The sequence below is a fragment of the Malaya genurostris genome, chromosome 2 (assembly GCF_030247185.1).
Source record: "Malaya genurostris strain Urasoe2022 chromosome 2, Malgen_1.1, whole genome shotgun sequence".
Classification (NCBI taxonomy): domain Eukaryota; kingdom Metazoa; phylum Arthropoda; class Insecta; order Diptera; family Culicidae; genus Malaya; species Malaya genurostris.
The window spans coordinates 216,348,470-216,460,195 of record NC_080571.1 but is presented as its reverse complement, the minus strand read 5'-3'; the positions used below and the strand labels follow the sequence as shown (position 1 = coordinate 216,460,195).

Here is a 111,726-nt window from a genome sequence, read left to right as displayed (position 1 = left end):
TAAAAAATATTATTCTGGTTTGTGGTTTCGAAGGGGTTGGTTCGATGCGACAGTTTCCCTAACTTTGCGGCATTTTGTCGCTATCTTAACGCATCGCAATCTTTGTTGACCGCCAGTGAAATTACAATAATAAATTATTCATTATAAATTCAATAGTTTTATCGCAATACGTATAAATGGCCAGATAAAAGACCTATTCCCACCGGCTTGTTTGTGTTGTGTGTGCGTAAGAATTCACTGCATACCAGTTTGTGTATGCACGTTTCATTCATTTCTACACGAGTTTGTACACCAGAAACCGTATGGGGCACTGGATTGTGTGTTTTGTTGATATCGGTCATTATAGCGACTCCTGTCATGCATACAAACATCATACTCTTCAATCGGATGGAATCAGTGACAGTCATCAGTCTCCGGTGTAGTGCTTTCGTGGCTGGTCGTGCTGAATTTCAATCGGTGCAATTTCTCAATAATTTTGCTACAAGAAGATAGTGACTAGAAAAAATCAGATATAAGCAGGATTTACAATAAATTGTCAATATTTGGGTGCTGAAAGTGGATGTTATTCGGTGCATTAGAAACAAGAGAAATTTATTTATAGAATAACAATACTGGTGCTTCAAAGCAGAAAAAATACAAAGAAAAGTGTTCTGATAGTGCATGAAAATGGATGGTGATAGTGCCCAATCATTCTGTGAGTTTAAACAACAAGTGTCAGCGGTGCCACAGTATGGATTAAAACTGAAATTCAATCATGTTTATCCGGAGACTAGGAATCAAAATCTGAAACCATCGTTTCGTCAAATATGGCCTATACTTCCACTGGCCCTAAGGTAGGTTATACACTGTGCAGCTTCAAATATAGATTGGGCCATAGAAGAAAAGCACAACGTACAGGCAAGTTGGCTATCCACACTAATTGCGGGTTGTACAAGTACCTATATACTAGAAGCCACGCTGTCTGACAAATGCTAGCATGTGATAGAATTTAATAAAATAGTTACAATTTATGCATTATCCTAGGAAAGCGAAGTGACCAGTGTCTAAGTGAAAATGGGTTGTGAAATTCAAGTAAAAGTAAAATCGATTTTTACTTTGTTCAATCTTTGCTCAGATCTCCTTCATACATGGGCATGGAGATTTCAATTCTCGTGATTCATTTGGCAACTCGCCCACTCCTGGAGGCAAATAAACAAGAGCTATATAGAAAAAAAACATTTGGGGATGCTTTCGGGAAACGTCGCCAACCTATTATGGCTTTCAGCTTTACTCCGTCTCAGACCAATATATAACTAATTCCTACATCTCGTAAAACCGGTATTCCCGAAATATCTCCTACGCAAACATTCAATCATTCTCGCAATATTATTTTTTCATCACAGCCAAACAAAGCCCGCAAACAGTAACAGAGTTGAGTCCGCACCCACCCTGAATCTGTTCGCGGTCATCCCCAACTGAGTGGCAAAAAGGCTAAATCTTAGGTCATCGTTCAAGCATTTTTATCGAGCGAATGTGACTGTCATCTTTTTTCTGTTCTACTACTACTTACAGAATGAAATGCGGAGCTAGCCTAGCTGACTTTTATTGGACTACGAATCAAATCTACTCAGTGATTCGAATGAAACCTTTTTTTTTGAGATTGTGATTGCTAAACTGATAACGCCGTTCGACACACCTGTTTAAATGTGACCGAAAGTCTTTCTGATCTGATTAAACGTTCAGCTTCATACAATGTATAAAAACAAATATTATTATATATTTCTTATATTCATCTTATCTAATAAGACACATAATACACACATAGTGTCGAATATTTTTATTCAATGCATTGATTCAAACAGTTAAGGTTTTCAGTTTGTTCATATATTTCAATTTATATATTGATTCATATATTGAATGTTCTATGATTTCATGTTCAAAACAGTACAACGTGTGTTCTGTTATCCTGATTTTGCAGATTAGTACTGCTGTAAAAATTATAAAAATATCAAGAATTTCCGAAAATTTTAACAATTAGGAATTCTCCACTGTAACAAACCGACCGGCCCTCACTCTAAAGCGAATCTGGCCATTCATATTAAAATGGCTCTTGCACTTTTTTGCATAGTTAGTTTCGACTCATAAAAAACAGAATTTTTGCACATATAATCCTCATTTTCCGGAACTCAGGATTGTAAGTGACCGGGAAAAAGTCGAGAAATTTAATGCCAAACCGTTTTTTAGTTACCGATTTATTAATTTTTAGTTGATTTGACGTAAATTCGCCATAACTAAGTTCGGTTTTTGCAATGACTAAGTGGAAACATATATTGAAGAAGCCAAACAAATTAAAAACTTTCAGAAAAGATGATTTTTTGGAAACAGATACGCTCAGAGACAGGACTCAAACCTGCCTTCTTATGCTTTCCGTACATACGCGCTACCAAAAAAAAACTTTCTTAGTTGTTATCGAAAACAGCACAGCTCACAATGAAAAATTAGGATAATTCGGATGCTTCTGCTGAATTTTTATTAAGTTTTAGAAAAAGTTTACAAAACACTTGCAAAAGTCTCATGGTAACATAAGAATAAATTGCATTAAAATTTTTAAAAATTATTTCATTTAGGGGTTAACCTTATTTTGTGCTAAGGAACATAACCAATTTCATTATCTTTACGTTTCGTCTTAGACTCGTCAGTGCAGAGCACTTCAAATGAACTGCTTACTGCAAACTTAAACAGTTCAATTTGAACCGCTAAGCAGACGTAAAGATATTACTATTTGCAACACACTTGTAATAAGCACCGAAGCGTTAAGTCTTTTCTGGCGTGCCGAACGAAAACAAGTCAGGGGATATATCGGGATTGGATTTCCAACTCCGAACATAGGGCCAGAGTTTTTCTGGCCCTAAGAGGCGAATGAGGTTAAAGCCTCTATGAAAAAAAAAGTTTCGGCTAATACTGGCCGATTCAGATGGTCATTTAGCGGTTCAAATTGAACTGTTTAAGTTTGCAGTAAGCAGTTCAATTTGAAGTGCTCTGCACTGACGAGTCTAAGACGAAACGTAGAAATAATGAATTATTTCATGTTTTTAGGTTTTCTAATGATTATCCTAATTCCATCATAATTTGTCTTAGTAATGTCAAGCCCGTACCCAAGATTTCGTTTTGGGATGGGCCCACCAATGGAAAATAGAACATCGAACTGATGATTCTTTATATATCTAGTTCTAGGGGTGCCTTTAATACCTTGTTTTTTTATCATTTATTTATACCCGGCTTTGACCTAGTTGCGGTCGTTCGCCGGATACCTTGTTGTTTCTTGGAAGCGTAAGTGCAGATCCAAAATTTATTTTAAATAAATAGTCACATCAAAAATTGCTTGTTTGAGCGGTTAGTAGAATGAAATTTTAAAAAATCGCATAATTTAAATGGGAATATGGGGATTGAAGCAAGAAGTTCTATGTGTTAAAGGGAAGAGAACGATTTTCAAATTTCTCTTATCATACTGTTCCACAGTCCGGATTCAACTTCTGGAATTACATAGTGACGAGTATACAAATCTTCAATTTCAAGAATGTGCTTTTATAAGTGACGATGCAAAAAGAAGCAAATACATTGAGACTATTCAATAAGCTCATCCATTCCTATATTCAATTTCATTTCTTCGAAGTTCATCTTTCGGGCCTGGAAATGCAGGGTGACGAGTAATGAAAATTTCAATTCGTCTTCAGAAGTGACGATGAACCACATGAAAACTATATAGGCTTTCGCAGGAACAAAAACAAAGTGGATACCGTTCTGATCACATAAGTATAAGACCCTCTCAATGTCCATTTGTAGAGCACCACCATCCACAAGGCTTGCGAGCAGCAGTTAAATCGGTTGCAGAGAAGTCTGCACAGACCCTAATGGCTGGAGTAAACTCAAAAATTCGTAGTTTTTTTCATGCAGCCTGATTATATAACTGTAATTAGTTTTAGGATGAGTAATAAGGCACATGTAAATGAGTAAAAATGCATCTTGGATTGAAAAAACAGCACATTTGTGTTATTCCAAGTTAATTCTGTTCAGATTTTGAGGCGGACAAGCCGTGAAGAACCGCTCTTTCCTTTTCTTATATGCACTTGTAGTGTAGTAGAATATTTAATACTTATATATAGAGAGATACCAGAAAAATACTTCAATCCCCAACTAGTGGGTCTATTACCATTTACCTTATGATCAAAAAAGAACCGGAATTTTCATTTTAAAATTCCCGCGCTTGTCCAATCGGTAAACTTTTATTCTCTCAACGTTGGCAACACTTTTATACACATTCTGTCAAATTTTGACGCATATCGTACGATTAGTTTATGTTTGGCGTCTATACAAAGAAGTTGAAAAATTTTCGTGTGGCGATTTTTATAATGGATGAAAATTTAGAACAACGTGTGTGCATCAAATTTTGTGTTGCAAATGGATTTAAGTGTTCCGAAACGTTGAAAATGTTAGAAAAGGCCTTTGGTGAATCGTGTCTAGGAAAAACACAGGCATACGAATGGTATAAACGCTTCAAAGGTGGTCGTACAAGCTTGGATCATGATGAGATCCTTGGCCGCCCAACAACATCTGTTACTGAAGAAAACATTGAATCGGCGAAGCAAATCGTGTTGCAAAATCGTTCTTTATCGATTAAAGAGATTGCTATGTTGTTGGGCATCTTTTATGGATCAGCCGAACACATTTTAACTGATGCTTTGGGTTTGAAACGCGTCGCTTCTCGGCTGGTGCCAAAAAAGCTGAATTTCATTCAAAAACAGCGTCGTGTGTGCGTTGGTTGTGTCGCAGTTTTTGGCCAAAAACTCAACCAATGTCATCAACCAAGCATCATACTCTCCAGATGTGGCCCCGTGTAACTTTTCCCTTTTCCCCAGACTCAAATTGCCATTGCGGGGAACGCGTTTTGAGACCATAGAGACCCTAAAAGAGAATTCGCTGCGTGAACTAAAGGCCATACCTTCGGCGGCCTATAAATCTTGTATGGAAAATTGGATCAAGCGTTGGCATGCATGTATTGCCGCAGGAGTAGAGTACTTTGAAGGCGATAATAAAGAAATTTATGAAAAATACCTTTCTCATATAGAAAGGTTATGCAATCACTGTGAAAACCGACTTTTGAACCGAGCCCCGGAGGGCCGAGTGTCATATACCATTCGACTTAGTTCGTCAAGTACGCAAAATGTCTTTGTGTGTATGTGTGTGTGTGTGTATGTGCGTATGTGTGTATGTAACGTTTTTTGCACTAACTTTTATCGGAGATGGCTGAACCGATTTTCACAAACTTAGGTTCAAATGAAAGGTCCTGTGGTCCCATTCGTAGTTCCTGAATTTCATCAGGATCCGACTTCCGGATCCGGAAATATACGCCCTTATTCTGAATAACGACGTATTGATTTTTCGATCGAATCATAGCTACCTTTGATTTTGCTAGCGTTATGGGGAATACAAATGAAATACGAGGGAAAAACGATACGACGTTATTCAGAATAAGAGTGATAGGGTAAAGTGTGTTAAAAATTTTATACCATCACTGAAAACAGCGAAAAACCATAAAAAGTTTTCTAAATCGACCTCAAATCTTTTCCAATTGATAGTTTTTATCAGAAGACTGGTCAAACAAATCTATTTCGGTTATTCTTTTAAGAATCGAAGAAAAATAATTTTGAAGAATACCACAGTATTATATATGATAGTATGATTGATATGAGAAAGGCATCATTACACCACTAGGTGGATTAAAACAGGTTTTTTTAAATAAAATTCCGGTTCTTTTTTGATCATAAGGTATATTTTCAACATGGGATTTATGTTTCAAGCTTGAATTGAGGGAATATTTGAAAATAAATTTGGCGATTTAGCCCATTTTCAAAACCCACCAATGCCACCCTGGAAATGTAAATTCAATCTTACTTCGTATCTGTTACTTTGGAATACGCGCTGAACAGATTATCTTTGTAGGTACTAATTATCGCACGAATATCCTACTTCAGTGGTTTAAAGCATGACTTTTGCTGTTATTTAGAGGGAATTTCAATAGTGTCGATGGCAGCTGGTTTTAAAAAAAATTCCGATCAATCTATTTTAAAATACCGTTGAATCAACCGTGACTGAATCCACTAATGCCAATTCCAATATACTGCTTTGTACACTTATATATCGTGATCGACTCTCTTCTAACCCATTTCCGACTAATTTTTCATTCCAAGCGAATATCAGCGAGGAAACAAAACCAGACACATGGATGTTGACCTAAAGTTCAAGATTGGATCTGGCATAATTCTTGCTGTGGTATGTCGGTTGGTTTCTATGCAAACTGATAGGAAGCATAAAAATAAATTTTGAAGTGAATTAGATGATGACATAGCTCTTGGCAGTGCGCTGGAAAGTTTCTATGAAACCATCCCTTCATACTGCAGAAACGACAACTGTGATCAATTGTCACATGGCGTTCCTGTTTATTTTTTCAACTCAGTGACCGTCGAAGTGAGCAAAGTTTTTAAACAGATTGAGTCCCTCTGTTGCTAGAACAAAAGAATCCAATAATAGACTCTGATTACTCTGCCCACACCCATGTACTAAAATGATTTTTTTCCGTTTTCCTCCCATCGACAGGTACATCCCGTACTACTGGAGGGTGTCACGCGAGGGCCGCCAGGTACTGATGGACTACTGGTACACGGAGAATGGGAAGCAGATCTACGGAGCCCCACTCGGTGGTATTGGCGCCGGCACGATTGGACGCGGCTTCGCCGGCGAATTTTGCCGGTTTCAGCTGAAGCCCGGCTTGTACGAGTACAACACGGTGCACGCGAATCAATTCATCGTCACAATTAAGGACGAAAACAACGTGACCATTTTTCAGAGTTTGCTTTCGTCGTACAGGTAAGTACGCAGAACAGGACAGAGATTACTGAAGGGGTTACGTTCGGGAGTGTATATACTTTAATGCCTTCGTCCGTATTTGATTTATAAACGTGGCTTTTGACGTTGCTGCTTCGTTTCCACACGTCAGACGCTCCCCGTTTGGATATACGCTTTCTGTGATATGTTTAATTCAATTTACTGGATCGGATCATTCGGATTTGAGAGCTTTCTACGTGTACGAGTACGATTTTCAACAACCTAATGGTTTTATAATTAGTTTGATAGTGCAAAACAAACTGAAAAATCTGTTTCAATCCACCTAGTGGTGTAATGATGCCTTTCTCATATTACTTATATTTTCAAAAATATCACTAGAAGATTCTGTTAAAATTGTTTTTTTCAATCTTGAATAAAATAAGAAACTTTCTTTGGGTATAAACTAACATAACCTTTTCAATTTGTAAACAGTTACATCAAGTTAATAAGAATTTTTCTTTATTTTTCACCGTCGCACTGAATGATTAAACACACTATCCTAAAGTTCTGGAACCGGAAGCCGGATTCGGATGAAATTAAACAGCAACCTATGAAACTATATAAACTTTTATTTGAGCCTGTTTGTGAAATACAATCAAGTCATCTCTGAGTTGATTGAGTGAGTCATTTTAAACTATCCAGTATTTCTGTAACCGGGAACTTGGAACTAGTAAAGCCGAAGTCGGTTCGTTTAGTAAGAAACTAATATAACCAACTAATTAAATCAGTTTTAAGCCAAATCTAGAAGAATTTTTTGCATCGTCACTCTAAATGACGGTGTGAAATTCAATAGCAACCTATGGAACCTTAGCCCTCTAGACCAATTTTCACTAGTCAATTTTTCAAGTGATTGCATAAACTTTCTATATAAGAAAGGCAATAAGGGTACTTTTATAGAAAAGCATCGTTATCATGATCTTGTTATAAAATAACAAGTAGAATTAATCAAAGAATTAGCAATTTACATATTTTTCACCTGAAAATATAAATTTAAATGTGTCAATCCTGCACGTTATACGAAATTGAACAAAGTACGCTGCGAACGGAGTAAAGCCGCACGTACCGTCGCGTACTAGTTTTGCATCGTCATTTTGAGTTACGATTTGGATGTTTTGACACTCATCGCCCTAGAATTTCGGAACCGGAAGTCGGATCAGGATGAAATTTCACAGTATCTTTCAAGACAATGGGAGCTTTAATTTGAATTATGATTCGTGAAAATCGGCTTAGCCGTTGCTGAGAAATCGAAGTGAGTTATGTTTTTTAGAGTTTTTTTTTTCACTATCATGGGTGCTTCCGGAAGCGGAAACCGGGAACACTTACTAACAAGATCACGCTCATTAAACTCGAAGCCGTGATTTCACGTAAGTAATCTACGACAGCAACAGCACATTTCAGTCTTTGCTCGGAGCGGTAGAATCAGACCCGTACCCAGGGTTTCGTTTCGGGAGGGGCCCAGATCAAAAATAAATTCCCAATTTCAGGTTCCGGAAGTAACGGTCGAAAACTCCAAAATGAAACTCACATCGATTTCTTGATAGTTTGGAACAGATAAACGCAAAGAGATCGTGATAGTTCGAGGAGGCCAAATTGTGTGAATAATGTGGATGGGGATTGGAACCCTAAATTGTTGATGATGGCGTAGCTCTTATGTACAGGCACACTGTCTATTTTTTCGTTATTCTCAATCGTTTCAATAATGCACGCATATTGATGCACTGTCTATGGATTATTTTTCCTTTTTCAAGGCAGTTCATAAAAAGTATGCCATGACATTCCCAGATAACCGACGTCATTTATTTATTTATTTATTTATTTATTTATTTATTTATTTATTTATTTATTTATTTATTTATTTATTTATTTATTTATTTATTTATTTACCAAACAAAATCCATCGGACTGATGTCTAAATGGACTAACAGAGTGGGAAAAAGCCCATCTGAGTTGAAAAATGTATATCATTCTCAGATAGGCATAAAAACCACTATGTTTTAAAACAATCACAAAAATTACATGACAACTACACAACTACTTAAAAGCTATTACAAACAACTTATAACAAATTAAATTATCCATAGTCAGATTATTTCAGAACGCTTGATTTTTTCAACGAAGCGGCGGGAAGGTTCTCCAAACTCAAACAACTCTTCTACTGTAGTGAATGTTCTTATGCATGCAGCAATTGGCTCGTTGTATCCGCATACAGTCCTATGGAATCTGTTCTGAAGCAGGTTTGTGTTACGCAGTGATCTATTCGGTATTCGAAAATTTAGGTCATAAAGCAGTTCAGGAGCATCAATCTCTCCGTTGATCAACTTAGCAATCATCAACACCTGTTGAGTTTTTCTACGTCGCTGTAACGTGTCGATTCCTAACAATCTGTCATCTGTCTGAATATGGTGGCAAGTTCACTGGATCTCTCCACGGTAAATTTCATAATGCCATACGAACAAATCGTTTCTGCACTCGTTCAATTCTAAGGCTCCACGATATTTGATACGGAGTCCAGATTACCGACGCGTTTTCGAGAATTGGGCGAACGAGTGAGCAATACAAAGCCTTAAGGCAATGCGGGTCTTTAAAGTCCTTTGCAATCTTAGCGATGAAACCCAATTGACGTGTTACTTTCGAAACGATTTGAGAACGATGAGCATCGAACGTCAGTTTAGCATCCAACTGTACACCAAGATCACACACTTGATCCACTCTAGAGATAATTGTACCATCAATGTTATAGTCAAATATGACTGTAGATGAAATCCTATGAAATGTGATGACTTGGCACTTGGCTACACTTATCATGAGTTTGTTTTTCCTGCACCAATCGGTTAACAATGTAAGCAGACATTGTAGTCGCTGGCAATCATCTACACTACGAACAGTGAGATACAGTTTTAAATCATCTGCGTAGAATAATTTACATCCAGCTCCCAAAAGCAACGCCACATCGTTGAAGAATAATACGAACAACAGGGGTCCTAAGTTACTACCTTGTGGGACACCTGATTTATTCGAAAACTCGGATGATGTGCTGTGGTCTAATTTCACGCGTAATTTCCTATCGGAAAGATATGAGCCCAACCAAGATACGAGTTGCGAAGATAATCCAAGGCGAGATAATTTGCAAAGAAGTATTTTAAGTGATGCATTCGTCAAGTCCGGTTTCAGTAAAAATAACCACGTCAAATTCGCAGTCAGCGGAAGTCAGGAACAGATCGTCAATTTTCGTCCTTAGTCCTCTCACGTTTTGGTAGAAAATGGATACACTGCTGTCATGATCAGGAATACGCTGCAAAGGGTAACTATTGAATGCAGGTGGTTGGACAGGATTGTTTGAATACTCGCCTCTGACGGGAGTACAAGTGCTCCCATCGTCCACTGTAGATCGCAGTGCATTCAAACAGTTGCCACTGAAGACAAACGGATTCCGCATCAGATGGTTTTAAAAATTCACGAACTCTCTAAACATTACTCCTGAAGGCCAACTTGCTGCGTCGAGTGCTTGCTGCTTTAGTACTGGGTCAAGACCGATTTTAAACGAAATATAGTTCAAATTAGCTGCATCCACACCTTTTGGCACGAGACGAATGACATCGATCGAACCAGTCAAATTTAGGCAGCGAGCCACTATCTTCTGCACGACATTATTGCTGATTAGTGGTTGAAATCCAGACAAGTACAGCCAAAACTTGGGAGGTGCTGAAGCAGGCATGATGAATGGAAAGATCGATATCATTTGTGCCACGGTCAAAAGCTGGGCGCACTGATAGGATAGACCGTCTTCGCCCCGACGACGTTTAGCGTTCAATGCAGGCCATACTGGCATTCTTCCGTCACGGGAGTTTTGAGTGGAAGCACTAACAATGCAATCCACTTTTTTACTAAGCACCTCAACAATACCAGATAGCTGCTGAATCTGTGTATTGATATTGTTTGTTGCTAGAGTCGGAACATTCAGCTTTTTGATTTTGGTCCTCAATAAACGCACGAATACTTCTGCCGTTCATCTCGTTCTTGTATTTTGTGCAAATAAATACTGCTTTATCTTGGGCAAAAACATCCTTACAGGAACGGAGATTGAAGCCACAGCAGTTTTGGCTGATGTGGAAAGGAGTTTCACATAAGCCACAGCGCACTGGCTCCAAATCGTTTATATCATAATGGCATTCTCCACATTGTTTTGAATTCATCTTTGTTTTGGTCCAATATTCGCAAATCAGAACTGACGGAACTCGCTTGGCAAGGCAATAAAGGACTTTAGTAGTGGTTAGTGCTAGCAATCTTATAGCGCCAAAAACACTTGAGATCGGCCGACCAAAAAACAGCAAAAAACTAGCAAACGAACAAATTATTGATGTAAACATGAATGTCATGAACCTATTGAGCCTCGGAACACTCATTCCGGCTTTAGTTCATTGTCGTATAATCATTATGTTACATTGCTTGGCTTTTAATAATGGATCCAGGTTTCGTCAACAGTTACCAGCGGATATCTTTTTCATCTGCATAATCTTACTCAAACTATGGTAAGTTCACTATGTGCTAATCTGTTGGCTCGCGCACCTTCTATTTCCAGTCATCCAGCACCATAGCGGGTAGTTTTGACATTGCTCTATCGGTGGTGGAGTCTCGACCAGCACGAAACTCTCAAAAACACAATTTACGGTGCAATCTAAAGGAGCACTAGACTCATGATATCATATCATAACTTTCGTTTGGCTTCCTCCGCCGTTTTGCCTCCCGAAGATTTTTTTTTTGAAATAAAAATCTTTAACCAAAAAGTTTTCTATGTATAAGAAATAAATGTGTGAATAGTATGTAAAAAGTAATCTATATTTTCCGATTTCCGTTACCCCCCTCTGGGTACGTGCCTTGCAATTTACCAAGTTTGATAAACATTTTCTGCCAAAGGAAGCGGTCTGGCACTTAATTTCGGAAGCGCTTTCACATTCAATTCGGTACATTATGAACATTTTTTTGAGGTTATGTCAATTTTCGAGATTTTACTATACATGCTTACTCTTAACATTGTTACATTGTAACGGATACCTCCTCCCGGCAGCAGTCTCAGTTCAACAACATTATCCTCGTTTCCTTTTGTCATTTCGAACTTCCGAAATGAATAACTACAAGTTTTTGGTAGAACTTATTGCATACCAGACAGCGCTCCTGTCATTTTTACTATTAAAAGGAGCAATTAAACTAATGGTTGTGTTACATCCTCCCTAAGTCTACGCATTATTCCTACCACAGAAAGAAGTCTGACACCACGGAAAAAAAGTCTATCATGAAGTCAAGTTTTCGCATACGAATGTTTTCCCCCTATGTTTTACATCTCAAAATCCAATGTAGTGCATTCTACATATGACAAATGGGTAGGAAAAGCCGGAACGCAGACGAGCATCCTTATCACGAGAAGAACGCTTCAGCTACGGTGTTGCAAACGATTTTCAAATGTGCTGATTTGCGTCGCAGGCGTATTCAATCTCCAGCTTCGCCATAGTCCTGTTTACAGTACAGAATCATGTAATGGGTTTTTTTTTTCAAGTATCATGGTACTTCGGTCAAACAACAAAGAACTACTTGAAAGCCCGAGCTCTTGTTAACATTCACAACCATGCTTCAAACATTCAAGGTTCTAATAATCGCCTGTCTGGAACTGGATTTTCGCAAACTACAGAACCAAACCAAATTCCGAGAATCATATCGTTCAAATTTTGTGAGTTAATCAAATACATCTCCAACGTGCAAATCATCTACTCCTTTTGTGGCGCGCCCGAATTTGACATTTCTCTCGCCTACTTGTATGTATGAAATTCGATGCAAACTCACCTGATGGCGCCATGCTCGCAAAAAAAGTATATCGCTTCGTAAAATGTTAAAGCTGAATATCTTGATAATGTGATGTATTTGCTATAAGGCACAGCCATTTTTAAATACGTCACCAGTCGGCGTCATAAATTACACTGGTAATCATCACCGGATCCACTGAAGCATGATCGCATTGTTTATAGCTTTCCCCTTGGCAGTATTTAAGACAGACTTGTTCAAAATTATGCGAAAAGGAGTTTACTCTGCATACGAGTGTCGAGCAACACATCCATGATATTTAATCCACCAGTCATTACCCACCAATCTTTCATCTTCAATCTTCGAGAGGGGTGGGTGAACGTAAGGGCGGTAACTGTGCGGTTTATTAATTAGGACTCTGTAAACTTGAGAGCACTATATTTTTGCTGCCAATCGATCGGCATCTGTTCCTTGCGGTTTCGAGTGTGAATGTTGGTTTGGTAAAACCAATTAAGGCTCAGTAGCTGAACATGGATGTTCAAGCGGCAGATAAACTAAGTTGAAAGACTCGTCATCTGATACACCACATTTCCAGTCGTCCTCTTCGATCATGAATCGCACAATCCGTAGGATTCATGCTTTGTGTTAAGATCACTGATATGAAGAATGCATCGGATTGATGGGATACAATCGTTAACATTGTTGAAACTAAAAATCTCTACAAGGGACTGACTGATGAAGCTGCACCAACTGTTTGATTAGGAAAATGACATCCAAAATTAGGCCGTCTTTAAAAGCAAAGTCTTAGCATTACATTCATTTTGTGGAATTTGGCTTTTCTGTTTCATCAGACTTCGCAGCCGACACTACTGACACTATGAATCCTTCCAGGTCGAGGCTCGAACATAGGACCACTGGCTTGTAAGACCAGCACCGTATGCCTTGAACCGCCAATTCGGGCCGTCTTTACTAGTTAATAATAAAATATTTCTACCATGTAGCGAAGCTAGCCACTGCTCATTGATGCTCATTATTGAGCTGTGAACAGCTTAATCCACCTAGTGGTGTAATAATGCCTTTCTCATATTACTTACGTTCTGACAAGATTTTTCTCTGACAAGATTTTTTTCAAACTTGAATAAATTCAAAAACTTTCTTTGGTAAAAATTACCATCACCTTTTCGATTTGTAAACAGCTCAAGTTAATTCAAGATTTGAATGTGCAACCCTGCACGCTATACAAAATTGAACAAACCACGCTGTATTCTAGGCGGGTGCGTTTTCTTATTCTTCCGTACCAGCACGTACCGATTTTGCATTATTTTTTTATGACAGCTTGAAAGTTTTGATACTCATGGCCCTATAATTTCGGAACCGGAAGTCGGATTTTGATGAAATTGCACAGTGTCTAATACACAATACACATGAAATTGAAAATTTTAACTAATCGCACTGTAATTCCGGAACCGGAAATCTGATCTTTTTCGTCTTCTTGGGGACTTTTTAAACAATTTCGAGACCTTTCATTTGCATCTTAGTTTGTAAAAATCGGTTAGGAAATTTCCGAGATTATTTAATGCGCATTTTCTCATGGATTTACACATATTGCCATAGATTTACACATATTGCCTTGTAATTCCGGAACAGGAATTCAAGAAAATTGTATGAGGCCATAAGATCTTTCATTTGAATCTAAGTTTGTGAAAATCGGTTCAGCCATCTCTGAAAAAATTGAGCGACACACACAGACATTTTGTGATCTCGACCAACTGAGTCGTATGGTATATGACACTCAGCTCTCCGGGCCTCGGTTGTAAAGACGGGTTTCACAGCGATTGCATAACCTTTCTATATAAGCAAGGCTAAAAAATAAAAGGATCTGGATGAAATAAATTAACTAGCTATTGAGAGAACGCAGGTTTGAATTCTGCTCGAAGGCATATCTTTTTGGTTAATGTTTCCCGCCTGATTTCAAGAGGATGTTCTTTTTCTAGCTATCATTGTTGCCCGCAGAATTAAATTTTGTTGAACTGACTTGAAGTATAGTGTAATACTAGTATAGTATAATATTTTAGTCAAAAGTCTGACCTGACCTAAACAGCCTGTTTTAATCCACCTAGTGGTGAGCTGAAGTCTTTTTCATGTGACTTGCATTCTCAGTAATATTACTGTGGTATTCTTGAAAAAACTGCTTATTGGGAAGAAACATCGAAATTTGTTCGGGCGTAAACTAGCAGAGTTGAAAAATAGAAATATTTTTGCTAAAATTAGAAGATATTTTTCAGTTTTGCAGTATCGATCAAAGTGACGCACAGTGGTCCAAAACTGGAAAAAGACGGTCAAAAGTCTGTACTGACTTTCACTGATTTTTAAGAGCTAACGTGTCTTCGAAGAAGTTTTGCTAGATTATATTACGCATCTTTTGAATGTGGCACCCTAATTTTTGTTAAGGGGATAGTACCAATTTCGAAAAAAAATATATTTTTTCCCACAAAAAAAATTTTTTTCTATCTTATTTTGAAGAAAAAGCATTTGAAGTATTTTTGCTGTAGATATAAATAATTGAAAAAAAAAATTTTTGAGATATATTCACTTTATTTTAAAAACAATTTTTTGGTTTTATCTACGTAGAATATACCTCTATTACCTAAGTATCTACTACAAAGTGCGCATAAAATACGCATAAACAAACTCATGTTTGCACGCGCAGCTTAAGCAAATTGATGTGATTATTATTTTGTTTACTTTTTGACAATTAACAATATTAGAAAAAATCTAAGTGGAACTCGATGCAATTTTTTAGGCCTTTTCAAAGTTAGTTTTAAATATTGAAAATCCGAAAAATTTTCAAAAGTTCAACACATATTAAAAAAATGGAAAAATGTTTTCCAAATAAAATATGAAAAAGTATTGTAAAAGTACAAACCTTTACGAGGAGATTTCATTTTCAAACGTGTAAATAAATTGAGTTATCGCGAAGCAACACGTTTTTTAAGACGATATGGTGATCGTGCGACGCTCACTTCCCAAGTAACAATTTTAATATTAATAAATACTTGTAGCTGTCTTCAATGCTGCATAATAAATCTTGCATTAAAACTTTAAACTCCACGAAAGCCTACTGAAAACCTTTATAAGAGCATGTTCCTGCCAAGTGGACCATTCTTCATAAGGTTTATAAAGCAAAGTGAAGAATTAGCATTAAATTATTCGGAAGTAATGAATTCCGCTATGAATAAATTGTCGTTTTGATAATATTTTTCATGGCTATGTGTGTGTCATGTCTGCTTTGAATGCAAACTGTAAGAATATATTAGATTTTATTTACAAGTTTGAGGTTTTTCCGAACGTAAAAACTTCATGCGCTTTTATTTTTATCGTGAATGTTTGTATAAAAATAAGAATTATAACTAATCGCCTTGAAATAAATGCAGTTTTTGCGAAAATCTCCATGATTTTTAAAAATTATTTTTTGTGATTCTTCGTCATTTTTGTATAAAACTATTTCGTGGCATTAAAACTTGTGTATACGTTCTGAAAATGAATCATTAAAGCCAATCATTTTTATTCGTTTTTGCATTTCGAAGTATATTTGATGTCAATAAATGCTACGGTATAGGACATCATAATGGAGGCCATGAAATTTCCTTTAATGCAAATTACGCTTAACCCAAGAAGCAATAAATCAAATAGCCCACAACAAATGTGTAATAAATATACTTTAGAACCCTCAAATTTGCTCTGAGTGAAACTGTCATCCAATTAACACGCACACACACAAAACTAGATTTATGAAAGCATTTAACTGACAATATTTTTTTTAAGAAATTGTTTGAAAGCAATATTAGGAGTGTTTGCATGGTTTTATTCTACTAGATTGTTTTATTTTTAGTCCAGTTGTTAGTCTAGGTAAAAAGTTTTATAGAAGCTTTAAAAACTATGATATTACTTGTCGAAAGAGACATTTATTATAGTCGTCATAAAACAGGTAGTGATTGAAAAATCAATTTCAAAACTCCTATAAATTACAATCAAAACCATTAGGCATTCGAATTGTTACTTGGGTTATGCCGTTTTTCATTGAAAAACACTGGTGGCGTGGATTACTCTGGTTTTGCACTTTCGAACAGAAATGCAACATTCTGACGGTGTTTCATTGCGATTTCTGCTCGAAAGTGCAAAATCAGAGCAATCCACGCCACCAGTGTTTTTCAATGAAAAACGCCATTAGAGATGTGCGAAGCAGCTCATACCGGTGAGCAGCTCCGAACCGATCAGCTCTCTAAAGGGAATTGATTCTTTTTTTCTTTCATATGCATGATTGAAATCATTGATGCACTAAGAACAATGCTATGCCAACTAACTTGTCTGCGAATTATTATTTTGTGATATTTGAGAATATCTGCAAAAGTGGCATCCCTGAATGTACCTTAGCATACTGAGTGAGAGGTAAGATTTCTTATTGACAATGGCTAATTCAATCAGTTAAAGAATGATAGATACACATTTGGAAGAACGAACAAAAGCTCATGTACACAATTCTTCTCATTTATAACTCGCTCTTCAAGAGCCGAAGATCCGTTCAGCTCGTAGTTTGTTTTCACCTTACCTTTTTTCTATGATCGATTTCAGAATCTGTGTAAATCTGTGACCATTTTCAGAAATCTGTGAAAATCTGTGCGATTTTTGAAATCCGTGCAAAAGGTTTAACATCTGTAAAACACAGATTAATCTGTGAACCTGATATCCCTGCTTACCAGTGCGGTGAACTGGTGAGCTGCGATTCTTTTAAAAAGAGCTTTGAGCTATCAGCTCACTTTAAAGATTCGAATAGCTGGAATAGCTCAGGAGCAAATTGCATATTTCTACGCTCACTACAAAAGTGAGTTGCAGAAATAGCAGACGCGTGACGCCCTCCGTTTCTTAACCATTCATGGTTTCAGCATGGCCATAGTGAAAATGAGTCACATGAATAGTACTCAGGAAATTCTCATTGGAAAATAAATTGGATTAGTAATATATTTTCCTATAAGTATTGTAAAAGTTTGCTGCATTAAGTTGCATATTTCGCTTCGGTGCAAGGTTTCCTAGGTAAAAATAGGTAAAATGATGTATAACTTTTCCAGAAAAGAATAAACCTATGCATTACCTTATACAAAATTATGGGATTTTATATTTTCTACAATTATTCCAAATAAAGTATGTATAAAAAACTAATAAACACTGTAAACAAGTTATGAATAAAAAACTGATTTTAGGGGGGCTTCGTATATCCGAAACGGTGCGACCTAGACTTTAGGTATATTTGACAAATTAAATTATTTTCAATAGTTCTAAAACTTTGTAGAAGAAAAAAATTTTCTATCTCTTCAGACGAACGGAAGCAGCATAGTGGCTAGACAGCAAACACATTTTTCTCCTCAAAGCTCACCGTCAGTCATTGCAGCAGCTGAAAGTCCGAAAACATAGCATGGTAAAGCAGTAAAGTGCAAAGTAACGCAAAAGAAGATTGAAATAGCGAAATACAAAAAGGAAGGAGAGACAACGAAACAAGCAGCAGCAAAAATTTCACTTTCTATTTTTTAACTTTTATTTTTTATGACACACTTGCGTGAACTATTTGATGATCCCAAAGTACAGACGCCATAACCTTACCGGCCGATTGTTGAGTCTTTCCACGCTTTGGGTTCGGTTCATAGCGTGCAGTCCACTCAGCTGACTGTCGATTGGACTCCGGAGTGAAGTGATGGAGCCATGTTTCGTCCATTGTTATATATCGACGAAAAAATCGGTTTTATTTCGATATAACAGCTCCAAACACTGCTCAGAATCATCAATTCGTTGTTGTTTTTGATCGATTGTGCAGAGTCTGGATAACACTCATCAAGCCATTTTTTTGGTATCGGCGGCACTTTTTTTCATCAAAAAGTAGTGTTTCATCAACACACGAAATTCCTTTTCTTCCACTTTTTTCACAATAACAAAAGTAGCTACACTCAAAATGCAATATCTCACAAACTAATAATCAGATAGCTGTCAAATTTATACACGTATCTTTTGAAGGTTGGTACTAACTGAAAATGGTATGGATTTAATTCTAGTGGCGCCCTCTCATAGAAACGATACGAACTTTTCAGCCGATCTGTTAGTACCTATTAGCTCTCTCCGGACAGTACCAGCCTAGATGCCATGTGGAATCCGGCGGAAAAAATGAACCAAGAATAGATCCACTGGGTTCCTGCTTCCATGTCGTAAAAGGCGACAATTGCAGGAGTTTCTTTTTCCTTTCAGTTATCAGATATTTTTAATGTTTCACTTCTGATTACTAAATTATCTCTTCATTCAACCTATCAATTTCCGTCTAGCTTCGGAGAAAAGTTTTATTTGTAATGTTTTCTTCTTCCATGTTATTGATTGTCTTTCAGAATTATAAAATGAATGATAAAAATCAACTATTGCGCAAATCCGTTGATATTACAAAGTTGATAACAAAGATAACATATATCGGTATATTGAATACATAGTAAAAAAAACACTTGATATTAATATTTCAAACAATAAATTGATTTTTTCTCGGTAGCCGGCTGCCCAGATCAAACGATATAACCAATTAATAATGTTAATAAATAATTAAAACAATAAAGCGGAAATAATACAGAATCAAGCCGTGCGTGAACTCTGTTGACCTTTATTTGGTGATTTAAAATGGTTTTATAACAACTGTTTAGAATATGTCAATGCAATGAATCAACTATTTTGTTTAAATCCTATTCACTCGTTTATTTGGTATCACGTAATTTCATTTATAAAAAATAGGGAAGTTTTTATTCTTTACGCGATTGTATTGCAGATTTTTCTTCAGTTTCCTAGAATAAAAGCTGTGAATCAAGACTTCCCGGGACTTTAATATAGGATATTGTTGAAACGTTCACTCGGGAAGTCAGTGAGTTTAGTGATGCATCCGAGCATCTTGAAAACGGAACATACTGATTCGCGCGCGAATAATACCGATACTTAAATTTTTACTAACAAATATCCTTCTCCCGTGACACTTGTGGAGTGCGCAGTAGTATATACGGCCTCTAGTAACAACAAGTGTTGGACTAACATTCCTTCCCATTCCTTAGACGATCTACGTTCGGGCCTGGCCGGCGCCGGTACTGATCAATGAATTCTGGGGTTACCAGAAGATGTACATTGAAAGATGATTTACCAGTCCCAGGTTGAATCATCTAGAAATTCCCTGTACAATTTCAGCTAATCCCGATCAGTAACGGAGTAGCAACCAGGGGTGGTCGCTCAAGCTCAAGCTCAAAAAAATTTTCTATCTCTTCAGAAAAAAAAGTTATGGTTATATTTTTTGTCAAAGTAGGCCATGAACAATTAGGGATAGAATTAAATTACGCGGGATATACTTGTAAATAATTCCTTAAAAGCAACTGTATGCATTAAAAGAACGGTTTGGCAGTTACTGATTTATGTCCACGTTTTTATTGATTTGAACCACTGTGTGACGATTTGAAATTTTAGACACACTTCTCCTTGTTGTTCCGAATCACCTTTTATTTGGTCTTTTTGTTTGTGAAAATCGGTTAAGCCGTCGCGGAGGAAAGTGAGTGTATTCTGTTTCGAAGTTTTGATCACAATTTCAGAGGACCAGGTACACCGAAACGTCCATTTACGAACTAAACGGGGGTTCGTAAATGGAGGTAGTTCGTAAAAAAAGTTCACGTTATTTGGGATTTGGTTCGTGAAAAAAGTTTCGTGTAACCCCAACATTTTCGGAACGGATGTGATAAGTGCGTGCTAGAAAATGATGTTTGTGGTCACTCCAAAATCTAAAATGATGAATTCCGGTTATTATTGTTTAATGATATTCCTTAAAAAATTCCTTACAATATGGGTATTTTGGGAACGGATTTGATGAGTAGATATCGGAAAACGATGTTTGTGGTGGTTCTATAATCCAAGATTGCGACTTCATGTTTATTGATATTTCTTTGAAACCCTTACATTATAGGTATTTTCTTAACGGGTTTGATGAATAGATGTCAGAAAACGATACTAAGATCACAAACTACAAGCGTACACAATATACAGTCGATTACTTATTTTTACCTAATGTTTTTATCTGAGAATAGGTAATCCTTTTGTTTCTAGATGGAAGTTTCCATCATTTCACAAAAGACGACTATACCAGTAATTTTCTTGCTGGAGAATCAGATCTCAAATTTTACATAAAAGATTTGGATATCACAGAAAAAAAAAGAATCCATGAGAAGATTTTATTGTGTATAAGAAATTTTACTTCCGTTTTGAAAAGTAGTCACCAAGTTTCAATTTGCTTATAGAAGCGCTTCGATATTGCCTAGAATGATATGAATTTTTACTATCATCACTTGGTTTGTTTGTTTGTTTGTCATTATAGTCGGCCTAAAACCCCTCTCAGCAGTTGGGAAAGTAACTTGAATCCATCGAAGTGCGACTACACGGCACTGTACCCACGGGCATGGTCCGAGTATGATCTCAGTAAACACGGTATCAAACTGATCCAACGACAGATCTCACCGATAATACCCCATGACTACAAGGAGAGCTCTCTACCGGCATCCGTTTTCGCATGGACCGTTGAGAATGTATGCGGAAAGGATCGGCAGGTTACGATCACATTCACGTTCAAAAACGGTACTGGAAACCGGAAGCAGGATGCGGAGGGCAACAGTGAAACGGCTGCGTTCGTCCATGGGTCGGCCAAAGGAATCAGTATTAAGCAATCCATCGCGGATATGCAGTGCACCTATTGCATCAGTTGCAAAACTTCATCGGAAATCAACTTAACTCGATGTGAAAAGTTCGATCCGGCAGGGAATGGGGAAAAACTGTGGAATGACCTCAAAGAGAATGGGTATCTCACTGACAAATCTACCGACGATACCATAAAGGGTAAGTTTGTGATATTTTCATGCATATTAAGGGGTGTTACGAATGCGTCAATCGTTATCAGGTAAGGATGTAGCCGTTGCTGTAAGTGCGCAAATTCTAGTACAATCAGAATGCAGCTCTGAGCTGAACTTTGCTCTAGTCTGGGATATGCCAAAGATACATTTTACCAAAAAAGTGAAGGAACACTACAAATATTACACTAAATACTTTGGAAAGGGAGGAGATGCGGGTCCTTCACTGTCGGATTATGCTCTGCAAAATTTTTCAAAATGGGAAAAGTTGATCAACGAGTGGCAGAGGCCTATATTAGACGATAGGTATGTTTTGTTACCACTTTTGGTAGAATAACTGCTTCACAAAATTATTTTACAGTGATTTACCGGACTGGTATAAGAGTGCCATATTTAACGAATTGTACTTTATCGCCGACGGAGGCAGTGTTTGGTTGACTATAGACGATCCCGATATGCCATACGATGATCCTAGGTCAGAGAATAAACAATTTGAAAACTGTCTCGTGACTAAAACTTCCCTATTCCAATTGTTTGCTCATTAGGTTAGCTTATGGAAGATTCGCATATCTGGAAGGTCACGAGTACCGCATGTACAATACATACGATGTTCACTTCTATGCTTCGCATGCCCTAGCTAGCTTATGGCCGAATCTACAAGTAAGTAAAACTTCGTACAGTAAAACAACCAAATTTTAGTCTAAGCAACCTTATAATTTCAGGTCAGTCTCCAGTACGATTACAAAGATACGATATATCGCGAAATTTCGGAAGGACGGAAAAACCTGTATGACGGAAAGGTCATGCCAAGAAAAATAAAAAATTCTGTTCCTCACGATTTGGGAGATCCGGGTAAATTTAACTATTTTATATCCAGACCATTTTCAGGGGCCAGACTTCAAGCTTATATTTTAAATTAAATTGAGTTATTCAGTCCGAAATGCTTTACATCAGTCACAAACGAAACACTTAATAATGACATAATAGTGTTCCATAATTATATGCAATAAGTAACTGTGCATGTCTAATTACAGTTATTTACACAAGAAGGGAGGTGCGAATCTTTCAAAGATATTGAAAGTATTTATTTAAATCATTCTTCGTCGTACAATACATTGGAAAAGCTTCGGCGCAATCCTAATTGTAATGCAGTGTAATCGCCATCATCATTGAAAAAGGCCTGGCACGTTCGAGGCATACTTTCTTTCTGTTTTCTGTATATTTCTGTTTCTTTAGGTTTTCTGTGTAGATTATAGGAAAGGACCGCCAAATCATAGCTGCTTCAAATTGTGAACAGGCTTTCCTGCAAGTTTCAGTCGTAAGATTAGAGGGCTTAGTCTAAGGAGGCGATGCCTTTTTCTCTTGGCAGGTGCAGGTGGTTCTCTTATGTAGTTTTCGTTTTTAAATTGCACTACACCGGTGCAGTTCTACACTATGGCATGAATAAACGAACAAAAATGATGAAAACATAAACAGTAACCCTTGACTACAATAAACGTTTCCATTGCACAGATCTACACCGAACTTTTGATGAGTGCTACATCCGTGGTATCGGAGCAGAAAAAGTGTAGCACTGGTGTAGTGCAATTGGTAAAAACGAACGGTTTCAGTGCAGCTTTCGCTACACCGGTGTAGTGCAATTTGAAAACAAAAACGGCATTAAAAGGCCTGATTTTTCAACTTCTCAGCCGACTTCATAAGTTTGTCAATTTCGAATATTTTCGCTGCATTCAAATTCTGCGTGGAACCTTCAAATAACTAAATTCCAGCTCTGAGAAACTCCGTACATCCACTTTTACCGGATGTACGCTGAACGAAATCAGTACTATTTCCCAACCAGGAACGCTTCACTCGAACCCATGCCTAACAGGTTTCATAATCCAAGAAATTGTTTCTCGATCTATGGCTTGAAATGAAAAATTATTCACTGGCGGAGTTTGAAATTTTAATACAAGATTTAAGATGTAACACTCAAGATTTCTACAAGTATTTATAAAAATTCAAAATGTTATTTGGGTTAACCTTACTGAAAAATAAAATAATATGTGGTCGTCTTCACGGTGCTTTTTAAAAAAAATGGTGGGGCGAATATTTTTGAGTTCGCCTCGGGCGCCAGAATCGCTCACTACGGCTCTGTGAACTAATGTTTATCAATTAAAAATACAGTATAGTTTAGTGTATAGTCGATTTAGATTAGAACTGTCAACAGTATCGATTAAGTAGATAATTTGCTGAATTGAATAAAAGAAGGCTATCTTAATTTTGAACAATTGACGTGAAAGGTTGTATCTTTCAAATTGAACATTAAACATTTCTGTCTGCGGTAGTGCTTTCGCGCCATTGTTCACTCGCACCCTCTCATTCTGCTACTACCACGGAAAGCAGAGGCACCCAGTCGGTGCTTGTGATCATAAGACATACGTGGAGACATGAGATAGAGACTTGTAAGTGTGGACTCACCATTTGATGACCAGCGCTTGCTTACCCATAAGTCATTTCGAAAAGCGAAGCGTCTCGTGAAGACAAGTATGTTTTTTTTAATTTGACCACCTTCTTTCTAGTGGAACAAACTTATGGATAGATAGTTATCCTTAACCCGATTGAATTTTCTTTTATGGACCGATTTCACTCATATTGATTTATAATACTGTAATATATCCGATTACATTTGCTTAAACACTCGTGTATGGTACTACTGAGGTAACTCGGGCTTTTTATTTGGCAACTGAGAGTTTGATATCTAATTTTCCAATGAACATTAGGTACTAGTTTTGTCACTTTACATTAAGTAAATAAGATACCAGACAAGCACATACTAATTGTGAACTTAATATCGTTTACAGATGAAGAACCCTTCGAATGGATCAATGCCTACCCAATCCATGACGTCTCGGAGTGGAAAGACCTCAATACCAAGTTCATCCTGCAGGTTTATCGCGATTACCATACGCTCAATCAGTACGCACAACGTAACGCAGAAAATGCTAGCAAATTCAGCTCGATAGAGTTCATCGACAAGGAAAGCATGTACGAAATGTATATTCAGGACAATCGCAATAAAGTATCACCTGAGGATAAAACCCAAAATCGAAAATCGGCCTCGATGTACATCAATGAAACCAACGGAAAGGTCTACCTGATGGATGCAATGACGTACCTAAAGAGCATGTATCCTGCCTGTAAATTGGTGCTAGAGAAATCACTTGAATGGGATAAGGACAATGATGGGTTGATCGAGAATAGCAAATGCCCAGACCAGACGTACGACACATGGGTTATGGATGGGCCAAGCTCATACTGTGGTGGACTTTGGCTCGCTAGTTTGCATTGCATGTCCGTGATGGCCAATCTGCTGGACCAGACAGACGATTGCATCAAATTCCGAGAGATTTTAGAAAAAGGAAAGAGATCGTTTGAAGAAAAATTATGGAATGGATCCTACTATAAATTTGACGGTCAGAGCACTTCAAAAAATTCTATCATGTCAGATCAGTTGTGCGGCCATTGGTATTTACGTTGCAGTGGTTTTGATTACGATATCGTTCCGAAGGAGAATGTCCGTATTGCCCTGAAAACAATCTACGATAATAACGTGATGGGTTTCTGTGGTGGAACAATGGGAGCTGTGAATGGGTACATCCCGAGTAGTCAACCGAACAAAGAAGGTCGAGCTGACATATCTACACTGCAAGGGGAGGAAGTGTGGACCGGAGTCACGTATGCACTGGCTTCGACAATGATTCATGAAGGAATGTTCACCGAAGCGTTCCAAACTGCCGGGGGTTTGTACAAAACCCTTTCCGAAAAGATTGGCATGAACTTTGAAACACCCGAAGCACTTTACGCTGAGCGACACTATCGTGCTATCGGTTACATGCGACCACTTAGTATTTGGTCAATGCAAACTGCCTGGGAGCAGAAAAGGCAAAATAGGGACTAAATTCTCCCGTTCTGTTGATGCTAATACTGTGCAATTGTAATATGTGCAAATACCTGAATCAGCATTTTGCTTCTGATTAGCAGAGTATTATTGTCTTAGTATTATGAATAGCTATTTTCGAACAACTTGACCAATATGTACACCTTTTACTATAAAGTTCATTATTTTAATGTAGTTTAAGAATTATTTTTAATAACTTATCGATTTAATAAACAATCCTTGGTTGTAACTTGGGGGTGTAGCGTGATAGATATACTTCCACGCAGACAACCAGTATTGGATTTTCTACTCCCGCACAACTTAGCTTATAAGCTGATTACTACATGGTTAAAACCTAAACTTTGTAAAATCTATGGACTTGAACGCATAGGTCAGGTGCTATCATATGCTACAACATTAATTTGTTGTATTTTACAAATTGCATGTTGTATCTACGACTGTAATTCATCCCGGATCGGCAATTCAGAGTACAAGACGCTTGTCTCGCATGTTAAAACATAAAGTCAAGATCCGCATAGGAATGTAATATTCTGGCTTTACTTGATTGAGGGTTAATCTGAGTTGCTAGTCTAACAGTAAAGGTTGACCCGCATTGGATAAACACAATTCCGATGTTTTATTCTTTGGTTATGTAGCTATGTGCTGTGCACCTCTTCTTCTTCTTCTTCTTTTTCTGGTTGGCGTCACCTCACTTAAGATGACTCCGATTTGATGGCACAGCAACTTAGGCTATATTGCCAGTTAATTTCCGTTTATAGTCCAATGGACTTTCTGTTAATTGGACTACAAGTAGTCGTCGTCAAAGTACGGATAAAAATTTTTTCTTTCTTGCGAAATACTCCGGACTAACACAATACAACGTGCTCGCCCGTTAAGAGTTTCGCCGGAAGTGGTTGTGCACCTCAGCCATATCCGAAGGAGAAAAACATCGGTATCGGATGATCGGTTCTGTAAAAGGACAAATCACTCTAAGCGAGGCTTGAAAAGTTTCAGGAGAGATTGTGTGAGATTTGCAAGTGTACGCAAGTTCTGGAAGGATTGCGTGAGATAAAAGATCTTTAGGAGTTCGGAACTGAAAAGCTTTACGAGGGATTACACAGCATTAGCAAATTCAGAAAAGTTAACGAGGATTAAAAAAGTTTTGGAGGACTCGCGCGAGATTAGGTGAAATTATTTCGTATTGGATGATTTTATTTGTCTAAACTAGTTCAGAGTTTAGAGAGATTCACATTCTCACTGAAAATGAAAATCGTAGAGCAAAAACACAGGCAGCGAAAATGTCAAATCAGATCTTTTCAACATGATTAAAATTATGGTCTCCACCGTTTTCGTTAGCTCTGTGATCCGGAAAAAAATTTCGTCGGAAAATGTGCACTTCCGCAATCAAATCTGTTTCTGTGCTAAGCTTGTACGTTAAAGATATATCGGAATAATCGTAAGTGATTCAAATGTTTTCTAGTCAAATAAGTTTACAAATAAATTGCCTCAAGCAACATAAACAACTATAGGTAAATTAAGTTGGGCTGAGGCATCTTAGATGATTCATAAAAAGACAACGTCTATGTGAATAAGTTTATGATATATTTGGTCTTGAAAAATATGTCCGTAATATTTTTAATTTATTTATTTTGAAAATATTTTCTACGTCACATTCACTGTCCGAAAAACTCGTTTTGTATCGATCTGATGTCCAATTCGTTTATCCAAACATCGAACAGTTTTCAGTATGTGTTGATACTGACCAGATACGTAGGACAATTTTCTAAACAAAGTCTGTCTCAGTATTACGAAACATCCATGATCAAGAACACAACAAACCAAGACAAGAAATGAAACCTTTTCTTATAAAAGCAAACATTTGGAAACAAATAGGTATACTACAGCAATTAATTGAACTAGTTGATCATCATATTCATATAACATACTAGTAAATCGCAAGTCCTTACTTGTTAGTTAATTAATAGTTTCATAAACACAATCATTTAAGCACAAAAAAAATCGATTTACCACCCGACAAACGAATTTGCTGAATATCAAATTGTAGAGTTCTCGTTCAGTCTATTGCGTGTTAAACATTTATTCAGCTTCCATTGTTTGTTAGGTGTGGATCTGCAATTGGCGAGAAGCATAGTATAATTTGCTGAGCAAAAGTTGTAAATCAAAACACAGGACGTCGGTGAATAGTGAATCCGATTATTTGTGAAATAGTATCTAGTTTCAAAAACATCTATTTTGAAGAAATCATTGAGCAATTGAGAAACTCAGCTCACATACCCTGAGATATTAGAAAGGTTTCGTGAAATAAACAAATAGTTACAAAGACCTGAGCTTTAAGCAAAGCACGCTGTGAACTACAAATTAGCTTAAAGCATTGCTTACTGGAATCAGCAGCGTGTATTGTTCTATCTCCTGATTCACTTTTATGTGCAAAATTGATACAATATATGAAACCTGAACGTGGTGTTATCATGTAACAGTGTTCATTTCACAGATTACTATTTAATAAATACTATATGTTGTATGACGCTTTTGCTACTCAATGTTCCGAAACATTCAATTATACGCACTTTAATCGTTCGTTAATATGTGTTTTTATTTCATAAATGAGTTTTGCTATTTTGACTGTTGTTATATTTCATAAGCCAGTTGTCGTATGTTCGAGCCCCGACCTGGACGGATTCCTAGTGTCAGTAGGATCCATAGTACTAGCCATGCAATGGTTCTGTACACTAAGAATCGGCTGCGAATTCTATTGAAACAGAAAGGCCAAATACCACAAATAGAATGTAATGCCAAGACTAATAATAATTAATAAAACAATTTTAATACTTTTTCAGAATTTAAAAAAAATGAAAAATGCTATCCTGGAGCTAATGAACGGATACTTTTTAGTTTAGTCAGATTTCAAGGCTCAGAGATTTTCCCGTTAGGAATTCCGGTAGTCGACAGAAACCTGTATAAGTTCCTAAAGCATTTAATCAAAGACATCATATTAACAAGATATCCAGCTCTCACGTTTCCCGAACAAATCTTTGGCAACATCCTTTTTTGCGAGCATGGCGCCCTTAGGCGAGTCTGTCAAATTCGTGCACGCCAAAATAGCAGCACTGCGCACCCACAGACCCTGTCAGCTTGGAGCAAAATCAATCTTCAGTTCAGCTACGCCATTCAACATGTCATGCAAATGTAAGAGTGCTGCTATTTTTGCGTGCATCAATTTGACATTTCTCTCACCTACTTCTATGTACGAGATTCGATGCGGACTCGCTTGAGGGCAGCACTCTCGCCAAAAGGAATGTTGCCAATGATTTGTTCAGGCAATGTGAGAGCTGAATATCTTGTTAATATGATGTCTTTGGCACCCATACGATTGACATAACATGTTGAATGTGATACAGCGCGATGGCGTTGCTGAACTGAAGATTGATTTTGCTCCAAGCTGACAGGGTCTGATTTAATCAATAAAAACAATCTTAATCCACTGGTGTGATGATGAATTTTATCTTACTCATAATCCCCTAAATTCTTTAAAAAAACTGTTCATTGAATAGAAACAGAAAAGTTCGTTCGGGCGTAAACAAGCATAATCCACTAATCGAAACAGTTTTGAGCTTAAGGGGTTGCACCACTGTAGAATCTTGCAGCTGCTGAACTTGCTCTAGGGACATATTCAGTACTGTTCTAGTTCTAGATGCATAATTTATGTCAGTTACAAAATCTAAATCTGAATTTTATAACAAGAAAAACTGGCTACCCCAGCAGTGTTTTACTCGTGTTACAAATATACAAAAAATAAAACGACATCGTAGACCAATTTGACAGTAGAACTGGTCGAATAAATAAAACTAAAACGGCTTGCTGGGGATACGTTTGTTTCAGTTACATTTTAGACCACCCATATGAATCTTGCAGCTGCTGAATTTGCTCTAAGGCCCCCAAAAAACTTAGCTTAGGTTCGCACACATTTTTATTTTGTATTTAAATATATCCCCACGTGCGTTATAGAAACGTCAAATTGCTCAATCGGCCGTTAAAAACGTGTTGTATCTAAACTTTGGCTTCAATACACAGAAAAAATATTGAACAATCCAATCAGCGTGGTCACCACGAGATAGCGTTATGGTGATTGTTTTGACTTATCCCATGTATTTAAAAAAAAATTTGACGATTTTTTCAATTTACTTGAGTTTGAAAGAATGCAGATGGCAAAACCTTACAAATATGGGTAAGAAAAACGATTATTCACGTGTTGTCATCAAACATATGATTTCAAATTGTCCTATACTCTTGACAATCTAGGATGAAATTTGAAATTTTCATTTCACATACTGATTTGATTTAGATGATAAAATATGAGTAAATAGACTAGTCATAAAACTTTTGATCATAATTTATCAATTAATCTCAAAATCCAACCCAAAAAACAAAATATCCCAGATATGAAAACAGTACCCAACCTCACTTCTTCGAATTTGGTATTTCATGTTACGATTTCTCCGACGACACGACCTGCCACTCGTCTATCAAAACTGTATCGTAAATTTAACTACCCCTCAGTAACTGGAAATGTCAAATCGAAAATGCTAGTGAATTTTTTTAAACTGGCAGCACAAGTTGATATATTTATTGATTTTGAATAACAGTCACCATAACCTTGGTTACTGCATATCGAAGGCAAGATGAATGTAAACAAAATAAATTTCAGATCGGTTATTATATTACGGAACATTTTAATGGATTTACCTGACTCGAGTGGAATGTAAAAATTGAGGAGTATGAGTTATGTCTTTTATAAAGCCAAGTTAAAAATTCAGGTCGACTTGAAACCGTTGTGTGAGAAGGAAATGACCGACAACGAGCTGAGCGAGGCTAATGATGTGCGGTACCTGCATAACGTACGGTAAAATGATGTCTGCGGAATTCCACTAGTAATCCTCGAATAGTGGCCAACAAGGTGAAATACTGTTTCCACTGCTGCGTAATCAACCGACACAAAACAATTTTGACACCGGCATATTACACCGAATCCTACTGCCCAGAAAAGCTAGCAGTTGAAGTGTACGGATGAATCGCTGGAAGCAGATCATTGTCCTCGTTCGTTGGTTTCATCCATAGTTTCGATTAAATTCCGAAAATCGAGTTCATTTAAATGCATTTCTGCTTAATTTGGACAAAGTTTAACACTAATAGAACTATTCCACCGCTTTCAAAACATGTTTATTTGTTTTGGGGTTCCTTGGTAACTAGTCCATAGCAACTTAAACAGTGTTGCTCGAGAAGATTATTTTTATCATTTACAAGGGGTCGCTAGATTTGTGGTAACTGGCGGTGAATCATTAGCGAACAGTTTTAATGCTGATTTTTCTTCGGAGTGCCTGGTCGTGTCGTCGATTTCTCCATAAATATCAATCAAACATACCACGGAAAGTTACTGAATCATTAATGATCGTTTTTTTTTACCGAATTTTCACACGTTTTTGTATGTTAGTATTCGGTTCATAAGAAAAAATAATTAAAACCCTGCATTTTGTTCGAATCTTCAAGCAAAATCTGAAAATTATCACCATCGCTTAGTTCAAAGCTCGCCACTCGGTCAGCGCTGCGATCGCAAAAGAGTTGGTTGGATTCTTCAATATAACATCATCGATGTGATTTTCAATCGATGTCAAAAATATTTAAACGTAATGAACAGAAAGTACGATACTTTTTTTCACAACACATAGAAAACCTTCTATTAATACATTACTTCACTTATTCGGTACAAACTCGATAAATATTTACATCTTTTCGTGAAACATAAATACATACAGCAAAATCCTTTCATCACATTATATTTCATCTAAATCGTTGCGAGATTTGAGAAGTCTGGCCAAAATGTAATGAAATCGATACATAATTTCCAAATTCTCGGCTAATTTTTCAAAAGGGCGTATAAGCAAGTGACAGTTTCTCTTTAATAACTCTTTCTTTCGATTATTGTGATGTGATTAAAAAGCTTTGCTTTGATATCACTATTCTGTTCGAAAGTCGAAAGTTTCGGGTATCATTTCATGCAAAGAGTTGAGTGATAAACGTGGAAACCGCTTGGTAATTAATAGAAGAGAAAGTAAACAAAGAGAAACTGTCACTTGCTTATACGCCCTTTTGAAAAATTAACCGAGATTTATCTTTTTTTTGCTGTTTTGTATTGACTGCTACCATAAATCAAATAAACATAGATTTCCCAGTGTAATAGTAATGTAGTTGAGCAACCCGTGACACCAAAAGCACCGTCTGGTGGAGAATGGGTGCGCAAATGCTCCTAAAATGCATGCAAAAAGTTGCCTGCGCATTTAACACAACCACAGTAACTAATGGAAAAAAGTACACCCGTTTGTCACTAGAGGTGCTGTTAGTGTCACCGTACAGTGAGAAATCTATGTTTATTTGATTTATGCTGCTACAGAGTACCCCTCAACGAATTATAATTTGAAGTCGACTTCTATATTTTGACAGTCGACAAAACTTGAACCAAGCGAAAATGAGATGGTAGATCATCGCCGGCACTATTCAATGAATCTTGTTGCTGAGAGGCTAGAGAGAGCTTAGTGATTTTTTCACTCGCACTCGAAAGGCGTCAGAAGGGTTTGAAAATTTTATTGTGCTCCGTTTAACTATTGATTTAAACCGGGAAACCTAATCTAAAAGCAGCATGAATGTCGAGGAAGAGGTTCTCAAGATCCAGAAGAAGCTTGGTAAAATGACCGCATCCGACGGAACGGTATGTAAAGGATGAAAATCTTGTTTTTACCAATTCTATCCGTTCTGCGCCAGAACGCGCATCGCTTTTGGTACAGTAATGGATGACTGTCGGATAGCGAGCCTGCCAGGCCACTGAAACTTTGTGAGCGAAACCTTTGAATGATGTGAGAAAGAGTTGGGGGGAAAAGAAAGAAAAACAAACGGTAACTTTCCGAGCCATCAGCCGGCAACACCCTCCCGCTTATTGATGGTGCTTTCGGTTTATTTATTTTGTTTTTTTTTTGCGTCACAAGTTGATATGTTTATAACAATTTCATTTTATTCAATTTGAAATAAAATATTAAAGCAGTAGCTTCAATTGGTGTAATGAATTACAGCTTACTAATGGCGTTTTCGTTTTTAATTTGCACTACACCGGTGCAGTGCTACACTGAGGCATGAATAAACGAACAAAAATGACGAAAACATAAACAGTAACCAATGACTACAATAAACGATTCCATTGCACAGAGCTACACCAAACTTTTGATGAGTGCTACACCAGTAGTATCGGTGCAGAAAAAGTGTAGCACTGGTGTAGTGCAATTGGTAAAAACGAACGGTTTCAGTGCAGCTTTCGCTACACCAGTGTAGTGCAATTTAAAAACGAAAACGACATAAGTCAATTTGTGGAGTAAAAGTTTTGTTTTTGTTTCCCAGGGTCAGGAACAAGCACTCGATTTGCTGCGAGAACTGCAGCGGCTGAACATCGATCTGGATATACTAACCAAAACACGCATCGGTATGACCGTGAACGAGCTTAGAAAGTGCAGCAAAGATGATGAAGTTATCAGCTTGGCTAAATCGTTGATCAAAAGTTGGAAAAGATTTCTGGCGGCGACGCCTCCTTCCAAAGAGTCTACCAAGGATTCGTCAAAATCGTCGAGTAAATCTTCGAGTAAGAGTAACAACAAATCGGATAGCAGTGGCGGCAAAAAAGAGTCTGAAAAGGAAAAGGAGCCTAAGAAACATGCTCAGACTAGTTTTCCACCTCCTTCCAGTAACACTACCGATGCTGTTCGCCTCAAGTGCCGTGAAATGTTAACCAATGCTTTGCGAGTGGATGGGGAACCTCCGGAGGGTTGCCAAACTCCCGAAGAGTTGGGCGACGAATTGGAGGAAGCTATCTTTGCTGAATTCAAAAACACCGACATGAAGTACAAGAATCGAATTCGCTCTAGAGTGGCAAATTTGAAAGATCCAAAAAATCCTAGTTTGAGAAGCAATTTTATAAGTGGAGCCATCACAGCCCAACGCCTTGCCAAAATGACACCTGAGGAAATGGCTAGTGACGAAATGAAAACATTACGGGATCGCTTTGTGAAGGAAGCTATAAATGATGCTCAGTTGGCCACTAACCAGGGTACCAAAACCGATCTTCTCAAATGCGGTAAATGTAAGAAACGTAACTGTACTTATAACCAGCTGCAGACGAGAAGCTCTGATGAACCGATGACAACGTTTGTTTTGTGTAACGAATGCGGACATCGCTGGAAGTTCTGTTAAAGTGGATGAGATTTTCTCGTTTCTATTTCAGAGGAAGTCTGAACTCTTCCAAATCCCAGCGATGAAGAGCGCAACCCCTAATATTTCCGATTCACTTTTACGTTTAAGTGTTTGCTTACAAGCTTGTAAGGAGACTGGCTGTACCAGTTTTAAAACAGTCAAATACAATGATTTTAGTTAAGTAAAACACATCATCTAGCACACAAGCACTATCAGGATTAGTATCGCTTCAATATAACAAGCAAATGAATTGTACCTTTCAATAAGCAGTTTGAAGATTATTCAATTTGATACAAAGTTTTGACTAGACAAAAAGGATCACATATAAGAGAATGCGTAGTCGATTTTCAATGCGTGAAGTGCTATATATGTTCGGTTATTAAGCTGGCGGATAGCTTATATAATGTTAAAAAATTTGATTGTAATCCATCAAACAGCGACAATTGAAACCCGATTTGTTAATTTAATCTCCTAAAGTAACAGAACATTACAGTGTGTAATAAAGTAAAAATATGAAACGTACTAGGGTAAATGTTCAGCAATGAATGTGTGTCAGTTATCCCAATTCCCTTCGATTCGCGGTTACTGTTATTCTATTGCATTCAGGTTCAATTTGCATGTACAGAGCAAATTGTGAACTGCAGACCTCAAGTGATATTCGTATCAAATGGATTTACCGAAAACCGACCTGTTCTCCGAAATGTTTATCTTTTTATTCCATGTTGCGAGTCGCACAGTTTGCCACTTATTCGCTTTATAATTCTTCACATACATCCCTTTGATTTAAACTGTCAAATTTTTCTTACCGTATGCGATACGTTCGAAAGTATGTCAAATTCGTATCACCGTTGACGTTCGAATCAATCACATTTTCAAACATCGTGCATGCATAAGCCGAACGACAATTTAACGTTAGACCATCAGTTCTGGTAAAAATTCAAGTTGTAATGAAAAATGTTTGATATCATTTGTTACAGGGTCCGGCACTCGAAGTGTAACCAATTAAAAAGATCATAAATTCAGTTTGGAAAATTACTTTTACTTAATTCAAAGTACAAAATGTGTAAAAATAATACAAAATTCAGAATCAATTCACTTTTGCTCGATATGACCACCTTTTGCCTTGACTATGGCCTTGAGACGGTCAAAAAACGAATCGCAAGCTGCCCGAATGTGACTTGCAGGTGTATTTTGGCCCACTCGCGGACAATAACTTTTTTCAGCGCCTCGAGACTGGTGTATCTTTTAGTTCGGACTTTGCTCTCCAAAATGGCCCAAAGAGAATAATCCATTGGATTCGCATCTGGTGAATTCGAGAGCCATTGTGTGGACGTGATGAAGTTCGGAACGTTGTTTTTCAGCCATTCTTGGTTCACTCGAGCTTTGTGAGACGGTGCCGAGTCCTGCTGAAACGTCCATGGTCTGCCACCGAAATGTTTGTCTGTTCACGGCTTCAAAGCAACCTCCAGAATACTTTCCCGATAATATGTCGCATTTACCTTGACGCCAGGCTCGAAGGTCTGAAGTTGGTTACACTTCGAGTGCCGGACCCTGTACTTGGCTTGTTTTCCGCTGATTTTGTATCATCATGCTTGTTTACGTCTGTATCGAATATTCGAAGAACACATACTTCCGAACGTATGCGAACAAGCCACTCTTGTTTTCATTCGCATGTGTACGAACGTGATTGCCCGGGTTGGCAATTCAATGCATAGGACGCTGGTCTTACAAGCCAGTTGTCGTATGTTCGAGCCCCGACACCTGGAAGGATTCTTAGTGTCAGTAGTAGGATCCATAGTACTAGCCATGCAATGATTCTGTACACTAAGGATCGGCTGCGAAGTCTGTTGAAACAGAAAGGCCAAATTCCACAAAAGGAATGTAATGTCAAAACTTTGCTTTGCTACGAACGTGATTCCTGTGCAAAAGAAAGATCGGCATCAAAGGCAGTTTTTTAGAAAGATTCCAGGTGTTGAAGAAGTGACGAATGCTACATAATAAATAAATATCATCTTACTCAAGATAAATTTTTTCGAAGTCGGAGAGTGAAATTTTGAAATTCCTTATAGTTTCCTTATATTACATTTTGGTGGGGAAAGGGTTCCAATCAGCTTTTTACAGCCCTGTCCAAAATGTATTGCCCTCCCCGTTAATTTGTATCAGGCCGAATTAGCGCATGCGCGCCATATAAACGCCTCTTTCAATATGAGGAAATTATATTATTACCCAACAGTTTCTATTATTTATTCATGTTGGCTTTCTTACCTTTGGTCATAGTTCATATTCTGTTTTACCTTAATTCCAGTGTTCTATTCAATTGTGTTTCGTAAGTGTCTTTTGTTGTCCTTCTATTTTATTTTCATTCCGTACTTTTGCTGATGTTATTTTATTCCCTGAAATGTAAAAGTTAGTTGTATGCAATGGCCTTTTTATTCTTACCGATGTTCCATTTTGTATCTAAGATTACCTAAGAGTGTTAATTAAATTATTTTCCAATTTTTCAGCTCCACATTTATCACATTTGTTCCTGCTTTTCTTGAGTATCTTATTCTTTATTCCGAATTTCTTGGTTATGCTCAGTCATCCATTTCCGAAAAAAAGAGAGACAAAAAAGGATTAGTGTTTTTTTAATGACCTCTTTGTACGGCCGGTCATGATGGTTTGACGGGAAAAAACTGAGAACATGCATTTTTATTTAAATTATATTGACCCTTGGGTCCCATAAGTATTGCTACAGCATGTTCACATTTAGTTGTCTTCAGTTGATCCTTGACAGTGGCAAGGCACAAATCTCCAAATATCAAGGGGAACGTGCCATTTGAGCCAATTTGTTCTGATTCCTGATTCCTGACCCACAATCGAAATGCATCACTACCAGTTTGATACAACGCATTCAAAGGCACGGTAAAATGTATATTGTATATACACACAAAAACACATACATACACACACAGTCACACACATACACACATGCATACATACCCACATGTATTCCACACGCAAGCATTACAACATTGAGTTACTATTTCTACTCTGATAGATCCTAACTAAAACTAGTGTGCCAATAGTCATCTCATTAGTAGAGTCACCATGTTATTTTAGCGATCACTCGACTTTTAATAAATGAATTGTGATAAATACAGTCTTTGCCTTGTCTCTAAGAAGCAATAACGCATAGCAGTAGTTCGGAAGTGGTTCAATACTGCTGTTTTAGCGAAGCAAAATGCTCCAAAATTCATGTTACTTCTGAAATTAATCTGTCAAACAGAGATAACAGAGCTCACTATAACTAATGGTTCTCGTATATGAAATGACTAATGGATTTGAGATGAATGGAGGTACCGTTACCCAATTTCTATCTCTTCTAATGATCGATCGTTAGTCCTGAGCTGAAACGGTGGCCTTTATCACCATTCTTGCATGCACTTACTCTTACATTTCACTCACACATCATCTCACCCATCAGGTCCCAAACGATACATCCTCACAATACAAACTGGATGAACATCGTTTGACAGCAATCAGTGGTTTGCCCATTGGTTAAGTCATTATTATTCCGTTCTATTTTACAATATTCTATCTCATACCACAGTAATCCATTGTACACAAACCACCAATAAACGTCAAATATGGATTCGATTCACCGTTCACCTGTTGTCATCGTGTGAAACCCAATTGGGATACGTTCACTCCACTTAACTTCTACTATAACACTGGTTATAGGAACCGGTAGTATGAAAATAAAACATAAAAAGAGCTCAGTTAAGCCCTACCGGCCTCTCCAACCCCGGATGTTGGAGCGTAATGCAATAAACATTTCACTCACAATCGAAAGGTTTCATAATATACGGTTTGATACAACGCATACATACATACATGTATAAATATATACAGGCACCAAGGCATACTGACGTACACACATATATACATACATATACACACATGTGTACATACATATACATATTTACAAATATGTATTTCACACGCAAATATTGTAACATTGATTAAATAGTAAATTCTAATAGATAATAATTCTAATAGATAAATTCGAATAGATTTTAACTAAATTCATTGTGCCAATAGTCATTTCATTAATAGAGTCACCATATTATTCTACCGATTACTCGACTTTCAATAAATGAATTGTGATGAAATCAAATACAAAATCTTTGCTTCATCTCTGATACGCAATACCGCATAAAAGTAGTTCAGAAAATGTACGATATCGCTGTTATTAGGTTTTGCACGATGACGACATAAATGAATTGCCGATGAATCAAGTTCATCTTTGACAGTTGCCGTGTACTTGTTTTGTTTTGCGACTGCAAGTTAAAAATTGAAAAAATGACGAAAAAGAGCCTGTTGAAAACGTATTCCACAGTGAAAATAACTAAAAAGATTGCCCTGTATGTGTTTCCAGCATCTAGGAGCGATATATGTATGAATCTGTTGAGTGTGAGGCGACTTGCAATTTTTACATTCGACCGATGAACTTCTGATGAATTTTTAAACTGTAAACAAGTACACGTCGACTGTCAAAAAAAGTTCATTCTGTTCATTTTTGTGAGGTTATGTCATGTTCGTGCAAAACCTAATAGCGACGCGAAATACTCCTAACCTCATCTCACTCTCGAAGTCAATCTATCGAACAGACACAACAGATCTCGCTCTAACCAATGGTTTTCATATATGAAATGACTAATGGATTTGAGATGAATAGGGGTGCCGTCACCCATTTTCTATCTCTTTTATTGGTCGATCGTTAGTCCTGAGCTGAAACGGTGGCCTTTATTACCGTTCTTGCATTCCACTTCACTTATACTTCACTCACATATCACCTCATCCATCAGATCCCACACGAGCACGACACAACCTCACAGAATAAACGTCAAAGATGAACTTAAATCACCATTCAACTATTAGGTTTTGCACGAACATGACATAACCTCACAAAAATGAACAGAATGAACTTTTTTTGACAGTCGACGTGTACTTGTTTACAGTTCAAAATTTCATCAGAAGTTCATCGTTCGAATGTAAAAATTGCAAGTCGCCTCACACTCAACAGATTCATACATATATCGCTCCTTGATGCTGGAAACACATACAGGACAATCTTTTTAGTCATTTTCACTGTGGAATACGTTTTTAACAGGCACTTTTTCGTCATTTTTTCAATTTTTAACTTGCAGTCGCAAACCAAAACAAGTACACGGCAACTGTCAAAGATGAACTTGATTCATCGGCAGTTCATTTGTGTCGTCATCGTGCAAAACCTAATTCCGTTATCGTGTGAAACCTGAGTGGGGTACGTTCATTTCGCTTAATTTCCACTTCACATCGGTAATAAGGGCCGGTAGTATGAAAATGAAACATAAAAAAGAGCTCAGTTAAGCCCTACCGGCCTCTCCAACCCCGAATGTTGGAGCGTATTGCAATCAACATCTTATTCAAATCGTTTCATGCCTCACTCAATAAACTCAATAATTAAACTAAAAGTTATAACACATATTTATATTAAATTGTAACAATAATTAATCGTATCTGATGATGTTTGCAATACCGTCAAGCCCATCAACCATGGAGGGAAGTCGGAGAGTGAAATTTTGAAATTAAACAGAAAAGATATATGTTGCATTTGTATTGCAATTTTGTCAGGTCATGCCTGATAGTCTACACATTTATGACATCAGTAAAATCATGCATCTAAACCTAATAGATATGGTAAAATTTTATGCGTAAAAACTTGGAACCGCGCATATATTCGAAAGCTCACCAGAAAAAAAATCAAGTATTTTACTATACTATGCTTTTTAAATGTTTTATTTAAAAAACAAATCTATCATTTGATTGTAAATCACCTTTACTTACGAAAAAAAAATTGTTGGAAAACGATGAAACTTTTCATTTTTTTTTTCAATGTATTCGAAACATTAAACTAATGAATCCCAACCACGGCATTTCGTCTATTCGTCTGTAAATGAGAATGAGACTAATACACCCCAAGCAACCAGAAGTTCCACAATTACTTAAAAAGTCCACTTTCTTGCTGCTTAAAAGTACACGCGGAACTTTTGAGAACTTGAAAGTACAGATCAAGTCCCGCGTGAACTTTCTAGCTGCTTAAGAAAACACGTGGCAATTTTTAACAGTTCGAAGTACAGAACAAGTTCCGCGTGAACTTTCTCGCTGCTTAAGAGTGCACGTGGTACTTTTAGCAACTTGAAAGTACAGAACTAGTTCCGCGTGAACTTTTTCGCTGCATAGAAGCTGAACAATGTATTCTAGAAGCAGCTTAGAAGTTCGTTCCGCTACGTCGCGCGAACTTTCAAGTGTGGATAATTACTTAAAAAATGGGCTGCTTAGAATGCTATTGATTAACTTGGAGAGCTGCTTAAGCAAAATCAGTCCCTTTTATCCGAACTTTTGGTTAGTTGGGACGTATCGTTCAAAACCAAACTGGCATACATTCTAGCGTTTCGCATATGGTTAATAACAAGAATTGGAGTGATTTCATCTTGGCTTAGAATTCGTTTGAAGAAGTTCACTGATATTTTAATATTGTGTGGCAAACGAGTCGCGCTCGGATTCATTCGAGTGAAAACAAGAATGGTTTATTCGTATTCGTTCGAAAGCATCCGCCCGTCGTATGATCGATAGGGACATAAACAAGAATGAGGGCGATTGCTTCTTAGAGCTGTATTGTATTCGACTTTTTCACAATTTGTCGATTGGAAATGGGTTAATCCACTAAAATAATCACTTTTAAATATCTATAAAACTTATCAAAAGTCATATAGACACGTGAGCGCAACAAGAGTCAGTTCCTACAATGATATTGAAGTTTCGTTTTATAAAATCTGTACTTGACAAAAATGACCACTTTTTTAAATTATCAAGGAATAAATAATTACATATCTACACAGAAAAAACTTTGAAATTTACACGTGATACAAATCCACATATGACACAATTCATAAGAACGTAATCTGTGAAACGAATGAATTTTACAAGAATGACATACACTGAAATGAAAATCTTATTTATATTCATTAGATTTGTCATATGAATCATACGCAGAATATAATTCATAGAAATTATATGGAAACTTATAATCTTTATTTAATGTGTACGTCAAATCTAAATGGACGTTATCATAATGAAAGTTATAAAAATATCCCATATAATTTATATGGAAATCCGATGAAAGTCGTGAATAGTTGTGTCCTCGATATTCATCAACTGCTCCAGACCAATTTTTTCAGGAAGTTTCGCATCTCAATGTAATTTTGAATCGCTGACAAGACAGCTCATCCAACTTCGTTCAAGGATAAGCGTTAACGAACCATGAAATATATATATCCGGTACATTTCATTACTCTATCTGTTTAGTAAGATTCATTATTTTATTTTCAGTCTCGGGATCTCACTTCTCTTTCGCAAATATCATGAGGTGCTCCCTTACCGAATGGAATACTAGTACAGCTTGAATCCTCAAAGAAAAGTAGTAGTTGGCAACTATCTGCTATTCGCATGACCTCCATTGAAAGTTATATATATATATATATATATATATATATATATATATATATATATATATATATATATATATATATATATATATATATATATATATATATATATATAAATAAATAAATTTTATAAAACTAGTCAAATGGTATATATGAACCTATATAAATAAATTCGAAGTGAATATAATATGCGCTTCATAGATTGTTCCAATGTATGTTGTGAGGATATCTAGTAATGGTTATAAGACGCGCCAATAAATTTGACTCAGACTGGAAATTTCATTCGTTATATGGAAATCTTGTGAAAATAACGTTAAGAAGAGTTTTATGTTTCATAAGATTATCTCATATATTTGACATGATGTTGAACACATCTTGTAACTATTATTGGAAATGCTAATAGTGCAAAATCATTAGAATATCATATAATGTGAAAAAGAAAATTTAGCTCAGTGTACGTCAAACATACCCTGCCTTTCAAGCAAACATGTAAATTTACATGTTTTAGCTTTTAAACATAGGTCAGAATGCATTAAATATAAGTTAGATTTACTGTAAAATTGAGTCATTTTTTGACGCTCATATACGTCGGTCTCAAAAGACGTAAATTTACATGATTATTTCTAAGTGTGTATCTACATACACTGAAGTCTTTTTTATGCGAGTTACGTACCGCATAAAAAAACCGCGTAACTCTGAAAATTCGCATAAAAAACCGCATAACTCTGAAACTTCGCGTAAAAAAAACTACATAACTCTGAAAATTCGCATAAAAAACCGCATAAAAAAGACCTTAGTGTATATAATTACAGAGATTATTCTTTTACATGATTATTTTTCTGTTTGATCAGTTTCTACCTTCGCCGAGTTCGCACATTAAAAAAATTAGGATAATTTGCAGGAAATGTGGGAGTATCAAAATCATTACTTGGCGAAATTCCAGCTGTTCTAGCTGTATCGTTATACCGACGACACGACCAGGCACTCCGAAGAAAAATAAGTATTAAAACTGTTCGCTAACGATTCACCGCCAGTTACCACAAATCTAGCGACCCCTTGTAAATGATAAAAATAATCTTCTCGAGCAACACTGTTTAAGTTGCTATGGACTAGTTACCAAGGAACCCCAAAACAAATAAACATGTTTTGAAAGCGGTGGAATAGTTTTATTAGTGTTAAACTTTGTCCAAATTAAGCAGAAATGCATTTAAATGAACTCGATTTTCGGAATTTAATCGAAACTATGGATGAAACCAACGAACGAGGACAATGATCTGCTTCCAGCGATTCATCCGTACACTTCAACCACAGACTAACAGACATGACAGTATGAGTAAATTCTTATGAAAAAAATTTTTCGTTATGCACTAGCTCCACCTATATTGTACTGCGCGAACTATTTACTATTTGTACACCCCTTGTGTTATGTAAAAGTTTTTTTACTAGTTGGTTTCCCCTCGTTTGTCAACACCGATCAGCTACTTGCAGAGATGCCTGATTTCATCAAAATATTTGAAAATGAATCGTCACAATAAATTATTGGATTACGTTGATAGTATATTTAACTTTTTCGCGATGTTGGAAGGTAACCATTTATTTGACTCAACGTTGTTCATCCAGACTATTGTTTATTGTGTTGGTAGTTATCACCCGAAATTAAGTGGCGGCAGACCAGAAGCAAGTAAATATTGTAACAAAACGGGTTCGATTTTGTCTTGCGTTTGAGGATGAGAAGTAGGCACAATTATGTATATAGTTTTGGCAATATGTATTAAGTCTGTATCCTGCATGAAATTCGCATGGACGTATACAAATCAATACATCATAGGTAATTCTGTATGAATGGCAACTCTGTTGGTAAATGAAAAAAATAAACACAGTCTAGATGACAGACAGGATGTTTTTGATAGGGTAACGTGGCGCCATCATGACACATGTGAGTACTGTCCCAAATAAAGGAATATTCGGAATGACCGTTAAAATGATTGAAGAATCTAATTTGAGTGTCCTGTCTGTTAGTCTGTGCTTCAACTGCTAGCTTTTCTGGGCAGTAGGATTCGGTGTAATATGCCGGTGTCAAAATTGTTTTGTGTCGGTTGATTGCGCAGCAGTGGAAACAGTATTTCACTTTGTTGGCCACTATTCGAGGATTACTAGTGGAGTTCCACGAAGAATTTTACCGTACGTTATGCAGGTACCGCAGAGCACTAGCCTCGCTCAGCTCGTTGTCCATGTTGTTTGCTCGTTGTGTTTCCATGTCTTCCTTCTCACACAACGGTTCCAAGTCAAGACCTGAATTTTGAACTTGGCTTTATAAAAGACATAACTCATACTTCTCAATTTTTACATTCCGCTCGAGTCAGGTAAATCCATTAAAATGTTCCATAATATAATAACCGATCTGAAATTTATTTTGTTTACATTCATCTTGCCTTCGATATGCAGTAACCAAGGTTATGGTGACTGTTATTCAAAATCAATAAATATATCAACTTGTGCTGCCAGTTTAAAAAAATTCACTAGCGTTTTCGATTTGACATTTCCAGTTACTGAGGGGTAGTTAAATTTACGATACAGTTTTGATAGACGAGTGGCAGGTCGTGTCGTCGGTTATACTATTTCAGCTATATCGTAGGTAGGAAAAATTTCTGATATCCTTTACATATTCACCCCGAATCTGTATTTCGCTCGAATCGGATTGGTTGGATCGGATACGAAATTTTGCATTCTGTAGTAGCTCGATCGAGTTTGAGTTTTCCATACAAAAGCTCGAATTACATCGATCGAATTACAAAATGCAAATTTTCACATAATCCGATTCGATCGAAATTCAAAATTACTACGGAGTCTCCCCAAGCAACCGAAAGTTTAACAGTAGCTGAAAGATAATCATTTTCTAGTCCCAACCAATGACCGAAAAGGTTAAAGCCATCATCAAAACAACTAAACAATGTTCTGCTCTAGACTATTGGCAATTATGCACATAAGCACGCTGGTTTTGACTAGACATAGTAACTTTTTTTATTCAATAATATAATATAATTTCAAGGCACACTGCTTTAGCTCTAAGATAAAAGCAAAGCCTTGGTATTGCATTCCTGTAGTGGAATTTGACCTTCTGTTTCAACAGACTTAGCAGCCAATTCAGTGTGTACAGAACCATTGCATGTCTGGTGCTACGATTCTACTGACACTACGAATCCTTCCAAGTCGGGGCTCGAACATACGACAACTGGGGTGGCATTATGTATCTCGATTCGACTGAAATTTTATCGAATCGACCACGTTTCGTATTACGGTTCTCGATTCGAAGTCGATCATCGAGCTTCGTTCGACTTCACTCGAAGAAGTATTAGATTATCGAGAAGTTTTGGCATTATGGAACCAAAACAATCGAGCTCGTAAACGACTGAACTCGATAAGAAATGGTCGAAAGCCTTATTACTATCGACTATGAGTTTTCGAATACGTTTCTTTTCTATTTAGATAGTTATCGATAACATCTTAGATTTTCATAAACATATTAGTATTGATAATCTTAATTTTAATGCATTGTTTTGTACATCGTTATATATATTTTGTGTGTTTGGCATATTATGTACAAGTCGAACCGTTTAAAAAGCATATTAAGTAAAAACTGCGTGGTGTTTACTTAAAATAACAAAAGTAAGTCGAAACTAACCTATGCCCAGTAACTGTAGTTTGTAATAAAATTTCTGAATCCTGTGGACAGAAAACGTCGCTCAAACGGATTATAGGAAAAAGCTTATTCGATCGATAACAATGAGCAAATAATGTTTTTACCCATATATCTAACTCAAGTAAATTGAAAAATTTGTCCAAACACCTTGAAAGTATTTAGAATATGCAAAAAGCATCACATTCTCGTGCTATTAGCGTGTATTTGACTCTAGTACCTAAATAGATTATGAACACTACAAAGAATGGGTTGCTCCTGGTATGTTAGCTAAAGCAATATCTCCTAATAAATATGATAAAATACTACAAAGAAAGTTGCAAAACCTACAAGCCTTTGATTAAAACTACACATATGGATGACGTAAATTGTATTAGATTTGAAACAATACATGAAAACTACAGAATTTTTTTTATTATAATTTCAAAAGTTCATCGATAAATTGTGTATAAGAACACGCTTGAAAAAATTCTTTACGTTTTCAAATGGAGTGGAAATGAATCTGCTTCTTGATTTATATTTCAGAAATGTGTTCATGTTAATTTGGTGCGGCAACTTAAAACCGCAGTATTACATACAGTTTGCTTCTTTACAGTACTTGAACTGAATAAATGTAATCGAAAATACTCAAACAATAATTCAGTTTAATTTTTTTCATGATTGCAATGTATATGGGTTTTTTAACCTATGTTTGTTATGACCAGAGATGCCAGATATTTTCATAGAAAATCTGTATTGATTCGTATAAAATATCTGTATTTATCTGTATTCGCTAATAAAATGACATTTCTACAATACAATTATATTAAAAGGTGTTATTCCAATAGATTATGGTTATAGAGTGGTAGATTAAATTTCATATCTTATATTATATTCATCGACGAAATTTTGTAGTTTTTTCCTATCAACAACAATTGAATTATGGTGCCATATACTTGTCTAATTTGAAAATGTTCACTTCATAAGTTGAGATGGATTTCCAAAACCCAATATGGAACGTCAAGTCAGGTAATACAACTGTCAGTCTGGCAATAGTGATGCCAAGACTTGTCTAACTTTTAAGTTCAATTTAGTTACAAATTTTAATATAAATGGATTTCAGTGTTCTTCATTAAATATCTGCACAAAAAATATATATTTTAAAAAGTGATTTGTACGTTGATTCCTAAACGTTTATCTCGTCATTGCAATCAAATACTAATAGATAGCTCAAATACTAATAGATAGTTTAATTTTTTCCGTAATACTTTTGGTGAAATCTGTATAAATCTGTATTAAATTTAAGAAATCTGTAAGAAATCTGTACTCTGTATTGAATCTGTATGCGCATGTAAAAATCTGTATAGAACAGATAAATCTGTATAAATGGCATCTCTGGTTATGACAGTTCGAGCAGCGTCAGTCGAAATCTAGTACCACACTGTTAGGATCTCGATCACGAGGTCGAAAGCGATACGTAATGCCTCAGTTCAGTCGAATCGACTTCAAAATTAATCGTTTCGAGCAACTCGATTCGAAATGCATAATGTCAGCCCTGGTTTGTAAGACCAGTGCCCTATGCATTGAACCGCCCACCCGGGACAAGCTCTAAGATGCCAAGGATATTTTCTAATCTTAATTAACGACTAACTTAAAACTAGAATAGTATCATTGGGTTCCATAGCAACATTTTTTATCCGTACGAATTCATTATCTATAGATATAAATTTTCAAAAATTTGAAAAAAACTACCGAGATATGTACAGCCGAGGGCTCGGCAATTCCCTCGGAAAATGTATAGTTACCAGAGCTTGAAATTATCACGCATTTTCAATAAAAGAATCCATTCCAACAGCCTCATTTTCAATATTTTACTGTCTCATTCGCAAATGACCGACACCATAATGAACGAAGAGAAACGAAGCATTCTCGTTTCTCATTGAAAAAAGAGAGAGTGTAATAACCGACGTCACTCTTTTCTCTACGGCAAGACGAAACCAAACTAACGTCTTCAGGGATTATCAGCAGAATTTCAATACTCATTCTTTCATCGATGTATTGAAAATCTGTTACTCTTAGCTATAAAAAGTGACTAAAATATGACAAATCGAAGTAATTACAATTACATTACATTCGAGCACCAACAGGTAAAAGTTTTTGTAAAACCTTTCTGTCATATTCGATTCTCACAGTTTCGGTTGAATATCTACACTGCATACTATGGGATTTTCACTGGAAACAGCAAATGACGAAAGGCAAATGAAAGAAAAAAACACAATTTTGAAACTACTGTCCTGCTTATTTCATTGATTGGACATGGATTTCGTTCTCATAGTTTGCAAGCAAAGCTGAGAGTGACAGTAATTTCTTTTCATTTTTGTCTATTTTGAGTCAATGAAAATGACTTTTATTAACTCTGATAATTACTTAGCAATCTTGTGGTAAGGTAACTGTCAATTACAACCTAACATGTTAATAACAATTTTGCTGTTAGCGCAATAAAAGCATTCAGAACTTAATGGTTAATTGCCTAGTCATCAGTTATCGAGCGTAAGAAGGATTTGGCTTTATTAAATATTATATGAAATAATTATCACAGAATCTAAGATTGGGACTTTATTTATGCAAATTTAAGTTAAAAAAGCTCACTTAACGATGCACATTTAAGTTCAAAAAGCTCACATCACGACTAAATTATTTGTTACTAGTACTTCTCAATGCCTCTACCTGGAAATAAGCAAGTATTTGAAAGTATGTATGCAAAGCAAATAGTTTTTGATTTCCCGAAATGCCGAAGTCGTTCACACAATTAATATATTTTCCGGCGCCATGAGAAGTGACGACAGTTAACATTAGATGACAAGTGTCTCGCTTAATTTAGGTAAATTTCGGTATATTTGTTGTTTGCTGATAAGTTCGACAATATATTATGCCAAACTACGGCAAAAAATACGCTTTACCGAGATATAGGAATGTTGCTTTAACGACAAATTTTAATGAGTAATTTTATTGTAATTTTTGTAAGTAGCCCTGTTTGTACATTTCTAATATTGAATATTTGTTATATGTGTTTTTGTAGTTATACCAGAAGCTGAATCTCCACCGTATGACTATTGACAGCTACAAGAGTGTTTTTGACGAGGAACGATAACCTGTTTTTGTAAGTCTTTTCATAATTATGACTAGTCGAACATAGTTTGTAACGATTATTTCTAAATACAGTTCCCCTGAAGAAGACGCAAACCAGTAGCGTCGAAACGTTGGGTGTTAAAACAAAAATAATCGTTTTAATCCATTATTGACTGCATAGCCGATAAACAAATCTACATTCAAATAGAATCCAGTCGAAAGTGTCCCAAATTGTCAATACTGTCAATCCAATTGAAGAATTCAACCAACGATCGCTGCGCTGCCCGAGTGGCGAGCTTTGAACTAAGCGATGGTGATAATTTTCAGATTTTGCTTGAAGATTCGAACAAAATGCAGGGTTTTTATTTTTTTCCTATGAATCGAATACTAACATACAAAAACTTGTGAAAATTTGGTAAAAAAATCGATCATTAATGATTCAGTAACTTTCCGTGGTATGTTTGATTGATATTTATGGAGAAATCGTAACATGAAATACCAAATTCGAAGAAGTGAGGTTGGGTACTGTTTTTATATCTGGGATATCCTTTGTTTTTTAGGTTGGATTTTGAGATTAATTGATAAATTATGATCAAAAGTTTTATGACTAGTCTATTTACTCATGATTTATCATCTAAATCAAATCTGTATGTGAACTGAAAATTTCAAATTTCATCCGCGATTGTCAAAAATATAGGACAATTTGAAATCATATGTTTGATGACAGCACGTTTTTCTTACCCATATTTGCAAGGTTTTGCCATCTGCATTCTTTCAAACTCAAGTAAATCGAAAAATTTGTCAAAATTTTTTCTAAATACATGGGATATGTCAAAACAATCACCATAACGCTATCTCGTGGTGACCACGCTGATTGGATTGTTCAATTGACTTGGTAACTTATGCTTGCATTTCTTGAAAAAATCTAGCGTTTAGAGCTTTAAATATTGCAACTGATTATTAAAACATTGAGAGATGGGTTCATTTTAAACAGTTTCCTCTCTAGAGAAAAAGTATTGTTGGAATGATGAGCAGTTTTGAGTTTTTGACAATATATTCGTCAATTCGATGAAATCTCCACTACACGATCGAAAGTATTGTGAACACTTTTTGTATTTGTAATCTTGTCACGTGCAATGAGTGCTTTTAACGAATTTCGTAGAGAATGTGATTTACTAAATAATCAGGAAAATTTCGTGATCTCGATCTAATTCGGCATTTTATTATGTCAAAATCGAGAATCGGTTTTAAGTGTAAACACTGCACAAGTCTTCTTCTTCCCAATGTTTTTCGTCCTCTATATTCAGATGACACCGGTTGATGGCACAATAACTATGCACAGGGAGCATATGTCAAGGCGTGCTGGGTATAAAATAAATTTCAGAATCAATCCGCCTGGAGTTTAATGGGTTGCGTTATGCAACTTGCCGAGCTTTAACGATCCCAATCGTTTGAATATCGTAAATCAGTCCAGTAATGAGAGACGCGTTAAATTCTCGCGAGAGCCGCGTAAGCCGAAAGCTCAAGCTTGGCGCGAATACGGGAACCAACAAAACCCCGGTACTGATGCTGTACATGATTTAAAGTTAGTTTTGAGTTCGATTCGAGAGGATCAATTCATAGAAACGGTGGAGCGTAGTTCGATTCAACAGTGCATTTACCAGAAGTTTATCTACTATCCAACAAAAAGGTGAGCAGGTGCTTTTTGATTGTTAGAACAAGGCTTTGGCGAGGTGTTACAATTATTGTGCACGTTAGACAACTTTTGTCTACTGGATTCGATCACCGAAATAAAACACTTTTTATAACAATGTCGTACAATGGCGGCTAACAATAGATGATTGTGTTGTTCTCTAGTTTATATGTTTGAATATCATTCGCATTCGTTTTGTAAACGGATTTGGAACGTAACACTCACGTGAAATCATTTCATTTTGAAATGGCTTTTGCTCTTTTGGGCCATAGATTCTGTCCCCGGTAGTAAAATTTAACCCCCAAAAAGTATTGGTCTTGAAATTTTGTCCATATGCTTTTTATTACTTAAATTTATTAGATGATTGTTACGTTACACTGGATTCTGAATTGTTACACTCAATACATTTCAGGTTATATCACAGACTTACAAGCAAGAAAAAATTTGTCAGAAAAAAAATGATTTCATGAAAAGCACTTCTCATTTGCCTTAGTGTCAACGTTAACTTGTTCCATTTGTTTCTACGGGATATTTTTTTTAATGTAGTACTCGAACATTTCCATTATTCCGCGATCGACAAAAAAAATAAGGAAATCGACATCGAGATAACCTTAACAAAGTTATTGTGACTCCATCTGGCAGTTGAAACATTCGATTGCATCTGAGTAACGATTTGTGCATGTTCAACTGGTTTCTCGTTCTAGAAGACAATTCCATTGGCTCTCAGCGAAACTCGTTCATTTTACCGACGTCATTCATCAAGATAATAACTTGTTCAGCTTAAAGATAACTTGAACAATTTACATTAAATAAGGTTTCACTGAATTTTAATGTTCAAGTCTAGTTCTAATTCTTTGATTTTATATGTTGTTATCGCTTGGGGAAGATAATCACACATGTAATCTTTTTATGATACAATAACACTACACTCATATAATAGAGTTTGAAGATATTTTAACAACTACCGCTCAGTTGAGAACCAAAATTCTGTCCAATTTATAAGTTTACCAACAGTTGAACTCAAAGCTTGTATGCTTTGTGTTCAAAACAGGGTTAGCCTACGAAAACGGCCATTGTATAGAACGATAATGTTTTTTCAACTGCGGGTGTATTTTTTTCTTAACTTTGTAGATTGACTAAGACCATGGTACATCCGTTTATATCACAAAAATCAATTTATATCAGTTATTCAAACATTCTATTTGAAACTTCACATGTCACAAGCCTCTGATAGCAGATGAGTTACATTGTGAGATGTTTTGACATGTCTATGTAAAGCCCCAATTGGGGTTTTTATTTCGATTTCATAAATACAGAAACAAACGTTCATCCTTGACTGGTTAGTATTACTGCATCCATATGTCTGTTTTATGTTGAACTAAGTTGCCTTGATTGTTAATGATAATGTTAATAGTACTACCAAATTGTCAAAAAATTGAGGTTAAAAAATCAACTGTTGACAGTGAGTCTGCTCGAACACTTAGATATGCGAATCTACACCATGATGGTGTATGAAAAACAAATTATTCGTTATTGAGTTTCTGAATATGAACAGTAATTGTAAATTAATAATATTCGACTTTTTCCAATGTATAGGAAGAAATTTAAACAAAGTATTGAGAGAAAGATTTGTTCATCGACTGTCTTGAACCTACACGTTGCATGGAAAAGAAAATAACCCCATAAACTAAAAAGGATGAGTGTCATTTAACAGATTTTAGTGGTTTGTCTATGTGTTCATTGCAATTAAAATGCACGTAATTGAAAAAGCAGACAAATCTCGGAGAGCTGTCAAAAATGAGCCTAATTTGTCGCAAGTTTGTTTATGACGTCATCTTTTAAAACCTCATTTAAGTATTTTTCCGTGGCTTATTTAATAGGGTAAAATTTTGCTCGATAAAGCCACGAAAGAACGTGTAATGAACAAAATTCATGCTTGACATGAACTAGCGATTTATTTCGTGAACTTTTTTGAAAACTAGTTTAATTGGTATTGCAATGCTTAAATAGTGAAACGATGTAGTTTTCCATTCAATGTAATATAATTTTTTTTAACACCATTAGTATGTTTACTAGCAATTGATTTTCAATGCAGCATGACCTTGAAATGAATAAAGCGCATTTTTTGTCTTCTAATGTAATTTCCAAATCGCTCATTAATTTTTGATTATACACAGTAAAAATACTTGAAATTAAAATAAACGAATACAGACAAAAATTATGATTTTTACAGGTGACATAATTCTATAAACGATACAATTCATAACTACTTAACTTGCAAATGACGCAATATTTCATTCGTACAAAATTTTACAGGCTCCGAGTGTAATTTGCACTTGGCTACCAATTATCAATTATTCATTAAACAGATATGTGCTTCTGTGGCTCAGTCGATTAAATGGTGTTGCTATCGATCTTTTGTTTTTGCTTCATTCGATTTCAAGCCATGTAATTTTCAAATGAAACAATTTTCCATGTTTTAAATATGAATTTTTGTGAAATGCGACACTCTATTTATGTGCATCTTATGATATGTAAAATCTTCAGATATTATCAAACTTTGAGTGTCTGTGTTAGTGAAGACGAAAATTTGTAGTAGATTAAATTTTCCCTTCAATAATGCAGAAAACTATTTCATGATATCATCATGATGCACAGTAACAGCAACAATTTTAATTGTTATTCTGAAACCAACGAAATACCAGTATAAATTGCCCGCTGATTTTGTTGATGTGAAATTGAAAAATGTGATTCATGCCACATTTATTTTTGCGAATCCAAATTTTCTGTGGATTCAATTTCAGCCCAAGTTTGAATGGAAAAGAAGTGCTTTGTCTAAAACGAAAAATAGAACATTTGAAACAAGTAGGTTGGATTTTACTGCAAGATGTAATACTAGTTTCCGAAAATTTGTTTGCATAATAATATTATGTTTGATTTCAATTTAAAAATTGGAATTTTTAAAACTTTAAAATAATAAAACAAATTTTTCTGTCTTAAACTGCATGTTACATCATGACTGATCGAATACAACGTGTTTCTCATGTAATCTACACTTGACTAGCACTACACAGACAAAAATATTCACATCTATTTTGATGCACATATTTGGAGCAGGAAATTGGATTTAAAGTTACTTCTCAGGTCTTTACTTTTCAATATACTTTAAAAGCAAAACTAAGCGTAAATTAAATTTTGTTGTATAATTCATTGACAAATCAAGGAATTCTAGATTACTTTTACATCGTTGATGGTTTTCAATCAATTTTTTGATTCAATTGATGTCTATTTCAATGTATCATTAAATTACATGTCGAGTAATTTTCATTATTTTTTTCTAAGTAGGGTACACGCTCTTTGATCATAACTCATGGTTTGAGTTGAGATCACTGAAATTCATAAACTGGAGCAATATGTAAAAATTTGAGTATGGATTTGAGTAAAATTTTCTCAGGCCATAAGTTCTCTCTCATTTTTTCATACAATAGAGTAAACGTTGAGTTTTCAAAGATTTGAGTGAAAAAAATACTTCTAGCAGTTCAGTGCGTTTTCTTTATCGGAATATTCTCACCGAATTTAAGGATGCAAGAATGCGCCGTTTTTTATTATCGTTTCTAGATCTGGTTTTTGAAACCATAAATCATCAATCGTAAATGTTTACAATAGAAATTTTGTGATTTGAATTATGCTAAGTGAGAAGTACAACATAAGGATATCAACATGATTCAATTTCGACTCCAAACCTGTCAAAAAGAAACGGTTTTGAATCACTTTTCTGTGCTTTTCATTTAAAAGAAAGAAGAATGACTTTGCATATAAACATTCACGAAAAAGAATGTCTTTATTTTGAGTGCAAGGAACTCAAGTTTTATATTAAGCTCATTCAAATTTTGAAAAAAATATTTTTTGCACATTTTGAGTAAAAAAAATCAAATTTTGAAGCTGGTTAGGTAGTAACTCAAGTTTAGAGTACGTGCACTTTTTATGAATTTGAGTGGTGTATCACTCAATTTAGAGTTATGTTGAATGAGGGTGTAGAGGCAGTTCAACTAAATTTATTTATAGGTACTAGTCGCCGTCGCTATCGTTTTTGATTTTGTTTTTTATTTTGATTAATTTTAAACGTTATTGTCACTATAATAACAGAAAAATTGTTCGAATTGCACAGACTTCCTTTATATTCACATTTATTTCCTGCGTGTATGTGATGGATGCTGTTTGTGGCAGATTTCTTTCGAAGTGTACATAGCACAAAAAATATTACGTAGATTTCCGAAATGAATCATATCACTAACTTTACATCCAATTCGGTGGAATTTGACATCGAAACATATACAAAATTAAATTTTACGTGGTTATAGATGCAGTCTTATCTGAGATCATGTTCACCGGTAGATATATAAATGCGTGTTTATTATGTTTACGCTTTGCGTTGTTATTTAACATATACAATACTAATTTCTATAGCGGCAGAGAGCATCACAAACCATTGAATATATTTGCTAGTAAATTCGTAGCATGGTGCATATGTATATGAAGGAAGCCACTCGTCACAGCTGATTCAATGGAATTTTACAGATTTCTTTCAAACTGAAGTTTCCGTAAAATACGAAAAAATGGTTGTTGTCACAGGAAACAAACAAACACGCAGTATTTATTTTTTCTCAAAAACCTGCGAATTTCAAATTCATTATGAGTTGGAAAAAAAGCCTCACTACTGCCATCTATTCGATGGTTCGCCTCAATCTTACGAAACGTCCCCTTCGCTTCAGAACGATAACAAAGTTTTCTATCGTCGACTCTTGCTCCGCTTTCTTTTGCTTTGAATATTAATTATTTGCAATCGATTCGAATAATTATCAGTGTACTTATCTTAATTATCAGTTGAATCGATAAATAAAGACTGTCCAGTGGTGCAGTTTGACTTTGTGATCGGCTATACACTTTGTTGTGACTTTTACTGTTCTATCAATTACGAGTTGAATGTCAATGTCATGGGTAATTTTTATCACTACTTGCATTTTGAACAATGTAGTTCTCACACTAAACAACGGTGGTGGTAGTGAACTGAAACTAACAAAATTTCCAATTAAATTTTGTTAATGTAAAGCTGGATTCAAACAAAGGGTTTGCCAATATTTAGGATGGAGACTGGATTAGGTTATACATCAAACTTAAGCGACATAAGTGTGGTTAAGTTTCACAGAATAATCAAGTTTATTTTTTTTCATCATGATGTTTTTCGTTGAATTTAATTAGCATTTCCAAAGCATTAATCTTAAGTGTGAATGATAAATATCGTACAGTAAAAGTTTACCGATCCATCCATTTGACGTGTTCAAATTCTCAAAGCGAGTGCTTAAACTTTTTTGCGCATTTCTTATTCCAAAGACATCAACTTCTTGACCGATGGTGACAAAAATTGTTCGAGGTAGATATTACACTGTTAACTAGTTCCTGGTGAAATGTTAATAACTTTACCGACCTACTAAATTGTCACAGACAAATGACAGTGTCTCACTTCATCCGAGTACAATCTTTATCATTAGATGTTAACCTCAAACAAAGAGCTGGAGGCTGGTTAAATCTCGTGATTCAACAGTTCCCGTCGTATCAATATACAAAGCGAGAACTGCTCTTTTCTCATGGATCTTGTAGCAAGCGATCTCATTCTATATAAATACTACCGGTCGTAATGAGAATTCACGTTGCAGCGGTTGTAGAGCCGCGCTACCTTTTTTGTCTTGTTTAACACGAGAAAAATTTCCGCATTTGTCTTATGTTATGTTCTCTGTCTATAAAGTCCCATTGCAAATTTATCACTCTGGCTAACAAGGTTACGCGATCGAAAAAAAAACTAATGTAGACTAATAAATAGAATTTTGCTTGCGGGCCACCCGCCGGGCCTTCGTAGTCTGGGGGTGTTTCCCGCGGACCCACACGGACCGAAGAATGCGGCCAACATAGAAAATTACCAACGCCATCTGGAATCTTCTCATCCTAAATTCAATTCACCGGCCACTACCGATCGCCAGCTGAAAGCTGGATTCTCGAGAATCCGCGACCCCGATACTACATTATATAATGATACTATTCTAGTTTTAAGTTAGACGATAATTAAGATTAGTAAATACCCTTGGCATCTTAGAGCTTAAGCAGTGTGCCTTGATATTATATTATATTATTGAATAAAAAAATAGAATTTTGTTAACAATGCTTTTCAACATTATAAGAGTGATGAGGAGTGGATTACCGTTTCAATGTTTGTGACAAAAATACAATAATTCTATATTTTAAGTTTGCGTGATAGAAATTGAGCCAAGATAATATTTCCGAAACACATCAGTATCTGAATTATTAGGAATTGTATGAAATGACTGAAAACGAGTCAATTCTTCGTCATACACACTTAAAATTTCTTGCTGAATCTCGGCAAAAAAATGCCGAGATTTGCACAGCCGAGTGCTCGGTTATCGTCTCGGCAAAATGTATAATTACTGAGAATCTCGGCAATCCAAAATTTGTCAACTGTCAATTATTGCCGAACTTGTCAGCAGAAGTTTTGCTGTCTGCTCGGCAAAAGTTATCAGGAAGGAATCATGAATTGCCGAGTCATCAGTAATCGAAAAAAGGAAAGATATTTTTTTATTTTTGCATGAAATTAATAACAGCAATAGCTAGTGTTGGTGAAAGGAATATTTTATTGATGTTCATTTCAATTCAGCAAACCACAAAAGCGCAAACACCAAACGAAAACATCACGGCTAAAGACAATTGTTTCTAGTGCTCCTCACCTCACCTGTAAATAAGCGGATATAAATATATATGCAAATTAGATAGTTTTCGATTTTACTTATCTTTTAATAAAATATACAAATCTTCTTCCTTCATCCAGTTTAGATGTTTTCCAGTTCCACGAGCAATGGCGACGTGATGCTTGTAAAATCTAAAGGAAACATTAAATGACAAGTGTCTAACCGAGTTTCAGTAAAAGCTAAGTCGCTGTTCGAAATCTCGGCAAACGGTTTTGCTGATCTCGGTATATTTGTTGTTTACTGACACGTTCAGCATAATATTTTGCCAAACTTCAGCAAAAGAACTCACTTTACCGAGATATCAGCATAGAACTTTAACGATTTTCGGAAAAGAGCATGTTAATTACTGAATAGTCAGTAAAATTAAGTGTTGTCGATATAATTCGGCATTTCATTATGCCGAGCTCGAGAATCGGTTTTAAGTGTGTATCAATGCTATTCATCCGACATGTGAAATGATTCTCATTTCGAAAAAACTGATAAAAATACCTGTTCAAACCAGGTACAATGATCAATCAAATTGAATATAAAACTACAGACTGTCGAAATCCTTGACTTGGTTGTCTGGGTTCTTCCCCATAAATTAGCAAAACCACAAATGCTTTCCAGGAAACCGGCTCCCATCAAGGTCGATATCATGCAACTTTGTACACAAATTCTGGTTTCTACTTCTTAACATTTTTCTTTTTTTTACCATATCGTGAGGTAGGATGATACATGTAAAAAAAAGCTCCGAATGAAACATTACCAAACAATAATCTTCTGATTGCGGCATGTCTTCAAAACTTGAAACGAGTTTGCGTAGACAGACTGATTTCTTACACATTTCCAGTGGATGTGTTGGATGACTAATAGACCTGTTTTTTAGCATAATTCAAAACTGGATTTCAGTAGAACCCACACTGGTTAATGACCCTTATGATCTCAAGCGTTTTTTTTTTTGAGAATCATTTTATCATATCGTGTTGAAAGAAATTATTCCGAAAATTTCGTATAAGCACGGACAAATGTTTCACACTACGGACTACAGTCGGATACGGATTATAATTAACTCATACGCTGAAAAGTAGATCCAATTGTTCTTCGGAAAATTTTGCCGTGCACCTGATAATTTGTTCTAAACGCTATGCTCAACCCTTCAACTAGCCGACAAGATTACAATTAATATGCCACCACCACATTTAGCAACTAATTAAAATCTGAAACGTTTTGTTGTGGCTGTCGATCCACCTGGGCCCGCGTCGCCTGTGCATCTGATTAATTGACGCCTCATTATGCATGCGATGGCAACATTGACCCACAACTGATTTTTTTTTCAGCCAGTCACTTTGCCGACGACTTCCATATTCATGTCCAAGCCGCGCGCCTCGCTGCGGTGCCGATAACAGTTGCATAAAATATGCGAAAATCTTCTACCACTAGTCCATTGACTGTTTTAAAAGTCGCTTTAGGTGGGAATTATTGCATTCAGTGTCCATCGATGACATTAAACAACTTTTTCGATAGCCTAGTAATCAGAAATACATAAAGGGCTGCGTTTACTTCAATGGGATGCATGCTTCATGATGGTGGCGTAGTGAGCGGCTCGTGAAACGTAGTTTCTTTACTTTATCATAAATCGTGGTGTGATACTTCATTAATCAAATGTAAAATAAACCATCAGGAATGTGTAGCATAAATTAGTTATATAAAAAAAAAGGTTAGAGATTTTTGTGCTTACACACTTAAAATTTGATGCTGAATCGCGGCGACATAATTATCGAGATTTGCACAGCCGAGGCCTCGGTAACCGTCTCGGCAAAATGTATATTTGCGGAGAATTTCGGCAATCCTGAACTGTCAATTATTGCAGAACTTGTCAACAGCAACTTTGCTGTTATTTCGGCAGAAGCGATCGGGATCGAATCATGGATTACCGAGTCATCAGTAATCGAGTGTAGAAAGGATTTTGCACTTATCACGAAAGCCAAGTTTGGGGAATCAAATCCCGAAAAGAAATATCATCGATAAAAACTTTTTATTCTTGTGGTTGCCCTACCTGGAAATAAACATATTTTCAAAAGTATATATAAAAAGAACATTTTGATTCTACTAAGCTTAGGTGCTCTACAAAATTGACAAGTGACATTAGATGACAAGTGTCGTGCCGAATTTCAGTAATAGCTAACATATTTGTTGTTTACAAACAAGTTCTGCCACATATCATGCCAAATTTCGGCAATAAAATGCGCTTTACCAAGTATCAGAACTTTACAATATCGAATTTCAGCAATGAGCATATGAATTACTGAACAATGAGTAAAATTTCGTGTTGTCGATCTAATTCGGTTTTTTACTATGCCAAGCTCAAGAATCGGTTTCAAGTGTGTAGGGCAAATAGATAATATCAGTTTTCTTCAGAATTTGTCTTCAATACGACAGTGCATGACAATTCAACTTAAAATGTTAGTGCTACTTATCAATTCAGTATGGATCGCTAGGAAGTCGTAACACTAATACCACAGAAATAGAAAAACAGGCTCCCTTCAAAACTGTAAATAATATTTACTCATTCAGTGTGGCGAATACGTGCAGATGTCTCAGCGATCGACATTATTTAGGGTGCTACATTCACTTCAATCGATACAATAAATCGAGCATGAACCTCAACACCAGATACAAACACCAAAGAAGCAATGACACACCAATGGTAAATACTAATGCAGTTGTTGATTGAAAATTTTGTAATATCATTTCATTTCCAAAATACTCGGATTATTGTTTCCGATTTCTCGGCAATTCAAAATATTATACTGATATTCGGTTTTGTAAATCACCGTGTTTACCAGTAATTGGTCGTTTTACTGATATCAGCAAATTAATGATATCAACTTACCGGAATCTTGATAAACATCTTCTAGACAAACGAAATTCGGTGATTCTTCAAAGTAGCCATTTTTCTTCAGTGCAAAACTAAACGATGTGAATAAGTGCATGTGGTCATATATGGAATCAGTTGCAACTAATCCGAATCCGAATATAGCGATAAGTTTCGTGACATTATAAATAAATTTGTCCAAAATATTTGTGACAAAAAATCCTCCAGAGAATTCTAACGCACACGGAATAAAGATCCTCGTAACGATAATATACTGCATGTGATTTTTGATTGAATTCCGGTATGATATATTTACTTGAATATTCAATGTTTTATTGAGCCATTACTTTCGTTGTAGTTGGAATCTGATTTCTGCGGAAAATCAAATTGTGCTCCCTACTGGAAATGACATAAAAGTGCATCCATTTCAAGTCCATTTCCAGTTCATCCACCAACATAATGCTTTAATCAAAAAATCTATGAGTTTTAACGGGAATGTTTATTTTATATTTAAAATTTCCTTTTAAATAATTACCTCAGGCACGTATCTAGAGGGAGGGACCCGAGGGGCCCTGGCCTCTCCTAAAATCAAAAATGGAAACAAAAAAAAGTTGAATGAAGTTTGAAGGGCTGTTAATCCTGCAGATTACGCCGAACTTCACTATCACGGACAGTATCAAAACTACATAAAATGTAGTTTAAAACCGGGGCAAAAGCGACAATGATAATAATACATAAAATTTACTGGATGATCGGAGTGAATCTGCAAATGAAAAAGATATCCTGCCGCTTTATCCCGCTCCTATATCGAACTGACGAATGCAAGCACACTTCGAATATATGTTTGGCTGAATCCATTTGTATAAACCACACAAAAGAATTATTACAGGACAATTGACTTAAGCCGAAACGAGTGTTTTAAAGAATGCTCAATAGGTCGGAAAAATCTACTTTGTTCACCTGATGTGGCTTCCTCGAACTATTATCTGTTCCCAAACCTCAAATCATCTCTGATAAATTAAATGCTCAATAATAACACTTCCAAATGGATTCGCCGGATTCAGATGAAACTTTTCATTTGGATCAATTCTATCATCATGAGAATCGGCCTACCCTCTCAGCAGGCCGTTCAATTTTGTTGGTTTTTGAGCGCTTGTTGAACGACATATTGCACGAAATATTCGTTCAATTTGCTGGAACGGTTTGTTGTTGTTTGTCTTGCAAAAATAATGTGAAAATTAAGTGTTACCTTTACATAGAAAGAAAATTTGTTGTTATTCTACGTGAAGTAGAAGTATTGTGCAGGTATGTATTGTTAGTTTAAACAAATAAGTGGAGAAAACTTCAGAAATTCTGCAGTAAAACTAGTCCAACGGGGCTTCAACTCCTCATGTTAAAAATGGCTCAACAATGGACCTCTGTCTGCCGGGTTTGTTGAACGAAAAAAAAAAATGGCATTCGGTTCAACGGTCTGTTTCAAAATCGGCAAACGAAGGTCCCGTGTTGGCCTCCTGTTGAACGATTGATTGGACTTTCATTGGACCAATGATTCAACGTATTGGACCAATGAAGGACCACCGTTGAACGTTTTTTTTAAGTGGGTAGTCATCCCAGGCAAGTCAATGTGCGTTCTGTTTTGGAATTTTTGGCCACTACTTCCGAAATCGATAAAGCCAAGTTTGCTAAGCTAAAAAAAACCTTGAAATTGAAACAGTTCTGAACCAAGTAGAGAAATTTTTTCTATTTTTGTTGCATCGTTACTTCTGATAACGATTTGAAATTTTCAACACACATCACTCTGTATTTCCGGACCTATAAGTTGGATCTCGATTAAATTAAATGTCGTATGAAGTAACATCTTTCACCTTTTGGATTTGGTTAAGAAATATCCAAGAAATCAATGTGAGTTCCTTTTCGATGTTTTTGACCACATTTTCCTGTGTCTCCGGAAATGATGAAGTCAACTGGCCCCTCCCGAGATAAAATCCTGGGTACGGACCTGAATTGCCTAAAATCTCGACAAATACTCGCATGCATGAACACCGATAATTTCGGTAATGTCTTTTCTTAAATGACAAAGATCGCGGTAGTTTATAGTCTTCCCAAAACCGAAAATCTCTGTATATGCGAATTACCGGTCAAATGACAAATACCGAGAATTTCAATTACTTTAAAGTTTGCGGAGATTGCCGAACACTCGACTGTTTAAATCTCGGCAAAGTTTTGCCGAGATTCGGGAAAAAATTACCTCATTAGATTTTGTTCTTATAATCAATATATCAGATGCGATCTGCTTCTTACTGTTTCGGCTTTTAAAAATATTAACTTTAAACGTTTCGGGTGATATCAAAAGGGTTTATGCTTCGTGATTCGTTATCTCTATTTTGAGACGAGTAGGATATAACAACAGCAATATTGCATTTTCATGATTGGAGGTTCTCCGTGTGGCTGCATCTTAGCGTTTCACGCAGAGAAAATATTGTAAATGTAACTTAATTTGGGTTTCACGCAACTATTTATTTTATTGAAATAGTGACAACAGAAAATTTGGTTTAATATTGCAAATATTGTTGCTTGAAACAACAAAACTAGATATTTGATTTTTCTCATTGGATTAGTTTAGATGAATATTTTGATAAAATTAACAAATATTTTACCTGTGCGTTTTTGTTAATTTGTTGACAAACAATTTCATAGTCCATTCAACTTGAAAATTCTGTTTAAAATGAACTAACTTTGGATGAAGGTAATATTTGTAGTACTCTGAATTTATAAACTCGACAGTTGAAATGAATGATATTAACGTAAAATGAATAGTATATCAACTTTCGCTTTTGTTTATTAAAATAATCCATTTTGTTTCGTTTTTAAGAGTAAAATGATTTATTTCGAAATAGCTTTTTATACACGCAAAGAAATTTTTTGTAAAGATAACCAAATTTAGGGTTCACACAAAAAATTTATTTTATTGATATAGTGACAAAAGGTTTGATATAGCAAATATTGCTGCTTGAAACTACAAAACGTGATAATAAAATTTTCTCAGAGGATTAGTTTGATTCAATCAATATTTTGATAAAAATAACAAATATTTTAAAATGATCAGTATCTAACGGGGAAAACAGATTGAAAAATTGACATATGAACACAATGATGAAATGAAAACCGCGAAAATGTTACCGCAGAGACGGGATTCGAACCTGTAGCTAACTCCTAACCGGGGAAATTGTTTTACCAATTAAACTACCCTGCATATGAAAACACATATTTACTTGTTTTAATTGTGCGTTCCTGTCAATTTCTTGACAAACAATTTCGCAGTAAATTCAATTTAAAAAATTAGTTTGAAGTGAACAAACTCTAGTTAAGGTTAATAATTCGACTTTTCAATATTTTTTGTTGAAATAAATTAACCTTAATTTGTTTCTTTTGTAACACTTTTGTTTCTTATAATTATACATTCTTGTTTTCTTTAAGAATAAAATGATTTCTTTCAAACTAATTTACAAGGTAAATTATGATACTACTTTTATTCAAGTCCGGTCAAGATCTCTGCATCAAATATTTTGTTGTGAAGAAAATCTGTTGTGTAATGTTATACAATTTTCGTAAATATCATGAATTAACAACACATACGCTTGAATTTTTGAAAATCAAGTGCTAGTATCTGATAAAATTTCACTTAGAAAACGCGCACAAACTTTATCAGCGGGAGAAAAAATGTTCGGACTTATTCGTTCATTTAAACCAGGGATTCCCGCAGTGGTCGATATAGACCCCTTGGGGTCGATATCCTTTTTGCGGGGGTCCACGTAAACGAAAACTGACTATGGGGGTCGACGAGGTCTAGAAATCGACCCCCTATTGTTCGATATAAGGTGTTATTTGAAATATTTACGCTAAAAAAGTTGTGTTTATTTGACCATCCGCAGAAATTGGTAAGTATTTTACATCAATAATAAAAAAGTAAGAAATTGAATTTTTAAAGGAATTTGTTGTTGGGGGTCTGAGGCCTAAGTTAGTTTTAGTAAAGGGGTCCATGACCCAAAATAGTTTGGGAACCCCTGATTTAAACAACGAAGTTACTTTTAACATTACACAAATTAGATCATAGATAAATTCAATCATTTTTTTTTCTTGATATAAAGGTATAGCAAGATTGAATCAACGTAGACATGGTCGATAACATCAACTCAACTTTGGTTGACATGTAATAAATAGTTAGTTTATTTCATCAATAAAATCACCCGGAACAAATACTTTGTTCATTTGACTAGACTAAAATTGTTGAACCAACCAAAAAATTGAACGAACGAAGAAAATTGTTGATGTTGGAGGAAAAATTTAGTTCAAAATAATCATGTTCTAGCTAGAAAGCATCATAAATCAAATTTTATAATCTACCATGCCATCTTTGTTATTTTAACCATGCTCCATTTCTTTGCGTGTAGTATCCAGTGATTCGGTTCCCTTTCAGTCTGGTCAAGACAGAGATAACCTGCATCAAATATTTGTTGTGAAGAAAACATGTGATGAAATGTTGTGCAGTTTTTAATATTAATAATTATCAATACTTTCGCTTGTATTAGTTTCACTTTTGAAACACGTAAAAAAATTTTCTGTTCATTCACCCTTTAAGACAAAAACTGTTATTCACATTAAACAGGGATCATAGTTGATGTTGAAGGGAGAAAATGGTTTGAAACAATTATATTCTAGCTTGAAATTAACATGAATCAGATTTGAAAATCTACTAAATGATTTGTTATTTTAAACAAGTTCCATTTCTCTGCGTGTTGGATAAGGAACAAGTCACTCTGAACTTTGCCTGAGCTCAAGAAAAATTTAGTGGGTTTAGAAAGGATTCGTTTCGCCGAAAGTCATTTTGCAGAAAGGGTCATTTCGCCGAAAGCCGTGCAAACGAGGCGGTTACTTGTTTGTATGCAAGAGGCCGCCGCTTCCGACGGTGGGTCGGCGGCCAACTCAGCCGGTGTCGCCTCGGCGGTTTTATGCAGCCAAGCCATCTTGGCTTCGGTTATGTGGCTGCGCCACAGTTACCAGAAAAGTAGTATAAACTAACTTGATAAATAAGCTGTGTTTGACTACATGTTTCTGAAACGAGATCAGAATTACATGAATTTTTTTATGAACAGAAGTAAGCTAAATTCTGGACGGTAAGCGTTTGTTCAAGGATTTGCAATGTATATTATTAATTCATTGTAAAAAAAAATTGAAAAATATGATTTCAATGTTAAAGTAGGAAGTCAAATTGACTTCTACTCAAAAACAAGATCGATTCGTATTTTGCCCGACTTGGTCCAACCTTTATCGAAAAGAGAAAAAAACGACTGCTTGCATTGAATAATATAAAGCTATGACAATGATACGATAAAAAAAAATGTTAAGACTAGTTGTCTGTGAATAAAACGCCTTTGAATCGCCGTTCTCACCCTTTCGAGTTCCTGTGGCAGAACCAGTTGCAGAATCATGCATTTCGACTGCAGCATACTATTCATGAAGGACGCTGGTCATTAGCATTCGATATCCAGTTGCCCACTCTGTTGCTCGCTCGATTATACTCAAGCTATAAGTAGTTACTAAGATCTAGGCCAGCGGACAAAAAAGTATCTTGAAGGATGGTGGAGTGTATTCATACGGTTATTTTACCATACCGTCGAACAAATAAAAATAATTTTAGACTAAATCAAGTGAGCATAAGCATTTGACTTGGCTTTAATTTTGCACTGATACACAATTTTAACAAATCAGAAAAGAAACGTCAGACAATTTTTCTGTGAATAATCAATTAAGGAGCAATTTACAATCTTTGGAAAACTGCATCCTTTAGCAAAACGCAAAAGCTGGTTTCTCCGCTGTCGTTAAACGAAAATTCAAATAGGAAATATCAGTTCATTCTTCCTTGAAAGTTTCAAGCATCAGATGCAATATCGATAGCTACAAGCGCTTTTCTTTAAAAAATATGTGACAAATGTCATCATCTCGATTGGATTGATATATTGAAGCCGTATCGACAAAGCTTTGGATTGAAAATAATATTGTCTCGTGTAAGGGTCCCTAATGAAATATTGTACGAAACATGAATTGGCTACATATTTTTATATAAGTTTTTGATTTTTGAAATCTTCAACCGATAAGAAAAGTGAATAAATATATTGAACATCGAGCTTTTTACTTTTGTATATTCAGTACCATAAGTCAATGCAACTCATTTGAACTCAACCAATTTTCCCGTTTTCAAAATTAAATTCTGAATATTTTGTAATATTTATATTAATAATATTAATATCAATACTAATCTATTTGAATTTGCTAATCTTATATAAATATTAATCTATTTGAATTTGCTATATTTAACAATGTTTGCTTTCAAATAACTAACCGTTCGAAGTATGCTGTTCTTGATCACTTGTTTTGTTACATTAAATATTCTAAGATGCTGTCCTTTTCGTTTTTCAGTCTACAACATGGCATACAGATTCGTTTACGCACTGATGGCAGTGGTCGCCGTATGCACTGTTCCGGCTTTATCATTCTCAGCAGGAGCCCCAACCGGAGCCTGTGGTGATTTGATTCCACAGCATCACACCGATCCCCAGAAAACACCGGCACCTTACACTATTCAGTTGAACAAAAACAAGGTCAAATCCGGTGAAGGAATGACCGTAACCGTAAAAGGTAATACCGCCAAGGACACCATTAAAGGGTTGCTTTGCCAAGCTCGCTCAGGTGAAACGCCCGTAGGATCGTTCGATGTTCCACCAAACAATAATTTCATTCAGACTCTGGACTGTGGCAATACGAAGAAGGTGAGTAGTTGAATTTCAAGTGGTAAACGTGATATAAAACCTGTGATTAAAATTATTATCATACAACACGATATGTCGTGATCCGAGGTTAGATCGAATGCTAATAATATAACCAGTCAAAGCGATAGTAGAACAGGAAAATATTGCAATCTCATCCATACTAGTCTTGTTCTTAAATAAAATGTGCACATATTGAATGTAGTAAACGTTAAGATCCCAATCTTCCATTCCATTTACTAATTCATTTTCCTTTTTATTCGCAGTCGGCCGTCACTCATAAGAAAATGACTTCTGATCCAAAGGAAATATCATTCAACTGGGTTGCTCCCCGAGGATTCAGTGGCGATATTCGGATGACCTGTACCATTGCCCTGAATGGTGGCGTCTTCTGGGTCAAAGAGCAATCTGCTGCCCTTAAAGTCAACTAAATTAAGCTAAAAAATTAAGACAATAACTTTTATTCAAAATGTTACCTCGAGTGCTGTTTGAGACGGATTTGTAAAAAATACCTAAAACTGTTTAAATTTTACCTGCTGTATATTCAATGTTTTTTTTTCAATGACAACATGTTTTGTTCGATAATGACAATAAATTTTGTTTTATGTGTGTAAATTTACAATTCTTCATCTCTCCCAATCTACTACAGTCAGTTTAAATTTTTGTTTTCGAAGGCAAAAAATGGAACTAATTCTGTTTGCCATTTGTATTATAAAGAACTGGCATATATACAGAGAGGGACATGGCCCCTCCTGAAATCAGGAACAGAAAAAAAATTTGGATGAATATTATGGGGCTGTGGACAGGGCCAGGTGGGTAATTTTTCATACTACGGAGAACGACCTACTATTTTGAAGTATTTCTCTATTCTAATAGAAATGACATTTATCCCTATATTTATCACTCTTCACTTTAGTCGTTTTTTTAAATAAACTATTGATTCTATAAAACTTTTCATGAAACACGTGAATTAGAAGTTTGAAGAGTTTTCGGTACTAAGTTTTAAAACAAAATTTCAAAACAACAAAAAATCTAAGGTTTCAAAATCACTACCAATTTTTGTTTTCAATTCAAATTACCAACCTTCAAAGAACATTTAATATCAATAGCACCACGAGCACTGAATCTATCGACACATAAGTGACGTTACTAATTCATTTATGAAAAACGGAAATTACGAATTCCGTGTGTTGCTAAAACATTACTTTTTAAAGGGAAAAACGAGCAAGCCCAGCTATAGCTTGAGAAGTGTTTTCCCCACTAGGATCCATTAAAAATGAAGGTTTGTGGTATTTTGATTTTGAACGTAGCTAAATGAAGCAGTCAACCGGACAAAATTAAGCAAGTTTTGATAAATGTGATGTATGAACGCAAATGCTGAGATCGTACGATCTTGTACGAAAATCTGCGCATAAAAAAATCATCTCCAAATGGATCTCGAACACGGCCGCTCATAATTAACAAAAGTCTGCCGCAATAAAATGGAATGCGTTGGTATGAAACAATTGACGAAACATGGATCCACTATTTTTATCCGGAGTCATACCAGAATTCCGATTGGGAAAGCCATTTGAAAACGTAACAGGTAGCTGGAACAATCATGGCATAAGTTTTTCAGATGTTCGAGGTATAATTAACATCGACTATCTTGAACAGGAAAGTACCATCGTAAGTGATTCACCGTTAACCAAGACAATGCCCCGTGCCATAAGTCAATGAAAACAATGAAAAAATTAAAAGAATTGGGCTACGATCTGTTTCCTCATCCACCTTATTCACAATTACCTAGCCCCTAGCGATAGATTGTGCTTTGCGGATCAAAAAAAGACACGCCGGGGAAAAAATTTGGTTCGAATAAGACAGTCATCGCCGCAAAGGAAGCCGATGTTTAGACCAGTGACAAATCATTCTATAAGGATGGTATTGAAAAATTATTAAAGTGCTAGAACGATTGTATGTCATTTGAAGATGATATTGTTGATGAATAGAAAATATGCCTGCACATGAAATTATGTTTTTCTGGTTAGTTCCTGGACTGTTTGAACAATGTGTTAGAAACTTTTACTTCTTTTCTGAACCACACAGAGTTCAAGTTTATTCGATACAGAATCTTGGTTTGTATGAGTGGTTTTCTTAAAAGCGAACACACTCATTGAAACGCATAAATTCAATGGAAACCGTGAACTTGTATGTATACGAATGTCGTATTTGTTAAAAGGAACCATGACAAAGATTTTCGTTACTAACTAAAGTTTCGATCTCCAATTATCTGAAATATGATTTTATAGATATAGATTAATCTACTCTAATCGAAGTGTAGAAATATTTTTAGTGCAGTTCATGTCATGATATGGAAAATTAATTAAAATGATTGAGATATAGATGTTCAAAACCTGAACAGTGTTTGTACGGTTCTCAGTATTTTGAGTTTGTACACCGGTATAGAAAACAAAAACGTAGTCATCCGCCCGATTCTCTCGAACCCCGTCCCTGCCCACCATCTTTATTGAAACTAACAAGATCTTTTTTTTGTCACTAACTTTTTCGTTCTCCTTTCCTCCGGCTCTTCACCATTTCGATGGCAACTAATTAGATCTCTGTCGTTTTTAGATATGCTGTTCCCACCTTCCCTTTTTACCTCGTTTTTCACAATATTTACTTCTCTTTCATTCTCTTCAGTAACATCACCATCACCGACAACGGAGAACCGCTCCAGTCGATGACCAGGCTGCGAGCCATCGAGGTCTTCGTAGCCTGGGGATTCCCGCGGACCCACACGGACCGAATGATGCGGCCAACATAGATGTTTACCAACGCCATCTGGAAGACTCTCATGCTATATTCAATTCACCGGCCACTGCTGATCGCCACCTGAAAGTTGAATTTTCGAGAATCCGCGACCCCAAGTGACATTTCTTAATGATACTATTCTAGTTTTTAGTCAGTGGTTAATTACGATTAGAAAATACCCTTGGCATCTTAGAGCTTAAGCAGTGTGCCTTGAAATTATATTATATTATTGAATAAAAAAAAAACGTAGTCCTACGTCAAAAGCTTTTGAGTGATTTTCTTCATGTGAAGATATAGAAGGTGAGATGTGATATGGTTCATTTCATCATGCAGAAATCTTTTAGTAACTTAACTTTCACTTTTTACAAGAGGAGTCGACCTTACACATCTGCCGCAAAATTCCGATAAAGGTTTTCTACTATTTACTATTCCGGCAAAGCTACCAAAAGTTGTTACTTTCTATTTACAACGGCATTCTTCTTTTGCCGGTTCGGAATGTAAAGAGTAAAAGACCTTTATCGGTATTTTCCGGTATCTCAGAGACGCATTGATGAGATGCTTAAGCTCGGCTCCTTTGCTGGAAGGGAAAAGTTAAGTTACTAAAAGATTTCTGTTTGCTCAAATGACCCTTGTCACGTCCTTGCTCTACCTTGAGAACTAGCATTCTATAATTTTGATTTTATTTATTATTCCGAATTACTATAAAATTATTCTTATTATTATGAATAATGCTAATATTTCAATTGTATTTTGTTAGAAATTTCAGGTGGGCCCTGGCCCTGGCTGTGGATCCACCAGATTCCACCGTAAGATAAGTGGTTTCAAGAGTTTCGTGATGGTCGAACCTCCACTGCCTCAGTGTCAAAACTACATAAAATTGTACTGGATCATGCCATAGTTGGGAAAGATTCTGCAGATGAAAAAGATATCCTGCCGCTGGATTTCTTACATCCTTATTTAGGACTAAAAATACGAACGCAAGCACACTTCGAATATATCTTTTATTATAGGGACCGTGCACGATAACAAGTAGCGCCATTAGTGGCGAATAGACGAAAAAACTCTACCATAGCTTTACACTGTTACCATATGTTCACGCTGAATAAAATAGTAAAAAACCTGTGGTTTAATGATCCTTTTCTCACATCAATCATATTCTCATATATAATACTATGGTATATTATTAAAAAGATTTCTCTTCGATTCATAAAATAAACCAAAGAGATTGTTTGTACATTAACTAGTATAACCTACAGAATGAAACAGTTCTCTGACATCGATGAGAAAACGAAGGGAGTTCCACTATTGTAGGTATTTCAGGCACTAGAACTCGAGAACGAATAATCGAAGTTAGTTCGTATGTCCATCAACTAACATGATTTTAATTGCAACCGAAAAATATGCTTAATGTTCGGTAGGAGCATAAGATCATTCATTTGAACCTAAGATTAGGAATACCGGACTAAGTGTAAAAGTAAGTAAGATCCTTTTTTGAGTGTAAGACTATTATCTGCCGTCGTTATTTGAAAACCGGGAATACTTTCGAGACCAATTTAGAAAACTTTTTACTTTTTTCGTTTCAACTCTTCAAGTGACGGTACACAATTTTTAACACACTTTGCTCTATCATTCTGGAACCGAAAGTCTGATCCGGATGAAATTCAAGAATTCCGTGTAGAACCATGAGACCTTTCATTTGAATATAAGTTGGTCAACATCGATTAAGTCATCTTCGAGAAACACACACATAGATACATTGCTCAGCTCGACGAACTGAGTGGAATGGCATATGACACTTGGCCAATTTTTACTAGTCGATTTTCAAGTGATTGTATAACCTTTCTATATGAGAAAGGCAAAACAGTTCAGCGTTTCAATAAAATGATTATTTCAAAGATAAACTCAAGATTACGAAGTATCATAAAAACCTATGAAGCATTTTAGGTCACGGTTCGTGAACCGATGAACTGTTTCAGAATATCTGTTGATTGACCCCTTAGTCTGTAAGGTTCAATTAAAATGCTTGTACCCATGGTAACCTATTAATTGTTTACAAATAAAACTAACTAAAAATGGAAACAGCAAAGCACGGGTTGCAGTTGTGTTGTTAACGACTGTGAAAGCCGATCAAAGGATTCAGTAACATTTTTAAAATTTCCTGACAAGTCAAAACTGTGAGTAATCATGCAATATGAATAATTACTTATGTATGCAACTTTTCATTTAAATTTAAAGCGCTGATATATCTTGTGCTGTTTACATTTTGTAGAACTAAATTGCAATAAGAAAAAAGCGATATCCTTCAAGAGGAATTACAGATTGAGAGAGAGGACAAACGAAGACTGCATCGTATATGTAAAATCGACTATTGAAATCATTGGAACTAAAAAATACCAACTGCGAAGAATTAATCAAAAATTCAAGAAAATAACATCTTCCAGATTTAAAAACGATCAAATCTTTAAAATCTTTATCTTTAAAAAATTTACTGGTCAAATTTTCAAGCCAGTCGGAACAAAACTCTGGAAGTTATGGGCCTTTATCTTTCCTTATCTCAGTAAATGGCAAACGACCTTCGCCTTTACTTTCTGACATATCAGAGACTTGGATGACTCGTATCGCTAAGATGCCTAAGTTCGACTCCTCTGGTAGAAGGTAAAAGTTTAGATACGAGAAGCCTTCTGCTTACTTAAATGACCCTTGTCACGTCTCACTTTTCCGCACTTTATTCTTCACATCTTTGCTCTTCCTTGAGTACTATGGCTCTATGATTTCATATTCTTTCTCCTCTTGTAATCTCTAGTTAGTTTGATATCGTTAAAAAACCGAAAAAAAGTAAAAATTACTGCCTGACCAGAAGTCATAAATAAAGAAGTAAAAAGTAAAAAATTTGATGGGATTCCATCACACACAGCGATGAATGGAGCGCTGTCCGTGCGCCGCTTGCACCCTGGGACGCATAGCCATACGCTACAACTCCAGGCACTCAAGCAATAGTATCGGAGAGATGAGGAAATATCAACACAATGAAACACATTGTGTGAGAAGCCGTCGTGAGCAGAATGTGACAACTTCTCGTAACTTTACTTTTGCCGGTTCGGATAGTAAATGGTAAACGACGTTTGCCTTTACTTTCTGACATATCAGAGACTCGGATGAATCGTATCGCTAAGATGCCTAAGTTCGACTCCTCTGGTAGAAGGTAAAAGTTTAGATACGAGAAGCCTTCTGCTTACTTAAATGACCCTTGTCACGTCTCACTTTTCCGCACTTTATTCTTCACATCCTTGCTCTTCCTTGAGTACTATGGCTCTATGATTTCATATTCTTTCTCCTCTTGTAATCTCTAGTTAGTTTGATATCGTTAAAAAACCGAAAAAAAGTAAAAATTACTGACTGACCAGAAGTCATAAATAAAAAAGTAAAAAGTTAAAATTAACCGCGAACCATAGCCTAACTGATATAAATCTCGATTATTTGATTGCTATTAATCGATTAGCTCGATTAGTGACACTGTCGTTAATCGATTACAAATACTCGATTACTTTAGCCTTTTAGTCAAGTCCCTGCTAGGCCGCCATGTTTTCGTGACCATCATCTTTTCCGTAAAGACGAAAACAACGAAGAAGTATATAAGTTCGTTGTTGCTAAATATCTGTGATATTTAGCTGTGAAAGTTGATTTTTTTATGTTTGATTATAAATGTGATATCGTTATGAAACGTGCGCTGCCAAATTGTAATACTGACTTTCACAATCAATGAAGTGTTGTAAAGGGTGATTTTTTAAGAGCTTGAGAACTTTTTTAAACAATAAAACGCATAAAATTTGCAAAATCTCATCGGTTCTTTATTTTAAACGTTAGATTGGTACATGACATTTACTTTTTGAAGATAATTTCATTTAAATGTTGACCGCGGCTGCGTCTTAGGTGGTCCATTCGGAAAGTCCAATTTTGGGCAACTTTTTCGAGCATTTCGGCCGGAATAGCCCGAATTTCTTCGGAAATGTTGTCTTCCAAAGCTGGAATAGTTACTGGCTTATTTCTGTAGACTTTAGACTTGACGTAGCCCCACAAAAAATAGTCTAAAGGCGTCAAATCGCATGATCTTGGTGGCCAACTTACCGGTCCATTTCTTGAGATGAATTGTTCTCCGAAGTTTTCCCTCAAAATGGCCATAGAATCGCGAGCTGTGTGGCATGTAGCGCCATCTTGTTGAAACCACATGTCAACCAAGTTCAGTTCTTCCATTTTTGGCAACAAAAAGTTTGTTAGCATCGAACGATAGCGATCGCCATTCACTGTAACGTTGCGTCCAACAGCATCTTTGAAAAAATACGGTCCAATGATTCCACCAGCGTACAAACCACACCAAACAGTGCATTTTTCGGGATGCATGGGCAGTTCTTGAACGGCTTCTGGTTGCTCTTCACTCCAAATGCGGCAATTTTGCTTATTTACGTAGCCATTCAACCAGAAATGAGCCTCATCGCTAAACAAAATTTGTCGATAAAAAAGCGGATTTTCCGAATGGACCACCTAAGACGCAGCCGCGGTCAACATTTAAATGAAATTATCTTCAAAAAGTAAATGTCATGTACCAATCTAACGTTTAAATAAAGAACCGATGAGATTTTGCAAATTTTATGCGTTTTATTGTTTAAAAAAGTTCTCAAGCTCTTAAAAAATCACCCTTTATTTTACTTCATTTTGTTTACTTTGCTCTCACTGACTTGCTAGCTTTGATGGCCCCGAAGAACTGAGATGTTGGTTACGATAGCACTAGCTGGAGCGCCTTATTGTTGCCACCGGGCTGCTTTTAGTCGATTATTTTGATTAATCGAGTAAAAAAATACATCGTTAGCAGCTCACATTCTCATAAAACTCCAGTGTATCATTTACGCGGTACAACTGTTTCATTGCTTCGCAAACACGATCTTCCTGGTGTGCAGTGGCGTACCGAGGAAAATTGGCGTCAGGGGGCAAAATAACATTTGCCATCTCCATCGTTGGTTTAATGAGCAAAAAGGCTGAACTCAACCTCAATTGGTCAAGATCACAAGGATTGCTTTCCCGCCCCACTAAAAACCGCTGCGCCCGGGACGAGTGCCCCTCTAGATAAGCCACTTCAGAAAATCCGGAAATCTAGACGAAAAGATTGCTCGGTAATCGTTTCGGCAGAATATACACTAACGAAGATTCTGCTAGCTCGGTTTAAACACCCAGTAATATATCATGAATTCCTGAGACATCAGTGACTGAGCACCAAAAAGATTAACCTTTGTTATTGTATGTAATAATCAACACAAAGCAAGAGTTGGCGAAAAAGAGTGTTCTAATAAATCTCATTAATTTCAAAATATAAACAAACACAAAAATTTCATAGCTGAAAGCGTTGACATTCAGCACTCCTCAAGTTCATTACTTCTACTTATTTCCTGGGAGAGTCGTTCAGGACCTCAACGACTCTCCCAGGAAATAATTAGAAGTAAAGTATGAAAAGCAAATACAGGTTTAAATTTCACTCATTGGATAAGTATTCTAATTTCTTTCGCGAAATATCTGAATAATTATCTTTCAAATCCTTTTCGTATTATCCAGTGGTATGAGAAGAGATAATGTAAATTAGATAAATGATATTAGATGATGTATCTCTCCGAATTTCAGTAAATGCTAACACGTTCGAAATCTCGGCATTCATTACTCATCTTGGAATATTTGTTTACTAACAAGATTAGCTAATTAGCAAACTTTCGTATCTGTAGTGAGCCGGACAAGTGTTAATACACGCATCGAAACGTGTAGAAGAAAGTGTGCGTCCATGCCCGCATAGCGTTTTGGCTACCTGGGCAGCCATGGCCACCAAACGGCTACCAAAATTGATTCAGAGACGGTTGTCAAATCCAATTTGACTAAACAAAGTCGCCTGTATCTAAGTTAGCCGAGCGTTTTCATCTTCTCACCTTCGCTGAAAATGTCAAAGATTTCAATGTGAAAAAATCCTGGTGTATACGGTTGTATCGTTTGAGTTGTATATCTGGCAGCGGTGAGGCAGTCGGTCACCAGAATCTCTGCCAGCCATATTTTTCCAGCTGGCAGCATTTAGTCAGCCATCTGGCAGCCATGCATATGCGGGTGCTCGCCGCTCGGAGCTGCACCAGTACTGAACTGGATCGGAAAGGTGTGAGTAGACTTTAAAGGACTATTCACACCTTTTCGATCCGGTCACCGATATTCACCTCTATTTTGTATTTCGATCGAATAGGATTCATTCGAACGAATGTAAAAATTTTCATTCTGTAATTCAATCGAGTGATGCATTTGTATGGAAAACTCGAACTCGATCGTGCTACAGAATGCCATATTTCATATTCGATCGAAACAATCCGATTCGAACGAAATAAAGAATCGGGGTGATTATTTCATTTATTTTCTATGCGCGCATTCACACCTATCCAGATCAGTGCAGCTCGCCATCAGTATAGCGTCCGTCCGGCAAACTCGAATTCGTCGTCGTTTTTTATGTTTACTGAAGCTAATCTGCCAGCGCCTGTCCTGTGCCGGAACGGAAACGGCACAGGAGTGTTCTGGCAAAAAAAAACATTGACAGAGCTCTGAAAGCAATCTCACTGTGCCGTCACGGAATTGAACCGGATCGGGAAGGTGTGAATAGTCCTTAAGTGTGTAATTTTCGGTAGATTAGGAATCAGTCTTTTAGGGAATAAATCATATCTACATTAGGACGAGATCACCTTCTCCCCAAGTAGACAAATGTTCTTTTTCCAAAAAAAAGGAGAAAAACGGGGGTAAAGTATCATAGAAAATTCCAGAGTTTTGAGATCCGATGATCGGTTCCGGAATTAGAATGTGATTAGCGTTAAAAAACAATTTCACAGATGCTTTTCAAAAGTGATTATACAAAATGAAGTGTATTTGGCTATTCGGTTCCGGGTATACCGGAAGTAGTGATCAAAAAATCCCAAATGGAACTAACATCGATTTCTCATATAAACGGGAATGAGAATGGCATAACTTTTAAACAGATTTATTTTGATTATCGATATTTTAATCATAAAGTCATTCTTTGTACTTGAAAAAAAATGGCTGGTCCCAAAAGTGAACCTTTTAGTTTCGATTACTAAAATTTTGGACATGCGAATCGAACCCAGACAGATTGTGACAAAAGAGTTTTTGAAGCTAGAAGAATAATTCTCGAAAAAAAAACTTTGTTAATAATAACTCAGGGCTGTCACTTTGTGGATTATCAATACCAGTTTTAAAACAATAAAGAGTAAAGTTACATTTATTGTTGACACTGCGTCGAATTCAACTAATCATTTTATATCAATTTCATTGTTTCAATGCAAAAAAAAAAATAAAGCGCAATTTTTTTATGAAATAGAATCCTGTTCATTTCAGTGTTTTACCGACTAGTAAAAACAGTATGTGCCTACAGTAGCAATAAAGTAAACAAATAAAAGGGAATGTTATGATCAGCAACAGAGCTATTCACTTTTTCATGGCACACGGCTTATTACAAGCGAAAAATACCCGTTAGAGTAGTACAACTCATCGTAGTCATCTATGTAGTTTGTATTTCGAAGGGGTTTGTAATCCTTGAATGGATTATCAGCAGCTCGTTTTACAAACACCAGATCTTTCTTTTTGGTCGTTCGCTTGCTAATACTGTAAATAGTTGCGCAGTCCTGACATGCCTCTGCTCGCGTGTAGGATGTGAACACAATCGGAATGTTAACATATCGGATCAGGCGCACCAGAGTCGAAGACCATGTATCTTTATTGGATTCGATATGCTCGTGGAATCCACAATTGTAACTTACAATAATTTGCGGACGTTCCATATGTTCGACCGGTTCCAACGAATGAAATAGACCCTTGTAATAATGCATCTTGATCGACCGAGTTCCTTCATATTTCAGCTCAATTTCGTCCTTGATTGAGCCCAGTGAAGGCCCTATGAAATAGATGATCACATCTTGCAGCTGTGGGATGTATGTAAAAATGACAGAACAAGTATTGTAGTCGAAGTAGACAATTTCATCTTCGGCACCCACGACGTAAACGACAAGAGAATTCTGTAGCTCCTGATTCATATTCGTTAGATACAACGCATACAAAATTGTGCCGATATGCGAGTAGTTTGATACAAATTTAAGATCATTGAAATTTTTAATCGACTCCGGTCTAAACGGAATGTTTGTTTTGTATGCTAGATTTACCAGCTCGAAGGAATGTTTTGGGAATCTGCTTAGCTCAAACGGCGTTAATTTGGGAAAACCTAGCGTTTCGAGTCGTGTCGGATAATCTAGAAAGGCAATGAAAATGAATTCCAGAAGAGGATTTTTTATTCAAGTTACTAACCAGCATCCAGTAGAAGATTAATCCGATACATTTCACACCATCTTGCGTGGTCTGCCGAATCGTGTATACGATGCTCATCGCTGCAGTAGAACGACTGATAACAGTCTTCGCATGGTTTTAGCTTGGAGGAGTCATATTCGAAGCACACACGACAAATGTTCGGGAAGCGCAGTAGAGTATATTCGTGCTGATATAGCTTTCGTTGCAGAATAGCAATCATTAAACACTCGGCCAATGATATGGCACACTCTAGATCTCGTCGACTGCTCCCAATGATAGGACCACATTCTTCTCGCACTTCCAGAATATGTTGGATATTCTTCATTGTCAATATTTTGGTAACAGCTCGACAGAATTCTTTGTGTTTTTTCCAGTCCTCTTTTTGATGTTGTTCCCCGCAGTATCCAATCAACCGGCAGCCCTTGCAATAGCGCAGATTTTGTCCCACTAGCATCAAACGGTGCTCAGTCGCCCGACTGAAACATACATTGCATCTAGTTGGGTTGAAATTGTTGTACATTGGTTCATCCATTTCTAAGCAGAACTGAATAAAATGCTTCATTAACATTGACATGGATTAGGAATTGGTTCAAAAATTATGGTTCAACCAAACTTACTTCTCTGTATTGCAGTTGAAATCGCTGTAAGTTCCAACCGTTCCAACAAAAAAACGGACAAAACAATTTTATTTGTTTACTATAGTTCCTACACGGAAAAAGGAAACTACCTACTTTGTACACGGTGAGGAAATAATATGCAACGGTTGAGTATTTTTCTTACTTATGTGCTTTTTTTGATTTCTCCTATTCGATTCTTGTCAGAATACAAAGAGTTAAACCACCCAACAGCGGGAGTTCACTGTCGGAAGTTACACTTACCCTCTCAGCAGGCCGTTCTATTTTGTTGGTCTTTGAGCGCTTGATGAACGACATATGGCACGAAATATCGTTCAGTTTGCTGGAACGGTTTGTTGTTTTTTCTCTTGCAAAAATATTGTAAAAATTAAGTGTTACCTTTACATAGAATGAAAATTTGTTGTTATTCTACGTGACGTGAAGTTTAAAAAAATAAGTGGAAAAAACTTCAAAAATTCTGCAGTAAAACTAGTACAACGGGGCTCCTTATATTAAAAATGGATCAACAATGGACCTCTGTCTGCCGGGTTTGTTGAGCGAAAAAAATGGCATTCGGTGCAACGGTCTGTTTCAAAATCGGCAAACGAAGGCCCCGTGTTGGCCTCCCGTTGAACAGTTGATTGGACTTTCATTGGACCAGTGATCCAACGCATTGGTCCAATGAAGGACCACCGTAGAACTTTTTTTTCTAAGAGGGTACCCATTGAGAAATGGAATCATTCATCGGACCAACTGTGCTACACTGATAAAAATTAGCACGATCGATTCATACACTGAACTTAAAAAGCACATAGAAGCTATCTAATATTTTTAAACGTATATTTTTCCATATACCTTTTCATGTAACTTTTATGTGCGAATCTCAAAGATTTATGAAAGACAAATCAGACTAAATCCATTGAGAATATCATATACATGTTATGTGAAATACCAACAAGATTAATAGTTTCTCTCAATATTGTTTATGTGAAATGTCAATGAGAGTTATCAAGATTAGTCATATATTTTAAATATAATACCAATGAATATGATTAATGCTGACACTAAATTTTATGAAACATTTTAATAATTTAACAATTAAGTTAGTATTTTATAAATTTGTTATTGAATTCGTTGGAATCGAACAGAAGCTTGAATTTTCTCTTTTTTTTTTATTAAAGTTGGTTCTTATACCTAGGTTTTGAGCGAAAATATAAATTATTACCTATTCTATGTAACATAATCTTGGTAAATTCCACACAGCACCGATCATTATCAGACTGTAAATTTTTTTAAGTGCCGTGAAATACTCAGAGTATGACGTCGAGCGAATAAATGTAGAAAATTCTCTAACGGTTGCATGATTGAGAGACATGTTGTATACAATATAGAGATATATCGACCAGCTTCTGTCAAATTATCGGCAATCACCAGCACTGCTGGCAATATAACATAAGTTGCTGTGCCATCAAATCGGCGTCATCTCAAAAGAGGTGACGCTTACCAGAAGGAAGAAGCTGATAATTGCGTTTCGAACAAAATTAACGCTTACACACTTTCCACTGTCTCGTTAAAGCAAAAGAGTCCAGAAGATAACAAAAGCACGGAGCATAACGGTTCCCTAATGCCATAGACATCATATTAACAAGATATCCAGCTCTCACATTTCACGAACAAATCATTGGCAACATCCTTTTTTGCGAGCATGGCGCCCTCAGGCGAGTCCGCATCGAATCTCGTTCATGGAAGTAGGGGAGCGAAATGTCAAATTCGTGCGCGCCAAAATAGCATCACTGCGCACTCGTACAATTGACATGTGTTTATTGTGATACCATGCGATGGCGTTGCTGAGCTGAAGATTGATTTCGCTTCAAGATGACAGGGTCTGCTAATGCTCTATAGAACCATGCTGCATGATATCGGGGCGACGTCGACACGATAAAATCGATTTTAACGTGTGCTTACTTACCTTATCTAGCAGCTGTCCTTTAATATATTAAGCATACGTCTCTATCTAACTCGGTTCATGGCTGCTCGTCGCCACCCACTCTAGACATGGATACTTTGTAGATCACCCTCCACTTGATCGATCCACCTTGCTCGCGGCGCTCCTCTTCTTCTTGCTTCAACCGAATCAGATTCTAGAGCCATTTTTACTGGATTGTCGTCCGTGATCCTAATTACATGCCCAGCCCATCGTAGTCGTCTAATTTTAGCTGTCTGTACGATAGGTGGTTCTCTAAGCTGCTATTGCAATTCGTACGCTGTCTCTACGTTCCATCTTCCATCTGTACTCCGCCATAACCATCTATGGCGCACGCACTAAATACACGAACTTTTCACCGTTTAGCAATATTCGTGATGGGAGGAGTAGTGTTTTCTCTTCCTCGTATGTATTCTGTTTTCGACGCATTTATAACCCGTCAGATACCCCTAGTTTCGGCTATCAGTTCGAGGTATGTTTCCATCATCTTCTCAAAGTTACGTGTCAAAACATTAACATCGTCAGCAAAGCCAGAGTTGTACGTACTTTCGGAAGATCGTACCACTCGTGTACAAAGCAATATTGAACAAGAGACAAGATTCCAAAACCTTGCCCTCTCTGAAACTTGAAGGGACTCGAGAGCATTTCAGATGCTTGGACGTAGCACATTACTCTATCCATCGTTGTAGTATGCTGCTTTGAAGTCAATGGCACGTTGTATTCTCGACACTTCTGAAGTACTTATCTCAAAACGAATATGTGATCCGTAGTGGTGTACCTTACCGGCAACGCAAATTATTCACTACTAAAAATCGGATTTCGGTTGTTTAAGGCAATGAATAACTTCTCGTGTGTTATCTTCAGAGGGTATATATTTCTCTAACTAAGCAGAAATACTTACATTCATCGTTTAAAGTTTCAACTTTTTGATGTCGTCTATTTTGAAGTCCAGCCTGCAGATTTAATTAAAAAAAAATATCTGTACTGGAAAACTTTTGCTTTTGCGTTGGGGATCTTTCATCTATCAAAAGATCCTCACCGAGGGAAAGAATGACCTGTAAATGCTTACCTCAACGCAAGAATTGTCCGGACTTCGCTAGGTGTAAGACGCCACGTTGTTGAAGACGAATCCCAATATTCTGGTAATTCTGAAACGCTCTCTAGATTCAGAATTGTCGCTATCTGTTGCAATCTGGCAAGCTTATCGCGAACGGACCAGGATGTAGCTCCCGTAAGGAATGAAGCCAATGCTCGAGCTTCCTGGTCTAAAACTAGTCCACCAAGCCGATTGAAGGTAGATTTTTTGATAACTCGCTCTAGGCGACTTGTAACTTCACTAGTAACGATACTAACCAATCCATCATAATTTCTCGGTGTGAGGGCAGTTTTGAACACCGTTAATAAGGCGTCGACTTGCACTATCAGGAATTGTATAAAAGTTTCCCCAGCTTCATACGATGCCAACTCTTCCTCTGTGAGGTTGTGATTGTGATTGACAAATTGGTCAACCCACGGATGCAAACGAGGTTTAATGGCAGAGGCTCGCAGTTGCTGTAGACCGAAGTCTACTAACGCTTTCAAAGAGTCTCCCACCGATTTTAGTCCTGACAAACAACTATCAAGTTTCTCCTTTTCCCGCGGAGTCATAGCGGGGAAATTCAGTTTTATTTCATCGGCCATCATCGACCACAGAGTTTCTATAAACTCGGTGGACATATCAGCATTATTTAAGGTTGTCAAAAATTTTGCACGTGCCTGTTCAACGTCACTAGTTTGAAGTCGCCCTTGCTGGATTGAACTTTGAAGCGCCGATTGGGCTAGGTCTATGTAACCCGTAGGGTAACCAGATTTTAGAGGTGATTTCAAAGCATTTATGAAGTCTTGTTCCAAGCAACTGGCAGCGTTATTAACAACAGCACACACTCCGTCCAGTGATTGTGTTCCATTCGAGCGTCGGATGCACTTTCGAATAATAAAAAATACATCATCCAACATGCTGGAGCATTGCTGCCCCGCTTCAATGCTGTCCAAAATTATTGCTTTTAGGACACTTTCTTCCATGAAATAACGCTCAAAAAGTAAATATGTCCCAAGAATTTCCTGCATTTGCGTACTCAATCGGGACTTTTCAATCAACTCATTCAAAGATTTCAGCTTTGCTGCCTGAGTATCTGGTTCCAGAGAACTTTTTTCGAGATCGGACTGAAAAACACAAACGATTAGGAATCCATTTATACGAAGATAAACCACTCACCAAACATCGGCGTTTGACAAACTTTATATACAATTCAGCCCTCGAATGAATGATTGTTATTTCACCAATGAGGGCATCAATATCTTTCGCATTCAGTTTATCAACCGATCCACCACCAGATGTGTTCCGATAATGGCCTACAGCCGATGTACTCCCAGAATTTTTTATGTAATCATTAATTTGCGTCACTCTTCTACCGATTTGTCGATTTTTGTTGAATTCCAGTATAAGTTGAACGACTTCTTCATCACATTCTCGTTGTAAGATGGACACTACTTGGGTTAATCTCCCCGCTCCGTAACAGTTTTCAATGATTGCTTGGTTAACTTCTACTACGCGGGCGATGTTTTCTAAAAGAACTGTGAGTGTGTCAGAATACGCAACCGTAGTGCGTTTTTCCGCTTTAGCAATATCCATAGATGATCGCAGTTCTTTTTGAGCTTTCACTTGTAGCATTGAGCAAATATAAGTCATAAATTTTTCCAATCCCTGATCGTGCATTCCAAGTAAAGGAAAAATTTTAAAGAATCGCTCTACCGAGGCCAAATCATCTTTTTTGACTGCATCATCAAACTTTTGACAAACGACATCGCGGATCTGTGTCGTTGCTTGTTCCAGTGTAGAAACAGCTTTTCGAACGGAAGTTATCGATCCAGACACGTCATCAGCTGTTTTTTGCAGAAGATTTTTGTCCATCGAAAGAAACCGATTAACATGTATGGCTCCTTTTTCGAAATCTTCTTCCTTTATGGCTGCGATTACACCCTGACTACACAGTTGCAAGTCTATAAGATCGTGCACTCTTTGCTGGCACTCGGAAACACGACTTCTTGCTTCGTCCAGTCGACGCACTTTTGCGCTGACGTTTTCCGCCAGCTGCGATGTATGATCAATCATCGTTGAAAGATTGCGACCTTTATCCGCCACTAACGCTAAATTTCCTAGGGCGATTCCGATGTTGCGCATCTTTGCTTCCAGTTGACATTGTTGTGAGAGGATGCCCTCAAGGCGGACATCGATCTCTTTCTGTAATAGAACATTTCTACTATCCTGTTATTAAAACATACATGAACAGACTTCTCTGTAAGTTACTCGCCGGCAAGCTTCATCGATACCTTCCTGTGTATTTAAATCACACCCCTCTATTAGTGAATTCAATTGTAACATGTTGTTTGACTTAAGTAAATGTGAACACTGAATAGTAACGGAATGTAATATCCTATACGTAAATATAATCAATCTAATCAACTCAAAACTTGAAACGAACAATGATGGAAGATAAAGTAAAGATAGTGTCAAAATCAAGGATGCCAGGTAAAAATTACAAATATCTCAAGCAGGGTTAAAAAGTCTATAAACTCGAAAAATAAATCTGCGGACTCAAGTTCACTATGACGAATAAAGCACAAATTGGACTAGGTGACCACAATATTTATAAAAGTTTGTAAATTTTTACGAACGCAACATGTCTGCAGTTTATTTTTGAAATTTGCAGATTTGCCAAGTAATCTGCAGACCTGGCATCTTTGGTTAAAATTAAAGTTTGTGCACGCTTCCGAAAAACTAATTAATGTTAAGTTGTTTCGCCTGAAAGGACACTGAAAAATATACACTAAGGAAAATAAATTTAAGAGTTTCATTAGCTTGGAACTTAAACCGACTGAAATAAGGATCATTCACAGCAGGATCAGCCGAATCTCAGTCAGATGTTTGAGATACAATTCAATTTATTGCATCTCGACAACCAGGTATTTTTAATATTGTTATGACATCAGAACAATACTGTTAGTATCGATACTTATAGTATCGCAATAGATTGAAGTCCATTCCCATTACGACGGAACATTTTTTTTTTGTTGTAGAGGCTTTAACCAAAGACATCATATTACAAAGATAAATAGTTCTCACATTTCCCGAACAAATCATTGGCAACTTTTTTTTGCGAACCTGGCGCCCTCAGGCGAGTTTGTAGCGAATCTTGTATATAGAGTAGAGGAAAGAAATGTCAAATTCATGCGCGCCAAAATAGCAGCACTGCGCACCCATACAATTGACATGATATCATAAATCAAATAAACATAGATCTCCGACTGTACGGTGACACTAACAGCACCTCTAGTGAGAAACGGGTGTACTTTTTTCCATTAGCTACTGTGGTTTTGTTAAATGCGCAGGCAACTTTATGCATGCATTTTAGGAGCATTTACGCACCAATTCTCCACCAGACGGTGCTTTTGCTGTCACGGATTGCTCAACTACATAAGTATTACACTGGGAAATCTATGTTTATTTGATTCATGATGATATGTTGAATGTGATACCACAGACTAACAGACAGGACACTCAAATTAGATTCTTCAATCATTTTAACGGTCATTTCGAATATTCCTTTATTTGGGACAGTACTCACATGTGTCATGATGGCGCCACGTTACCCTATCAAAAACATCCTGTCTGTCATCTAGACTGTGTTTATTTTTTTCATTTACCAACAGAGTTGCCATTCATACAGAATTACCTGTAATGTATTGATTTGTATACGTCCATGCGAATTTCATGCAGGATACAGATTTAATACATATTGCTAAAACTATATACATAATTGTGCCTACTTCTCATCCTCCAACGCAATACAAAATCGAACCCGTTTTGTTACAATATTTACTTGCTTCTTGTCTGCCGCCACTTAATTTCGGGTGAAAATTACCAACACAATAAAAAATAATCTAGATGAGCAACGTTGAGAAAAAATAAATGGTTACCTTCCAACATCGCGAAAAAGTTAAATATATTATCAACGTAATCCAATAATTTATTGTGACGATTCATTTTCAAATATTTCGATGAAATCAGGCATCCCTGCAAGCAGCTGATCGGTGTTGACAAACGAGGGGAAACCAACTAGTAAAAAAACTTTTACATAACACAAGGGGTGTACAGATAGTAAATAGTTCGCGCAGTACAATATAGGTGGAACTAGTGCATCACGAAAAATTATTTTTATAAGAATCTACTCATACTGTCATGTCTGTTAGTCTGTGGTGATACCGTGCGATGATTGAACTGAATATTGATTTCGCTCCAAGATGGCAGGGTCTGCTTTAACCTTAAGGTCATTCACTTCTTCAAGCCAGAAAAACTTTCTAAACCTTTGTGCGTGGTTGGGAATCGAACTCAGATGAGCTGCGTGAAGGGCATCGACTTACCAATCATGCTATACCCGTCCCCAATGGAACATTTATTTTTTCGACTACGAGACGAAGCGCCAGACTCGCGCATGTATTGGTATGACGTGGACTGGCCGACGTTGAAATTTGTTTTCGACAATCTCATTTCCGACAGCACAGGTGCACTTAAAGAGAGTAAATGAGAGAAAACCATAAAAAACACGCACATAAAGGCCATACTCTCAGAGGATTCAATCATTTCAATTTATTCACACTCATTGGACTCTCTTTCCGTGCAGCTGTGAGACGACACGAGATTGTCGAGAACGAATTTCAACCACGGCTATTTCACGTTATACCAATACATGCGCGAGCCTAGCGTTTCCGTTCCGTCCGTCCCCGGTCCCGTCGTGGTAGCAATAAAAATTGGCTTTTAATGTAGTATTCGTGTATCGACATAAAAGTTATGGCATTAAATTTTTGGAGAAAATAAGTGAAATGTAAAATCATCATGACTCTTACACAAAAAAGCTGCAATCTATTTGCCAAGGAATATGTACTGGTGGCACAACAAATTTATGAAAACACCTTTCTCTACATCATAAAATAACGCCTCAGTCGATAATTTTATATTATTTTGAAATGATTGCTGCGTAAGTATCAATTGATACTTATAGGTATCGATACATTATTGACTTTAGATACCTTATATCGATTCCCAAAATTTCGGTATCTCGATGCCCTACGTATCGATACTTTGCTTCCGAGTACCATCCCTAGTGCCAGCCTAAGACAAGACCTGACAACTGGCTTCTTATTCTTCCTTTCGAATCATCCTTCTCGTCAATTTCGCCCTGTGGAATAAATACCAATGTATCGGCTACAGTGTAGCCATATTCACATAATTTTTAAAATTTTATGCTATTATTTCTAATAATTTTAAGTTTGGATAGAAATGCTTAGTGCGACCACAGTGTGGAACACAACAGTTCATTCGACGACACGACCAGGCACTTAGAAGGACAATCAGAATAAAAAGTGATCGTGAGCGATTTATCGTCAATTACCAGAAATATTGCGACCCCTTGATAATGATAAAAATAATGTTCTTGAGCAACACTGTTTAAGTTGCTACGAACTAGTTACCTAGGAGTCCCACAATAAATAAACAAACCATTTGAAGAACAGTCGGTGTTGAACAGTCGTTCGCACCGCACGCGTATAGCTCTTGGCTCCTGGAATTTTTTTCTGGCTACCTAGAGTTTCATTGATTCAAGGCTTCAGTCTTTTTCAAGGCTACCTGAATCACTAACAGTCTTTTTAAAGACTAAAAATTAGTTAGCCTTTCTCAAGGCTATTCAAAGAGTGATATTAGAGTGACTAAGTGATACAAAGAGTGATATTAGAGTGACTAAGAAATTAATCAGCCTTTTTGAAGGCTAGCTAGGAGTCTAATCGAAGACTAATTTAGCCTAGTTAATTTAATTTGAAATTTCGTTCATTTCAAAAATGCCTGCGTCCAACCGGAAAGGCAACAAGCCTAAGGCTAAAAATAATTCAATACGGAATAAATCACAATCCGTTATTCAACATTTTTCTAATAACATTCACGATCTTATAGAATCTGAATGTAAAAATAAAAGACAACGGACGGATTTCCCTTCCGTTGATCCTATGCCGTCTAACAATATTTACGAGATTCTTCCTGAATCCGATTGTAGCGACATAGAAGAAAATTCTTCAAAAATTCCCAAAATGGACGCTTGTCGTTCTGGGAAGAAACATCAATCTATGCCACCAGTGACGGTGATGATTTCCGACTTCAAAGCATTCCGTACTGAGCTTTCTACTTTTCTCCCGGAAGTAAAAGTCTCATTTCAAATCGGACGAAGAGGAGAATGTCGAGTCTTGGTGGATGGATTGGAAGATTACGAACGTCTTATTCGATATTTGTCCGAAAAACTTCATAAATTTTATTCATATGATATAAAATCAGACAGACCCTTCAAGGCTGTCTTGAAAGGATTATCAAATGATCAAAGTATTGATGAAATTAAAAATGAAATAAAAGAATTGCTTGGTTTTGCCCCTTCCCAAGTAATACTTATGAAAAAAAGAGCGAATGGTACTTCTAAACCACGCTCTGGAATTTCCCATGAACTTTACCTAATACACTTCAATCGAAGTGATGTAAACAATTTGAAAACTTTAGAAAAAGTACGTTTCATTTCCCACATTAAAATTCATTGGGAACATTATAAACGGCATAATCGTATTGCAAACTTAACGCAATGTCGTCGTTGCCAAGGCTTCGGCCATGGAACCAAAAATTGTCATATGGATATACGGTGTTTGAATTGTGGTAAATCGCATTCGAAAGACGTTTGTCCAATGAATGAAACCACTGATAAATTTTCATGTTCAAATTGCAATGGAAATCATAAATCCAATTATTTGAAATGTCCTGTCAGGGAAAAAATTTTAAACGCTCGTTCGCTTAGACAACAAGTCAAATCAACGACCTTAAATTTACAGAACATACCTGAAAATTCTTCTAAGGCACCTGCCAATTCGTCTTCTAACGAAAACAATTTATTGACAGGTAGATCGACCTCGTCATCATCTTCTTCTAATGTCAGTTATGCTGGTATATTAGGTAGAAATCTATCTCCTATTTCTTCTAATGTAAATAATCAAAACACAGGACCGCCTTGCAGTTCTTCTTCTAACGAAAACAATTTATTAATAGGTAGACCGGCCAAATCATCTTCTTCTAATGGCAGTCTACCTACAAATATTCCTTCAATGCCATTCGCTTCTTTAAATGAAGTCGATTTAGGCGATATAACTGAAAATAAAATGATCTACCTACAAGATCAACTTTTTCAAATGATCATCCAAATGAATTCGACTTCATCACTTTTTGAAGCATTTCAAATCGGATGGAAATTTGCAAATAATATTATAATGAATTTAAAATTTAACAGTGATGTTAAATAATTATTTGAATATTTTAAATTGGAATGCTCGATCTTTGAAATCGAGTGAAGATGAATTTTATAATTTTCTCAAAGTTCACAAAATTCATATTGCCATTGTGACAGAAACTTTTCTTAAACCAAATGTAAAATTGAAAAGTAATCCACATTATGTGGTTCATCGATTTGACAGGTTTACTGGAATTGGTGGTGGAGTTGCCATTTTTGTCCAACGGCAAATTAAACATCGAATTTTACCTTCTTTCAATACTAAAGTTATTGAAAGCTTGGGAATCGAAGTTGAAACCATTCATGGAATTTATTTCATCGCTGGAGCATATTTGCCATTCCAATGCACCGGCGAACAATTAAATTTCTTTAAAGGCGATTTGCAAAAACTTACAAGATATCGATCGAAATTTTTCGTAATAGGGGACTTAAATGCTAAGCATGTCCAGTGGAATTGTAGGCAAAATAACAGTAATGGTAAAATACTTCATAATCAACTCTCAGCTGGTTACTTTACAGTTCTTCATCCCAGTAATCCTACTTGTTTCTCTTCCGTGAAAAACCCGTCTACAATTGATCTGGTTCTAACAGATCAAAGTCACATTTGTAGTGAACCGATTACTCATGCTGATTTTGACTCAGATCATCTTCCTGTAACATTCAGACTTTCCAACGAAGCTATAATTAATCCAATTAGTTCTATTTTCAACTATCATAGAGCTAATTGGTTGGATTACAGATCTCACATTGAAAATCATGTGGATCATGAAACTATTTTAGAAAATTCTGCGGACATCGACACAGCAATTGATAATTTGAATCATTATATTATCGAAGCTAGAAATCTTTCAGTTCCCAAAGCTCCTATCATTTCTCCTATCATCGATGACAATCTTCAACTGCTCATTCGGTTGAAGAATGTTCGTCGACGACAATATCAACGTTCTCGTGATCCTGCTATGAAAAACATAGTTAAGGATTTACAAAAAGAAATTAAACATAGATTTACTCTTTTGCGAAATGAAAATTTCGCTAAAGAAGTTGAACAAATTAAACCATATTCTAAACCTTTCTGGAAACTTTCTAAGGTTCTTAAGAAACCTCAGAAACCAATTCCTGCTCTCAAGGAAGGAAATCAAATACTTCTTACAAATGGTGAAAAAGCTCAAAAGCTAGCTCAGCAGTTCGAGAGTGTCCACAATTTTAATTTAAACGTTGTGAGTCCTATTGAAAATGAAGTCTCACTGAAGTATGATCATATTTCAACCCAAGTGTTATCACACGATGACATTATTGAGACGAATTTTGATGAAATTAAATCAATTATTAGGAAACTCAAAAACATGAAGGCTCCTGGTAATGATGGAATTTTTAATATTCTTATTAAAAATCTTCCCGATGTTGCCTTGAGACTCCTGGTTAAAATTTTCAACAAGTGTTTTTCATTAGCTTACTTCCCAAAAAGATGGAAAAACGCTAAAGTAATTCCTATCCTAAAACCTGATAAAAACCCAGCAGAAACATCAAGTTATCGCCCAATTAGCTTACTTTCTTCTATCAGTAAACTTTTTGAAAAAATTATCTTGTTAAGAATGATGACTCATATAAATGAGAATTCAATTTTGTCGTGAATACGACTTACTTTACTATGGGGTGCCTTTTCAAAATTTACCCTCTGAGGGAGTGATAAGTTTTTGATCGTGAATATCTCTTGTTGTATCTAACGAATCAACATAATTTTTGCTACATGCCATCGGAAATATGATCACAATTTTATGATAAAATTTTCAGTTGTGTGGCATAATCTCGAATAGTTCAAAATTCAACTTTTCTGAAATGTTTGGTATAAACGAGTATCAAAGAGGATAATTCATAAAGCGCATTTGCCTTTCTCGTATTTTGAAAGCTCATAGATCAGTGATCTGTGGAAGGATTTATATAATCTAACTACCAATAGAATCGAAATTTTTCAACTTAAACCTGTATAGCAAAAGCATTGAAGTGTTTCACTAATACACTATTGAAAAACCTGTCTCATTCGACCCATATCAATACCAGCCAATCAGAACGCGTTCTGAGGAAGAGAACAAAATATCTGCTGCTGTATAACAAATTGTTCGAGAAAAATGTTCCGAAAAGTGGTGAATATCGTAGTGAGTTCCTCAATTTGGTCCTTTTGAATGCTAGAAACGAGTGATCTGCAGTCGCCTACAAAGAAGTTTAAATATTTTCAGTGATTATCTGTCAAAATGGAAAATTAAACCAAATGCAGCAAAAAGGCAATTAATTATCTTTCCTCACAAGCCAAGAGATTCTTTTCTTAAACCAAACAATAATCACATTCTCAAATTGAATGGCTTGGAATTGACATGGTCTGATCAAGCTAAATACTTAGGTTTAACGTATGACAAAAAACTCACTTTCAAGGATCACATTGAAGGAATCCAGGCAAAGTGTAATAAATATATTAAATGTTTATATCCTCTTATAAACAGAAATTCTAAGCTCTGTCTAAAAAACAAATTGTTAATTTATAAACAAATTTTCAGACCAGCCATGCTTTATGCGGTACCAATTTGGTCAAGCTGTTGTTCCACCAGGAAGAAAACGCTTCAAAGGATTCAGAATAAAATTCTGAAAATGATTCTGAAGCGTCCTCCCTGGTTTAGTACAAATGAGTTACACAGACTCACAAATATAGAACCATTAGATGTAATGTCACATAATATTATAAGCAAATTCCGACAAAAATCGATGCAATCTTCAATTGAATCGATTCGCTCTCTGTATTAGTTAGTAAGTTAGTATATAAGTTCCTTTTCCCCATTACACAATACAAGTAGGTTTAGAATTTTCCCTACACAAAAATCTCAGAATTGCGGAAGCAAATGATGTCTTCATGGTAATAACCAAATCATATATATATAACAGGGCTGAAAAGTCACCACTTGTGGCTGAACACCCAATTTAAATCTTAATAATTTAATTTTAACTCATATTCCAATAAATAGTTATTTAAAAAAAAAAAAAAAACCATTTGAAGAAGTTCTATAAATTTAAATTTTGTTTCATCAGCGCAAAATTTAATAAAAACTCATTAATTATTCTGAAGAAATACACAATTTAATGACAATAAATCGACGAAGAATGCTATTGGCGGTAGAGAAAAAATGTTTCTACTGAAAAAAGGAAATAGTATGAACGATTTGGAACAAATAAAGAAGTGGCGAATGAATAATGATTTGGCGAACAATTGAAATCGTTCTACTGCAGTCATTAGTCATTAGAAAAGAACAAATATAAATTCTGTATTTGTACCGATGGCGTGCTTCTCTGGAAAGAATTAAAAAATAAAGCCAAACCTTAAACGCCAAACGAATTTTCTTTGCATTTCATAGAATAGTATTGATATACCGATTTTACTTCGCTTTATAAATTATGTGTACTAAATTCTGATTATTGGACAGACGACTTCAAACTTCACCACATTTTAAAAACTTATTAACAAAGCAGATAGTCTTGATAAATCGAAGTCGTTAAAACGTAATCTGATACCGACAATACATTGAAACTATCCAATACAATAAATCTCGGCCACACACGGCAATCTGATTGCGCTGGGTTCAAAAGACATTTTTCGCATGCTCGAGCCCCAAGCAGCGCTCAAGAAACCCTCTATTTAATTAAACTGATCGGCTCTAACAGGTGATTAAACTGGAGAGCTTGCAACTAATCCCTTCGAGGTAGTTAGTATTTATTTACATTTCTCAAATCTTCAATATGCTGTAACCAAGGTGATATAACCAAACACAAATTATAATACGGAGTACTCCGACAAATGTTCAAGGACACATTTTGCATCGTGCGGTACATTGTCATGATACACTGTCAGAGTGACAATGTACTTTAACGAATTTCCTATAAAACTAGCAACACTGAAGGATAAGAACAAGTTCACTATAGTTACTGTTTATTATAGTGAAAAATATGTAAACATATTACTTACATATTTTGATCCTTAGGAAAATTATGGAGCGAAATTTCGGACGACCCTGTTCGTGTGTCACATCCCTCTAGTAAGAAACTTCTCACCATTTCGAAAGCTTCTCGGTTTATTAGTCGGCGATATTTAGACTGATTGTTGCAGTTTAATACAGCAACGATAAACAAACAAGTTTGTTTTGCACCGTAGCAACTAGCATAAAGCGTTGCCAGAGACGATCTCCTTCCACATTTTCAAACTATCTCAATGAAAGGGAGTAATTTGCTAGGCTTACTTGTTCAGGCTGTGAACCAAACATTGGCGGTTCGTTTGTATGGGACTTAGGGGTATTATTATTTGTATTTGATATAACTGTTATTCAAAATCAATAAATCATCATCTTGTGTTGCCAGTTTCAATAATTTTTCCAACGATTTCATTTTGACATTACCAGTTACTAAGGGGTAGTTAAATTTGCGATACAGTTTCGATAGACGAGTGGCAGGTCGTGTCGTCGGTTCATTCTTCTCGCAAAACTAAACACACTTTCGAGTTTACACTAATTTAACAATTTTTTTTTTAATTCACTAGAAAGAAAAAACGGTTGATGCTGATTTCAATTACAAAGTGCTGCCACTATAAACGTTAGGGGCTGGGGTCCACTAGGAGATTGATAGTACCTATTAGCTCTCTCCGGACTGTACCAGCCTAGATGCCGTGTGGAATCCGGCGGAAAAAAATGAACCAAGAATAGATTCACTGGGTTCCTGCTTCCATGTCGTAAAGGGCGACAATTGCAGGAGTTTCTTTTTCCTTTCAGTTATCAGATATTTTCAATGTTTTACGTCTGATTACTCTATTTTACTAAATCATCTCTTTATTCAACCTATCAATTTCCGTCTAGCTTCGTAGAAATGTTTTATTAGGAATGATTTCTTTTTCCATGTTATTGATTGTCTTTCAGGATTATAAAATGAATGATAAAAATCAACCATTGCGCAAATCCTTTTATATTACAAAGTTAATAACAGAGATGTCATGTATCGGTATATTGAATACATAGTAAAACACACTTGATATTAATATTTCAAACAGTAAATTAATATTTTTCTCGGTAGCCGGCTGCCCAGATCAACTAATATAACCAATTAATAATTTTAATAAATAATTAAAATAATAAAGCGGAAATAATAAAGAATCAAGACGCGTGTGAAATCTGTTGACCTTTGTTTGGTGATTTAAAATGATTTTATAATAACTGTTTAGAATATTTCAATGCAATGAATCAACTTTTTTGTCTAAATCCTATTCGCTCGTTTATTTTGTATCACGTAGTTTCATTTATAAAAACGTGCTTAATCCACCTAGCAGTGAGATGATACCTTTTTTTTTATCAATCCGAATGTGTTTTTTTTGCATGACTAAAAAAAAAACGCGAAAGGTAGATGCATAAACGAGTGACTGCATACTCGACAGCCGGCTGTCCGGAGTTTTGTCAATTTCGGAGATTGACTGTTTCGTGCATTATATTGCCAGCACAAAGTAACACATAAAACGATAATACTTTAAAACATTCTTGGTAGCCGGCTACCCAGAGCAATAAACACATGATAACATTATTAAAGCATTTACTAACAAAGTATCCTCTCCTGTGATGCATGTGGGAATGCAGAGGATTCCTCGGTTCTTAGTAGCAACATGCATCGAACTAACAATCCTTTCCCTCCCAAGTAGATCTGCATTCGGACGTGGCCGGCGTCGATATTGATCAGCATGCATGGTTCAATACAGTTTGCACAGTGTGAAACAATGTGTTATTCCCAAACATGTTACTTCAAAAAATCATTTTGCAACCTCAATTGGTCCAGATCAATAACGGAGTAGCAACACACGGGCGGTCTCTAATGCTAATGCTAATGCTAAAGTGCTGCCACTATAAACGTATATTACAAATTGAAAAAAAGTGAAACATCCTCTGAAATTTTTCATTTTTATTGTTGAGCTAAAATTATACATTTTAATAAACATATTTTCTGATTTTCTTTATACTTGGCATCATTGCTCGCGTACCTTGCAAAAGTTTTTTCTTTTCACAATGTGTGGGTAACAACATCAAAATCAGCCAATCAGAAACTGGTCCATTTTAGAACAAAAGGAGCCCCCCCAGTTGTCAGGTCTTGTCTTAGCTCCCAACAAGGAGAACAGACGCTGTTTCGAGCCGCTCCTTACAAGGGGAACAAACGTTCGGATAATCTTGCTCTCTGAAAAGAGGAGACACACCCCCCTTCCCTGTCAGCATACGACCAAAGTCCCACCGCGATCGGTAAACCTATCTTTCCTATGGTTACTCGTACTCTAGCCGGCGCCGCGGGGAGGTAGGGATGCATGTTACTGGGTATGAGGCTAAGGACCACTTCAAATCTTTTTCAAGCAAAGTTTGAAGTTTCCGTAGACGATTGGAATTTCAGTAAACAAAACTTAAGACATTTATAGAATTTTTTGTAAGAACATTGAGCGATATTTCTATGACAAACAAAAAATCTCTCATGTATTGTCGAATCCATAAAATGTTCGTATGAAAATTATAATAGATAATATAATATATATAGTATATGTATCACAAAGTTATGAACATTATAATAAAGGAATGTTTTTCATACTATTTTTCTGAAATGGTGTTTTTTATGATTTTTTATGAATCATAACTCACTTCAGAATACGGTTGAACGAGCGTGTACAGGATAATGGATATAGCAGCTGTTTTTCAAAGAAGGACGTATCTTACAAAAGTAAACAAATCGAGGTTCTCTCTCCTACCAATAAATGCTTCAAAATCCTACAATTTTGTCTAAAAATTCGTATTCTACAAAAATCTCAATCTTAGTAATACAAAGAACTATAAAAGGCGAAACTGTCATTCCATTTGTTTACGCAAGTTTCGCCCTCCGTATTCCATGCCAACAAACAGGGCGATACTTCAATTGCTAGTAAGGAAGGGCGAAACTATTTATTTTCTTTATTTTAGATGGTTACCGAACCTTTTATTACTGGAAATAGTAAAAGAGACAATAAAACTACTCACAGATTTGTCTTAGTAGCGAAACCAGCCAATTTCATGAAAAATGCGCAAGGGCGTATCTTTATAATTCACACAAGAAGTATAAAAGTAAACAAATCGAAAAAGGGCGAAACTATTTTTATGTTGATTTATTCAGTGGATATAGAAGTAAAGTGGTAACATTTGCGTGCCTTTTGAAGATAAACTAACAATTCATCGACTAATCATAAATTGATCAGAGAATATACGATAATTTCTAAACACGATTTGAAACCAAAGTCGAAACATTCATCGATAATTTTCTCCATTTGCTGTCAATGTTAGATTCGCCGTTCTTTGAAAAACAGCTGATAGAAGGGATAAATAAAATAATCTGACAGATGTAAATGTTTATTATAATTTATTTGGTTTCGTCGTTTTTACTACTATTAGTTATTGTAGATACTTCGCATTACCGGCGACACAATATTCTTATGTTTATTAGTACGTAATATTGTAATTAGGAAAAGTGAAAACACTTATATTGAAATGTTAAAGTTTTTACAAGTCAAAGATCAATGCATTCGAGTCTTGCCAAAACTTTGGTTTAACACAAGTGGACAGGATTTTCAAAACGTTTATTATTGCACGAACCACATCAATCGAGATGACTTACCGCTTTCGACCGTGGCCATCAATGACTTAAATAAAGTAAAAAGTGCTACCGCGTTGTGGAATAAAGAAGAGCTTTTCCGTCAGATCAACGAGTTAATAACATGCTGTCGGGATGACTTTGACCGGCTTTACAAAGTTAACAAACGCATTTTGAAAGCGGTTCCATCGAAAATGCTCACAAATAACATTCAACTTTTACTAGAACACGGGATTGAACAGCAGATGATTCTAAACTATTCCAAAATTTTGTCAATAAGAACAGGTATAATTGTTTTAAAATCTTGAATTTGAATTGAATAATTTTATTTTAGACGATCTTTCAAAAAAACTATTGCTTCTGAGGCATTTTAAAGATCTCAAAGATATAAACCACTTGGTTCCATTTCTGAACATACAGCTCAACGCATTAGAAAGAGTTGTAGAGATTTCCCAGAGTGAAGCGATCGAATATGGGAATCGTTTATACTACCTACAAGCCAGAACTGGACAAGATGTCTGTACAATCGCTCGCTATCTGGCTACTAGTATCAGTGTGTACAAGATAAACCTGGATAAGTTTCAATTAAACCTCGACTATTGCCTTCAACACTTGGAACCGGCGGACGTGGTGAGGCATTTATCTGTTCTGAATTATGCTAGCTCATCAATTGTGGAACGATTGCAAATGTTGAAGACCTTTCCTTTCACCAAGGTGAAACCATGGATGGTAAGGGTACCAAACATAGCACTAGAGAAAACATTCGACAAAGTTTTGCAACAAGGTACTGATCCAACTTTCAACAATCCCCTTTCTGCTGTTTGGTTTGAGAATCATGTCTTACAAAAATTGAAAAGTCAATTCGATTTTACCGAAGATGAAGCAAAAGAAATCTACGAAATTTGCAAGGATGCCGCTTCATTGCTAGACAACATTGAACAACTGCAGCAGAATGGCGTTAGTAAAGCGACAATCCTGGAAAGTCCTTTGGTGCTAGTCGCCACGAGAGAAGATCTTGCTTTGAAAATAAAACATTTATCCAACTTGAACGGATTACGAGATTTGAATGATGTTGTTCCTCTCTTTCTGTTGAAACCTTTTCAAGTTATAAAAATTGTACGTTATATGAACAACGAAAAATTTCCGAACGCAAGTAATCGAATATATCATTTTGCGGATCGTTTTGAAATAAATCCAAAGAAAGTGGCTCAGCAATTTGCACGACGGTTATTCATGTTTCGCATTCCAAAAAAGAACTTCATCGAAAATCTAGAGCTGTTTGCAACCTACATGAATTGTGAAGATGTGCTTGCTGACTTATGGGCATTCAAGTACTCACCGAAGGTAGTGGAAGATAGAATCAACCGGGCTGGAGCTGTTAGAGGTAAAAAATTGATGCCTTGGATGATTCGCTGCCCGGAGGCAGTGTTGGAGAAGTCACTTCAGCTAACAAAAGATAATCATGCACTTTTGGGCGATAATGAAACCATTTTTGAATATTTGCAAGAGCGTTTAGGTTTCGACAGCGAAGTTACAAACGCGATCATTATGAAGACGCCTGCGGTGAAACATGTCCGTATAACGAAGGTAAAAAAAATAATCGACTATCTCTTGGAAGAGTTAGACTACACACCGTACGACATTGCAACGAACATGCGGATTCTGATGCACAGTCTGGAGACCACCAAAAAAAGGATGGAACAGCTCAAGGAAATTGGATGCCGCCCACAATCGTTGATTATTGTTTGTAAAAGTAAACTTCAGTATGACTCATTTGTAAAGGAGTGGGTGGAGTCGAAACAAAAACAGAAAGCATACGGGACCTACACTAGTATCTAAGTTTGAACTGCTCCTAGTTTCTAATTAAATGATTAAACATGTTGACTTCAATTCATAAGAAAATATCACTTAAATATTTTTATGTTTTATGAAAACATTGCTAGAGTTCAGGTGAATCATTAGTACAGCTGCTGCCAGACGGGCTTGCGAATCTAGTTGTTGAACGTCATGAGCCCACTCCACTCGACCCCAATATCCTTGTTGATATTCTTCCTCCAATCGTGCCAACAGCACTGCTTTTTCTGGGGTAATGAATCGATCTACGCAAGCACAGGTTAGGATAATCGATTTAATCGTGTCAACTGCGAACATAAACCCATGCAGGGCGGCCTCATTGTATGAAGTTAGATAGCGACTGATGTTCATGGCCGTGCCTGGAGGAAAGCTAGGAATTTCTAACCCATCGGTGGCAGTTAGTTGCACTTGGTAGCGCTCATTAAACCAATTAACCACGGGATCCCATTCGCTTGTTTGCAACTTTTTTAGTGATTCCTCTTCCTGAAATGAAAGCGATTGTTATCACTTGATATATGAACATTTACAAACCTTACACCAGAATGGAACAAAACAGTGTCAGTATTCAAGTAATTCACCAGATAATTTATGATGTCTGTTTTCTGCAGATTGTTCGGATTATCGATTACTGTACTGCTCAGAGCTGTCTGAGAGAAAAGCAATGTTTAAACAAAATGTCAATAAGACTCATATTTCTTTGTAATACATACTAAGTGCATGCTTGATCGATCCACCACTTCTTTCTGGGCATCCCACTCGGTAGCAATTGCTATGGCTAAAGGCTCACTTTCAACATAAAACGGTGATCCGTTAGGAGTTTTCAACTTGCGTTGATCGAGTGTAATTTCGTACTTTCCGTTGCTGGTAACAACTCCGGTTTTACGGTAGAATCGTTTCGGAGGTGTTACTAGATAAAAAAAAGATAAAACGTTAAATTACCGTGTCAAGTCATAATATGTGAGGGAATGTGCAGTGAGATATTTTTCCGTTGAAAAGCTTAGCGAGGGACGAAGAACTAAATGCCCTCAGCATATTATATAACTCACCGTATTTACGAATACCGCTATTATATACTGTAGTTATTATTCGTAAAAGTATCTTTGAGTTGTTTGAAAGCATTATATCCTAGTTTTATGTTTTTTTTTATATTAAAACAATGAACAATATTTTGAATAACGACAGGATAGTAGATTCTGCAATGACTGATGTACGATCTGTGGAACAAAAACAAACCGTGATAACACGTGAATATGAAAAGCAGAGATGCCAGATATTTTCCTACAAAATAGACTCTGAATGAAAAATCTGTATTTATGTATTTATCACTATAAAATCTGAATTTTTATAATAAAAATATGTTAAGATAATCAGCTTTCTTCACGTTTCGCCTTCGGCTCATCAGTGTTTGAAGTAGTTCAAATTGAACTGCCATCTCCACCTAACATTTGAATTTGAACCACTAAGTTGACGCAAAGTTTACACTATTTAGGACAACAGAGGTATTTTGGCTCACCTAAGAGCAAATTCAGCAGCTAGAAGTTCTATATGGAAGATCTATAATAGAGCAGAAACTGGAACAAACGCCCACATTATCGAAATGACGGAATAAGCAATGAATTCTTACTCGACTGCATGATTTTTTAGTGCTCGATCGGTTCAGTGCTAGAATTTTCGCCTGAGTTGGCTGCTCTATCAACCTGATTGACAGTGACATTATAAATGTCATTGAATATTCGCTCATTTTATGAATGTGTTAGTGTGAAATTTAAGCGACTTAAGCCATTTCACTACACTCCAGCTAGAGGAATGGATGATGCTGACTAAGGTAGGCCGTTTTGTTAATTTCCAGCGAATTTCAATAGTTTATGTTGGGATTCTAAGAAGAACTGGTTATTTACTAGTTCTGTATATCCGAAAAACATTAAGATTTCAATGTGTATAATCAGGTATGTAATGTTTTCATTTAAAAATAAACTGAAAGTCAGCACGAAAACGTGCAAAATCGGGAAAGAAGAAGAAGAAGACAAATTGACAATTCAGTCCGCATCTTCTTACTCAATTCCGACTGATTTCCGAATCAACCGGTTGTAGGCGAAATTCATTCGGAATCGGTTGTTGCACTGGAGTTGGAATTGATTCGGAATTCATTATGATTTCCACATGAAATTCCGAATGAAAATTTCTCGCCGATTCGGAATTGATTCGGAATCCATTCGGATCTGTTAATGTGGGTACCAGTTTTAAATTTGACAGTAGAACTGGTCGAATAAATAAAACTAAAACGGAGTGCTGGGGATACGTTTGTTTCAGTTTCATTTACATTATAGACCACCCATATGAATCTTGCAGCTGCTGAATTTGCTCTAATGCATATCTCGGTTAATTTTTCAATAGGGCGTATAAGCAAGTGACAGTTTGTCTTTGTTTACTTTCTTTATTAAAAATGACATCACTTCCTAGTAATGGCACTTTTAATGATCGTTTACGGCCTTTTCAAAATGTAATCGAGCAGTCCCAAGTAAGAACAAATTCAGCAGTTAAAAGTTCTATATGGAAGATCTATAATAGAACAGAAATTGGAACAAACGTGTCCCCAGCAAACCGTTCTAGTTTTATTTATTCGACCCATCCATCTGACACCGGTATGTTGGTATTACGTTGAGCCCCTTGCGTTTCGAGCCCCAAACACTGCGATGTTTTGATACTCATCGCGACTCTCAAATTGTGAAGATTCCCTCTCAGCAGGCCGTTCAATTTTGTTGATTTTTATCGCTTGTTGAACGATATATTGCACGAAATATTCGTTCAATTTGCTGGAACGGTTTGTTGTTGTTTTTTCTCTTGCAAAAATAGTGTGAAAATTAAGTTTTACCTTTACATAGAAAGAAAATTTGTTGTTATTCTACGTGAAGTAGAAGTATTGTGCAGGTATGTATTGTTAGTTTAAACAAATGAGTGGAGAAAACTTCAGAAATTCTGCAGTAAAACTAGTCCAACGGGGCTCCAACTCCTCATGTTAAAAATGGCTCAACAATGGACCTCTGTCTGCCGGGTTTGTTGAACGAAAAAAATGGCATTCGGTTCAACGGTCTGTTTCAAAATCGGCAAACGAAGGACCCGTGTTGGCCTCCCGTTGAACGATTGATTGGACTTTCATTGGACCAATGATACAACGTATTGGACCAATGAAGGACCACCGTTGAACGTTTTTTTCTAAGTGGGTTATCTCCACTTGATGTCCCAAAACACTGTCTGCTGTATTTTAGGTAAACCGACAAGTTATTGTGAGAGAGTCGACTCAAAATTCACTAATTTTCGTGCACTAAACAAGGTAAACGCGTAAAACAAATGTATTACTGTTTGTTTGTTTACGTTGCAATCAGCTGATTTTGAAGTTCCGATTTTAATCTCATCAAGATGGCGTCGTGACAGGGGGCCGATTCGACCACATGTGTGCATTAATAATGAATTCTCCTTACAAATTTTAATGTCATTACTTAGTAATCTTTAAAAATTACATTAATAATTTTCGTGTAAGGGTCGCTTAAAAGCAAGTGACAGTTTCTTTTTTTCCTTTCGTGCCGTCATCAGTCTACTCTACACCTTTTCCCTCTTAGAAAAAACGTTTAACGGTGGTCCTTCGTTGATCCAATACGTTGGATCATTGGTCCAATGAACGTTCAATCAATCGTTCAACGGGAGGCCAACACGGGACCTTCGTTTGCCGATTTTGAAACAGACCGTTGAACCGAATGCCACTTTTTTCGTTCAACAAACCCGGTACCATTGTTGAGTCATTTTTAATATGAGCAGTTGGAGCCCTGTTGGACTAGTTTCACTAGAGAATTTCTGAGGTTGTTTCCACTTATTTTTTGAAACTAACACTACATACCTGCACAATATTTCTAGCTCACGTAGAATAACAAAAAAATTTCTTTCTATATGAAGGTAACATCTAATTTTCATACTATTGTTGCAAGAGAAAAAACAACAACAAACCGTTCCAGCAAACTGAACGTGCAGTATGTCGTTCAAGAAGCAGAGCCAACCCACTTAGAAAAAAACGTTCAACGGTGGTCCTTCATTGGTCCAATACGTTGGATCATTGGTCCAATGAAAGTCCAATCAATCGTTCAACGGAGGGCCAACACGGGACCTACGTTTGCCGATTTTGAAACAGACCGTTGAACCGAATGCCATTTTTTTCGTTCAACAAATCCGGCAGACAGAGGTCCATTGTTGAGCCATTTTTAACATGAGGAGTTGGAGCCCCGTTGGACTAGTTTTAGTGCAGAATTTCTGAAGTTTTCTCCACTTATTTGTTCAAACTAACAATACATACCTGCACAATACTTCTACTTCACGTAGAATAACAACAAATTTTCTTTCTATGGAAAGGTAACACTTAATTTTCACACTATTTTTGCAAGAGAAAAAACAACAACAAACCGTTCCAGCAAATTGAACGAATATTTCGTGCAATATATCGTTCAACAAGCGCTCAAAAATCAACAAAGTTGAACGGCCTGCTGAGAGGGAAAGAGCGAAAAGATACCAAGCAAGATATTTTCGAGTCGACGTCTTCCCATCGGACTTTTTTTTCGATTATAGACATTTTTGCCTTTCTCATATAGAAAGGCTATGCAATCACTGTGAAAATCGACTTTTTAACTGAGGCCCGGAGGGCCGAATGTCATATACCATTCGACTCAGCTCGACGAACTGAGCAAATGTCTGTGTGTGTGTGTGTGTGTGTGTGTGTGTGTGTGTGTGTGTGTGTGTGTGTGTGTGTGTGTGTGTGTGTGTGTGTGTGTGTGTGTGTGTATGTGTGTATGTAACAAAAATATGCACTCACTTTTCTCAGAGATGGCCAAACCGATTTTCACAAACAAAGATTCAAATGAAAGGTCTCATAGTCCCATAGCCTGCTATTGAATTTCATTCCGATCCGACTTCCGGTTCCGGAGATATAGGATGATATGTACCAAAAAAGTGAAAAAAATATGCACTCACTTTTTTCAGAGATGGCTGAACCGATTTTCACAAACTAAGATGCAAATAAAAGGTATTATGGTCCCAGCTTGCTATTGAATTTCGTTTGAATGTGACTTTCGGTTCCGGAGTTATATGGTAATATGTGAAAATTTGAGAAAAAGTTTACACTCAATTATCTCTGGACCATCTCAACCGATTTTCGCAAACTAAGATTCAAATGAAAGGTCTTATAATATCCTAAAAATTTGTGGAACATTTTATCTGGATCCGACTTCCGGTTCCGGAACTAAAGCGTGATAAGTGAAAAATTACCAATTTTATTAGTATTTTTCCACGAACGATGGTTAAAAACAGGTACAAATCCCATAAAACTGTCTGATAAATTCTTCTAGTTTGCAGAGCTTGTTAGTTTGTGGGCATAAAAACTTATTTCGGCACTACTGGTCCCCTCTTTTCCTGTTCCGAGAGAACCGAAAGTGGAGAAGAAAAACTCCTAAAACTAAATTCACTTCGATTTCTCTGCGATGCTTGAACCGATTTTCACAAATCTTGATTTGAATTAAAGTTCATACTGTCTTTAAAGCTACTGTGAAATTTCATCCGGATCCGACTTCCGGTTCCGCAGTTACATGGCGATGAGTGTCAAAGTTTTCAAATCGCCATATAGAGTGACAATATGTACAACACCGAAAGAAGAAGAAAACACAAAACGAACAAGGCGTGCTTTGTTCTATTTCGTACACGTTGTGTAGTGATGTCAATAATAATAATAACAATCCTACTACATGTTTCATGCTGCTGATTCATGCTGTTTAGCACGCAGTAGTAACAGAAACGCAGGTTCGTTTCGTTAGATTTAGTTTAATTAGTTTAAACGAAATAGAGCATGAGATAGTAAGTATAAGTTTAACTCTACGTTCAAAACTGTTCCAATTTGTAGGTCATATTTGTTGGTAGCAAACGAACCAACTTCGGCTATTCCGTTCATCTGAATCCGGTTTCGGGAAAATTGGAAATAGTGATTAGAAACTGCAAAAAGGATCTCACTCACTTTTCTTGGAAATGGCCGAATAGATTTTCACAAACTTATAGGTTCAAAAGAAAAGTCTTACAGTTTCATACGGAATTCCTTAATTTGTTGTGGATACTACTTTCGGTTCCGGAACTACATGTTAATAAGGATTTATAGAGTTTGTGAGATTAGATCCGAACAAATTATCCTATTCCTATTCAATAAACAGTTGTTTTTGCGAATTTCACGGTTATATTTATGATGTAATGAGTAATATGAGAAAGGCATCATTACACCACTAGGTGGATTAAAATAGGTTTTTTGTTTTGATTATGGGGTTTTAAACTAAAGATCATTCACCTCTTTGGGCCAGAAAAACTCTAGCCGTATGCAGCGATGTCAGATCTACGGAAATCTCCGGATTCGAACATATACGGATCTACGGATTCGTAGACAAAATCTACGGAAATTGGAAAATTTTCCGAGGCCCGGAGTTCTATACCAATCGATTCAGCTCGACGAACTGATCAAATGTCCGTGTGTACATGTGTGTTGTCAATAAAGAGGTCGAGATCTCAGAGATGGCTGGATCGATTTTGATCAAACTAGTCGCAAATGAAAGGTCTCTCCATCACCCAGAACGCTATTTTGAGATCGGATGTTTACTTTTTGAGTTGAACAAAGTTTTATGTCAAAATTTTCAGTTTTGTCTGTCACATTTGACCTTGAAAACAGAATATGTTTCCAGGTTTAGATTCCGCACGGTAATAGCTATCCAACAAGCCATAGACTGTTAAAATCCGTCCATTTTTAACGGAGATATCGGTATTTTTATTTAAGCAACTTTTCTCCCTATTCCAGTAATAGGAGTTTTGAGCATTGTATGACCTTTTTCGTGACATTTTGCTTCGGACCATTTTTGGCACGGTTCGTTTTTGGCAACATAATCGTTCGAATATAACATATGTAAACCAGATGATGGTAGCATTTTCGAGTTGAAAGCAATTCCATAATTGTATTGGTTCAAACTACTTACACTAATAAATGCTGGAAGAACATAATACCCATATACCATTCGAATCAGTTCGTCGAGATCAGCAAATGCGTGTGTGACAAATAATTTCACTCAATTTTCTCGGAGATGACTCAACCGTTTTCTACAAACTCAGATTCATATGAAAAGTCGTACGCTCCCAAACAAGGTTTCTGTATTACGTTTGGATCCGACTTCTGGTTCCGGAACTTCAGGATATGTGAAACGAAATTAAAATAATGTAACCCACTTTTCTTGTAGATGGCTGAACCGATAAAAGATTGAAATGAAATCTAAGAACCATCTAAGATTCAAATAAAAGGTCTTGCTTTTTAGTCAGATCCAACTTCCGGTTGATTAGTATAACAATGTCCATTTCACATAAATTAATCAGGTTTATTAATCTTTTTTTTCTCAAAGCTCAATCATTTTCTCAAAAAGACCAAATCGAATTTCGTAAAGAATTATTCAAATTGAAAGACTTATGGTCCCATACAGAATTGATTAATTTTACCGATTATTGCTTCCGATTCTGGAATTACAGGATGATTTTTTATTCAATAATATAATATATTTTTAGGCACACTGCTTAAGCTTTACATTACAGGGTGATGAGTTTTTAAATTCAAACCGATATAGAAGTTAGACTTAAAACTATTTCAATTTGTTTGTCATATTAATTAACGTTTTGGATTATGCTGATTCCGTTTTAAATTATGCTGATTCCTGAATACCGGCTCTGGAAGTACCGTAAATAATGGCGAAAAACTATAAATAGCAACTTACTTCTACATCTCATGGAATGTTCAATCGATTGTCACACGTTTAGATTCAAACTCGATCCGATTTGCAGTTTCCCCGTTACAGAGTAATGAGTGATTAGAATCTAATACTGCCGCTTAAAACGACGGTAATTAAAGTAATGCCATGAAAATAAAACACCGAAGAATGTTCATGCATAAAAACATATACGAATTGTTCAAAAAAAAAGGTATCATCTCACTATTAGGTGGATTAAATACGTTTTTTTTTCTAGCGATGCCCCACATTATCGAAATGACGGAATGCGTAATGAATTCTTACTCGACTGCATGATTTTTCAGTGCTCGATCGGTTCAGTGCTAGAATTTTCGCCTGATTTGGCTGCTCGATCAACCTGATTGACAGTGACATTATAAATGTCATTGAATATTGGCTCATTTTATGAATGTGTTAGTGTAAAATTTAGGCGACTTAAGCCATTTCATTACACTCCAGCTAGAGGAATGGATGATGCTGACTAAGGTAGGCTGTTTTGTTAATTTCCAGCGAATTTCAACAGTTTATGTTGAAATTCTAAGAAGAACTGGTTATTAACTAGTTCTGTATATCCGAAAAACATGAAGATTTCAATGTGTATAATCAGTTGTGAAATGTTTTCATTTAAAAATAAACTGAAAGTCAGCACGAAAACGTGCAAAATCGGGAAAGAAGAAGAAGAAGACAAATTGACAATTCAGTCCGCATCTTCTCACTCAATTCCGACTGATTTCCGAATCAACCGGTTGTAGGCGAAATTCATTCGGAATCGGTTGTTGCACTGGAGTTGGAATTGATTCGGAATTCATTATGATTTCCACACGAAATTCCGAATAAAAATTTCTCGTCGATTCGGAATTGATTCGGATCTGATAATGTGGGGCACCATGTAAGCTTTAAGGACTATTCACACATATCCGGTACGGTTCAGTGCCGACACGACACCGTGCACGGATACTGATGTTATTTCATTTGTTTTCTATGCTCGCATTCACACCTATCCCTCACCGTGCCGTTTCAGTGCATCTCGCTGTCAGTGTAGCGTCCGTCCGGTAAACTCAAATTCGTCGTCACCGATATTTTTTTTGCATTTGCTGTGCCGGAACGGAAACAGCACGGAAACGGAACGGAAGAGTTCTGATAAAAAAAAGAACACTGATCGCGCACTGAAGGCACTTTCACTGAACCGTCACGGAACTGAAATGTGTGAATAGTCCTCAATCAAAAGCTTTCGTGCAAGATACGTCCTATGTTTGAATTTACTGGGTTAATACACTTCTTATATTATTCGGCGAGTTTTTATTCGACCGAAAAATATTAGCCCTATTTTAAGAATTCATAGAAGCAAAGGAAAACAGAAAAGCTCATCAATGTGTCATCATAAGTCATTGCGAGGGGATAGATCGCTATCGCTGCACATTTTTTTACTTTTCCCGTTTAATTGCATCTCATCATCAAATTGATAAATAGGTTTTAGTTGATTTTCTTTCATTTTGCTTAGTTGTCAAGGTGCCTTGATCAGTAGTAAGTATTTCCCGTAACTTCATAAATTGAGGTAGGAAATTGTTACACAAACTTCACATAAATTGCAGCAAAATGGCCAGCTTAAGATTGATTGGAGCATCGCTGCAACGAAATCTGACCTTTGCCCGTTCCGTTAACTTTAGGGGTAAGTATCATTAGAAATCGTTCTAGCTAAGTAATCTGTCAGTCTCTGCTGAAAAACTTGTTTCACCTTATCAATGATAAGGTTCGCTGGGTTTACCTAATCTAGCGGTACATGGATTACCAACCATGATGGACTTTGATCATGGGTACAAATGACGGGTAGTAGCAGAGTTGCCATACATATAAGACGGTGTGTCTCATCGCTGTCTGCGTTCATTGTGTAATATTGTACTTTGAGATAGGGTTCGTTTCATATTACTTAATTTGTTCATCACTTATATCGATTTGGTATTCATTTGGTGCAATCTTGATAGATATGTATTGATTGATCTTTACGTTGCGACTGCTCGATATTGTGTGGACTCATCATCATTGATTTACTGACAAACATCATGTGTTTGCACAGCGTGGAATCTTGTCAGGACAACAATGCATGGACTGCTACTTACCTATACTATCATTTGTTAATGTTTATAATTTTGTTGGTGTACTCGTCGAGATATGAGATGTTATGAAACCTTTTGTGTGCCGGTTGAAGAAAATAATGTGATGTAAGAATTGAGCGATAATGATCAGCAAAATAATGTGCTAGACAATCACTGCTTAAACAAAGTATGATTTTATGATTCCAATAATTGTCTGTATATATTGAACTACATATACTTTTTACATATACTACAAAATAAACATAATATATTAGGTATATCAAATATGCTAAAAATTCTAAAGCCTAAAACTTAAATATGATTGTTACATTTATTCACAGGAGCTGCTACTCTTATTAATAGCAGGCACATGGCAAGCGCCCCGTCCAACAAGCATATCAATACCAAGATCGTAGATAATGTCTTGGTAGTTACTCTAGATTCACCCAATTCGAAGGTAAACTCACTGGGTGTGGAAGTACAGGCTGAATTTGAAAATGTCTTGCGAGAACTGGAAACTAATTCGTCGGTTACTTCAGCTGTGGTTATTTCGGCCAAACCTGGTTGCTTCATAGCTGGTGCCGATATCAGCATGTTGGAGAAGTGTAAATCTGCAGCAGAGGCGACAAAAATCTCACACGAAGGACAGATCCAGTTTAACAAAATGGAAAAATCCAGGAAGCCCATAGTAGCGGCAATCAACGGTGTTTGCCTTGGTGGGGGCCTAGAATTGGCACTGGCGTGCCACTATCGCATTGCAGTGAAAGATAAGAAAACAAATTTGGGACTGCCCGAAGTGATGCTTGGTCTACTTCCCGGAGCTGGGGGCACTCAACGATTGCCGAAGCTAACATCGATTCCCACAGCACTGGATCTGGCACTCACCGGTAAAAACGTGAAAGCTGATAAAGCCAAAAAGCTTGGGATCGTCGATATGCTGGTGAATCCGTTGGGTCCAGGACTCAAACCGGCCGATGTGAATACGATGGAGTATCTCGAGACTGTAGCGGTGAAGGTGGCAAAAGACATTGCTGCTGGTTCGCTAAAAGTCAACCGAAAGAAGACAGGTTTGGTAAATTCGATTACCGAGTTTGCCTTCTCGATTGACTGGGTGAAGGGTAAGGTGTTCGGCAAGGCTCGCGAGCAAGTGATGAAAATGTCCGGTGGATTGTATCCTGCACCATTGAAGGTTTGTTTGTTGTTGTTTTTTTAAATATTCCGTACTACTGACAATGCATAAATTGTGTTAACTTTTAGATTCTCGACGTGATTCGAGTTGGTGTCGATAAAGGATTTGACGCGGGATCGGAAGCAGAACGGATCGGGTTCGGCGAGCTGTCACAGACTACTCAATCCAAGGGTCTAATTGGATTGTTCCGAGGCCAGACCGAGTGCAAGAAAAATCGGTTTGGCAAACCTGCCAAACCCCCGAAGAACGTAAGATGAATGCTTTTAGTTATGCACAGTAACTATAACAGGAAAATTATATTTCAGATTGGTGTTCTGGGTGCAGGTTTGATGGGAGCCGGTATTGTACAGGTCAGCGTCGATAAAGGCTATCAAGTTGTAATGAAAGATACTACCGAAGCAGGGCTGGGTCGCGGTATTGGACAGATCCAGACCGGTTTACAGAATGCTATCAAACGGAAACGTATCAGCACGATCGAACGTGATTTGATATTGTCTAATTTAAACTCCACCTTGAGCTATAAGCCGTTCAAAAATGCGGACATTGTGATAGAAGCAGTATTCGAAAATATCAACATCAAGCATAAAGTAATCAAGGAACTTGAACAGGTTATTCCTCAGCATTGCATAATTGCGACCAACACTTCGGCTATACCGATCACAAAAATTGCTGCTGCCAGTGCACGGCCAGAGAATGTCGTTGGAATGCACTACTTTTCACCAGTAGACAAAATGCAATTGCTGGAAATTATCACTCACCCAGGAACATCGAAGGAAACGGCAGCAGCTGCTGTTGAAGTTGGACTTAAACAGGGTAAAGTAGTGATCACTGTAGGAGACGGTCCAGGATTCTACACTACTCGCATCTTGTCTACCATGCTTTCTGAGGCAATCAGGTAATGACAAATAGTATAATGACCATTTTTTAAATTAACGACAACGTTTTCATCTTCAGATTACTTCAGGAAGGAGTTGATCCTAAAGAATTGGATAAAATTACGAAATCGTTTGGTTTTCCAGTAGGTGCTGCCACTCTGTCGGACGAAGTAGGAATTGATGTCGGTGCCCACATTGCCGTAGATTTAGCCAAAGCTTTCGGTGACAGATTTAGCGGTGGAAATCTGGGTGTGATGGATGATATGGTTAAGGCCGGGTTTATGGGTCGCAAATCAGGCAAGGGAATATTCGTGTACGAAGGTGGAAAAAGCAAGAACCGTGAGGTGAATCATGAAGCATTGGCTATGCTGAAGCAGAAATACTCACTCCAGTCGCGCGGCGCCAACAGTGTCGAAGATATGCAACTTAGGATGGTCTCAAGATTTGTGAACGAAGCAGTACTGTGTTTGGAAGAAAAAATTCTTGACAATCCGTTGGAGGGAGATGTAGGAGCTGTGTTCGGGCTTGGTTTCCCACCATTCACCGGTGGACCGTTCCGGTGGGTTGATCAATATGGAGCCAATAGATTGGTTGATAAAATGCGATCGTACGCCGATCTGTACGGTGCGCCTTTCCAACCGGCGCAAACTTTGATCGATATGGCAAAAGACTCGTCGAAAAAGTTTCACTCTGGCAAGTGAGCGTATTTTAGTTAAGTTTAGGTGAGAAAGTTATATAATTTTTCGAGGGGGGATTTGTGTTAACAAAATTATATCGATGATGTCCTACAGAATTTGATGTTAGTTAATATTTCATAGTCTTCTGTTTCCGTGCCTTTTTGTTACAGTTCTGCATTTTTTATAAAATAAAGTTCTATTTTGACAATAATTCATGTTTTCTTGTTTGATTAGGCACTGTATCGAAAGAAATTTTCAATACTTTATGACTGTAGCGACATAACAAAAACGCGTGGACTGTATTCAACGTTCTTTATTCAACTAACTTTTTCTGTATAAGAAAGGAAACGGAAATGTATGAATGTGTATAGCTGCCCTTACACGTGACAATATTATTGTCAATACAAGGAGTATTGACAATACTTTTGATCGTGTAATGGAAACTTCATTGGATTGACGAAAATATTGTCAAAAAAATCAAAACTGCTCATCAATCCAACAATACTTTCTCTCCAGAGAGAAACTGTTAAATATGTGCAATAATCTCTTATCTCTATATTTTAATATTCATTTGCAATATTTTAAGCTCCAAACGCTTGATTTTCTCGAAAAATGCGGACTCCAGTTACCAAGTCAATTGGATTGACGGTATTGACAATACTTTGGATTGACAATAATATTGTCACGTGTAAGGGCTGCTTATTAGTAATATTCAATATTCAATAAAAATTATTTTTTGACGTGTTGCCAGATTCTTTGACGATTGAACATCTTCCCCCGCCATTGAACTACTCGGGGTTCAATAAGATCCGTGATTCAAAGCGCCATCGTCCAATGGAAGAAGTGCTAACTTTGTAATTGAGCGTTTGTACACACCTGTTGGAGTCTTCAATGATACTGTACGAGTGTAACCATCCTTACCCGGATGAAC

The 111,726-nt window shown here is 36.5% G+C and overlaps 8 protein-coding genes across 10 annotated transcripts; 5 read left to right on the top strand and 3 right to left on the bottom strand.

The window, feature by feature from the left end:
* The first annotated feature begins 391 nt into the window (after positions 1-391).
* LOC131427560 (non-lysosomal glucosylceramidase) lies at positions 392-26,873 on the top strand. The gene is made up of 8 exons (XM_058590869.1): positions 392-833; positions 6,634-6,903; positions 21,143-21,657; positions 21,719-21,974; positions 22,030-22,143; positions 22,214-22,328; positions 22,391-22,520; positions 24,512-26,873. The coding sequence occupies exons 1-8, from the start codon at positions 661-663 to the stop codon at positions 25,606-25,608; spliced, it is 2,670 nt and encodes an 889-aa protein (XP_058446852.1). The 5' UTR covers positions 392-660; the 3' UTR covers positions 25,609-26,873.
* A 5,316-nt stretch (positions 26,874-32,189) lies between these two features.
* On the top strand, positions 32,190-34,416 carry LOC131427558 (transcription elongation factor S-II). 2 transcript variants are annotated; one of them, XM_058590864.1, is made up of 2 exons: positions 32,190-32,368; positions 33,049-34,416. In XM_058590864.1, exons 1-2 carry the CDS (start codon positions 32,300-32,302, stop codon positions 33,892-33,894), a joined length of 915 nt encoding a protein of 304 aa, XP_058446847.1. In that variant the 5' UTR covers positions 32,190-32,299; the 3' UTR covers positions 33,895-34,416. The 2 variants fall into 2 exon arrangements, with proteins under 2 accessions (XP_058446847.1, XP_058446848.1); XM_058590865.1 differs by lacking the exon at positions 32,190-32,368 and adding an exon at positions 32,381-32,712.
* Positions 34,417-49,777: 15,361 nt separating this feature from the next.
* On the top strand, positions 49,778-67,035 carry LOC131427555 (putative defense protein Hdd11). Its single transcript, XM_058590854.1, has 3 exons — positions 49,778-49,921; positions 66,074-66,423; positions 66,687-67,035. The coding sequence occupies exons 2-3, from the start codon at positions 66,082-66,084 to the stop codon at positions 66,849-66,851; spliced, it is 507 nt and encodes a 168-aa protein (XP_058446837.1). The 5' UTR covers positions 49,778-49,921; positions 66,074-66,081; the 3' UTR covers positions 66,852-67,035.
* Positions 67,036-76,530: 9,495 nt separating this feature from the next.
* On the bottom strand, positions 76,531-78,294 carry LOC131427550 (uncharacterized). 2 transcript variants are annotated; one of them, XM_058590839.1, is made up of 3 exons: positions 78,210-78,294; positions 77,593-78,136; positions 76,531-77,536 (listed from the first exon to the last, which is right to left on the bottom strand). In XM_058590839.1, the coding sequence occupies exons 2-3, from the start codon at positions 78,122-78,124 to the stop codon at positions 76,728-76,730; spliced, it is 1,341 nt and encodes a 446-aa protein (XP_058446822.1). In that variant the 5' UTR covers positions 78,125-78,136; positions 78,210-78,294; the 3' UTR covers positions 76,531-76,727. The 2 variants fall into 2 exon arrangements, with proteins under 2 accessions (XP_058446822.1, XP_058446823.1); XM_058590840.1 differs by having other exon boundaries at positions 77,593-78,148; positions 78,210-78,290.
* A 2,748-nt stretch (positions 78,295-81,042) lies between these two features.
* Positions 81,043-83,731, bottom strand: LOC131427548 (conserved oligomeric Golgi complex subunit 4). The gene is made up of 4 exons (XM_058590836.1): positions 83,522-83,731; positions 82,445-83,470; positions 81,260-82,392; positions 81,043-81,143 (listed from the first exon to the last, which is right to left on the bottom strand). The coding sequence occupies exons 1-4, from the start codon at positions 83,609-83,611 to the stop codon at positions 81,101-81,103; spliced, it is 2,292 nt and encodes a 763-aa protein (XP_058446819.1). The 5' UTR covers positions 83,612-83,731; the 3' UTR covers positions 81,043-81,100.
* Positions 83,732-95,792: 12,061 nt separating this feature from the next.
* Positions 95,793-98,149, top strand: LOC131427545 (transcription termination factor, mitochondrial). The gene is made up of 3 exons (XM_058590831.1): positions 95,793-96,020; positions 96,080-96,554; positions 96,604-98,149. Exons 2-3 carry the CDS (start codon positions 96,167-96,169, stop codon positions 98,106-98,108), a joined length of 1,893 nt encoding a protein of 630 aa, XP_058446814.1. The 5' UTR covers positions 95,793-96,020; positions 96,080-96,166; the 3' UTR covers positions 98,109-98,149.
* Positions 98,150-98,154: 5 nt separating this feature from the next.
* Positions 98,155-99,362, bottom strand: LOC131427546 (ATP synthase mitochondrial F1 complex assembly factor 2). The gene is made up of 4 exons (XM_058590832.1): positions 99,170-99,362; positions 98,834-99,030; positions 98,660-98,770; positions 98,155-98,606 (listed from the first exon to the last, which is right to left on the bottom strand). The coding sequence occupies exons 1-4, from the start codon at positions 99,240-99,242 to the stop codon at positions 98,178-98,180; spliced, it is 810 nt and encodes a 269-aa protein (XP_058446815.1). The 5' UTR covers positions 99,243-99,362; the 3' UTR covers positions 98,155-98,177.
* Positions 99,363-107,334: 7,972 nt separating this feature from the next.
* On the top strand, positions 107,335-111,010 carry LOC131427544 (trifunctional enzyme subunit alpha, mitochondrial). Its single transcript, XM_058590830.1, has 6 exons — positions 107,335-107,485; positions 107,554-107,630; positions 108,396-109,243; positions 109,312-109,491; positions 109,549-110,138; positions 110,198-111,010. The coding sequence occupies exons 2-6, from the start codon at positions 107,558-107,560 to the stop codon at positions 110,817-110,819; spliced, it is 2,313 nt and encodes a 770-aa protein (XP_058446813.1). The 5' UTR covers positions 107,335-107,485; positions 107,554-107,557; the 3' UTR covers positions 110,820-111,010.
* The last annotated feature ends 716 nt before the right edge of the window (positions 111,011-111,726 follow it).

Excerpts from the sequence above, each read along its gene's own strand:
- LOC131427545 (XM_058590831.1), top strand. The coding sequence starts at position 96,167 with ATGTTAAAGTTTTTACAAGTCAAAGATCAATGCATTCGAGTCTTGCCA. Across the intron at positions 96,555-96,603 it reads AATTTTGTCAATAAGAACAG|ACGATCTTTCAAAAAAACTA; the intron begins GTATAATTGTTT and ends ATTTTATTTTAG.
- LOC131427544 (XM_058590830.1), top strand. The coding sequence starts at position 107,558 with ATGGCCAGCTTAAGATTGATTGGAGCATCGCTGCAACGAAATCTGACC. Across the intron at positions 109,492-109,548 it reads CTGCCAAACCCCCGAAGAAC|ATTGGTGTTCTGGGTGCAGG; the intron begins GTAAGATGAATG and ends ATTATATTTCAG. Across the intron at positions 110,139-110,197 it reads ATGCTTTCTGAGGCAATCAG|ATTACTTCAGGAAGGAGTTG; the intron begins GTAATGACAAAT and ends TTTCATCTTCAG.
- LOC131427546 (XM_058590832.1), bottom strand. The coding sequence starts at position 99,242 with ATGCTTTCAAACAACTCAAAGATACTTTTACGAATAATAACTACAGTA. Across the intron at positions 98,771-98,833 it reads ATCGATCAAGCATGCACTTA|ACAGCTCTGAGCAGTACAGT; the intron begins GTATGTATTACA and ends CTTTTCTCTCAG. Across the intron at positions 98,607-98,659 it reads CTGTTTTGTTCCATTCTGGT|GAAGAGGAATCACTAAAAAA; the intron begins GTAAGGTTTGTA and ends CTTTCATTTCAG.
- LOC131427550 (XM_058590839.1), bottom strand. The coding sequence starts at position 78,124 with ATGGATGAACCAATGTACAACAATTTCAACCCAACTAGATGCAATGTA. Across the intron at positions 77,537-77,592 it reads TAATCTTCTACTGGATGCTG|ATTATCCGACACGACTCGAA; the intron begins GTTAGTAACTTG and ends TTGCCTTTCTAG.
- LOC131427548 (XM_058590836.1), bottom strand. The coding sequence starts at position 83,611 with ATGTTACAATTGAATTCACTAATAGAGGGGTGTGATTTAAATACACAG. Across the intron at positions 83,471-83,521 it reads GGCGAGTAACTTACAGAGAA|AAAGAGATCGATGTCCGCCT; the intron begins GTCTGTTCATGT and ends GTTCTATTACAG. Across the intron at positions 82,393-82,444 it reads TTGTCAAACGCCGATGTTTG|TCCGATCTCGAAAAAAGTTC; the intron begins GTGAGTGGTTTA and ends TGTGTTTTTCAG.
- LOC131427560 (XM_058590869.1), top strand. The coding sequence starts at position 661 with ATGAAAATGGATGGTGATAGTGCCCAATCATTCTGTGAGTTTAAACAA. Across the intron at positions 21,658-21,718 it reads TACCGACGATACCATAAAGG|GTAAGGATGTAGCCGTTGCT; the intron begins GTAAGTTTGTGA and ends AATCGTTATCAG. Across the intron at positions 22,144-22,213 it reads ATGCCATACGATGATCCTAG|GTTAGCTTATGGAAGATTCG; the intron begins GTCAGAGAATAA and ends TTTGCTCATTAG.
- LOC131427555 (XM_058590854.1), top strand. The coding sequence starts at position 66,082 with ATGGCATACAGATTCGTTTACGCACTGATGGCAGTGGTCGCCGTATGC. Across the intron at positions 66,424-66,686 it reads ACTGTGGCAATACGAAGAAG|TCGGCCGTCACTCATAAGAA; the intron begins GTGAGTAGTTGA and ends TTTTATTCGCAG.
- LOC131427558 (XM_058590864.1), top strand. The coding sequence starts at position 32,300 with ATGAATGTCGAGGAAGAGGTTCTCAAGATCCAGAAGAAGCTTGGTAAA. Across the intron at positions 32,369-33,048 it reads TGACCGCATCCGACGGAACG|GGTCAGGAACAAGCACTCGA; the intron begins GTATGTAAAGGA and ends TTTGTTTCCCAG.